This window comes from Dermacentor andersoni, chromosome 6 (genome assembly GCF_023375885.2).
Source record: "Dermacentor andersoni chromosome 6, qqDerAnde1_hic_scaffold, whole genome shotgun sequence".
Classification (NCBI taxonomy): domain Eukaryota; kingdom Metazoa; phylum Arthropoda; class Arachnida; order Ixodida; family Ixodidae; genus Dermacentor; species Dermacentor andersoni.
In genome coordinates this window covers 105,424,123-105,568,301 of record NC_092819.1, presented here as the reverse complement: position 1 = coordinate 105,568,301, position 144,179 = coordinate 105,424,123, and the positions used below count along the sequence as shown (strand labels likewise).

Here is a 144,179-nt window from a genome sequence, read left to right as displayed (position 1 = left end):
CACCACCCTTCAACTTAGAAACCCCCATGCCGGCAGTCACGTTCGTCGAAGAAGGCATTTCATCCATAATTCATAATATGAAACTTTCATCATCAGCTGGTATGGACCTGATTAATTCAAAACTATTGAAAAATGTCGAATCAATTTGTGCATCAAATTTATGTCTCATTTTCTCACAGTCACTCTCCCCAGTGTGAAGAAGAAGACGCGCCTCGCAGCACAGCCGCATCGCCAACACGCGGCTCGTCTCCGCTCGCGCTGTTGATCGCTGGCGTCCGTTTGGACAGTGTTTCGGGCTGCCTCGCCGTTCCCGGTCGCTGTGCCTTCGCATTAGGCGCCACCAATAAACCCTTTCACAATTGGTGGAGGTGCTGGGACTCAAACCCCGTCGCTTGAAACCCTGGAGCTAAGATCAAGAACGCTACCGCCCGCCATGACCGACAGCTCATCCCAAACGGCACCGACGCCACAGTCCGTCACCTGCACCGGCGTTCCACGACAACGGGACCCCAAGATCTTCAGCGGTGCAGACGACGAAGACGTAGAAGACTGGTTTGCGTCATATGAACGGGTGAGCGCACACAACAAGTGGGATGATCCAGCCAAGTTAACGCACGTCATCTTTTATCTGGCTGGTGTTGCCCAACTGTGGTTTCACAACCACGAAAGTGACGTACCCACATGGTCGCTCTTCAAGACAACCTTTACGGAAGTGTTCGGCCGACCCGCTGTTCGCAAGCTGCGCGCCGAACAACGCTTGCGCGCCCGAGCACAGCAGACGGCCGAAACGTTCACAAGCTACATAGAAGACGTCGTGGACCTTTGTAAACGAGTCAACGCCGCAATGCCCGAAGCTGAGCGAATTCGCCATATACTGAAAGGCATCGATGACGGCGCATTCCAGATGCTCCTAGCCAGGAATCCGCGCACTGTGTCTGAAGTTGTCAGCCTATGCCAAAGTTACGATGAGTTAAGGAAGCAACGCGCTTCGACTCGGCGTCCTCTGGGAAGCGACGACTTATTGGCGAGCCTTGACAACATGTACGACCCATCCTCATTCCTTCAGCGGGTCAAGGACTTAGTGCGTGAGGAAGTTGCCCGCCAACTTTCTTTAGTCCCCTTCACTCAGGAGCCCACCTCCCGTATTCCAAACACGCTCCGCACCCTCATTTCAGAAGAGGTCGCCCAAGTTGTCCCGTCCGCACACTATCAGCCACCTGCAGCCGCGAATCTCAACTCTGCGCTGGCAGTGCAGCCTGTCGCCGCGCCTCTCACCTATACGCAGCCAGTCCTGCCTGTGGCCGCGCCTCTCACGTACGCGCAGGCAGTGCGCAGGCCTCCACGGGCGTCTTTCGCGACCCAGTCCCAACCGCTGCCACCGGAAACCCATGCTGCATCTTGGACTGCACCGCGAGCTAATCCTTGGAGGACACCTGACAATCGACCTATCTGTTATTCCTGCTGCACTCCCGGACACGTCGCCCGATATTGCCGCCGTCGCCCTCAAGCGTTCGGCGACGCCTCGCGGCCCTTCCAGTACGGCAGCCAGCCATTTCGCCAATACGCCGCTCCTTCCCCCCAACCGTACGCTCGTGCTGACATCCCAGAATTTCCTTCACGTCGCTCGCCATCCCCTCGTCGACGCTCGCTCTCCCCAATGCGTCGGCGACCCGCACCACCTGACCAGGAAAACTGAACGTCGCAGTTCAAGAGGCAAGAACTGCGCCCCATTCGAACTGTCTAAGTCCTCGCGCCTCTCCTGCTAACGTGGTCGAAATTTGTGTAGAAGGTGTTCCTGCATTCGCTCTTGTGGATACCGGCGCTGCCGTTTCTGTGATAGCCGCCAAACTGTGCCGTTCGCTGCGCAAGGTGACCACGCCGCTTTCTGGACTGTCGCTTCGTACGGCAAGCGCGCAGCACGTCACTCCGCACGCAGCCTGTACTGTACGTGTGCTTATTCACGGCATTGTTTACATCGTCGAGTGTATTGTTCTTCCCACCTGCTCACATGACGTCATCCTCGGATAGGACTTCTTATCCAGCCATAAAGCCGTGATCGACTGCGCACGCGCCGAAGTTGAATTTTCCCCTTGTGACGCACCCTTGGACGAAGATTGCGACCGCCCTTCTAAGCTTACCGTGCGCGAGGACACAGATATTCCACCTGGCTCCTTCGCCCTCGTACCTGTCTCTTGCGATGCCATCGCTGATGCAACGGTCTTCTTCACACCGTCCGACGTCTTCATGAGCCGTAAATCCCTCCCACTACCCTTCGCGACGCTTGACATGGCTGGCGGCTGCAGCAATATATACTTTTACAATCCCCTCTGTGCGCCTATTACGTTGCTCGTTGGCGAATGCCTTGGCTTCGTGGAACTCCTCGACTCTTCGTCTTTGGTTGACGTCCCCGGAGACTCTTTTGTTGTCGACTCCGGCCAACCGTCTTCGATGTCCGCGCTTGAGGAAACGTCCAGGGATGCGTTCTCGAGTGCCATCGCGGATACCCTCACACCTGCCGAACGCGCCGACCTTCTTGATCTCCTGCACAAATTTAGAAATTCATTCGATGTTTCACAACCTCGCCTGGGCCGCACGTCGGAAGTGCAGCACTACATTGACACCGGTTCACATCAGCCGTTACGTCAACGACCGTACCGCGTTTCTGCCGAAGAGCGTCGTGTCATTACCACCCAAGTCGAAGATATGCTGCGCCGTGATGTTATTCAACCTTCGCACAGTCCCTGGGCATCTCCTGTCGTTCTCGTTCGCAAGAAGGACGGGTCTATTCGCTTTTGCGTCGACTACCGTCGGTTGAATAAGGTAACGCGCAAAGACGTCTATCCTTTGCCGCGCATCGACGACGCCCTCGACAGTCTTCAGGGAGCAGAATTCTTCTCGTCCCTTGACTTGCGTTCAGGGTACTGGCAGGTCCCGATGGCTGCTGCCGATCGCCACAAAACCGCATTCATTACACCTGACGGCTTATATGAATTTAAGGTGATGCCTTTCGGGCTTTGTAACGCCCCTGCCACCTTTGAACGACTCATGGACAACACGCTGCGTGGCCTCAAGTGGTCTATATGTCTGTGTTACCTCGACGATGTCGTGGTTTTCTCGCCTGATTTTCCTACTCACCTGCTCCGCCTCAGACAAGTTTTGACCTGTCTAACGAACGCTGGCCTTCAACTCAACCTCAAGAAGTGCCGCTTCGCCGCGCGAGAGCTTACCATTTTAGGCCACGTTGTGTCCAAGCATGGCGTTCTACCCGATCCTGCAAAACTTCGAGCAGTTGCTGAATTTCCGAAGCCTCAGACCATCAAAGAACTTCGAAGCTTCATGGGCCTATGCTCATATTTCCGGCGCTTTGTTCGAAATTTCGCATCGATCATGGCGCCATTGACTCAGCTTCTACGCGGTGACGCCGCCCTCTCCTGCTGGTCCACTGCATGTGACTCCGCCTTTGCGACGCTGCGTCGTCTTCTCATCTCCCCACCTATTCTTCGCCATTTCGACCCGTCAGCTGCAACTGAAGTACATACAGATGCCAGCGGGGTCGGTCTCGGCGCCGTCCTCGCCCAACGAAAGCCGGGCTACCCCGAATACGTAGTCGCCTATGCGAGTCGCACGCTGACGAAGCCTGAGGCCAATTACAGCGTGACCGAAAAAGAGTGCTTGGCTTTAGTATGGGCACTTGGCAAGTTCCGACCATATCTGTACGGGCGCCCATTCGACTTAGTCACAGATCACCATGCGCTTTGTTGGCTCGCCAACTTGAAAGATCCCACTGGCCGCCTAGCCCGTTGGGCACTACGCATCCAGGAGTACGATATTCGCGTCGTATACCGCAGCGGACGCACACACTCCGACGCAGACGCCTTGTCTCGTTCACCTTTACCTCCAGACTCGGCCTGCGGAACAACTTCCGCACATTCCGTGTCATCTCTCGACATGGACTCCTTTGTCTTCGCACAACGTCGTGACCCGTGGATCGCTTCTCTTTTCGACTATCTTTCTGGATCATCGACCATCCCTGTATCCCGAACCCTCCGACGCCAAGCAGTTCATTTTGCCATTCGTGACCAGCTGCTGCACCGACGCAATTACACTCCTGAAGGTCGTCGGTGGCTTCTGGTGGTTCCCCGCAGCTTAAGGTCTCAAATATGTGCCGCTTTCCACAACGATCCGCGGTGTGGCCACGCCGGAGTCTTCAAGACGTACGAACGAATTCGCCACCGCTACTACTGGCGCGGCATGTACAATTTTGTACACAAGTTTGTTCGGTGCTGTCTTGACTGTCAACGCCGCAAATCGCCGCCTTTACGCCCGTCTGGTGCCTTGCAGCCGCTCCCGTGCCCTGCCGCACCCTTCGATCGCGTCGGCATCGACCTATACGGCCCGCTTCCTATGACGCCAGACGGCAATCGGTGGATCGTAGTTGCTGTTGACCATTTGACACGCTACGCCGAAACTGCTGCTTTACCGAGTGCTACAGCGCGGGATGTAGCCTCTTTCGTCCTACATCGCTTCGTGCTTCGACACGGCGCACCTCGAGAACTCCTCAGCGATCGAGGTCGCGCCTTCCTCTCCGAAGTCGTCGAAAGTTTGCTTTCGGAATGCCACATTATTCATCGGACAAGCACGGCATACCATCCACAGACTAACGGGCTCACAGAGCGATTTAACCGCACACTTGGTGATATGCTCTCTATGTACGTGGCATCTGATCATGGTAACTGGGACCGCATCCTTCCATTCATCACGTTCGCGTACAACACCGCGATCCAGGCCACTACGGGATTTTCACCTTTCTTCCTCCTGTATGGTCGCGAGCCCACGCATACCATCGACACGCTCCTTCCATACCGTCCTGACGCCTCCGAGTGTCTACCTGTGTCCGACGTCGCCCGACAAGCCGCAGAATGCCGCCAGCTAGCGCGCTCCTTTACGGCAGAGCAACAGCAGCGCCAGAAAGAAAACCGCATCGACACGCGTCCAAACACCACCTACGCTCCAGGCGTTCTTGTGTGGTTGTCGGTCCCTTTCCAAACGCCGGGGCTTTCCTCGAAACTCATCCCAAAATTCGAAGGGCCTTACCGAGTCTTGGAACAAACGTCCCCGGTGAATTTTCTCATTGAGCCCCTGTCACCACCTGAAGACTTGCGCCGGCGTGGACGTGACATTGTCCACGTCTCGCGTCTCAAGCCCTACCACGACCCTCTACCTCCCGATTCTTAAGGCGCCAGGATGGCTCTTTTTGTCCGGGGGGAGATTGTGAAGAAGAAGACGCGCCTCGCAGCACAGCCGCATCGCCAACACGCGGCTCGTCTCCGCTCGCGCTGTTGATCGCTGGCGTCCGTTTGGACAGTGTTTCGGGCTGCCTCGCCGTTCCCGGTCGCTGTGCCTTCGCATTAGGCGCCACCAATAAACCCTTTCACACCAGGAATTTTGCCTCTTGATTGGAAAACGGGGAATGTCGTTCCAGTCTACAAATCAGGTAACAGAGACTCGCCCTTGAATTATTGCCCCATTTCATTGACTAGTGTGCCTTGTAAAATCATGGAGCATGTCATCTACTCACAAATCGTAAACTTCTTGGACCGAAACCATTTTTTTCACCCTTCACAACATGGGTTTCATAAGGGCCTCTCTTGCGAAACCCAACTAGCGCTTTTCCTTCACGACTTGCACACTAATCTAGACCGTAATATGCAGACCGACACCATCTTTCTTGATTTCACTAAAGCTTTTGACAAGGTTCCCCACCGCCGGCTATTACTAAAACTCTCAAAGCTGAACCTACCCCCTAATATTCTCAAATGGATTGAAGAATTCCTAACTAACCGCTCTCAGTCAGTCTATCTTAACGGCCATCTGTCTACATCTCTCCCGGTTACTTCAGGGGTCCCACAAGGTTCTGTCCTCGGTCCCCTCCTATTCTTAATATATATTAACGACTTGCCCCTGCATGTTTCCTGTAGTATTCGAATTTTCGCAGATGATTGTGTTATTTACCGCGCCATTAATAACTGTCACGATCAATACACTCTTCAGACAGAGCTTAACAACGTACTAAATTGGTGTAATAACTGGCTAATGTCCCTCGATCCTAGTAAATGTAAACTCATGTCCTTCACTCGTCGTCACAATCCATATCTCTGTCATTATTTAATTTCTAACACACAGATTGAGCAAGTACAATCATATAAATATCTAGGAGTCACCCTCTCTTCTAATCTATAAAGGCAGGTTCATATCGGTAACATCATTTCAGCATCAAACAAAACACTCGGTTTTCTAAAACGTCACCTTCGTCTTGCCCCACCACATGTTACATTGCTCGCGTATAAATCACTTATAAGACCCAAATTAGAATATGCATCCCCCATCTGGAGCCCACATCAAGCATATCTAATCACCGCATTGGAAGCTGTGCAGAATCGTGCTGCCCGATTCATTCATTCCTCCTACTCATATGACGTCAGTGTTTCATCCTTGAAAGCTACATCCGGACTGTCACCCCTCTCTTTTCGTCGTCGCATTGCTAGCCTCACCCTTTATCACAAATTCTTTTATTCTCCTCTCAATCAAGCACCGTATATCGTCGCCGCATCACGCATATCTCACCGCACCAGTCATCCCCTTCAAGTTGCCCGCCCACTATCACGTACTACTACGTTTTCAGCTTCGTTATTTCTTCGAGCAGCCACGGACTGGAACGGCCTACCCCATGACATCGTCGCCATCGCTTCAACACCTGCTTTTCAAGAACGCGTAACAGATTGCCTTCAATGTTAAATCACCATCGCTGTTTGTCTTCCTCACTACAAATGTAATCCCACCCCTTATGTAACACCCCCTGAAACGGGGCCCTTTAAGGAATAAAACTGAACTGAACTGAACTGAAATAAGCAACCCATACCTACGTTTTAGGCAGCAAAAATATTTCAAGAGCCCTCCTGAAAGAAACAAAATTGAAACCAAGTCGTGCGTCTTGTCTTTCGGCAATCTAGTGGAAGACTGTCGAGCACAGTCCTACGTGGTGTTAAGAAGAAAATCACCACCGCATCGAACCCACTGCCAGCATGATGGGGAACAATAGGTGCGAACGATGAAACGACTCGGCCAAGGTTTCCAACGCTGCCGCAAGCGATACGCTTGGGTTTTTATAGACACCACGTGAACTTGCACGACTGTGTGTCAAAAATCGCTTTTGGGAACAGTGTTACGCTATGTGTGGAGAATCAATATTGGCATCAATCGAAAGCTGAGTCTGCGGACTAAATACGATGCAGCGACTTTTTACGATAGGCGCCGTAGTTTTATCACAGCTACCGTTTTTGTATCGAAAATTGAGCACAAATTTTCGTCGTTTCCATAGGCTTCCATTGCAGAATCTTTAACCGCTCTGGGAACAGAATTCTTTGTTGCCACAGCGTGATCACGGTATTTGGCTCGTAGGGTTTGTCTTCCAGAACATGTCTGTCACCTGCCTTTTTCAATAATCGACCTGCAGCTTTTGTTATTCGCGGAAAACCCGCTCGCTCCATTGAAAACGCGCTAGCTTCGTGCCGGGGCCGCTTGGGGCGCTAGTTGGTGCGTGTCCAGAAAAGCTGGATATGAGAAATTGTGAACATTAATTAGGTCTTTAGCATCCTTAGGGAGGCTCTCCCACCTTCTTGGGACTGTAAAGTGCTTTATACGCACAATCTCCAATCCACGACAGTCACAGAGCTGTCTCGAGTCGGGCTCAGGGCGAATGAGCCACACATCAGTGCTGTCCCAGGGGCACACAGATGCACGCATTGTCTACTTGTACTCGGTTAACTCTTTTTCATGTGTGATCTGTGCGTGCAAGTGTGTATCTTGTCGTCTTCCCAAGACAGGTACTGAAACTTTTCAGGACGGTAATGCAATCATGGTTATTTTCAATCATCATGTTTTGCGTTTCTCTTAAAATGGGGTAGCCAAAGATGTCATTTTCGATTGTATAAAGATGTCATCATGTGTTATAATATGTATAAAAATGTCATTGTATAATGATGTGAACGCGTGTTACAGTGCTAACATGTGTTCTTCTGTAACTCATGACTTGCTTTTGTTGCGAGGAGAGCGAGTAGCGCATTTCCCTCTCAAGGGAGAGGTGATGTGGTATCCTGTGTTGGCTTCCGGTTTCGGTTTTGGGTCGTTTGCGTCAGGGCGCCACTCAGCGTCAAACGCTGTAAGTTGTCTGCTGCGTTCCCCTCGCTGAAATAAATTAATTCTTTGCCTGGTCCGCGACTTGAGCCGTCCGGTTCTTTTTCTGCGGCGCTGCGCAGCCCGGCCGTTTATAGGCCTATGCCGTAGGTCATCCGTCCGGCCGCCCCGTCGAAGCTACAACACCAACCACTTGTGCTGCTGAGTTGATTAATAAGATGAAGCTGTCAACTCCTTTCGGCATGGATACCATAAACCCAGAAACGTTAAAATATACAGTAGTACCCTCCAGCACACTCCTTTCTCGCTTGTCTCAACACTTCCTTTTAAGAGGGGAAGTTCGTTATGATTGAAAGGTCGGTAAAGTTATAGCATTTTTTAAGTCCTGCGATAAGAGTGCTCTTAACAATCACCGCCGTATATCACTAACATGCGTTCCAAGTAAACAACTAGAACTCATAATCTTTTCAAATGTAACAAATCACTTGGAAATTAACACCTTCTTCAAACATCAGCATGTTTTTATATACCAAATCTCGTGCGAAGCACACCTAAATAAGTTCAAGACAGTTATTTTTTTAAACATGGATACGCGCCCACAGACAGATTCCATTTTCATTAATTTCACTAAGGGATTCGATCGCAATGCTCATCGCTTTCTCGTACCTGAAATTTCATGCTTGAACATAGATTTTCTAACAATATATATTGCATGGGAAGTTTTTGTCATTCCATAAACAATTCACCATCGTCGATAACTACATTTGCAGTATTAGTGATGTAACATCTTGCGCACCTCAAGGATGAAACTCAGATCATGACTCTTTCTGATTTATGAAACGACATGCCACCTGAAACAACGTCATCCTTTCACTTGTTCGCAGATGACCGCGTGACTCATGATAAAATCTGCTCACCATCCGATCACATCGCTCCTCAATGAGATGACCATACCAGTAACTGGTGCTCTTCGTGAAAAATGAGCCTAAACAGCGATAAATGCAAGCTGATAACATTTATCCGCAAAACAACCTTTTCTGCTATCAACTACTGATTCGATAAGAACTCCGTTACACGCGTTAATACAGACAAGTACCTTGGGATTCTCTTTACGCCTAACCTATCACAGTCTGCCCACATCGAAAAATAACTGTTAAAATTCTCGTATGCTTGCTTACCTTAAACGTAAGCTTCGTGGTACGCCTGCCCTCACGAGACAAATTGCCTATCAGATATTTGTGAGGCCTCAACTCTAATTTGCGGCCCCATTCTGGTCAACTCATCAACCTTCTGTCATAACGACTCTCGAGTCAGTTCAAAACAGCGCCGCCCGCTTCATTGTCAGAGATCGTCGCTAAGACAATAGCGTATCATTGTCATTTTTATATCTCCCATCTCTTTAATCACGAATAACCATTGCATTGCTTTGCATGTTTTACAACGTGATCCATAGCATGCACCGGTCTCAACGTCTGCATAATCTTATGAGTTTCCAGCATGTCTTTGGCTGAACCAATGCTTACAATGCATCCACATGGCCACGCATGACTCAACAGTGAAATGACATACGAAACGACAAAGTTGACATTCTGGAACTTATATACTTCAGACACGCTTAAACATAACATTTATAATTCATAACAACTAAACTACTGTGCAAATCTGGCGAGGTTGGATACAATCATTTTTGCTTCAAATATTGCGTTATTTTTACTTGTTAGAGACATGTTAGTTCATGCTTACCTGCTAACAGTTGTATCATTTCTTTTTCTTCTTCTTTTTCTAACTTATACAGTCTTTTTATTTCTTTATTGCATTATTTATATATATCAGGGACTTGGTCCGTCGTTACCCGCTAACACTTTCAAATCATTGAACTTTGTTTTTGGCTAATTCCCGCGCTTCCTCCTCTACCGCAATGCTCCTTCCAGACTCTGTGCCATAACTGAATGGATAATGAAATATAATTTGTGGTTCACGCTGTGATAGAGGCTAGACTGGAGAAAAAATATAGCTTCTACATCAATTTGGTGCCTGAGAAGCATTGAAAGATAGACTAGGCTTGCATGTTCAGAACAGTGAACGTGTTGCTTTTACTGAGAAACTAATGTGGCTAGCTAGCAGGGGCGAACGTGTGAATGAACTCAGCAAACACAAATAGGAGGGCTGAAAACTATTGGCAGCGCGTAGGGAGACGAACGACACATAGTAGATGCACGGACAAGTGCTGTGAATGGTTTTCGGTAAGAATTATCAACACGGTCTTCGTCCCGTTTTTTAAACAGGTAACCGTATGTACTGCGACAGGGAGATTCGCTACAGATATTGGTGGTATAATAAACTAAAGAGCCAAGTCAAGGCCGACATTGCCTTTCCGTACCCGCTTGCCTTCTCCCTCCCGCCGCCAATCTCGCTCGCCCCCGTCACGCCATGCTCCTTCTCCGACCTACTCGCCGCACCCCCGCCCGGAAAACTAGACAGTGCAGCTTCTGGAGGTGAAGCTGCATTGACGACATTGGCACGAAATCCTCGCTTCACCTTACCCACGAACAAGAATCTTTTGGACGTTCTCGTCAACAATGTTCCTGTGTGCGTGTTGATTGACACCGGGGCGCATGTGTCCATTATGAGTGCTGCTCTTCGCCGTCGGCTCAAGAAAGTTCTGACGCCTGCCCCGAACCGAGTTGTACAAGTCGCCGACGGAGGGACTGTCGCTATTGTTGGCGTGTGTTCTGCCCGACTCACCATTGCTGAGAGACACACCGTCGTTCTCTTCACCGTCATCGAGCATTGCTCTCACGAACTCATTCTCGGTCTGGATTTTCTTGCCAATCATTCTGCTCTCATTGGCTGTTCGGCGGGCTCACTTCGCCTTGATTTGCCTCTTCCTGCCGACCCTGTGGACCCGCCTCCAAGCCATCTGAGCTGCATGGATTTGATTCACCTACCGCCTCACTCTGTGATACACGTCGACTTGTTGTCCTCACCAGCTCTACCTGACGGCAATTAAATGGCCGGACCAATTCCAGCCGTTATGCTTACACATGGTGTTACCGCGCCTGTACCGTGAACTGTGCTGAAAATTACTGGCAACCGCACCTGCCTTCAACTTGTGAACTTTTCGCTAACCGCGCAAGTTCTGACTCAAGGGATCTCCTTGGCTATAATTAGCGCTTTGCAGGATGATGAGGTCGAGCCATTCACAGTGGAAGATCGTTACAGCTCAGCCCATACCGTGACGTCATCGCCCGGTACTGACGTCGATAATAAGAAGATGATTTCCTCTGACCTTACACCTGCTCAAGCTGAAGCTCTTTGCCGCGTTCTTGAAGGCTACCGCGACATTTTTGACTTTGACAATAGACCCTTAGGTCAAACATCCGTGGTGACCCATCGCATAAATACTGGCGATGCGGACCCTATTCACCGACGACCAATATCGTGTTTCTGCGTCGGAACGAGCTGTTATCCAACAGGAAGTCAAAATGATGCTTGCAAAGGACATTATCGAGCCTTCCCGTAGTCCCTGGGCATCTCCCGCCGTACTTGTCAAAAAGAAGGATGGAACGTGGCGCTTTTGTGCAGATTATTGCCACCGGAACAAAATCACAAAAAGGACGTTTACACTTTGCCACGTATTGATGACGCTCTAGACTGCCTGTACGGTATTTTTCTTCTATCGACTTATGGTCCGGCTACTGGCAGATATCCGTCGATGACATGGACCGAGAGAAGACTGCATTTGTTACCCCTGACGGCCTTTATCAGTTCAAGGTGATGTCTTTATGTCTCTGTAACGCGCCCGCCACCTCCGAATGAGTGATGGACTCTTTGCTTCAGGGGTTCAAGTGTTCCACCGGTCTGTGCTATCTGGACGACGTCATCCTTCATTTGCCCACATTCGACACGCATCTAGACCATCTTTCAGCGATTCTTGACGTGTTCCGCCGCGCCGGTCGCCAGTTGAACTAGTCAAAATATCATTTCGCTCGCCGACAAATCGCCGTCCTTGGACACCTCGTAGACGCCAGAGGGGTGCGCCCCGATCCGGACAAAATTCGCGCCGTTACGAATTTTCGTGTTCCGAAGTCTACCAAGGACGTTCGCAGTTTCGTAGGGCTGTGCTCTTATTTCCGACGCTTTGTGAAAGATTTTGCGACCATCGCACGTCCACTTACAGACCTCTTGAGGAAGGACGCCCCTTTTTCTTGGGGTCCTGACCATGCCGCATCTTTTTCGCAGCTGACTACTCTCCTTACCACGCCTCCAATTTTGGCCAACTTTGACCCGTCTGCCTCAACGGAAGTTCGAACTGATGGCAGTGGTGACGGCATAGGAGCAGTGTTAACACAGCGCCAGCGTGGACATGATCGCGTTATAGCCTATGCCAGCCGACTTCTATCGCCCGGCGAGCGCAATTATTCAATCACAGAGCGCGAGTGCCTCGCTCTTGTGTGGGCTGTTGCGAAATTTCGTCCATACTTGTACCGACGCCCCTTCTGTGTCATCACTGATCGCCACGCTCTCTGCTGGCTATACTCGCTCAAGGACCCCACGGGACGACTCGCTCACTGAGCGTTACGCCTGCAAGAATATACCTTCTCCGTGATATAAGACAGGACGCTTGCGCCAGGATGCCGATTGTTTGTCCCGCTACCCCGTCGACGAACCGGCTGATGCGGACGCCATCGCTTGCGTTTTCTCTATGTCCCAGTTGCTTCAAATCGGCAACGAGCAACGGCGCGATCCTTCATTACGAGCCCTCATCGACCGTCTGAAGTCAACTCCTGGCGACGCCTCTCTCCGGATGTTTCTCCTTAAGGAGGGGGCATTATACCGCCTATATTTCGATCCACACGGTCTTGACCTTCTGCTCGTCATTCCATTGCACCTGCGTTCGACTGTCCTCCAGCAACTTCACGATGCTTCCTTGGCTGGACACTTGGGCGTCTCGCGCACATACGACCGTGTACGCAGTGGATTCTTCTGGCCGGGTCTCGCCCGCTCCATGCGGCGCTACGTTGCCGCTTGTGAGCCCTGTCAGCGCCGGAAGAAGCCCTTCACACCTCCAGCTGGATGTCTCCAGCCGATCGACATCCCACCCGAACCGTTTTTCCGTGCTGGTCTAGACCTTCTTGGACCATTTCCTCTCTCAGGCTCCGTAAATAAATGGGTCGCAGTCGCTACCGATTATGCTACGCGGTACGCAATCACCAGATCCCTCCCGACAAATTGCGCGACTGACGTTGCTGACTTTCTGCTCTATGACATCATTTTAGTGCACGGTGCTCCGCGCCAATTACTCACTGACCGTGGCCGCAGCTTTCTGTCGGCAGTCGTCGAGGACATACTCCGCTCCTGCTCGACAAAGCACAAGTTCAGTACGCCCTGCGACTCACAGACCAACGGCCCCACGGAGCGCCTCAACCGGACCATCACGGACATGCTTTCGAAGTACGTTGCGACCGACCACCACGACTGGGATCTTCACTTACCATATGTGACGTTCGCGTATAATTCATCGCGTCACGACACCGCCGGCTATTCACCATTCTATCTCCTACATGGCCGAGAACCCGTGTTGCCCTTGGACACTTTGTTGCCCTCGGCCACACGTTCCGCCACTGACTACGCCCGCGACGCGATCGCACACGCCGACCACGGGCGCCAGCTCGCCCGCACCCGTCTCGAGGCCTCACAGGAGCATCAGAGACGCCTCTATGATTGCCACCATCGCGACGTGCACTTTTCTCCGGGTTCTCTGGTGCTTCTCTGGTCACCCGTTCGACGTGTGGACCTTTCCGAAAAGCTGCTGTCGGGCTACACTGGCCCTTACCGTGTGGTACGACAAGTGACCGATGTCACGTATGAAATCATCCCCGCCGATTTCTCGGCGTCATCATCAGCTGCAAGTGACATCGTTCTCGTGGCAAGACTAATACCATACCACACACCTTTCACCGCGGATGTGTAGATTCAGCACCGGGACGGTGCTTCTACAGCCGGGGGTGATGCTACGGAACAGCCGCCACAGTGTGGCTGCACTGAGGAGGACGAAGACGACGTGTGTGCCCGTTTGATATAGCGTCGCCATTTTGGCCTCCGTGAGCTTCCCTGTAAATAACTTGTAAATAGTATTCGGCTTCAGCTTCACGTAACAATATTAAAAATGAAAAATGCGGAGGAGATTTGCTACGCAGATTTCTTGGCATGGAACACTGCCCGATCTTTTGTCTGCTAACAATTCAATACATGGTATTGAGAACCTTGCGTGTGCTTTAATATTTTCGCGGAATCACGTTATGCTCAGAAGTGACATCGATCGTGAGTCCTTATGAACGAGTGTAACGAATGTGAGTGGCACTCGATGTTAGGCCCTTATCGCCTTTGTACTATAAAAGGCGTACAGTTACAACATAAAAGGTGTTATTGAACGAATGAGTTTCCCGTGTGCGCATTAGTCTAAGCTGTGGAATACAGCAAGGCAATTGTTTCTGAATGTCTTATTTCCATTAGCTGCTAGACCAGTACGAGAGAGAGAGAAAGAAAAAGAGAGAAACAATAAACATTTATTTGTGGCCTCATTGTCCTGATCTTGACTCCTTAATATTCTTTAACGAGAATGCCCTTGATGATCTCCAATCCTTATTCGTTGACCAAGTTGGCTAATTGTTTCCAGAGCTTGCGCTCCGTACTTCTGATTCAGCACCCAGTCCTCTGGTAATCGAGAAAATTGCGAAAAGAAGTGCTTTAGTGTGAGAAAGGATAAAGCATTGAACGGCACTAAGTACCTAATTTTTGGATACAAGCGGAAAAAATATATAAAAAAGAGCCGAACTCGCAAATTCAGTGCTTTGTGCAAGTCACTCGTATAGTACATAAAAAATGCTGCCTTATGAAAATACCATTCAGAAGCTGTAGTGGCTCCCCATAAAGATCTATGGATAATGGAGCAATTAAAAAAAATAAATTGGCCGAGAAATAAAAAACCAGATAGAAGAAAATAAAGAAATGAAAAAGATCCACCAAAACTGGTTAAAAGGCATAAATATACTGCATGATATACATCGACTCGCTTTCTAATGAAACAGCGTTCACGCCACAATTGGGTGTTAATTATGACGAAGGGATGAGCGAAATTAAAGAATAATCGGAAAGAAAAACATCGCAAGTTAGGAGTTCTTGCGCTATTGTGCGAAATTTTTTTTTTGCGACATGGGGGCCAACACGCGTAAAACTGAAACACGTACGGGAAATAAGCCCAGACAGGATGACTGACAGGATAGCCATGGCACTCGTCATGTCTGTTCTTATGCTTGCATATTCATCTCTTCGCTCGTGCCATCGATGTACCGAAACAGAAAGCCATTCTTTGTTACAGTCCAAAACTTTAGCAAAAGGAAAACGAAATTGAGGCACATTTCAAAATCAGGGTGTATCGTGGTATTTCGTGTCGGCATCCCGGCATTGTTACAATAAAAATATATTAATAAATAAAGGAGTATTCATTGTGATGTTTGAAATCTTTTTCAAACGCGCTTGAAACCGCGTGCTTTTGCAGGCACTTGAGTGCCCAATGAATTACCGCTCTTCCTTTGCCTCGCAGAGTTCCTGCCAAGCTCCGAGAAGGTGTAGCCTAGCCAGATCCACTTCCTGACAGGATTCGACTTTGACTAAGTTATGCTCTATGGCTCGGATTTATTTTCCCGTGGTCCCGGCTTTCCCTCATCGCTGGCAAACGATGGCAGTTGGCTCACGGGTGGCTACGACGAACCCGAGCTAAACAGGCCACATATTATATGCGTTAACACCGTTTACAATTGCAAATAGAGATATCTGAATCTTGTTCACTTGATGTCATTTAGCAAATAGAACATGTCGTCAAAGGAGCGAAGAATTGACATGAACATGCCTTTAGAAAGACGCCACACGAGGTAAACAACGGAACTATGTAGAGAGAAGGAAGCGGCTATCGGTAGAAAAAACTGCGGTACTTGTGGGCCTCACTCGAAGGTCGACACCTGAACGATAAGAGGCGCTACACAATAGCCTCAATTCAGTGTGACTCAGTGTTTTACTATGCTACGAACACGTCCTTGAAGAATAAATGTTCTTGACTGGTCTGTTTCTTTTTTACTTGAGCGAGGTTATTTTTTACGTACGTGTAAGAATTGTTTTCTCTCTGGGCATGCATGTGTGAATTTCAATGACCTCCACCTACGTGAGGGAGTCACATCAGAGTGGCAATCTACGCCCGGAGCAAGGTGCACCAGCGGAACCACGACTGTGCAGTGCACCACGTGGAGGCGGAATTATTAGGCATTTATGGTGCTTAAACGTCCCAACTGCTTTCGTGTACGCACAGCAAAGGGCTAGAGTTGGCTGCAGGAGCTTGTGCTTTCAGCATTTTTGTAGCGCTGTTCGCATCGCCAACGCATGACCATCGGTGAGCGCTATGTTGTCGCAGCACAGCAGAATTCAAAGCATCTCCGCCGACAAGTGTGGCATATTTTCTTAGCATTGTTACACGCACGCAGAAGGAAACATACGCACACACACACGCACGCACGCACGCACCACCCGCCGCGGTTGCATAGCGGCTATTGGATAGGTGCTGCTGAACGTGAGGTCGCAGGATCAAATCCCAGCCCCGGCGGCCGCATTTCAATGGATGCGAAATGCAAAGAGGCCCGTGCCTCGTACATCAGGGACACGCGAAAGATTCTCTCGCGATCAGAATTAATCCGGAGTTCCCCCTATTGCGATGTGCCTCTCAATAAAATCGAGGTTATGCCATGCAAAGCCCCAGAATTCTATTCACACGCACGTACGCATCGCACATTTACACCAGTACACACAGGCGTATATTGTTGAGGTGTGAGTGCTGTCATGCCGGCACGCTTGATAGATACAGAACCCAGCAAGGACTTAAAAACGAAATTAAAAATTACGGGGTTTTAAGTGCCAAAACCACTTTCTGATTATGTGGCATGACGTAGTGGGGGACTCCGCAAATTTCGACCACCAGGGGTTCTTTAACCTGCACATAAATCTAAGTGCACGGGTGTTTTCGCATTTCGCCCCCATCGAAATGCGGCCCCCTTTGCCGGGATTCAATCCCGCGACCTCGTGTTTAGCAGCCCAACACCATAGCCACTGAGCAACCAGGGCGGGTAAAAACGAAATCGGAAGTGTATATAAAAAGCATTATATTGAAGTACACGCGTATATTTCTCGTATTAAAAAAGTGTCATTTTTCCTACATGTTCGACCACTCGTGTTAGTCATGTAATGGAGCTTTGCTTATAGCACGCGTGGGCCATGTGCTCCATGACTCCGGTGGCAACATTGAGAACAGTTTGTAGCCGTTGAGGCACGTTTTTGAGTGTATGCGCTGCTACATGCGGCAGCGATTTATTCTACGCACTCGCCACAGCTGTTCTCGAGGCATGCTGGTACATGCAGCCACCACGCTTCGGCCACAAACTGAAGTAGCCCACCAATGTGCTCGGCGGAAGCTGACACTGTCAGAATTCCTAGTTGCACGCCTGTGACATGAGCTATCGAGGTGTTTCTTTTTATTGTTTTTTTTTGTTGATGATGCCGTGGACCATGAACGTTTGCTTATAAAATTACACCATAAACGCTAACTTTTTATTTCAATAACGAAAGACGTGCCATTCTGTTCTATGCAACTGTGACCAAAAGCACTGAAATGTAACCTAATATGTGATTACATAAGCTAGAATAGTCGTATATAGAGTTACTCCAGTGCAACCCTCTGCGGAATCGGCCAGACATGGCGCTAGGTGTGGCGATTGGACCCTGTTTGCACACACTTGCAATAACTGAGAATATGCTGCATCGAGGCTGTAATCTGAGCACGTACACGCTCTAAGCCCAAGGGATTCTGCAAATGACCAATGCTTATTCGAGTTTTATGGTGTCTTGTTCCCTTAATTCGTGTCTTCTATTTGGTACTATTTTCACTGTTTGTTCAAGTAGATGCACTATGGCAAGCCCCACTCCATTTTTCTGGAAGATAATACGGAGTATACGGAGTGTATTAACCCACTGGATGAGCATTCCCTTCAGAGTTACCTTTCTTGTGGTGTGCACCCTCTTGTTCTCTTTCTCAGAATCAGGAGTTCCATTTTGTTATGGATACATAGTAGTCCGCATGCTGCTAGGTGCCTTTCCGTTCTGTCTATTGCCTCATGTAAAGCTTCTAGCTGTCTTGACGTTGAACCCTGAAGCGCCCATGTGGCTAAGTCATCCGCATCGAGGGTTTGTAGAATTCCCTGTAACTCAAAGAGGACTTTCGGTAGGGTGCTTCATGCCTGGTTGAAGAGAAGAAGGGAAATTACGTTACTATGGGCGCACCTTTGGCCTGGGCGTAAACTTTTTTGGACCTCAGGTTTCCTATTTCTACCGTTACTGTACGGCGGGACAGAAATTCTTTCATGCAACTGCAACCCCTCTTTCCGCAGTTGAAGCGGCTGACGTGCAGAAGTATCCCTTTGTGGGAGACGTTATCGAAAGTTCCTATTACGTTTAACGTTAGATTGACTTTCTTGTTGATTGTAATTCACTTATCTATTACATCCTTCTCCATATAATGAGGATATATTGTTTTTATGGGTGCTGACGAAAGACAAGGATCGTGTTTGGTAAAAGCCCATTGTCTTCCAGGTACGATGAAAACCTGTTGAGCACTATATGCTCATATTCGCCGCACACGAGGTGACCGAAATTGGCCTCAAGACCTGTATGGCTAATAAACTTCCGGGTTATGCATTAATGGGCACATCAGCGTCACATCAGCCATACCATGAGGTGTTGGTGTTCTCTCCTTGCCGTGTTTTTCTCCAACGCAAGGACCAAAGCGTTTCCTTCAAATGTGCTTTTCAGCGAGAACATTTGTGCTCCTTTGTTGTCGTTTCTTTCCCTTTTTCTAGAACGGATATTCTTTGGTTAAGACAGTAACCCATCAGTATGGCATGAAACATTTTATTTAGGTCCTGAGGGATCAGTCTTGGACTGATGCGGGCCGCTCCCACGTCGGGACACAGAGACCTAGCCCCACTGGACAGCTCTGATTCGGTCCGCCTGCACTCCACTGTGCAGCATCCGCTGCCACCACTGCTATTTTTATTTCAGCTCTAGGTGCATCTCTTCATAAACATCTGAAATTACTTCTCCCACGCCCCCTCCTTGACGTGTGTTCTGGTTTCTTGCTCGTCTAGACTCCTCTTAAGCTCCGCATTATCTTGTCTTAACGCATAACCTGTACTTTCATAGCTTGAGTTGGCTCGCAAGAGGCGAGGAGCATGCTCACGTGAAAAGAGATTCGATGGCGCCGAGGCACTGCACTGAAAATTGCAACTAGATGAAGAGGGTGGTGCTGGCGTCTGCGATTGGTTCACTTTCCGTTACTCTGCTTGCGGTGGCTCGTCGAAAATGACGGCAGCCTGCAAACGAAGCTTAAGAGTGACACTAAAACGGATCCTCAGCAAAAAGGAGTTGGCAGAACGAGGTCGTAGACGCACCGAAAGTGCTCAAAAACGTTACACAGCCACGCAAAAAGTTTTGTTACATGCAAATAAACCTATGCTCTCCGTCAGGTGCGAGTAGCCAGTGCTTGATTGATCAGCGGCAGCCATCTTTTATTCCCTTCGGAACGGGGCAGCCTTCGGCTATTCAGAAGAAAATTCAGTTTGTTCGGCTCATTAATGCATTAACGCGTACACGTCATTTTGATGCGGTGAGTTTTTGCGGTATTGTGACGTCGCGTGGCAGGCAGGTGACGTGCGTGCAGCCCGAAGACACTTGACCAATAGCCGAGCGCTAATGGGGATAAAGCGTCGAATCAGAAACAAATATTTTTATTTTGTTCGGTCAAATCATGCATATTCAGCGTGTACACGTCATATCAGGTGTGGAGCTATCGCGGTTTTCGTGCCGTCGCGTGACAGACAGGCGAAATGGGGCTCGTTCTTAATAGCTTTTGGCCAATCGCGGAGGGCTGATTGCAGAATTGGAATAGAAAAGTTTGGAATAGCTTTACGTCAAAGCCCCCTGTTCCTGATGTCCTTCTGATGCGTAATATCACTGTGCCGTCACTCACTGACGTATAACGTCAGTGAGTGACGTATTACGTCACTCACTTTATATTACTGTGTAATATCACTCCGTCGTCGCCGATCACCGGACATGCATCCCCGTCGTAAATTTTGGCCTGACAAATTAAGTTCTACCCCATGGCATATCGGTCACAAGGCTGCGTTCTATAGGAGATGACGACGTCACGACGTTTGCAGTAGACGTCTGCTCAGATTCTTAAGCATGTCCACAGGATGCTATTTGCCCTGACACAACAATTTGTCCCGTGGTTGCTGCGGGCCTATTGCCTCAACGAGCAGCACCTCTGTATCGCCTTTTAGTTTCCTAGCACGACATCTTCGACCTCACCAATTGCAAATTGGGCCAGACTTCAACTGGTAAGCATCACACAAATACTAGTGATGCCAGTTCTATTCATTGCCGATCATATCGAGTTTCTGCTCCAGACCATAAGGTTATTCAAGATGAAGTGAACAACATGCTTGACAAAAGCATTGTTGAACCTTCGTCTAGCCCTTTGGCGCCGTCCGTGGTGCTTGTTAAACCGAAAGATGGCACATGGCGTTTCTGCGTAGATTATTGTCATCTAAACAGTATTACAGAGAACGACGTCTACCCCTTGCCTCGCATTGACGACGCCCTCGATTATCTCCACGGTGATAACTAATTTTCATTTATATATCTGCGGTCTGGTTAGTGGCAAATTTCTGTGGATGAAAAGGACCAAGAGAAGACCGCTTTCACCCCTGATCTTCTTTATAAATTCAAAGTAATGACATTCAGTCTATGCAGCGCCGCAGCAACGTTCCAACGTATAATGGACTCTTTGCTTCAAGGGCTCAAATGGTCAACATGCCTCTGCTACCTAGACGACGTTCTCGTGTTTTCGCCTACATTTGAGACCCACCCTCAGCGATTATCAGCTGTTCTTCAAGTCTTCCGCGAGGCTGGACTCCCACTAAGTTCATCGAAGTGTCACTTCGGTCATCGGCAGACAGAACTGCTGGGCCACCTCGTCGACGCTTGAGGTATTCAATGAGACCCGGAGAAAATTCGTGCTATCACGTCGTTTCTTGTACCTCAGTCCGTCAAAGACGTCCGAAGTTTTGTAGGACTCTGCTCCTACTTCCGACGCTGCGTTAAAGACTTCGCAGCGATTGCCCGACCACGTACTGCTATTCTACAGAAGGATGTACCGTTTACGTAGGGCCGCACTCAAACTGCCGCGTTTTCCCACCTCACCAACGTTCTCACCACGCCACGTATTCTGGCCCACTTTGACAGAAGTGGTTAGCGATGCTATTGGTGGCGGTATCGGAACCCTCTTAGCCCAGCGCCAACAGGGTCAAGATCGTGTTACCGTCTACGCTAGTCGCCTACTCACAGCAACGGAGCACAACTGCTCGATTACAGATTGTGAATGCCTGGCTCTCGTCTGGGCGGTTTCCAAATTCCATCCGCACTTGTATGGCACGCACTTCTCTGTAATCACGGACCACCACGCACTCTGCTGGCTTTCCTCATTCAAGGATCCTACCGGCCGGCTTGGTCACTGGGCTCTGCGGCTGCAAGAGTATTCCTATGCAGCAGCGTACAAGTAGGGCCATTTACATCAAAACGCAGACTGTTTATCACGCTATCCAGTAGACGAACCACCCGAAAAACCTGGTATCGATGCGGACGCTTGCGTTTTCTCCGTCTCTCAGCTGCTAAACGTTGCCGACGAGCAACACCGTGATCCCACCTTGCGCGCCATCACTGATGGCTTGGAATCTTCGCCTTATGATCCGTCCCTTCACCTGTTTATTCTCCGAGTTGGTGTATTATACCGCCGCAATGTACGCCCCAACGGTTCTGCCCTACTGTCACTGCTCTTCATTCCCAAGCACCTCCGGTCAGCTGTTCTCCAAGAACTTCACGATTTACCATGGCAGGTCCCCTTGGCGTCTCCTGCACTTACGACTGGATTCGCCCACGCTTCTTCTGCCTTGGCCTTTCCCTCTCTTTCCGGAAATACGTTACGGCATGTAGAAATACCAGCGCCGAGAAACAACATCGACGCTCCCTGTCGCTGGGTGCATTCAACCGCTCGACATTCCTTTGGAGCCATTCTTTCGCGTTGGCTTGGACTTACTTGACCCTTTCCTTCTACCCACGTCTGGCAACAAGTGCGTCGCTGTAGTGACAGATTACGCCACGCGCTACACCATCACCAGATCGCATCCAACAAGCTGCGCCACAGATGTCACCGATTTTCTTTTACGCGACGTGATTCTGCAGCATGGTGCTCCACACCAGCTGCTCACTGACAGTGGTCGGACATTACTTTCTAAAGCCGTCGCCGACATGCTGCAGTCCTGCTCAACCATGAACAAGCTCACTACGTCTTACCATCCCCAGACTGATGGTCCCACGGAGCGTCTGAATCACACCCTAAGAGACATGCTTGCAAGATATGTCTCATCCGACCATACGTATCGGGACCTTGCCCTACCCTATGTCACTTTTGCATATAATAATTCGCGTCCCGACACTGCCGGTTATTCCTCGTTCATTCTGTTGTTCGGCCGAGAACCCACATTGCCACTGGAAGCATCCCTTCCATCTGCCGCAGCAGAGACCAGTGGGTATGCACTTGACGGAATCAGGGTGCAAACGAGCCGTATGTAAAAATATTGAAATATATCTGTAGCGGCTAGATAGCCACCGTAGTCCTCCGTAAAGAAAGCAACAAAATTCCAATAAAGAAAGGCGTCAGGCAGGGAGATACTATCTCTCCAATGCTCTTCACAGGGTGAGTAATGTTTCGTTCGTTCTCTGTCCTCGCTTCACCGTTGGAACTTGAAGCTTCTCGGACGATGATCGGCAGTTGTTGATCAAACGCAGGCAGGAAGCGATGAGGTCAGATGTACAAGAAATATTTATAGCTGAACTTTTCTATATACATGGCAGGTAAAACAAATACATTACAAACTTGAACAATTTAGAAACGCAGTCTCACTCTTCGACGGTCTCAATGACTGTTAGAGCCCAGACTCGTTTTAACGTACATGGTACGGAGGCTCACTGACCTATCAGCAATCCTGATTTCAGCCAAGTCTGAGGGACAGCATGTCGTCCCGATTTTTATAGCCCAAATATACAAAGAAAAAAAAGGCGGTAGGGCCGTTGGCCCGTCCCACAGGTTCAGTTGCCAATCAGAGTCAACCGTTTGTTAAGCCACAACCGAGAGGGATGGGCTTACTCTTAAAAAATAAACATATTGGAAAACAAAGCTCTTTTCCTTTTTCCCCAAAACTCCGTTGCCCTCTCGTTTCTACGTAGTTAGTGACGGGCTCAGCAAAACACGCCAGGCCCGAACAAGTTATCGCTAGACCGCCTCAAATCCCAACGCCGTCTAGGCCGCAAATGTCTCGGAAGCAGGGGCATCGACACCACGTAGTGTCGCTGTACTCAAAGTTTGGCCGTGTGGGAGACGGATGGCCCTCCTTGTCCTTCAAACTTTTTGTCTACAAGGCAAAGTTCTCCGAGTGCGTGTTTACAAGACACCGCCGTCCGAATGCACTCTTCACGTGTACACCGCACCCCTACAGCGTGCACTGTAAGCTGACCTTCGACACCACACAGGCAGTCGCACCCAACAACACGCTGGCGATTGCGTTCCGGACGCGTACAAGAATAGATTTCTTCTCCGTATATGCGGCACGGGGTCAAGTTTGCTAAGCCCTTCTTAACCTCGCCGGCGCCTCCAATTAGTCAGGCACTCGGGCGCCAGGCCCACGATACCGTGTAAAGCAGTCCCTTTCAAGGCCGGTCTGTGTGGACTTGTGTGACCGTCGGCGGACTGCCAACGCCCTGCGCACAATACCGACCTCCCGGAATCGGCACTCGCCCTGCTAGCGCCCGCCGCGACGCGTCACCCAACACCGCGCGGTCCGTGACCCCACATAATACAGAAACGGTTGCCCCGCTGACATGGGGGGGAGGGGAGTGAACCCCCTCTCTATACACACAGCACGTGGCCGATTCGTGACACTTAAGAACACGAACAATCAGAGCGACCTTACAGGGTGTTTACAGGAGGTATTCAGAGACTTGGATTGGAAAGAATTTGGGATACGAGTTAATGGATTAACTTGCGATTCGCTGATGATATTGCCTTGCTTAGTAGCTCAGGGGACTAATTGCTATGCATGCTCACTGACCTGGAGAGGCAAAGCTGAAGGGTGGGTTTAAAAATTAATCTGCAGAAAACTAATGTTTAACAGTCTCGGAAGAGAACAGCAGTTTACGATAGGTAGCGAGGCACTGGAAGTGGTAAGGGAATACATCCACTTAGGGCAGGTAGTGACCGCGGATCCGGATCATGAGACTGTAATAATCAGAATAATAAGAATGGGCTGGGGTGTGTTTGGTAGGCATTCTCATATCATGAACAGCAGGTTGCCATTTTCCCTCAAGAGAAAAGTGTATAACAGTTGTGTCTTACCAGTACTCACGCACGGGGCCGAAACCTGAAGCTTACGAAAAGGGTTCTACTTAAATTGAGGACGATGCAACGAGCTATGGAAAGAAAAATGATGGGTGTAACGTTAAGGGATAAGAAAAGTGCAGATTGGGTGAGGGAACAAGCGCGGGTTAATGATATCTTAGTTGAAATCAAGAAAACGAAATGGGCATGGGTAGGACACGTATTGAGGAGGGAAGATAACCGATGGTCATTAAGAGTTAAGGAATAGATTCCAAGGGAAGGAACGCGTAGCAGGGGGCGGCAGAAAGTTAGGTGGGTTGATGAGATTAAGAAGTTTGCAGGGACAACATGACCTCAACATGGACACAATCAGTACAAGACCGGGGTAGTTGGAGAAGAATGGGAGAGGCCTTTGCCCTGCAGTGGGCGTAACCAGGCTGATGATGATGATGATGACGCAAGAGAAGCTTTAGGTGCTGTTTGCATTGACTGACTGTAATTGACGCTGATGTATAGGAAGAATGTTTGAGTTCTTCAGCGCTTATCGCAGTAGGAGAGGGGTGAGTTGACGTCACACGTTACATTGCCTGCACCACTTGTCTTTTTCTACGTAGCACAAAGAATACACAGCGACACGAATTGGAGTGCTGTCATTGCCTTACACGGTGCATCGAATCTGGGTAGAATTGTTAAATTTGAATTATAGTATGATGCTTTACGTGCTAAAGCCACAATCTTATTATCAGGCTCAACGCAGTAGGGTACTCGAAAATAATTTTGACAACTTGGGGTTCTTTAGCGCGTTACGTAAACCAAAGTGCATGAGTGTTTGCGCATTTCGTCACCTTCGGAATGCGGCTGCTGCTGTTGTGATCAAACACACGACGGTCGACCAAAACCTTAGGGCTCCCAACATCAAGTTTGCGGACAGACCCCAGCGCCATTCCTTTCCCTGGTGGAGGGCAGCGTCTCCACGTATCAGGTCACCGGCGCAGTGAGACACACGGGATGCCCGTGATGTATGCGAAGTTGCTCCTCTCGTCGCAGCTCTTTCGAGAGTGTTAAGCGGTCGGATAGCGAAGGTGCTCGGTGTTGCTGCGTGGTGAACTGCCACAACAGTGACAAAAACACCCGGGGCCTACCAGCCGTCTCTGAACTTCTATATATTTTCTTGCAAATTGTATAAAAACGAACAGAGTGGACATGCTTAACCACCATCCGCAGAATCAATGAAGACATAATGTGAAAGACTACTCTAATACTTGCTTCTCTTAGCGGCAGCATTGTTGTTTCGCTATGTCGCTGAGTGAAAGCAATTTCCTCGTGAAGACGAGAATATAACTGCCGCTCTACTTCGAGCTGCTTATTTACTTCGAGACGCCTAAGCGAGCTGTAGTCCGAAATGCCTTCGCTATAAGCGAGCGATAGTACTTGGCCTCGTGTTTGGCTGAGGGGCACGGATGTTAGTCTATAAAGCGGGCTACAAGAACGGATGTTTTTCGTTGAAAAGACAGAGAAGGCGTGAGAAATAGGCACCATCGAATGTAGTGAGCCAGTGGGGATTTCACCACTCGACGACAACGCAGATAGTCAGTTACACAACTGCCAACCGAGGGGGTTGAAGTGAGCGGAAATTCGGGAGGTGAATGGCATAAAAGCCAACAACAACAGTGCGGGAGAGCAAAGGTCTCTGACTGGTGGTTAGGTATCCGGCCAGCTCGGATGCAGGAACACATGGGCCTTACAACGGTATGCCAAGTGCTTTTACCGGAGCGCACATTTCGCGGTCGACCGAGCACGATATTGCTTTCTGGCTCGCAGCGGAAACGCTAGACGTGAACAATGTACACTTAGTACGCAAGAAGTGATCGCGAGAATATAATATCACAAGAATTTTAATAATTCCTTTATCATTAGTGGGGAAACACTTACAGAGCATTTGAAATATAACCTCACCATCGCGAACGGCATCCGAAAAACCACGGGTGAAATAAAGCGTCATCTTTTTGTTTTATTCGCGCCAAGCAGCCGCTACAATGTGACTGGGATTCCCGGTCGAACGCGCTCTCCCTCTTCTCCACGCTTGGCGGATATTTTCCCACCAAGCAATTTGTGAAATGGTGTGGCGCAGATGCGGCCAATTATATTGTTTACAGGAATATTGCTCACAGCAAAATCTGCCCTCGAAATATTTCCGCAGGAAGTCTGCTACAGGAAACCAATGCTCGCAATCAATAGCGCTCATGACTGATGCGGGAATTTTCCAAATGTGCGGAAAGCACTCGCAGCCCCTACAACACGTTCTCCACCGGATGCATCGCATTTTCACCTCGCTGGCCTACGAGATATTTTAGACTACACGCTGATACAGCTGCAGGCATTGCTGATGTTGGCCAGGTGGGGGATGAGCGTCGCAGAAGCTCTGTTCGCTCATGATAATTGAAATTGCTTCGTGAATATCATATATCTGTCTCTGCAACAAAGTGCCTTTCCGTGACCTTCTTGCTTGGCCGCGTAGAACAACCTACTCGGAACAGGGCCAGCATCATGAATATGTCAGCGGTGAAAAACGTTACTCTGATGCTACTGGCTACAACGGCATGGAAGGCAGAATCTGCTCCCGCTCCTGAAGTGCCCCGTTCCGAGATAGACGCAGGTAAAATTGTGGTGCAGTAATGCAGTCAACTTTCCTCGCTTTTTGATAGCTGTATTAACTCTCTCAGCCGCTTTGATGGAATGGGTTAAGTGTATGTTTCTTGCGCACTGAACGTTTTTCAGAATTTACGACAAAAATTATTTTTTTGCGAAGTTTTGCACGCATCCTCTGGTAGTAAAAGCAACGTGCTTTGCGTAATAATCAGGGAATGCCCGATGGTATAGCTCAATTTTGGCCTCTAGCACGTATTTTAGGATAGCAGTTTTCGGATAGCTATTTAATTTATTAACGCTCTCAACGACATTGCGCACATCAGCCAGTTATCGTCGAGAGGTACGCGGGATATGAGCAACGCGGCACATTAAAGAAAGCACCCGAAGCTGGGTACACGCTTTAGGCACTAGCGAACACGGTGGGATTGCATTCTACTTCAATTTGAATGCAACCACCATGAGCGCGAGCTGGCATGCGTTGGAACATGTCCGCTGAATTTCCTTTGAGATCCAATCGAGAATAATGAGCGACCACAGTCAACCGTCATCGTGTGCTGTATGGTACTTTGAAGTGTCTTCCTCATGGTAACAGAAATAATTGGGAAATCCTTCTCCTTTTTGTTATGAGCTATCTTTGAGCCACTCAAAGGCAGTTTCGCGTTAGTGCGATACTGCTTATCGCGTTTACACTGCACACCGTCGTTCTGGCGGACCTTCTGCCCAATCGTAGCTTTAGACGAATGGTTCAAAAATTTGGGAGACAAGTGCACGCTATACCGTGTTTCCCAGCTAATATTAGCCAAGGTGATCAAAGAAAAAGAAAGATTAAAATTTTGCGATGCAAGTTACGATTACAAGACCTGCGGTCTTCGCTTTTGAGACGTCCGACGACCGAACGTCGTAGGTCTTAACATCGCATCTTCCAATGTAATCTTTTAATCTTTGTTTTCTTTAACAGCTTGGCTAACGTTAGCATCGACCTCCTATACATTTACAAAAAGGGGGCTTTCGGTGCATAGACTCTGGTTGTAATTTCAACACAAGCACTTCGGCATTGAAAATCCAGAATGAGCTGCCCTCTACCAGACCCTTTCCCCGCTGAGGCCTTTCGCGTGCAGATTACTTGCCTTTGCTTTCTACGCTGGTCTCAGCCTCGCAAAAAGGCGTTCATCATACCAGAACAGCGCATCGTCTGGACTAGCCACGTAAACACGAACTACTCGCCATGCCATTGTTGAACCACGTTTCAACGATCCACTTTTTTTCTGCAGACTGCTGCAGACTTGACGCTATTTCAACTCTGATGGCCCTACATCCAACTTAGTGTCTTTCTAAGTTCTTTTCTGACTAGCAACCATTATGAAAACTTAGCCACTAACAACGCCCGCCTCTTGTTGAAACTTTTGATGTATAGTACTCGCGAGGTTCAAAAACGTCACAGTCCCGCCCAAAAAGCGAAGCGCTGTTTGCGATAACACATTAGTAGACAGTTATTAGAAGTTAGAATAGTAGTTCTATCGGCCGCATAAACTTCAAATATTCGCTTACTAACTAATTAACGAGCATGGTGTCACTTGCGCACAGGGAAACATGAACGCATCTCATCTCAAACACGAACACTGGCGTGAGGAAGGGCGCCAGCAGCAGCGAGCGCATAGTATAGCGAGCACACGAAGCTCGGCACACGCTTTAGGCACAGGGGAACGCGGTGGGATTACGTACTACATCCTGCTGTACCTCGCTTCAACGCGAAATGAGCGCACACGAAGCTATCAGCTGTCCTTGGCCCTAGACTTCCTACCAATCGCAGATCGATTTCAAGGTAGGACCTGCGCAGCAGCGCGCAGCCATGCCATATGCGGCCACCGCCGGCGTAGAGCAGCCTCCACGAAGCCTATCGCGGCATGGCAGATGGAGCGCCGCCCTTTCTCACCTGTTTCCTCCCTTGGGCGCGCGAGATCGAGCCATGATCCTCGAGTCACCCTCGCATGGTTTCACTCGCACCCACAGTGCGAGTGATAGCGCGCGAGGCCACGATGTTTTGTTTTAAATTAGATTTGTGTTAAATTATAGAAATTATGTTGCCATAACACGATTTTATATTCACACGCTTTTTTCATGCAGGGGTTCGTGCGATGCAACCTGGGGACATTCAAGAAGACATCGTCATGGAAGGGCTCCACGAGACTGGCGTGAGCCTATTTCTTAGGACAATTAATAAGCAGCTGTACCAGAACGTTCTTCTTGATTATTTCACGTGCGTTAAATATTCCTTCAACAGCTTGGCTGCTCCTAGTTTAATTAATGGTGCGACATAAAATACACATGAACATATTTTACACAACTAATGGCTCCCAATCCACGCTGTGAAGGTAGTTGAACAGCGAAGCTTTAAGCGACAAGTACAAGGATTACCAGTTGCGACATAGGCTGAAATAATTCACTTGGCGGCCTTACCTGATCATTAGCCCGAGACGTTTTGACGGCCTGCGACTTGGCTTGCGGCGCTACTTCATGTAGCCACAAAAAGTGGACCAGAGAGAAGAGAAATTCGCCGTGCCTCATATGCCCGCTGTCTTGAGGAGTCTTCACGACACGTCGCTTTCCCATAGCGCTGTTACAACACAAATCACTTGCTTGGCGGGTTCTTCTTTTATGAATGAAGGTGTGGTTACGTCACTCCCTGTTTCGCATGGTACAAACGAGCTGCTGTCGATGCGGCAGCCATCGCAACGGTAATTTTTGCCGGGAAATGTATACGGACACGTGCTTCGCATTGCACGTAGGTGCAGGAGTACCGTATCAATTATGTGATTTTGATGGTTGTTTTGACCATGTCCATTTTAAAACCATAAGCTGTTCTGTATGTTGTATGCGTGATTACAAAGAACATATACGCTGTTGGCTTCATTTCGTTGAGTGCTCGTAGCCTGCCTTAAGGGGCTATGAGGAAGGAAGGAAGGAAAAAGTGGAGAAGGAAGGCAGGGAGGTTAACCAGTTTAGCCAGTTAAACCAGTTTAGCCAGTTAACCAGTTTAACCAGTTAAAAAGGGGCTATGAGCCATTGCAATTGGGGTATGGGCTATTGATGATGAGAGTTCTCAGTCGACGCAACGCCAGAAGAAAAAATTCCGAGATCCTAGCAATAGACAGGTTCGATGTAAAAGAAAAAAAAAGTGAGTCGCTATACAAATGAGATGGTGGTATATGCTTTCTAGCGTTTCTGTATACTAACTTGGTCTACTTACGTATTGCTATATAGATACTAAATTTGTTTCCCTGAGAAATTTGCTGATTTAAACGTTTATGTTGAGATCCTCGACACCGGAGATAAATTTGCTGTTCGAGGTCATGGGAACGCATGGAACTATTGAATCTATGCAGCGGACTGCAACGTATAGCTTAAGGATTCTGTGGCCTGGAGGAGTCATACCATACATCATCGATACTACACTTGGTGAGTGAGTTCCGTCAGCCTCTATGCATGCCATAAAACCCATAGAAGAGTTTACGTCCCTTAAGTGCATTTTATTAATGAGAAAGGACATTAGTTTTTTCCATGAAATAAGATTTAGGTTTGAACCGTTGCATAATAACTGCTGTTCCAGTTACAAGACAATGGAGAACAGATCAAACGCAATGTTGGAACCTAAATGTCGCGAGGCTTGCCCGAGTTACTCGTGTAGCAGTGGTGGAGAGGATGACAGGAGCAATACTTCGTCTTCTGTATATCGGCTCTGCAAGCTGTTTATGAGGAAGACGGAGCCGATCTACGCGTGGCGGCAGAAGAATCTTGATGACATGTGTATGCACAATGAAGTATGATAGATATGCGAAAATGTATATATATATTTATATATATATATAAAGGCAGGGATGTTAACAAGTCAAGAGATATACATACAGCTTGCTTATGGGCACATGCCCAGTGGTCAAAGTCGCCGATTTGGGCACACACGCCTTGCCATACACATAGTGGACCAAGTTGGTGTCTACTCGGAAAAATTGCACCCGATTAGTGGGAAGAAGAGGAAAAGAAAGCTTTGCTTCAAGGAAATCGTACACACGTGCAAAGCTGTCCTTATAAAACTTAACAGTCGATCAACTTTTTTACTCGACAGAAAATCGTGAGCATATAGCCTTCATACTCCTTTCTGTGCCTGTGCCTTTCTGAATCACCATGACCTCATTTGGTGTTTTCTATATTCAGTGTATAACAGCTGATTTCAGGTTCTAGTGCCTTATATGACATCGGTTGTGACTTGCATTTCGTGTATACGAATTGACTGACTTTCAGTTCCAATGAATTCTGTGTTGTCTGTTCTAAATTTATGTGAAATGGCCGTATGTCCAAATTTATTTTGTATGTGGTTTGTGGGCTTAGCGGTTTCAGTGCATTTATGTCACTGTCACGGCTTTTCATCCGTTCGCCGTCGGCGCGAAGTCGTCGACGGGGTATAAAAGCCGGTTGGTCTTTGTGTACTCAAGCGAACACAGCGAAGGAGTCAGAGTCGGGAGAAAGACAAAAAAAAAAAAACTTATCGACTCACAATGACAAAAACATTAATAGAAGCACAAAAACCACAAGAACACTAAGACACATGCACTTAATCTTGATCAATTATGAAGGCAAAAGAAATAGAACGAACAGTATAGCAGTAAATATAAAAATTAACACTGCACCAAACACACTTAGCGGTGGTCAACTAAACAGAGTAAAAAACAAAACAAAAAACAAATGATGGCATACGTGTGGCCGGGCAGCGGCAGCAGCAAGCCCATAAAGTGTGGAGTCGGCGGCAGAGCTTTCCCGAAGAACGCTGGCAAGCCGATCTCGTTGCGGTGGATGCAATTTCTGGGCTGGGTTTCCCGGCCGTCAAGGTCTGACGTGTCCCCTCGAGCAGGTTGAGCTAACTTGAGGGGAACTACCGTGAGCTTCGTTGCAGGCGTTCGTTTGTCGTCTCTTACGTCAACTATCAACAAGGCTAGGCGGCCCAGGTGATACTGGACGGAACTAGCTCCTTGACGCTTTTCAGCAGATTGTAGCCTCAGCTCAGGAGATTGTAGGCTTAGCTCGGACCCGCGTTTGAATAACTTGATGATATTGGTGACAATCCAGTCAAGTTCATCCAATTGGATCCCGGCTCCTTCCAAGGCCTTGGCCGCGCCCCTTTTAATTAGTAGTGAGAGAACGGATGATTCCCCCGTGTATTTAGAGGTCGCGCACTCGTATTGCACCACACACGCACACCCTTGAGTCCCGTGGTGGGCCTCTATTGTTCTTCACAAACACAGGAGGAATGACTGCGGCCGGCCATACGACGCTGTCGGCACACTTACAATGTCAGCAATTCGTGGACACCGGATTCCACGGCGGCACCACATACACTGTCAGCATTTTGTGGATACAGGATCGCATAGACACACCACAAACTATTCGCACCCCCGCCTCATTAGTAAGCTTTTCAATGCACGCATGGGGCAGAGAATACACAGGGGTTCCTACAAAAACTGTCGGGGCGTCACAGTCGCGCCGACGACAAAAAGACAATAATCTCTAAACCTGCCTTCGACTTCTTTAGGCCGCTTGCCCGAGTGGCCGGCAATAGCCCTCTTGCTCAGCGGTCTCTATTCCACGACCCTTTGGCGCCCGTTGATTGGTGCTTCCGCCGAATCGTATAATGCCACACCTTGACAACTGCCCCCCGCTATCAGAATAATATAAAATAACATTTGCTTTCACGAGAGACATTTTTGTGAAAAACTGAGAAACACCGCTCCATGTGTACAAAACCCTATACACACAATATACAATGTGTGCTATGCCAAAAAGAAAGTTAATCGAACTGAAAATTACCCGCCTATGTATAAAACACAAAGATCTCCAACTGCAAAATAACCCTATATTAGGCTCAAATATTCGGCTCCCACATTCTCGCTTCCGTTAATGTGGGTGACCGTCAACTGATACTCCTGGAGTAGTAAACTCCATCGAAGCACCCGATCGTTCAGTTGTTTCGTCTGTCGGATGTAGCTGAGTGGTTAGTGGTCGGTTTGGACGAAAAAAAAATATGAACGCCATACAAGTACACGGATAATTTTTGGGCTCCCCAGACCAACGCCAGACACTCGCGCTCCATTGTCCTCTTGGTGGCCTCCCCCGGGAAAGTAGCTTTCGGCTGGCATAAGCTATGGGGAGTTCTCGTGAGCAAACGCTTTTTAGAAGATTGTAGGTTCAGCTTCTAGAGTGCTTAGCTTGCTCTAAAATCTGCGTTTTAATAACTTCTTTCCCTAGTTCCCTGTGTTGGGGAACGGCAGATATTGGTGAGGATCCAATCAAGTTCACCCAATTGGATCCCGGCGCCTCCCAAAGTCTTGGCCGCGCTAGTTTTAATCAGAGGCGAGGGAACACGTGATTCCCCCCTGCAGTTAGAGGTCGTGCGCTCGTATTGCACCACGCACGCACACATTTGAGTCTGTGGCGGGCGTATATTTTTCGTTCGCAAGCACAGCGGAAACGACCACGGCTGGCCATACGGCGCTGTCGGCAGGCATACACTAGGGTGCCACGATGTTAGCGCCACCTCCCGCCGTACAGGGTGGTGACACCTTTCGACCAGGCCTGCGCCGCGCCGCCGCCATATTGTGTCGGAGCGGTTGACACGGACTCACGTGTGCGCACCTTGTGTTGTCGCGTTGTGAAGTGTTTGCAGTTTCCACGAGGCCGCAGTCATATTTGCTGGGGTGACTTGTGCGGTTCGGTATGTGCAGTGAAACGTGTGTCACAGTTTAATAGCCAGTAAACTACGATGCCAGGCTGCTGCGTAAATTTGTGCACCAGCGCAACAGAGAAGGATCATAGGTGCCTTCGGTTTCCCCGTGACTCGGAACGCAGAAAAAAGTGGGAAATTCAAATGAAACACGACTGTTGGAAAGCCACGGACAATTCAAGAATTTGCGAGGTAAGTGTCTTGCTTTCTATTTATGTATTGGATCCGCGCTTTAAGCGGCCTTCATGCTTGCCTTTAATTTTATCGTGAAGTTAGGCAACTTGACAACCTCAGCTGTATAAAAATGGGTTGCAGTTTGCCTCTCGTATCCTCAGTGCAATCCTTCCGCACCTACAGTGTCATGACTCAAACATTAAAAACACTTTTTTTTTCTTTTAGCGTCACTTTGATGACGACCAGTTCGAGGGGAAGTGGCAAGATGGTCGTCGGCTTCTTAAATCAAGCGCTCTGCCTACACTCTTCGACTTCAGGCGTAAATGCGATAGCGCCAGAGGCCATCGTTCTTTCGTATGGAGTTTAACGTGCCGCGCCTAACATTTGACAGTCTGTTTTTTGGTCTTGCACCAGCGGCACCCACGCAGAGAAAGAAGCCAGCACCTTGACTTTCCTTGGCTGGTGTTAAAATTCAAGGAAATGAAACCACATCACCACTTCACTCAACAGGAGAACCAGATGCTCAGATGTTTTCTACGGAGAGCAGCGAAGAAGATTGGTCCTCCCAAGAAAATATGCACGAGTTCTGCAGCTTTGGAAAAAATATCTCCTTTATATCCGCAAGTGAACTGCGTAAAGCACTTCAAGACGCTGAAAGAAAAAACAACGAACTGAAAGAAAGCCCGACGCAGGCGAGTAGGAAATTGAAGGCGAGTTCAAAGAAAGCGAGGAAGCTGGAAGAGAACCTTTCTTTATTGACCGCAAACCTTAAATTTCTTAATGATGATCGGAAAGACGCTTTGCATAAAACAAACAGGAAAGGTTGTGCCCGGAACAGTGAGACCATAAAGAAGGCACTGCAACTAAAGTTTGCATGTAGTTCAACTGGGTATGACTTGCTGTTGGAACAAGACAACCCATTACCTTCACGACGAACGCTGTGCAGACGACTACAGCATTTTCCTTTCAAGCCTGGCGTCCTCACTGAAATCCTTAGTGTCATGGAGACCAAACTTTCAGCAATGACCGACATTGAAAAGGACTGCGTTCTTTTCATGGATGAGATGGAAATTAGAAAAGGTGTGGAGCTTGACCTCGGCTGTGACTCCTTCCTTGGCAAGATAACCCTCCCTGAATGTGATCAGCCTGCGAACCATGCACTCGATTTTATGGTTGGTGGCATCAATTCGCATTGGAAGCAGGTGATTGCATACCATTATACTGGCTCATTCGTCAATGGAGACAAGCTTAAATACTTTGTTCTTCATTTACTGAAGCTTTGTGCGGACATTTCCTTGCGTGTGCTTTGTGTCACTTGTGATATGGGCAGCTCTAATCGTGCAATGTGGAGGAGTCTGAACTTGTAATCTCGTCATTCTGTCACAGTATGCAGTATGCCTCATCCGCAGAACAGCAGCAAGTCACTGATTTTTATGCCAGACCCATCCCATGTTTTTAAGAACATCAGAGGCCACATTGTGCGCAAAGATGTTATGCATCTGAGTGAACAAATCATTTCAGAATTCTGTTTGCCCAGTAGTGAGGTCACCAAAGATCATTTAGAAACTGTTTTGAAGTTGGACACAGAACAGCTGCGAGTGGTTCCAAATCTGAATAGTACGCATCTGTCAAATGGACATTTCACAAAAATGAAGGTAGGAATCGCAGTGCAGTTTTTCCGAGAAGCCCCATCAGCCATAAGATATTTTATCAAGACTGGAAAGCTACCATTGGAAGCAGAAACTACTGCCTGGTTTTTCGAGCTCATATTTAAATGGTACGCTCTGATGACATCTCGCCACCCAGTTGTCGGTTTAAGTTTTACAAATAAGAGTAATTATGAAGAAGCCATTGAAACACTTCGACTCACAGTAAGAGTAATGGAAGGTTTGGGAATTGGGGTCAAGAAAGCGTGGAAGCCATGTCAAGCAGGCTTAATAATGCCAACAACAGTGGTGCTGAAACTACACTCTGTCCTACTGCTTGAATGTGGCTACAAGTTTTTTTTGACAGGAAGGTTGACACAGGACTGCCTAGAAAACTTATTTTCACTCGTAAGAATGGTTTCACCTCTGCCAAGTGCATGCAACTTGAAAAATGCTCTAAAAATAGTGTCGGTCAGCCAGTTTCTGAAGGTTTCACATAATTCAAGCTATGAAATTGACGATAGCAGCTACTTGGTAGACTTCTTTGCTAAAGAAATCAAGGAGGTACAAAGCGAAATAGCAGACTCAGTAGCGAGCCATGACATTGGTGAAATAGAACCTTTGAGTGAAGCTGAAAGCGGCATCGTGGCCCACTTGTCAGGCTTTTTGGTTCGTCATTTTGTAAAGACACCAAAGGCTTGTCGTTCGCGTGTGGAAATCCTCACAACTGATGACATTTCCGAGGAGCATGTTCTTGTTAGCATGAAAGAATACATGAAAGATAGCCAGAACCTTGTATACGTAAGCTATGTTGTGTTAAACTTTGTGTCTTCATGTGAAGCTGTGTTCAAAAAATTTTCCGAAGAAAAAAACATTTGGCGTCTAACACAGCCAATCAAGACACTAAGAAGCCTGCTTGAGCACAATGTTTCATCACCATCGGTTGTGTGCGCTGAACATACAAATGTCATGAAAAAGCTCCTGGAGAGTTTTGTGACGTTGCGGCTCCGCATTTATTTGCACTGGCTGAGCCAACCAAATAGCAATGAGGAGGATGGGTATGGCAGCAAGACAGCTGCAGGTGTTAACTTGAACTGAAATTATTTAATCTCTTAAGCAGCACATAAACTTACTTACATAAACTGTTGAGTCTATGCACGCAACGTTTGTATGCATGTGGCTGATGACGCTTCAGGCAGATGAAAGCTTTGGTGAGCTGTATATAGGATGTCATTTTATATATTCTATTGCTGTTTTCTTGTGGTTTTGTGCAGTTATGCATTGGTAATAAACCTTTCCTTTGTTTTTGAAATATATGTCAGTGTTGCTCTTGTTCATTTTGGAGTGTCATAACAGAATTTGGTATAAAGTTTGTAAACAGGGATGAAGTGCCTCAGACAGGCTGGCCAACGTTTCGATAGGAGGACCTATCTTCGTCAAAGGCGGCCTCGTCATCCTCGGCGTGTTAGTTTTAAAGGGTTAGTGCAGTGACGTCACGTGCGGGTGCTGTCGCTGGCGGCTGGTTTTAAAGAGAGAGATTACAAGAGGAAACAAGCGCTGTCGTCCGCCGTCTGTGAGCTTCATTCTCAAGACGAGGAGACAAGAGCGTGAGAGTGGGCACGCGGGAGAAAAGAAAAGAAATAGAAGCAGAAAAAAAGGAAAAAAAAGGAAAAAATAAAGAAGGGGGGTGGGGAAAACCAGGGCGGCACCAAGACAGACAAAAAAGGGGGAGTGAAAGAAAGAGAAGAGGGAAATCTTTAAGAAATACGGGGGCTTGGGAGCGTGTTGGGGATGGGAAAGGTTAGGAGGTATTCAGGGGGAGTCGTTGGCGGCATGTTTTTGAGGCATTAACACGGCCGGTCAAGCGGTACGCGCGCGAGTAACACAAAAGACAAAAAAAAAAAAAAAAACCGGAGAAAGGAGAAAACCCAGACAAAAAAAAGAAAAAGAACATGAGTTGAAAGTGACTTGAGTAGCATAGTAATAATACGTCGAGTAATTTTTAAATAGTTAAGGTGGCGACGAGGAGTCTGCGGTGCAATGTATGGGGTGACTGAAAGGCAGCGGCATGGTCCTTCAAGGGGCACTGCCCCACGCGCTTAACGTAGGTGTCGTTACGGCGGCATCCAGAGATGCCGATACTCTGGGTTGAGGCGCCGAAACAGGCATATTGACTTCGGAATGTGTTGTCGAGGGGATCTCAAGAGAAAAAAAAAAAAAAGGAGGCACTTCATCCCTGTTTACAAACTTTATACCACAGTGTGCTCTTCCATCTGTCAGCCCCTTTCTTGTTAACAGAATTTAAGTGTGCTTTCGAGCAAAATATTCTGCACTGCTTAGCGTTCGCGCAGGAAGTAATCACAAGCCGAGCGCCTGAGTCTGTTTAAGAGACCCAAGAATTATTCTAGATGGCTGCATTGATATTAATTTGTCAGTGTGTAAGAAAGTACACCACCCCTTGTATTTATAGCGCACATGCTCTTTTGCGTTGGCCCATTTCGCACGCGCGATGTCTCCCTCCACAAAAAGAAATGAATCAGTTATCGCTAATGCTGCTGTGTCTTTTTTTGTCTTGTTTGCTGATCTTGCAATTCACGACTTCTCTGATCTACAACGTAGTTGAAAACGTCTTGCGGTGATTACGTCCTTCTGCACTTGTATGTTGAATGGTAGCTCCATAAACGTTCGGTTTGGGCCACAAGCGCTAACTTAATTTCGAAACATTTCGTAAAATAGGCGAAATCGCACCAAAAACAATTCGCGGTCTTCGATTCTCGAAGCTTACTCTAGCACTTGCTTTATTACAAACGTTCAATTCACCTCTGCTTTTGTGGTGAGATGTAAATATACTGATACACACACGTGTAAAACCGCAAAAGAAACTAACTTTATTAGAATCAGCAAACCCCGATCCTAAATTTGCGGTGTCGGCCATAGCGCGCCGCTGCCTGCTCCGACACAATATGGCGGCGCTGCCGGTCGTGTCACCACCCTGTACGGAGTAGCGCGGATCGAGGCACCCTAGCATACACTGTTAGCTATTCGTGGACACGGGATTACGCAGAGGCACTACATACACTGTCAGCACTTCGTGGACACAGCATTGCACAGCCGCACCAAATATTTCAGACTACTCGCAACCCCGCCTTCTTAGCCAGCTTCTCAATGCACGCGCGGGTAGAGAATACACAGGAGTTCCTACGAAAAGCTGTCGGGGCGTCCCGGTCGCGCCGGCGACAAAAAGACAATAATTTCTAAACCTGCCTTCGACTTCTTGCGCCCGCTTGCCCGAGTGGCCGGCAATAACGGTCTTGCTCGCCTGTCTCTATTTCCACAACCTTTCGGCGCCCTTTGATGGGTACTTTGCAGAATCGAATAATGCCGCTCCGTGACAGTCACCTGGCTGTTTGACTTTTTCCTTGACACCGTTCTTTCTTTAAGTGTCTGCGTGTTATACCCGTTTACTATACCAGGTGTTTCTGCATAGAAATATGCAGAAAGACTCTTCTTTCAGAGACATGCCGCCATTGGTGGTGGCCAAGGGTTGACATCTGGTACGGGATAAATAGTGGCTATTTGTAAAAAAAGATCCAGTTATTAACTTTCAAGCGTTTACTTTGAGCAGGCCCATCTTAATATGAAATTGAATCCAGCTCTTTGTGGAAGTCATATGCACTTTTGGATCTAGAAAAATGCCATTACCTGCGAAACTGTGGCCCGAAGAATGTCAGCCATTAGAGCGCTCGCAACCAAAACTGGGAAGTTGCACCGAGAGCGAAGCCACGCCCCTTCAGGCGACGTTCTGCTCACGTCCCCCTGCTGCGGGAAGCCATTGCGATGCGTCCTCGGGTTCCTAGCTATCGTCGGACAGCGTTATGTGAGCGCCCCTGCGTCGGCTCTTCGTCCTCCTGTCCGATGGAGAACTTGTAGTTGTGCAAGCGGCAGGTCTTGTCGAATGAAGTGCGGAGCCTGTCAAAACGTTTTGGAAATGTGCGAGCAACGCCGTCAAAGCCGAGAAGTTCAGTTCGGAATACGACCTCGGGTCCGCGGGACACGCACAGTTTCGGCCCACTTCCTAACTCAGTGACAAAGTACGTTCGATTTCAGTTTATCCAAATGCGACATTGTATGAGGGAGGTCGTTGTTGGGTGGGTGTTCCCTATAGGATGCCGCTGCATTTCTGCGTAAGTTTAGGGGTAAATAGGTTAGATAACCGTTGGACCGGAATGGTTACGGAATGGGTACCAAGAGAAGGGAAGCGCAGTCGAGGACGGCAGAAGGGTGGGTGGAGCGATGAAATTACGAAATTTGTGGGAGCTAGTTGGAATCTGTTGGCGCAGGACAGGGGTAATTGGAGTTCGCAGGGAGAGGCCTTCGTCCTGCAGTGTACATAAAATACGCTGATGGTTACTTACGAACAGCACAACGAATATCGATCGAGTAAGTCGGAACTTATTCCTAATAGCAGCGCACTGTGTCACTGTGTGTGTGTGTGTGTGTGTGTGTGTGTGTGTGTATGCGTATATGTTTGCGTGTTGGTGGATAACATATCTGTTACGAGACAGCGCTTGTCCTTTTCCTCTTTCGATGTCTTCGTTTACCCTGCCCTGTTTCATGGAACTTCGGACAGGTGGCGGTTTCAGGATTGGTTTTAGGTGGGGTGAGTCTTTGGTTAAAAATATCGATTTTCTTATTTTTACGTTCGTCTTATAACGCATGCCTTTCGCCTTCCGAAAGCTATTTAACACCCGGTATGCCCGACTTCTAAAACAGCTATCTAAGTCATTGTTGTCGCATCGACAGGAAAGTGGCCAAGCTCTGTCCCTGAGTACAGATTTCGAATGAAGCTTTCATCACAAGAATGCATTTGTACTCGACTGAAGTTTTGGCTGTGGTGTTAAGACTCTTTATTTCGATGTAGTGGATCCTAAAGTCAGTAGGGAAATCTCTTTCGCTCTCGTGCGCTCTCTTTTCTTGATGGCCGAGCGCTCTCTTCAGGAAGCACCTCGTGTCCGTCAAGAACCTATTTCGCGCCTTTTCAGTATTTTAAGGAGGAGAACGAAAGGAGTTAGATAAAAAACGCAACTCTTATGGTAAGCGCTGCAGTGCAAGCCTGCTGAAGCACCTAGGGGTCATACGTGGGACTATGTATGGTTCCATGGGCATGCTATCGATTTACTCGCGGCAGGTAAAAAAAAAAGACATGATATCTAACACAATGGTAAAGTAGCAAAGGCAGGAGCGCTGAAAAAGAGAAAGATGCTGTACAGTAAAACAAAGACTACTCTTGCGATGTCTCGGTAAATCGAACAGTTGGACACCATTTTATTTCTATTTTTCCGAGAACGAGATTTCACGACAGTCTTGAACTTGAAGAAAAGCTCTATGGTGTACATGACTAAATATTGTCAACATATTAGTTAGGGGCTAGTACAACTTATGAAGTAGAATGATTATGTGGACGCTAATAGCATGTAAGTCAACACATATAAAGCTTGTCACAGAAGTAGGCGAGCCATTCAAGGAAAAATATTGCCCTTGATCTTTAGGTACCCATATTGTTCTATAACTCAATGTATAATGTGGCATTGTTCATTTTGCAAAGTTCTGGAGCTCTGTGACCAAGAGTTTTGAAAAAATTAACTTATTTATGTTAAGAAATGTAAAAAAATTGGCACACAATTTTTAACTTTATTTAGCTTTATAGACAGCCCGACTGTACCTGACACCATATGAATAATTTAAAAAGCACTACCATATTCATGACTCCTCTATTTGCAATTATTCCATGCAACCTCTCAAAGTCTGATTGCACCTTCTTACGCAGACTTCAAATAAAATAAAATTTACTTCAAATCTTATTTACATGAGTGCCGAAAATTTGGATGAAACAAAGGAAAAAGATGAACTTCTGAGCTTGATTGGCATTCAATTCAGTACTCTTCAAATTCCGAAGACAGTACTGTACGAGCGCTTTACTTGAGACGAATAAAAGACAATCGATATGGTCAACGCACGAAGAATAAAGCAAAGGAGGGGGTAACAAATTAGGTAAAGAAGCAATAAATGAGAACTTGGATATATTATCTTCATGATACCGAGAAAGCGTCAATGAACTAATGAAGTGCCCATGAACCCTTCTAGTCCTGCAACTGGGATCAGCATTTTCTTGAGTAGTGCTGGAAAAGGGCAGGATAATCTTTGCTTGCTGTAGTTTGTTCTCGAGTATTGCTAGTGCCATTGGTCGATGTACCGCATTACGTGAAATAGTGTTCGTTTTGCTACCGGAACATGTAATAGTTTTGGGCGGCTACGCCGCAGTCTCTTTCGATATGCGAGAAATGATGTCAGTTCTCACACATTTGTTATGCTTACAACGCGTGCACGTGAAAAAGAAGGACTATGTTTATTTCTAGGCCCAGATCACAAACAACGCTTATAGCTCTTTTTTGCAGCATACATATTAGTTTTTTTTTTCAGTATGCGTCGTTATTCGCCACATTAGGTGATGATCACTGAGAGCAGATAAGAATAAGGAAATAAAGATAAGTACCTTTACACGTAGTGCAGCTGTGCACCGAAGATGGGGCAGTTCCTACTGCAGATGAGAGTTTTGCATCTATGTACTCAATGTGACGGTCTAGAACGACGCACTAGAAAATATCTTATACCCGCCGAGGAGGCTTAGGAGCTATGGTGTTAGGCTGCTCAGCACGAGGTCGCGGGATCGAATCCCGGCCACGGCGGCCGCATTTCTATAGAGGCGAAATGCGAAAACGCCCATGTAGTTAGATTAAGGGGCACGGTAAGGAACACCACCTGGTCCAACTTTCCGGAGAACCGCACTACGGTGTGCCTCATAATCAGATCGTTGTTTTGGCACGTAAAATCCCCCAATTTAATAATTGTAGTTTACTATCACGTGGTAGTGACGGTGAAGAAAGCCGCGAAACTGCGAATAGCGAAATTAGCGTTTCATTGGGCGAATCTGTGGCGTCAAAACTAGGCTACACTCAAAGCACAACGATAGTGGCGATCACATTCGGCGATGGCCGATGGTCTGCCGGTCAAGCGCGTCGGCTTTTATGCACTAGTCATCGAGGCTTCGAATGTAGTTGGTTGTGCCGGTGCGTCTGCCAGAAAGTTCTATCCAATTCTCGTCGCACATGCAATCAGATTACACAAGCTTCGGTGACAACAGAACGATCGATAACATTCGTGAAAAATCCGATACATGCGGGCGCGTCTCGCGCTGAGCAATAACATTTGTTAAACGTTGAAAAGAGGTTACAAGATAAATAAGTTCATGCGTCAGTATGACACGTCATGGTTTTACTGTATTCAGTACATAAATTGATTTGGAATCATACAGTGTAAGACTGTTACCTACGAATGGGGGAGGGGTGGGTCTGTTCATAGCATGAAAAAAACATCACCTTCGTATTAGAGATGGTAATCGCTAATGTATTCTTCATGGAACTTTTCTGAAGTTCCATTAGTGCTTTGTTGGCTAAATTACTTGGTGCGCTTCATTTGAGTTAGAAATATGTAATGTATCGTCAGCATAAATGATGTATTTAGCGTAGAGCTAAGTGTGTGCGATGTCGTTTATGTATATTCTAAAAAGAAACTACCCAAGGATACTCCCCTGACAGACCACTGATACGATGTGTATAGTTGTGTGCGTGTGCTTTCGCAAGCCACAAGGTTTAGGAAAGCCATTTTGTGCGTCATTTCCTCCACACTTTTCTCCTAGTGCGCGGAGGGGGTAGGGCCTCTCCTCAGTTTCCTTCTTCCATGGTGCGCACCAAGGCGCCCTGCATGGTGCGGACTGGTGCCGGTGATCGAGGACGCTATCAGTTTTACCGCCGCTCGGCTACTCGCCGGTTGCTCTCAAAGTTGGTTCTCTTCCCTCTGCGCGCGTGTCTATAGCGGACACATTTCGCGCCCCTATGGGGAACCAACGCTGGAGTTTTCGCGACGCCTGCAGCGCCGCCCTGGCGGTCAGAACGTGCACAATGCAGCCGCTTCCGCGGACGAAAATTGCTACTGGTAGTGGCGTTGCGTGCCCTGAGAGTCGAAGTGAAACAAAAGGACGCCGACGATGCTGCTGCGTATACAAGTGCCTCAACTATGTCGGGATGAGGGAGGATGTATCCTCCTTGATCTTTCCATCTAAACTCTACGAAGAAGAACGGAGGCGGCGTTGTATCCAACCAGTCAGGCGAGCGGAGTAAGTTCCCGTCTTGTCGCCCTGTCAAGCGGTGTCGGGCTGGTTTCTAAATCGAATTTCGCGTGTATGCTTGGTTTATTCGATAGTGAAGACGGTCAGCCGTGGCAGACAGTACCAAACAGCAGAATCTGCAGTCGGCATTTCGTCGGAAACAAAATGAGCAATAGCATGCACCATCCGGCATATGTATCAACCATTTTCACTTCGCAATACCACCGCCATGCCCCTTCCAACGCCACGGCACCAATCGAACGATACGAAAGCCAAATATTATCCATTAATTGCCAAGAAATATGTGGGACGGAAGCTGCCTTGTAATACTAGAGTTACTGTATATGCTACCAAAGATAGCATATGGTAGCGTATACAGTAACTCTATGTAATATGAGTTGTGTGCGCATACTGCCGGCGCACGCGCGACTATGCCGTCTATGTGTTTTTAAAAATGCGCTTGCGGATGAGGACTCGGCGCTGAGATGCATCCGGTAAATTTATGTAATTAGTGCTAAATGTAGCCAGCGTTTTTACGGCTCCAGCAGCGCCACACTCAAACCTTCGCTTGCGCGAGTCAGCCGATGCGATAAAGCTTTCTTCTACACTGACTGCTGTGGCGGAGTAACATCAGAATTTTTTATCTCTAGCCAGAGAAATATGGAATGTCTTCAGGCCAACTAATATTTCCGAAACCATAGCGCAGCACGACCGGAGCCACAGCTGCTAGATTTGCGAGGCAGGCTGCCACGCAAGCATGGCAACGGCACACGGGGCAACCGTTAAAGAAACACACGCGCTCGCCGTGACACACTGTGAAAATATATATAAAGTTTAAAAAGCTTCTTTCGTCATTTCTTCACTTGATGGCGCTAGCTTCTTTACGAAAACTGGAAGCGGCGCGAAAACGGAAACATACGAACTATAATACAGCCGCGCGCGAGCCGGTCGAGCGACTGGAATATGCCGCGTTTCGTCGCCAGGGCGGCGTGCAACGCACTCTTTTCGACGCGGCGCCGCCTATCCAGCGCTGGTTCCCCATAGCCTGGTGACCCGGACGTAGCAAGCACACGCAATGGAAGACGAAATGAACACTACAGCGTCCTGCAACGACGCACCGACTCCTCAGCCCCAGTCAACAGTGACAGGCGACATCCCTGCTCCCAGCGCTACCACGGACGCCATTTCCAATGCCCAGCTCTCCGTTGGTTCACGCAAGTAGAAGCCCTCTTCGATCTGCGGCTCATCACATCGCAACGTGTGATGTACCTGCATGTCGTCTCAGCACTTTCCTCCGAGGTAGCTGGTGAGTTCGACGACGTCATGAGAGCCCCACATCCGGCTGCACCCTACGACCATTGAAAGGTCATAGTGCTCACACGCAAAACGGTATCCGAGAGAAGCCGCTTCCAGCAACTCCTCAACGCGGAAAAACATGGCGATCGCCGACCGTCGCAGCTATTACATCGGATGCGGCAGCTACTCGGTGACAGTACCCAAGACTCCGAGAGTCCACTATTGCGCAAGCTGTTTCCGCAACGCTTGCCTCGGACACTTGTCGTGGTTTTGGCAACTGCGGATGATATGCCTCTTGACCAACTGGCAGAGCTCGCGGACCGCGTGAACGACTACTCCGGCGCAAGCTCCGCGGTGTCGTCGACCACTGTCACATCAGACCTCGAGGCCCGGCAATCTAGCCTCGAGGAGAAAATTGACAGGCTGATGGACACCATGGCAGCAATGCAGATGGACACACCTTGTCGCTCTCCACTGGCTAGGAGTGGCTCACGTTCGCGTTCTTGTTCCCACCCAAGACACAATTGCGACGACTTCCGCTGGTACCACACCAGGTTCGGCGCCAGTGCTGCAAAATGTCGACAGCCTTTGTGTTGGCAGGGAAACGTGGAAGCGAGTCACTAATGGCGTCGCGTGACTCAGCCGCTACGCGAAGCCGCCTATTCTACGTAACATACAGGATCGCAGGCCATCGATTTCTTGTGGACTCTGGTGCAGAGGTGAGCGTCATTCCTGCCACCAGCCACGACTGACACCGTTGTCCGAAGACTGCGCCTTTGCAAGCTGTGAATACATCCACAATTGCAACGTATGGCCAGCTCCCCCTTACCATTGACTTGGGCCTGCATCGCATATTTCAGTGGATTTTCATCCTCGCCGACTTGCGCTTCGCCATACTAGGTGCGGACTTTCTTACCCATTTTGGTTTGAATGTGAATCTCCGCTCCCGTCAACTTGTGGACTGAACGACGTTGCTCAACTCCCAACGCCCACGCCCAACGTCACTTCGCAAGCTCCGCGAATTTCTTGGGCTTCTGAACTTCCACCGTCGGATCCTGCCTAATATAGCGCGCATCATTCTACGTCTGACCGACATGCTGAAGGCTCCAAAGGCACCATCTGCGATCTTGGAGTGGACATCCGAAGCAGACGCCGCCTTCGAAGAAGCCAAGAAGCATCCCCTAACTGACGCGCCCATGCGGCTCATCACCGACGCCTCCTCCAGTGCCGTTGGTGCAGTTCTGCAACAATTCCTGCAGAATTCGTGGTGTCCACTCAGTTTGTTTTCGCAGAAGATGAAGCCGGCAGAAACTCGATACAGCACTTTCGACCGCGAACTCTTGGCTGTCTGCCTTGGCATTCGCCATTTTCGCCACCTTCTTGAAGGTACCGTGCTTCCCGTACTGACGGATCATAAGCCACTGACATTCGCTTTCCGTGGAAACCACAGCACACACACGACCCGGAAAATTCGGCGCCTGCATGTTATCTCCGAATTCACGGTCGACCTACGGTACATCGAGGGACCCGTTAATGCGGCTGCCGATGCCCTCTCACGTGTCGACGCGTTTTCCACTGCTGCTGTGGATTCCGAGATCATCGCAGAGGCACAACATTCTGACAACGAGCTGCGTGACCTGCGTGCAGGGTCCACATCTGTCTCGTTTGCTGAGGTGCCACTGCTGTTCTCCTCCGGTACGACACGCGCATTGCAGAAGGCAATCAAGGCGGTGCGAACGAGAGATGGGAGAGGGGTACCACCCGCTAATAGAATTTTGCTTCGCATGCGGCGCTCTCAACGCCTTCAACGCCGGCGCAGCAGCTCCGCTCTCGGTGCTGTTCTTGTCCATAGCGGACGCATAGCGGACGCAACGATGGGTGCCGCGCTTTCTACGAGTGGTAGGAGTGATGCTGTACTATAACACCGACCGAAAAATGCCGAGACTATGTCATGAAGACGTCCGACTGTCGTTCAACCAAGCCATCAAGAAGCTCCTGAAGTTCGTTCAAGAGCTGGATGAAAGCGTCGACCTTCATCTTGCCAAACCCCGCGGGCGGTCCGTCTCCACCGAGCGAAGCTCGTGCATCGACATAGTCTTTCACAACGAGTCTGCCATAGTATCCATAAGGTACCTTACCTGCCACTTTACGGACTTCAAGGCCATGCTAATGGCCCTGCGCAGGGGCCCCTCTCTAGAATTGAGAGTAGATGACCCATGGTCGTCCGACATGTCCGACAAACTCCGTATAAAGACAGCGCAAACATTCATTTTAAACATTTAGTCAGTGGTTATCTCAGTACTCCGCGCAAGACGGGAACGTGCAACAAGGCCGAAAAGGTGTAAACTAATGTTAACGAATTACTATTGCATGAATACTCATTGATCCCCCTCATTTTTTACGCTGCATAGGAAAGTTCTTTAATGTTCGTCGATCTACGTGCGCATATCACAATAGAACCGTGAGTTGGTTTGTCTGGGCAATTGTCTTTTGGCCTTGAGTGCTTCCGAGACATCCTGACCTATTTAAAAAAAAAGTGTAATGTCGTTTGAAAACAATTCTTAGTTCTAACCGGCACAGCCATACTGTTCCTTCTCTCACAGGCACACCTCAAAATGTCAAAATAATCAAGAATGCCATGGACCATATCGAGAAGGAGACGTGTCTACGCTTCGTTAAACGAACCAACCAGGCAGACTATGTCCGCCTTGTATCCAAAGAAGGGTAAGCACCGACATCGCTTTGCTTTTTATTGCTGTTTAAATTAATCAGTCTTGAAATAAATCTAACTAGATAACTTTGCCCTGACTCATTGCTAGTTTCAAAACTGAATTTATGAAAAGATAAAATTTAGTAGTGATTCGCCTACACTCATAGGCCACCGCGGAATGATGAGTAAACCACATTGCTCTGTATAATTTTCGCTCGTTCATCTTGCCACCCACATCCGTTACGGTATGCCATAGCAGGTCGTTGCCCAGTCAGGTCCGGAGTTCCGCACATGTGCCTGAAGATAAGCGGTTGATTTACTGACGCGAATTCTCAGCATGTGCTGTCGAAGACTGCTTCCTGCCCTTGCTATGCTGTGTGTTGTATGCGGCTGCTGCTGGCAGGCGGAACGTTAGCGCTGGTTGCCCATACACGCTTTCATTTTCCAACGGCGACACGGCGCAGTTAGAGATATGCATATTGCTTCTAACTTCTTGGTTTGGAGCCGAGTACGCCCTTCACATTTATGTGCATACCGGTGCTCAAAGTGCGGATATAACTGCACACACAAGTAAGGAAGGTGGCGTTAATGCAAGGAACAGAAATAGCAGCAAGCAGACAGGATTATGACGACAGTAATGATGATAATTATTATGATGATGCCTGTTATTTCTATACGAAATGGGGGGATGGGCGGTGACAAATATTCACTAGCCTGCTTAAAGGGACACTAAAGCGAAACAATAAATCAGTTTGGACTAATGAAGCATTGTTTGCAAACCCTGCAGGTAGTCATTTCAGAAATATAGTTTGATTATTAGGTGAGAAAACGAAAGTCCAAGTATCAGTATTTTAATTTCGCACCGAAACCCCAGCGCCCGCACGTCAGCGTGACGTCAGGGATTCCAAAGTATGTTTTCGCATTTGGGCCGCGTTGGCTGAATAAAGGTTCCCGAAACTTACCATGTTTAATATTCTGTTCCTTTAGAACACAATGTAGTCAATCTGTACCGCTATATATAATTAGTAGGCCCTAGAAGATGTCATCAAAATCCATGACGTCACAGCCCCCAGGTGCGGGGAACTTAAGTAGGCGTCGCCACACGTATTTCGTTCTTGCGCTTTTTCTGGCTAACCAAACGTCTTATCGTTGTAAGAGTGGTGTTTTTGGTGTTGTAGAATGGTAATTTACTGATGCAGAAGAAATCATTTTTCACCTTAGTGTCCCTTTAAGCTATTATCAGGTATTACATACATGCAAAGCCGTCTAGCGGTCTGCGTATATCTCATTCACATTTCTCTCCTAATTACAACCTCTACCTCTAGGACCTATGCTCCAACGACTCCGGTATTTATCAGTCTCTTCCCTGCTTCCGCCACTCGAGCGTAATCTAAACTATTGCTTATTTGGACTGCTCACGAGTTAACGCTTCTACGCACTTTGAATCCCAGCGCTTCTGCAAGGTGCATGTTTTCTAGTGTCCTTGCTTGATGAATATGTAGGCAGTCAACTCCGACATGCTGATTAGTTTCCTTACTTTTGCTGCAGCAGATGCATGCCTGACCATGCTGCGAATATTTGCGTCTGTATGTCTGCGTCCACAGCAGACAGCTCGAGCCTCAGATGGCGAGACACTGACCTTTCTGTTATCGTGCCGATGTTCCTTCCGAATTACTTTTTTGCCCCATTTGTAAATTTCCAGTCTTGGTTCCGTTATTTGAAGCAAATGTACTTTCTTTGTCTCTCTTACTTTCTTTTTGATAACCTAAGGTATTTTATATACACATTGAATTGCTCTGACCTTGGTTGTTAACTTTCTTGACTGCCACTTATATATTAACATCTTAAATACTGCTGCTCTAACAACCCATCTTCTCATTGATGCAGTAGGCAACTGGTACAACACATAATATATATGGTTCACTTGAAAAGTAGTATTTAATTTGCAAGCCGCACTAAGAAGTCAGCTTTAGGTGAAAAACGAGACAAAAGAACTATAACTAGAATTTTCTGGAGGAATGCTTTGAGGAAAGGTTTTGTTTATCTGCACGGTAGAGAAATTTAACCCGCATACATAGGCATTACAGTTTGCGCTATAACAGCCTACTGGAGGTGTCAGATTGATGAGGGCTCGTTGTCCATATTGTGACGCGGAGAACAAGATGTCATAACCCGCCATGGTTGCTTAGTGGCTATGGTATTGGGCTGCCAAGCACGAGGCCGCGGGATCGAATCCTGACCACGGTGGACGCATTTCAATGAGGGCGAAATGCGCAAACACCAGTATACTTAGTTTTTGGTGCACGTTAGAGAATAGCAGGTGGTCCAAATTTCCGGTGTCCCTCACTACGAAATAATGGTTTTGGCACGTAAAATCACATAATTTAATTTTTAATTATCAATGTGTTATTAGAGACTGCTAATGTAATAAAGAGTGTGATACGAAGACGTGGATGGCAAAATAATTAACACTGAATCAGTGGCGTTTCTTTCTGACGGGAGCGGCCATGCAAAAGTAAATGCTTCTTATATATTTTAGATTTAGAAAGCGCCAAGGCGTATCGCCAATAGCGTAGCACTGTGCGTTCTCTATTGTGGTGTTCTGTTATCTATAAACGGCGATACGCTTACATGCAGGCTTAAAGCTCTCGAGTGCAGCGGCGGAAACTACCACGCGAGTCGCTTTCTTCGGGTCACATTTATGCGTAGGCCAAATGCGTGCCTTTTACTACGTCGCTCTCCGCGCTGACGCGGTGAGCGGGCTTCACCTGCTGGCTTTTCTTTCTAGTAGTAGCCATGTGGATATACCCAATCTAACCTCGACCACATCGCATTAGGAGGTACATTTTGTTCCTTACGGTCGAAGATCATTATAGAAGCACTCACAAAAATTTGAGCCCAATATCCAGTCGGGCCCGTTGCCGAAAAAAAAGCGGATGCCAAAAACGAATGCTATGATAAAAAAATGGCCAATCCTAGTCTCTTGCCTCCATATAAGTGCCCCTATCCCTGCATAAAGCTTTCCCACGGACATGGCATTAATGAACAGGGAGTGCAAGTTGAGGTTTTGTCGTGGTGTGATGACAAAACGGTTTAGTAATTTCGAAATGAAACTTTGTTTCTCGCATACAAGACATGTATTTCTGTGAGTAGGATGAAACAAAGCCATACTGTAGAGTGCAGCGATTATCTACTTATAAATACGTTTCCACTATTAGTGGCTAGGTTACATGTGGTCACTGTTGTGAAAACGAAAACTTGCTTCACTGCAGACCGTTAACAGCGGTCACTGCGCGCAGCGCGAATTAGATGGCGCTACGGGGTTGGAAGCCGATAGAGGATGTCGACATCACTCTACGGAGAAGTGAGGGCGGTATGATCCCCAGGGTAGCCTACGTCCGCGTCCTGGGTATGACGATCGAATCAAACGGCTCCCATAACCTGACGGTGTCTAAACTAGCCCAGAAAACGGATAATGCCATCAGACTCGGTCGTGGGCCAGCTCATTGAAGTTTGGGAGGCCCTCGAGAATGTTCGTCCCCATGTGTGTGGGGAACCGCGTGATATAATGAGAACCGGGGCAAGCACGTTACCCTAGAATAGATGCCGCTTCTCGTGCAAGGTTACCCGATTCGAAAGCTCTGATTGCGTCTCTCGAGTCGGTGTAAATGTAGGAACGCTCTGAGTCACACAGGGCCAGCGCAACCGCAATTTGCTCTGCTATATTCGCGGTGGCCACTCTGACCGAGGCCGAGGAGCGAAGCACCCCCCGCCCGTCTACAACCGACAACGCGAACACTCTCCTGTTCCCGTAATGCGCCGCATCGACAAAGACCGCGGAGTCTCTATCATCTCTGACTTTCTTCAAGATGGCTCGTGCACGGGCTTTACGTCTATCCTCACTATGCTGTGGATGTACGTTTCGCGGGAATGGCCTCACCAGGTAGGTCGTCCTCGTTTCTCGTGTCAATGTTATGCACCGGTCCTCCATTATCCTAGGAGCCATGCCAACCTCGTCGAGAATTCGCCTTCCAGCTTTGGTCGACGATAGCCTTACCACCTGGGCAGTGACCTGTGCCTCTATGATCTCGTCTATGCTATTGTGCATACCGAGTTGATCTAGCCTGTCGGAGCTCGTAGCAATAGGCACGCCTAGCACTTTCTTGATGCTCTTGCGCATGAGGGTGTTTAATTTGGTCTTTTTCCGTTTTTGTCCATACTAGAACTGACGCCACATAGTTAATATGGCTCATGAGGAACGCGTTATACATCCGAAGGAGGTTGTCTTCACCTAACCCCTTATTTCGGTTGGACACCCTAGCAATTAACCGCAACATATTCTCCGTCTTGACTGTAACGTGGGTAATTGTTCTGGCATTACAGCCCCTCGTGTCTATGAGCAGGCCTAGGATCTTAACTGAGTCGACTCTAGAAAATTTCTGCACATTGTTCGCGTATAATACCACGAGTAGCTGGTTTAGAGGTGTCAGACCCCTAACTCCTTGCCTTGCGGGTCTGTAAAGTAAGAGCACCGAGCACCGATTTACTCGTAGACAGCTTGAGACCCGTGTCCGCAAGGTAAGCCTCCGTCTCGTCCAAGGCCGCTTGTAGAGCCTGCTCAATTTCTGCTAGGGAGCCCCCGGGTACCAGATCGTGATGTCATCTGCGTAAAGTGCGTGACCTATGTCCTGAAGGCCGCCCAGCCTGTCTGATAGACCCTTTATGGCTATATTGAAGAGCAGTGGCGAGATGACTGATTCCTGAGGGGTACCCCGAGCCCCAAATTCGTACACGTTCGAGCGAATCTGCCCTACCTGAATAGTAGCAGTTCTGTTCACGAGACAGGACCTGACAAAGACCTGGAATTTGACTCCTAGGCCTATCCCGGCCATGGCCTGCCGAATGTATCTATGTAACCCTGTGTCGAACGCCGTAGTGAGATCCAGGGCGAGAATCGCTTTCACGTTCCGGGTGCCGTTATTAAAGATTTGCTTCCTTAGCGCTAGCATAACCTCCTGCGTCGATAGGCTGGGCCCCAAAACCAACCATATTATGTGGGAAGAGGTCTCAGCGCTCTACGTACCCGGAAACCCTGTTTAAGATTGCGTGTTCCGCTACCTTGCCTATGCACGAGGTTAGTGATATTGGCCTCATGTCGTCCAAATGAAGGGGTTTTCCTGGTTTAGTGATGAGAGTCATCATAGCCGATCTCCATCCGTCAGTCACTTTTCCGGTCTCCCACACCCTGTTGACCTGCTTAGTTGGTAGTTCCCCTGTCTTATCGTCCAGGTTTCGTAATAGCCTGTTAGAAACTTTATCCGGACCCGGAGCCGACCTGCTGTTTAAATTGTAGAGCACTGCCCTGATCTCCGATTCTGTGAAGGGCACGTCCAGCTCCTCTACCGCCGCGCACTCGATCGGCGGATAATCCTCTTCCTGCGTCGGCCCTATGGGGAGGTACCTATCCGCGAGCGCATTCAAAAGTGACTGTTCAGTACCTCCCTCCTGTTTGTGCCGGTGTATGACTTTACTAAGTGTTTGCCTTTGATTATGCTTAGTCTGCGCGTCATCCAGGAGGTGCTTGAGGAGGTTCCACTTCCCTCCTGAGCGCATGGACCCGTCTACTGCCGCGCAGACCTCGTCCCATTGTAGTCTATTGAGCTCCGCGCAATTCCTCTCGATCTCTCTATTAAGCTTCACAACCTTTTTCCTCAGCCTGAAATTTAACCTTTGATTTTTCCACCTCATCAGAAAAAACGATTTGGCCTCCAACTGGTGCGCCAAGTGCGGATCCATTCTTAGCACCTCCGCTTCCGTTTGTACTACCCTAGTAGCCCTCTCGACATCCTCCGTTAGAGAGTCGATAGACTCGCCAAACGAGGAAAATGGTCTGGTTCGGTCCTTCCTAAGTTTCCTGAACTCTTCCCAGTTCGTGATTCGAAATACTCTCCGTCCACGCTTAATGTTACCGCTACAATGTGGTGGTCACTGCCCAGTTTCTCCTGGTTATTGGCCTACGTTACGTTACCAACGTTCCTTACACATGCCAAATCAGGCGTTCTGTCTCGCGCAACTGACGTGCCCAGCCTAGTGGGGAACCCTGGGTCCGTGATTACCGAAAACGCGAGATCATCTAGGATCCTCGCCAGGTTCTCTCCTTTTACAGTCCGTCTGACGTAGCCCCATGCATTATGATGGGCGTTATAGTCCCCAGCAACTATCAGGGGAGAGTGTTTGGCTATCTACGTCGTCTTCCTTAGCAGGGAGTTAAACGTCCGTCTCTGGCCCGACGGCGGACTATAGACATTAGGCACAAATACGCTCTGCTTAAGGCGCCCGTGCGGCATAACCTCCACGAAAAAGGCCTCCATCTTACCTCGTCCAGATTTGATTGGATGTTCAACAAAGGCTAGATATTTTTTTATCATCGTAGCTAGTCCTCTGCCTCCCTCGTTCCTGACGGACACAGTGTTGAAGCCAGAAAAGGTAGGGTGGTCACATAGTGTCTCCTGTAAAAACAGAATCTGCGTTTTTTTTTTCCGAAGGACTAGAATAAAGTTTTATTATATCACCATATTGGCTCCGACGCCAAAGTGTGCCTTCTCTGTGCAGCGGAATGCCAGAATAACCTAGAAAGGGAAATGGGCTTCTGCAATTTTTTGGTTGGATGTCATGACATATCGCGCATATCAATCCAAATGTCGCGTGGTTCACTTTTCTGCCTAAGTGAAATATCAGCGCACTCTGCCGTACTAAAATGGGAAACGCGAGTTCGCAAGTCGTTCACACCATGCGTTTTAGCAAGTAAATGGTTGTCTACCATAGGTGAATGAGCATTTTTGCCGATTAGGCTGCTGAGGTCTGAGAAACGTATGTTTGGCTCAATATAAAACGTGACATAAACTGTAAGGGGCGTTGAACTGGGAGTAATTGAGCGTATTTTCGTATGCATTTGGCGTCGCGGTGTTGCCCACCTCCTTAACGAATATTTCGAATCCTGCAATGGGTATGTTATAACAGCAGGAGACGTCAGAGCTCGTACGTCGTGGATTGCGCATACAGTCATGACGAGAAACAAAGAGCATCTGCTTTGTAAACATATATTCCTATGCTTTGCAAGCTAAAGGAATTAAGTAGGTGTTGTTTCGCTGCAAAGATGCTTCCCGAGAACTTTCTATTTCATTTTGTTTAAAAGTGAGACAAAGATAACTACATTTGTTTCGATATCCCTAAGTCGTTCTTTTTTTGTAAAATTGTATAGGATACGGTAGACGCATACGCAGGCAACTCTAGCGTCAGCGTACACCTTAAAATGTATTATTCTGCGCCTTAACCTAGCCGCAGTCCGGTGTAGGTCCAGCGTAGAAGAAATCGCGAGACGAGGTATAGCTGCGTTCAAACTCGTAACTTCGATGTTGTATTCGTGCTTTGTTTTACAAAATCGAATGAAAGGTTCAAAGCAGATCGATCTCAGTAAGCAGGAGCACCAACTGTGCGTGGGATAATTTGCGTATTAGCACAACTGCTTGCAGGGCTCTCTGGCACCGTTAAAATGTTGCCGTTGCAGCGCGTTTGGTGTTAAACGAGACGCGAAGCATTTCGCGTCAATCGTATTGAGCGTTGAATATATTTTCGTCCTTGCCGTCGCCACGTGCCTGTCTAGAAATGTGCTTTACCATGCACAGGTGCTACTCGTACCTTGGTCGCACTGGCGGCCAGCAACCGTTGTCCTTGGGCCGCGGCTGCCTCTACCACGGCACAGTGACGCACGAGCTGATGCACGTGGTGGGCTTCTTCCACGAGCACACAAATCCCGAGAGGGATCGCTACATCGAGGTCTTCCCAAAAAATATTATAAAGGGTGAGCGTATATTCATGTTAAACATTTAAACGAGCCTTATACCAGACGTTTATATTTTTGGGTGTTCTAGATTTTTCTTGGCGGCGCCGTGCCTCAGCGTTCTGTTGCCGTTAGGGACGCGCTACAAACACCTCTTTTCTTTCTAAATATGTAGGCTGTGCCTACTTCTATGCAGTGGTGTCTTGTCTAACCTAAGGCCACATGTGCTAGATATCGTGCTTGCCACTTTGCAACGTATTGAATCCGGCCAGGAGGACATTCGTAATGACTTGCATACAATAATGAATTGGCAAGCGTCAGTTCATGTCGAGCTAAATCAATTGTCGAGCATGCTTTTTACTGTTGTTGGCGATGTTGTGTCAGTGAAAAGGTCCGTCACAAATGAATCGCCCGAATTAGTCCACATATCTAACTGAATTTTCAAACAGGTAAAGGCAATAAAATCACGCTCTGAAGACTCAGAAAACGGATTTTGCCGCTGCAACTTGCTCTTTTTGGAATCCCGGAGCAAAAAAAAAAAAAAATAAAGAACAAAGCAATCATGGTCAGTGTCAGAAGTCATTGGCATCAGTAACGATCACCTTCGCATAACTTTCGATCCTGGTTAAATAGACAGCGCGCATCATTACTGTCAGTACAGCAGTAGCAAGTGTAGGCCAATCATTGTCAAGTTCACATTCTTCAAAGACAAGCTGCCTTTAATAGATAAAAGCTACAAATTCAAAAACCCTAATTTTGCTGTTCGTGAGGAATTTCCTTTGCGAACCCGTATCGATCGACGCGAAGCCATCGACTTTGCCAGAAATGCCCAGTTTAAGGTAACCCTCGAATGATTTATAATTGGTTACACTCTCTATGGATACGACGCAGCGTCCACCTCTGTACTTCCCTTACCCTGATGACAAAGACCTGGCCTTCCAACGCGTGCATCTAAGAAAAACGTAGTAGTTTCCCCCGAAAGGTGAACAATCGGTTGTGATACAAATTTGCATTGAGCCGTATGAAGCAATGATAGTACTTTCATCAGCCATATAAATTTGTAAACATTCGCTTGCTAACAAAATTAACAAACTTGATGACAGCCTGCACAGCAGCCATGAACACATCACACTCGATGAACGCAGACACTCGATGTCAAAACGCTGGCGTGAAGTAGCGTGGCAGCAGCAGCGAGCGAGATGACCATCGTGATTTCTATCGCTTCAATGCAAACTGAGCGCCGACAACACACAGAACGCACAAAGCTGCGACTCGTTGACGCACCTAGACTGCCCCCAATGCAGATCGCTATCAAGATACGGCTGGGCGATAGCGCGAAGCCGCCACATGCGCAGTTGAAGCCGCAGTAGAGAAACCCCCCCTCTCCTCTGCCCGACGCCTCGCAACATTGGTTGCCTAGCGCGCGAAGGAAGACGACACGCTTCCTCCCGCTTTCTTGCATTTCTCATGGGCGAACTTGAACCGCGATCGTCGGCTGCCCTCGCACGCTTACACTTGCACATACAGTGCAAGGTGCGCGGTGACGGTGTAATCGTCGTTGTAAGTTATACGGAATATCACAGCGACACCGACGGCAGTAATGCGCCTTGAGCTTCCACATACTTGCTATTACAATAAAAACCCAATACCATTCTCTCGGGCCTATCAGTATAATTCCCTAGCATTGAAAACATTTTTTTCTATACCCATTGAAATTTCTTTATACTGAGATGACTGTAACTGCGACATAGTGCCTCTGACGGAAACCTTACCCAGCTCTGAAATTATGGATGACGAAGTCGTATGCGATTCTAGCGCTTAGACTGTATATCGCAGAGATTGGGACGACAGAAGAGGAGGTGAGGTACTGCTGGCCATAAAAAATTATCATGTCACTTCTTGTGCCCATACCTTCGAGTATCGAACTTCTGTGGGTTTGCATACGATCGCACCAATCGAATTCAACGTATGATATACTCTACAGACAACCCGATAGCGCCTGGAGTTTCATATACGAGTTTCAAGATAACGTTAACTCTATTAAATCCCTATATAACAAAAGCGACATTTTTTGTGGTGATACAATTTGGGGATATTGACTGGCAAAATTGCGAAGTGAATGACGTGTGCATTGTGAGCTTGTTTAACACAATTTTTCAATTGTGCTATTAACGGATCAACCAACTCGTATTACCAGCACATTGGATCTTCTAACGCCCACACTTCGAGGGTTAACATAATGACTTTTACGGATGGGTTCAGTTACCAACGGTTATTCGAGTGCGCAATTCGTGCACCTCCATGCTCAGGTCACCGGAATCGAATTCACGACAGATGTTTTTCCAAACATCTGTAGGGCGCACTGACAGATTTTGTTTTCATTGATGGATTTCGATCGCATTGTTCATTGCTGTCTCGCAGCTAAAGTTTTATGCTTTAGCATAGATTCTCAAACAATATATCTTCCGCATGAATTTTTTGTCATTCCTTAAAGAATTCAGCGTTGTCGACAACTACATTTCCAGTATTAGCGATGTAGCGTATTGTGTACACTCTAAAAACTAGGGAGAATATCGTAAGAGTGAAGGAGCCGTTTTACTCTTCAAAGCATTGTTTTACTCTCTCAATATGTCGAGTGGAATTAAATGCATTGTTCATTCAGTCATCAAGTTGAGAGTAATATCTTCTTTTCACTCTGTGCTTCTGAGAGAGAGTAGAATGGCCGTTTTACTCTTTCTGCAATAGAGAAGGACACGTAGCGTAAGCTCCTGCTTCAACTGTAGGAGGCTGACGCCGGGCATGGCTACGTATCACTCACGCACGCTGAGCAAAGAGCACAACGTTTGGCTTCTAAGAAAACAGGCAGCGACAGTGAAGTTGGAAGCGGAACCAGCGCACTGCATTTTCACTCGGAGTTGCCACACCAAGCGCGCGCACAACATCGCGGAACAGCACAGCATCGTAGAAAGGCGACCCGTTCAGCGAGCAGGAACGATGGCCATCCAAGGGAGGCCATTTGTAAGCCATCTCGCATTGCCGCGATAAAAGGGCAGTCGTTCGTCATTCGTTGGATATAACAACAAATCCTCTACGGTAAGTGAATTCTAACTTACGTGCACATTCTGCGTATATGACATGCTATGGCCAGGAAGTCGTCGCGGCGATTAGCTGATGCGATTGACCACGGGGCGCGCTATGGCTTTCCAAGTCAGTAAATAAAAAAAAAGTCATCGCGATAACTGCATGTGAGGTTATCACTTGCCGCTATGCGTAAGTGCTTTGAAAATGGCAGACGCCGCCAGAACCATTCTATGTTCAACAAGACTTGATGGGACGGGACGCATAAAATGGTTTGCGTACCTAAGCGCATGATTCCGAGCCTATGCGGAGCGTGCTTTGTGTGCGTTTCAATTCATTCACTTTGACAGTCTACTGTATACAGAACGCTGTTGCAATAAGAACTCACAGAGCAGAAGGCGTCATTTTGCTGGCGGCGTACTTTCATTATACGCCACGCGCTTGACGGTGTCTTTCGCCCATGGGTTACCTACGACTGTTGAAATTATGTGCAGCGCCAGTGCTAGTTAGAAACTTTGCCGCAGGCACTCAGCTACATGCTGCAAGAAGTCTGTTGGGCGCGTTATCTTGAATTTACTGAAAACGCATGAAAGTCGAACACCAAGCACCCAAACACACCTTCAAAAAGCGTACACCACTGCAACCAAACTTGATCGAGCCGAGGTCCTCAAGCCCTGCCCGAGGATCACAAGAACAACAACGCCTCTTTTCAGTACTAAATTCTCAAACGCACTTCCACACGTGTACAACATCGCCAGTAAATAATACCCTGTTCTCATCAGCAACCAGAAACATAACAAGATTTTTCCGACCCGCCCAGAGTAGCCTACAGACACAACACTAATGTTAAAGATATTGTTGTGCATGCCAAACTAAGGACAAAGACGAAGTTGGGAACCGGTCCCTGTGGCCACCCCAGGTGCTCTACATGCAAACATATTCAATCTACTACTATAGTAAAAAGTACTGCGTCGAATTACTCACACAAATAACTTCGGGTTTCACCTGCCAAGCAAGCAACGTAGTCTACTGTCGAGAATGTGCCGCTTGTAGCGAACAATACATAGGGGTGACTGGACAACAAATTCATACTCAACGGCCACCGCGCGGATACAAAACACAATTTACCTAAAGTAGTAGCCGGCCACATTATTGAACATGGTCATATATTCAACAAAAGAATGCTCTATATACAACAAACAAATATCCGTTCACCTAGCGAAAGGAAATATACGGAATCATACATCAAACACAAGTTTAATTGCCTACACCCGACGGGAATTCATTCGGCACGTGGCAACTTAGAATCTTGAAAAGCGGTAACTTAAATCTGAAATTCTAATACCATCAACCAAGGCACAAAACTGATTATGCCACCTGCTAACCTTAATTGTTAACCTCACCTATTCCTCCATTTCGATACTTTTTCCCCTGCATACTACTCAATTTAATATACTGTTTGATGTTTTTTCGTTTATATCAACTGTACGACCTCCCTTTCCCCAAGTACACCTGCCGCCGCCCGCTTCCGCAAACGTCACCCTCCTACTTGTTATTCCGGTTTCGTTTCCCCTTCCCTTTCTTGTTGTCTGCTTTTATTATATATTCTTTTGGAACACCCTCAGCAACACATTTCAAAGTACCAGAGGCCAGTATACCTTTTCGGCGCCTGAGCTACACAGGCTATCACCATTTCTGTATACCGCCATAACGACACCTACGTTGAGCTACTGGGACTAACGTGCCTGGAAAGATCATGCCGCTGCCTTCCAGTTACCCCATGCACTGCACCTCGGACTCCTTGTAGCCATCTTAACTCTTTCGAAATTGCTCAACGCATTGCTGCTACGCTACTAAAGTCACTCTTTCAACTGATGTCTGTTTGAGTCTTTTTTGTTACACGTGCACTGACCGCCTGACCGGCTCTTCTAAAGCCACCAAAACATGCCGCCAACGACACCCCTGCATGCTCCTTAACCTCTCGCTTCCCCAACACCCTCCCATGCCCCTCTTTTTCTTTTCTTGTTCTTTTTTTCCTCTTGGTTCCCCCACCCCCACTTTTTCTCCTTTCCTTTCTTTTCTCCCCGCCTTACCACTCTCCTGCTCTTGTCCCCTCGTCTTGGGAACCACGCTCACAGACGTCAGGTGATAGCGCTAATTTTCTTTAATGTCTCTCCCTTTACAACCAGTCGCCACCGAGAACAACCGCACGTAACGCCACTGCACTAACGCTTTAAAACTAACATGCTGAGGGTGACGAGGCCGCCTTTGACGAAGATAGGTCCTCCTAAAGAAACGTTGGCCAGCCTTTCTGGCCAGCCTTTCTGAGGCACCTTATCTCTGTTTATAACCTTTATACCAAAGTGAAAACGCATAAGGAATTCATATTTTAGGATGAATACGACTGAGCTGGTTTAGCTCATGTATTGAAATGGTGTGATTATATATCTGACCTTATGTCTCGCGTTGCGGTTTTCGAATACGGTGCGAATGTGAAAGGATGCCAATCTGTACGAAGTCGGTGAATTGTCACACGGTGAATTATGCATATAGGAGGAGGTATAGGAAAATACTGAAAGATATCTATAGCGGCCTCACAGCCACCGTAGTCCTTCATAAAGAAAGCAACAAAATCCCAATAAAGAAAGGCGTCAGGCAGGGAGGTACGATCTCTCCGATGCTATTCACAGCGTGTTTACAAGAGGTATTCAGAGACCTGGATTGGGAAGAATAGGGGAGAAGAGTTAATGGAGAATACCTTAGTAACTTGCGATTCGCTGATGATATTGCCTTGCTTACTAACTCAGGGGACCAACTGCAATGCATGCTCACTGACCTGAAGAGGCAAAGCCGAAGGGTGGGTCTAAAAATTAATCTGCAGAAAACTAAAGTAATGTTTAACAGTCTCGGAAGGGAACAGCAGTTTACAATAGGTAGTGAGGCACTGGAAGTGGTAAGGGAATACATCTACTTAGGACAGGTAGTGACTGCGGATCCGGATCATGAGACTGAAATAATCAGAAGAATAAGAATGGGCTGGGGTGCGTTTGGCAGGCATTCTCAGATCATGAACAGCAGGTTGCCATTATCCCTCAATAGAAAAGTTTATAACAGCTGTGTCTTACCAGTACTCACGTACGGGGCAGAAACCTGGAGGCTTACGAAAAGGGTTCTACTTAAATTAAGGACGACGCAACGTGCTATGGAAAGAAGAATGATAGGTGTAACGTTGAGGGATAAGAAAAGAGCAGATTGGGTGAGGGAACAAACGCGAGTTAATGATATCTTAGTTGAAATCAAGAAAAAGAAATGGGCATGGGCAGGACACGTAATGAGGAGGGAAGTTAACCGATGGTCATTAAGAGTTACGGAATGGATTCCAAGGGAAGGAAAGCGTAGTAGAGGGCGGCAGAAAGTTAGGTGGGCGGATGAGCTTAAGAAGTTTGCAGGACCCGCCGTGGTTGCTCAGTGGCTATGGTGTTAGGCTGCTGAGCACGAGGTCGCGGGATCGAATCCCGGCCACGGCGGCCGCATTTCGATGGGGGCGAAATGCGAAAACACCCGTGTACTTAGATTTAGGTGCACGTTAAAGAACCCCAGGTGGTCGAAATTTCCGGAGTCCTCCACTACGGCGTGCCTCATAATCAGAAAGTGGTTTTGGCACGTAAAATCCCATAATTTAAGAAGTTTGCAGGGACAACATGGCCACAATTAGTACATGTCCGGGGTAGTTGGAGAAGTATGGGAGAGGCCTTTGCCCTGCAGTGGGCATAACCAGGCTAATGATGATGATGATGAATTATGCATCGGAATCGAATATAACGGGCACAGTGTGGAATTACAGTTGTAGGGGCGTTTAGCATACGCTTACTGTTTCGGACATGCCTGTGCATTTTAATAATATCAGTTGGCACTTCAGAGTTATGTCGTGACCAATACTCTATTTATTAGTAGGAGTGCTGTAACATTGGTCCTGAACAAGGATGAACTGTCGGTGGATGGATGGAAAAACTTTATTTTCGTCAGAACGCATGTGCGGACGATTCCGTGCTAGATGGCCATCAGCTCATGGCTGACGGCGACCTGGGTGGCCCACTCCACGGCCCTGGTCTGGATGACCGGGTCTGAGCTGGCCAACACGGCCTCCCACTGCTCGAGAGAAGGATCACGCATAATATCCGCCGGTGGCGGCGCTATGCTACAGCTCCATAATATGTGGTCATAGGTGGCCAGTTCCTGGCACCATTTGCATTCCGGCTGAACGTCCGGGTAGATTTTGTGTAACACGTATGGGTTACTGAAAGATCTCGTCTGCAATCTTCGCCAGACGCTTTCCTGCGCCTTCACCAATTGCTTGTCCGGTGGAGGGTAAATTCTCCGCTCAAGTTTGTAATGGTTAGTAATGTCGTGAAAGGACACCAGCCCATCTCTCGTGGACCTCCCTGGAACGTCCGGCTCACCTGCTCGGCTGACGAAACCTCGAGCATTCATGTGAGCCGCCTCGTTCCCAGGGTTCCCAGAGTGGGCCGGTACCCAGACAATTTCCACCTCCGTAGTCCCTCGCCCCGTGGCCCGATTTAGTAATCCTGCCGCTGTGACAGAGATTCTGCCCCTCGCCAAATTTCGGATGGCTGTTTTAGAGTCGCTGAAAATCAGGTCAGCTTCAGTATTACCTATAGCTAGCGCTATCGCCGCCTCCTCTGCAGTTTCTGAGGAGCGGGTTTTGACTGATCCAGAGGTGACTAAGCGTCCCCGCCCGTCCACCACCGCAACTGCAAATGCGTCCTTGTTCTTATACTCGGCGACATCTACGTAGACTGCCCCGTTGTACTTCCCGTACTTAGCATGTAAAGCTCTGGCTCTTGCCTTCCTACGGTTCTCGTGATGTATCGGATGCATATTTTTAGGTAAAGGTTTTATGTACAAGCCCTTGTGCATTTCTCGCTTCACCTGAATTTTCATGTCCCCAGCAGGAGGATCAACTCCAATGCCAATCCCTTCCAATATATCCCTCCCTACTTTCGTTTTGGAAAGTCTACTGAGTTGCATCGCCAAGTGTGCCTCCCGCAGTTCTTCCAAGGTGTTGTGCACCCCTAATCCCAGCAGCCTTTCGGTAGAAGTATTGTTAGGCAACCCAAGGGCCGCCTTATACGCCTGTCTAATCATAGCCTCCACCTTGCCTTTCTCCGTCGCGTCCATCTTCATATAAGGCGTCGCGTACACTATTCTACTGAGCACAAACGCCTGTACCAGCTTACACAAGTCTTGTTCCTTGACGCCTTGTTTACGATTGGCGATTCTCCTGATAAGTCTCACGGTAGCATTGACAGTATTTTTGAGCCTTTCCAAGGCCTCCCTATTCTTCCTGTTAGTCTGCAGATACAGCCCCAGGATCCTGATCGTTTGGACCTCAGCGACCGGTGCACCCCCCACTTTCACCTTCAGCGGTGGTGGCGGCACATAGTGCCTCGCATGTATCCCTCTTGGTTTATGCCTAAGCACAAAAAGCTCGGACTTGGGCTGAGAGCACGAGAGTCCTGCCTCGCCCGCTAGCTCCTCCACAATATCCACTGCCTGTTGTAAAGTTTCCTCCAATTGTGCGTCGCTTCCCCTTGTTACCCATAGTGTAATGTCATCCGCATAAAATGTATGTTTAAGTCCCGATATCATTGCCAGCCTGGGTGGTATCTTGATCAAGGCGAGATTAAACAAGAACGGCGATAAAACCGACCCTTGTGGTGTCCCCCTGCCCCCCAACGGGAAAGGATCCGATTTAAATTCTCCGACTACAATCTCCGCAGTCCTATCCTCCAGAAATGATCTGATGTATCGGAAGGTTCTACCCCCCGGTCCTATGTCCGATAGGTTCCTTAATATTGCCTCATGGGTGACATTGTCAAAGGCCTTTGTGAGGTCGAGCCCCAAGATAGGCTTGGTGCCCGTGCCGTACCCAGGATCAACCACGTCCTTTTTGAGCTGTATCATGACGTCCTGCGTTGATAAATTAGCCCTGAAGCCAATCATCGTTTTAGGTATCAACTCCTTGTCCTCCACATAGCCCTGAAGCCTGTTGAGGACCACATGCTCCATCAATTTGGCCAAGCACGACGTCAGCGAGATGGGTCGAAGATTCTCAATACAGATCTTCTTCCCTGGTTTAGGAATAAATGTAATCCTAGCATGCTTCCACTCTGCCGGGATCTCCCCGGCCGCCCAATATTTGTTCATCAAGTCCGTGAGCGCCCCCACTGACTTGAAATCCAGGTTCCTCAGCATTTTATTAGTAACCCCGTCCGGACCCGCTGCCGACGTAGTACGAAGCTGCCCCATTGCAAACTCCACCTCCGCCACCGTAAAGTCCGCATCTAATTCGAAGTTTTCCTCTCCCGAGTAATCCGGTAAGAAACCGCCCGCCTCGCCGTTTATGTAACGACTTCGGAGTTCTTGAATGAACTCCCCAGTCGTGCCTTGATACTGATGAACTAACCTAGCCATTTGACCCTTCTGCGCCGATTTGGTTGCCGCCGGATCTAAAAGGTGCCTCAACAACTGCCATGTTTTTTTGCATCCGAATTGCCCATTCATCCTGTCACAAATCTGCCCCCATTGTTTGCTTTGCAAGTCCAACGTGTAGGTTTCAATTTCTCGTTCTAGCTTGGCCACCTTCCTACGGAGGACCCCATTATGCTTTTGTTTCTTCCATCTCCGAAGGAGACTCGCATGCGCTTCCCACATGTGTAACAGTCTAGAGTCCGCCGTAAAACTTTCCTCCACAGTCGGAACCTCTTCTGTGGTACCCTTCACGTCCTGCTTGAGCGCCTCAACCCAGGCTCCCAAGTCCTCGATTTCCCCGCTCACTGTGTTTTTCCCGACTTTCCGAAATCTGTCCCAATCCGTCACTCTAGGTCCTTTTACCCTGTCTTTGTGCTTAGCAGCACTAAATACCGTGGAAAGGATATAGTGATCACTGCCCAGTGGCTGTCCCGTATTTACCCACTTTGCATCCCTAATACCTTTAACAAATGTGAGGTCCGGAGAGGTGTCTGTGCTAACGCTGTTGCCTATCCTCGTATGATCTAGCGGGTTGTTCAAGATTGTCCATTGTAGGTCCTGAGCTACCCGCCAAAGCCTATTTCCCTTTGGAGTGGCTCGTATGTAGCCCCACTCCGGATGAGGCGCGTTGAAATCTCCAACCACGATGAGTTGAGCCCTAGCCGCTAGCCGTTGCGTCTTTATCAAAAGGTCTGGCAAGCCCAGCCCTTTATCTTTAGGAGAAGAATATACATTAAGTACAAAGAGACTCTTATCGTCCTTTCTTTTGGGCAGAACCTCTAGCAGGACGTAGTCCTCTCTGCTACTATCTATGGTATGCTGAATCGCCGTGGCGTTGCGATGGACTAGCACGGCCGTGAAGACGCTCGATACACCCCCCCGATCAATCTCTGGCGGTGTAAATGCCTTAAATCCCGGTAATTTCACCCAGCCACTAGCCTCTTGCAAAGCTATAATGTCAGGCTTACTGTCCAGATTTTGTATGTGCAATTGCAGGTTCCCCCGCTTGCGACGGAAGCCCCTGCAGTTCCACTGCCAAACCTCAATTTGCTGGCGAGGGGCCATGATTAGGCACTAGGTTCACTAACATCGGCGCTTGGCCGACTACGGGAGGCAATCTAGCCTGTAGCGTAGCATTGAGCTGTTGAAACATGCCCATAACCTGTGTTTGAAAAGCCCGCATGTCATTGGTGAAGGCGTCAAGACGCTCCTCAATCTTGTCTAGTCTGGCTTCGATCCTGTCGACCCGAGCTTCCAACCTATCCTGTCTTTCCTCCAGTTTTCCTATTCTGTCCGCAAGGGCAGACATTTCCCCCCTAAGACTAGTGACTTTAACGACTGGCTGCGGCGTGTCCGCCGTTGAAGTTTCTGCCACTCTTTTTGCATTAGCTCCCTCATCCGCCGATGGCGGCCTCTTAAGCTTCCCCCGATTCTCCACCTCCATAGCTGTGCTCTCGCTCTCGCGAGAAGCAGTCGCCTGTGCTGCTTTCAGTGGGGCCTGGACCACCGGCGTCTGTACCCTTTGTCCTTTGTCGCTTTTAAGCGCGCGTTCCATCTCTGCCATCCTGACTTCCATCTTTTTAATCGTCTCAGCCTGCTGCTGCACCTGCCTTTGTAGCTCCTTCTCTCGAGCAGTCTCACTCTGGGAGGCCACGTAGGGCCAGCTCACCTTTTTTCTCGTGGCACTGGGACTTCGTCCATGACTGGAACCCTGTTCTCCTTTGCCACGCTCGGGTCCGGGCAGTGGTGGGAAGGAAGTGGATCGGTCCCTGCTCTTGTTATCGTCTCTCGCACCGCTGGATGACCGCTTCCTGGGCCTCGAGCGCCGCTCCTCCTTGTCAGTTTGGCCGTTGTCCTCACTGCCCTGCTGCAGGCCCGTCGGCTGCTTACGGGCTAGACGAAACTTGCAGTTCCGGCTACCCGTGTTGTGCGCCCCATGGCACACGATGCAGTCCGGAGTGCAGGTCAGCGGCTCTCCGTCCGGTGGCGCAGGATGATCCTTTCCGCAACGGCGACACAGATTAGTCTTCGGACGATAACAAACGTCCGCCCGATGTCCCACTCGTCTGCAGTTATAGCAGGTCTCGACTAACTCTCTGTACGGAACCACCGCGTACAAACAGTTCCAGTATATAACCTGCCAGGGAACATGCTTCCCCCCGAACGTTATCTGAATCGCCTTCGACTTTCCCAAAGGTCTGGCATCCAAAATTTCTATGCCGTCATTCCTCTTCAAGAATCCCGCCCGAACTTCTGCCAGTGGGCATCCGTTGTACGCGTTGTAAATGACTCCGCGCACAGAGTTCTCCGGCGCCGCCACGTACGCCGAAATCTCAAGGTCATGACCGCTCAGCTTGAGCGTCTTTACATTCGCATATGCCCCACAGCGATGCATACACGGCGTGCTCACCGTCATCGTGTTATTTGTCTCGTTGACCCGTACCAGGTCTTCCTCCGCCGCAGTCGCATTCGTCAGCTCCGCTGCCGCTCTCAAGGCATATCCGAGTTCCCTCGACGTCACCATACTCAAGTCCCAATTCTTGGGTCGGCACACAACCTTGAAGTCCTTGGGCGGCATCTTCAGAAACGGTCCCCGTTTCTTCCACACCGGCGCTTTCCCGCGCTTGACTTGTTCTGCTCCGTGCGTCTGGCGCCCGTCGCTGCCCGCCTGCTTCTCGCTAGGCCTACTCTCGGGATGGTTCCCGTATAGAGATTTCTTGAATCGATCTTGAGCCCGCAAAACCCAGGCCCATTCTCCCGCCTCGAACTCTTCGGGCGTTATAGTCTCTCCCTCAACGGAGTACTCCATTGTCTTCAGCCTCACAGAGGCCCACAACCACAAGTCACCGCCCCGGAGCCCGGTGCCGTCGGCGGCAGCTCGGCCTAATGATGAGGCTTAACTTTGCCGCGCGGTGGTTGAGCACGAAAAGCGAGGGAAGAAACCCCTAAAAAGGGGGCAGACTTGCCGAAATTAGGTGTCCGCAGGCAGAGGGCAACTTCCTGTGGACAATCCCACCAAAAGCAAGTCCACAGCACAGGGAGTTCCACCGAAAAACGGTCTCAAAGCGGGAGCCCATGCGGAGCACGTCCGCTATCTTCGACTGTCGGTGATTTCTATTTTATTTAAAAATTGAAGTTAGTTTAGCAGTTGACTTTTCAGTCATTTAGATGTTTCGCATGCATTTCAGTAGAAAGACCAAGAGCTAAGGCTGTCTTTTTGCGCAGTGACCTTATTTCTTGACTGTCTTGATGTTTCTAAACCATCTCGTCGTGTTGACTTCCGAAAACAATATTTTTCAGGCACCCACATTATACAGCGCAAGAAGGCAGCTGCAAGGACTGCAAGCCCACAATACTCCACGTGGTGCAGAGTAGCGCACTCTAAAGAATAAAAATACATTGTCATGCAATCAGGACGAGAAAACTAGAATGTGGGCATATTGGTTTACCATTTTACTAAATGTTATCAAAACTTTCAAAATGCAGTATGTTACACCAAAATGAAAATTCTCACGGGCTCTAGGCAGTCACGTTACCATAGTATTTTTTGGGCAATGTCTCTGATGGGAAAATTAAGATTAAGTATGCTCTCCAAAGAGAAACGCATAGGAGCAAGTTTGATATAAAAGTTCGAAATACGTTTTGTAGAAAAGCTGATTACATTTTTGAGAAGTGAAAGCTTTTTGCCTTTCCTCTCAACAGATATATCCATGTGACAAAAAATAGCGGTACAATAAAATTGCAGATTTGCTTCGTCACATAATGCAAACTGGCAGTGAGAACGGTGCCTTTGTTCACCATAAGAACCAACAGCTCATGGTTGGTTGCCTGCTGACATAATATAGCCGCACGTAAATGCAAGGGTGCAAATACAAACCACTGTCATTCTCTATTTTAAACGCTGACACGAAGCAGACATATCTTCATGTCTTCCCCTTTATCTACTTTTTACACCTAAGTTTAGAAGTTTGGCTTCCTCCTAGGTTCCAGAAAGAAGAAGCGTTGGGTACAGAGTACCCCAGGTGTAAGAAGTTATTAGCGTTTACGTACATGCGCACGGAACCTGTTTAGTAGAACTGCTCGCGGCTCCCGAAGTGGGAGAAAGCCCTCTAACTGCGTGCACCGTGGAGCGCACCTTACGCCTTAATTAGAAGCCACAGAATCGCTTGCAATAGAAAAATTCATTCGGTACATGTAAAATTGTGGTTTCTCCTCCTTTGAAATAGTCATATGAGTGCTTCTGGCAGGTATTTGAGATTTTGAGAAGGGTGACTCAATCTACTTGCCAACCAAGTATGCTAGTGGAGACAAGGATGTGTTCAATGCCAAGAACTGAGAGTATCTCCGTGGAACACTTGTTCATCATTTGGCGGATGTGAACATATAGTGTGAAGAAAACAAAAGCCCTTTAGTTTGGTGGCTTCTGCAGACATAACGTTTATGAGGGAAAATACACTTAAAGCATTTTAGCATATAGTAAATTTCTGGACTTCAGATAGAGTGCAAAGTAAGGCAATGTATTAATCTTCCCACACACGGATATACTTGTTTTGAGACGATGATTCTGTGAAGCGCGATAAGTTTTCTTACTTTATCATACTTTAACCACTTCAGTAGGAAAGAAACTTTGGTTTCAGGTAGTTGGTTCATTGTGGAAGTATATGCATAGCCGCAAGCAATATCCACGCGCATGGATGAAATATGTGAAACAGGATGGTGCCTTTTCTAATTTATGACTTGCTTCTCTGTTTGTCTTTTCGTGCACTTCCCAGCCTATACTTATGCTTATGTCGCCTTGGATGCATCATATTTATCACATCTGAATTTTGGTTCACATCTGAAGCCACGCTAAGCTTTAGTTAGATTATATTTTCAACTAGTCATAATAATTGATCATATATTAATGCAAGCTGCTACTCAGAATTTTAATGCCATAGCTCGTTGCAGTTTTATACTCTGTTGCTACACACAAGATAATATTGTAAATTTAATTATATTTATTTGTGAGAAAGTGTAACGGATTAATCCCAACAGTACCAGGAAACTACTTTCGTGGGGAGGTTAACCGAGTAGGAAATATGACACGCCTCTGTAGTACTTTGGGACAGGGCAGGATATTGCTGCTGAACCACGACAATGCACACTTAGAAACAATGGTGTACAGCCCATACATAAATAACTTTACGTGAAATATAAGCAAAGCTCGCTAGACCTGCGGCCTCACATGAGAATAACCGACACATTTTTAAATGCACTGTACTCTCAGTCAGAAAAATCCATACGTTGTACAGGAGGCTATCAAAGGAGCTGCTGTCTTAGAATATGTCACAAAAAAGTTTCTTGCAGCATTTATGTACGTTACCAGCCCCATGTTTAGTAGCCCATCTGCTAACCTCCGCCTTATATGTCCATGTGTTTTGTGCTAGAAATGCGCTTGCTGGCCATTGGTTTGGCGCATATTTCTCTTCGATCGTAGTGTCTATACTTTGTGAGTTTGCGCACTTTTTTCTATGTTTAACTTTCGATTGTATACTTACTTTTGGAATATATGGAACCAATTGCAAATAAAGAATATCTCTACGCTATAACACTGATGAAGCTTTAGATAATATACTTATAATTTATTACAAGATGTGTTATAAAGTTCATGGGCATCATTGTAATCAGATTTTATGTGTGTGTCAGTTTTTTTTTTTCAACTTATTATTCAATTTGTCTTGTGACTGATCAATGAAAATTTTGACCTTTTAAGAGAAAAAAATGTTTCATTTGAGTAACTCGGCCGCTACAGCTTACTTCCAATGCGCCAAGCATAAGCGCAGGAGCTGCTGATGAAGGAATAAAATATTCCCCACATTAAAGTATTGCGAAATCGTTCTATCGTGACCATCGCTCCACATTATGAGTGCCTTCACACTATTGGGAAGAGTACTAGCACTCTGTTCTGAAGGAGTAAAATATATTTGTTAGGAGCACAAGAACTCTTTTGGGGGAGTATAAGCACTAGGTTTGGAGAAGTAGAAGTATTCAGTTTGGAGGAGTAACAGCACTCGGTCTGAGGGAGTGCTAGTACTCTTGTGGGTAGATTGTTAGCACTCTGCGGAAGAGCACTAGTGCTCCCTTTGCTTGCGGTGGAGTAATAAAACTCTACCAGGGTAGTTCTCTCTCTCACTGGGGATCGATCTACTCTCGAAGAGGGAGTGAAATATAGGACAAGCAGACGCTCCGTCGAAGAGTGTTTCTGGAAATCTCTTTGTTTTTAGAGTGTACCTCAAGTGTACCTGAACTAACGTCATCCATTCGCTTGTTCGCAGACGACTGCGTGACTTATCGTGAAATCTGCTTACCATCCGATCACACTACTCAACGAGATCTTGACCGTATTATTAACGGGTGGTCATCTTGGCAAATGATCCTAAACACTGATAACTGCAAACTGATAACATCCGCTCGCATTTCCCGCTATCGATTACTCATTTGATAAGAACTCCGTTACACACAATACCACATACAAGTGCCTTAGGATCCTCCTTACATCAACTCCGCTCACGGTGTGCCCACGTCGGAAAATGACTGCTAAAAATTCTCGTACGCTGGGTTACCTGAAACGTAACCTTCGTGGTACGCCTGCCTTCATGAGACAAATTGCCTATCGAATATTTGTGAGACCTGAATTCGAATTTGCGGCCCCTATCTGGTCACCTAATCAACCGTACGTAATCACGGCTGTAGAGTTAGTTCAAAACCGCGCCGCCCGCTTCATTATCGGAGATTATCACTGGAACTCGTGCATGAGTGACATTGTCATTTTTATTCTTCTCACGTCTTGAATCACGAATAACCACAGCATTGCTTTGCTTGTTTCACATAATAATCCATAGCACGCGCCCGTCTACCCTGCTGCTCGCTCGTCCACTTCTACGTCTACATAATCATATCAGATTCCAGCGTATCTTTGGCCGAACCAATGCTTGCAATTCGTTTACATGGCTCCGTGCGATTTAGTATTGAAATGACGTACCAAGCGACATAGTTGACATTCTTGAACTTATATCCTTCAGAGCACGCTTAAACATATTTCCCTAATTCATTACAACTAAACCTACTTTGCATCTATGGCGATGTTCTATACAATATTTTTCCTCTAAGTATTGCGTTATTTATATTTTTAGGCTTGTTCGTTCATCTTTACTGGCTAGCAATTGTATAATTACTTTTTGCTTCTGTATTTTTACTCCATATTCTTCAGTTGGACGCTAGCACTGTCGTCTCTGTATTTTTGCTTTGTTTCTCTGCAAATTCTGGGAGCTTCCGCTCCCTCGTTGCAGCAGTACATGAAGATACTTCCGTGGACGTTCCTGGCGCGAAGCCGTGCGGTTGAGCAGACGCGGGAGCGAGTCAAGCGTCACAGACAGCAAGGCCACTGCGTTGTACTCTGACAGCTGCGACTGCTCGGACGACGATTTCAATGTCATGAGCCGAACTGCAAAGAGAAGACTGCTGCGGACGTAATCGCCGGCAAGTGTTTCAACCGTGAAAGATATACCACAGCACTGGCCGCACAGTGTTTTCTTCTTGCCCGTGGACACCATCACCGATTCGTGGCTTCTGGACAGGCAGGTTCTTTGCTATTCGAGTGCATCGCACCGAATGAAACCAAAGATGTGGGAATAAACTCACGGAAGAATGTCTTGGCACTAGTCCTTTTACATCGCAGCGCCCTGCAAAGCCTTCGGAATGTTACGGCAATCGACAAAGTAAAAGCGCGATCGGCACTAACGGCATCGCTGGCGTCATTTATGACGTCGACGCTTCAATTCTGGCTGACGACTTGCCAATATTAATAAAGCCAACAACAGAAGGCACTGTCATCACGCATCTCACCGGACAAGGAAACACGCTGCTTGAAGCTTGCGTTTGAAGGAGACTGCCTTCCGTCTCACGTCAAACTTCGCCATATCCACCATCCAGGTCGACTTTACATACCGAAGCCCCTGCAATGCCACAAGTGCTTCAAGCTTGGCCATGTAAAGAACGTCTGTGCGAACAATGCTCTGCGCCCTCGTTGCGCTGAATCCCATTAAGAAGACGTCTGCTACGCGACTTTTCTGAAGTGTCCTAATGGCCGTGGTTCCCACGAAGCCTCGTCGAAGGACTGCCCACGGGTCCAGAAGAAATTGGCAGTTCTAAAGCGCATGGTTCGGAACCACTCGACACAAAGCGAGGCTGTCGCGACACTTAGGTGGCGATGGTATCGTCATCAAAGAGCGCAACGACACGCCGCAAGAAGCAACACGCCGTCTTTGGCTAAGGCGGCTGCTGCACCAGCGTGGAGCGCCACCATGCGATAACGACGAAAGTGGAAAGGCTCGATAATCCTGCAGAGCGGGCCCGAACTTCAAAGCGCTCAATCTGCCACGGAGACGCCTCGAGTACCGCCGCTTTCGCCACCCACCCAAATCGCTGATGCAGCACCTGATGATCACCAGCTGCTAATATTGACACGAGTACCTATCTTTATCGGGTGACCACGTTTCGCCGCCTAACAAATGTTATCGCACAGCGTGGGACGCGCCTGCATGTATCCGAAGTTTCTGGAAAGTTATCGATGCTTCTATCCGGCTGTTTCATCGCGTGACGCGAATGGTGTAGAACTTTGTGGAAGCCACGCGGGTCCCAACGATTAGCCTGGAACGTTCGACGACTGCTGTATAAAAGCCGACCCGCTTGACCCGCTGATCAGATTTTCGACGATCGCCGACCATGTTCGCCGCTATCGTTGTGCTATAAGTGTAGCCTGTTTTTGTGGGTACAGGTTCGCCCAATAAAAGTTAGTTTTACTTTTCACAGTATTGCTACTGTGTTTTTCAACGTCACCACCACGTGACAATATTGTTGCGGTCAATGATGAATGCTATGCGTGCTCTACTAAGCAACATGGAAGCCCCGTGGGCGCAGAGCCTGCAGGGGCTGGACACCCTGGGTCCAGTGCTTGTGGCTTTAGGGTAAAGCAATGGCCCGCCAGATGCCATCGTTTCGAGAGGAGGTCCAGAATGCCTCTGTGCTTCAATGCAACGCCAGGGGACTTAGGTCGCGTATGTCCCACTTTCGACAGTTTGTATTCATGAATAACATTCCCATTATTGTCCTTTGTGAGACAAACCTGCCATCTCCCCTGAGATTGTCCGGGTATAAGTGCATTATGTCCTCCACTCATGCGTAATGCAGCAAGATTATTGTTTTCATACGGCGTGACTTGACATGCAACTTGACAATGAAGACTAGTACGTGTGCTTGACTGTGAAGAAGATCAAGGTCACTTTAAAACTCTGGGAGCCAATTTTTCACCATCAAGTTGTCTAAACTTCGAGCGTTTACGTTAAATTTTGACAGCGACTACACAGCCGTGGGTGATCACTGAAGATTTCAATGTCCACCACTATCTCTGGGGAAGCTCCAAGGCAGAAGATTGGTGTCCATTCGTTCTGACCAAGAACTTTGTCTAAATGATGTAAGCCCCAACCTATCTGCGAGGAATCGGGCATAGTAGCTGGCTCCACCTTAGCTTTCTTTCACGTTCGTTCAGTAGAAGGGTTCAATGGTTCCTGGACTTGGAAACGCGGGGATGTGAGCAAGTCCCAACTTATCTCACAATTGAGGGGCGGACTTGCTCCAAGGTCGATGGAGCCATCCAAGGCATTGGCTGGCCGAAATTTAAATCGATCCTGGAAGACTACTGTCGAGAGGACATAGCATCAAGCCTAGGGGACGCAATAAAGGATGCTTTACCGGTTGCCATACGTGCAATATTCAGAAACTCCGCGCGCAGCGAATTCGACATGGTGTTAGAGAAACTTCCGGCAATTCGACGCCGTGCGGAACGAAGATATAGGCGCAAGAAGTTCATTCATGATTTGAGATTGGCCAGACGCATACAGAAGAAAATACAGTGTCGTGTGAAGAAGCTGGCTTCACAACGACGGATGTCTTTCTGTGAGTGTCTGGATCGCCAAAAGCCTTTGTCTCTTATATGGATAACTGTTCGCGGCCTCCGTGCAACACCTGGACCGCGCAACCCATTTAATTCGCTGGCTCTTTACTTACAATGCAAATACATTCAACTCGCAGAATCCTTCTGTAGGTGGGTTGCCGGTGAAGCAAGCTCTGCTGGAACGCAGGCTCCCGGGCACTTGCCATTCTCACGTAATCCCCGTATGGAGCGCCCTTTTTCTCTGGACGAGCTAGAGCCTGCGCTTGCTTTATGCAGGTGTTCCTCAGCGCCAGGGCCAGATGGCATTACATGTCGCGCTCTGTGTAACCTTGGTGAAAGACCTTTATAGGAAATTAAACGACTGGTGGCCGAATGGCACAGTTCCCAAGGAATGAAGTCATGTCGCCTGATTCCGCTGCTCAAAGCTGGCATGTCGCCTTTGGACAATGCGTCATACCTTTCGATCGCGCTTGCTGCTTGTGTAGGAAAAGTACTGGAACGGACGGTTCATGCGCTTCTGGAGTAGTACCTACAGAACTATGAAATTTATGGAGGCACGTTGACAGTATTCAGGCGTGGCCATTCATCTATAGACAACGTTGTCGATTCGGTAACATGCGTCGAATACCAGAAGGCATGTACACGCTTGTCTGCCGCTTTGTTTCTAGACATTAAAGGGGCTTAAGATAATGTTGCCCAGAAAGCCATTCTTAAAGCGTTAGAATCAATAGGACTTGGTGGCAAGATATATCTCTGGGTTGGTAGCTACATACAGATGCAATCATTCCATGTGCTCACCGGGGATGGCCCGATACCCCAATATTACAGCGGCCGCGGAGTCCCGCAGGGCCGACTACTAAGCCCAACGCTTTTTTATCTAGCCCTTATTGGACTGCTCGAGGACCCGTCAAACACCGTTCAACTCTCTATGCTGGTGACATTTGTATCTGGACGTCGGCAATGACGCGTCTTCAGCTTCGCGCTCGGCTTCAGAAGATGGCCTTATCGACATCATGCTACCTACGCAAACAAGGACTGGAGTTGACGTGGGAAAAATGCGCACTGGTGGCGTTTACGCGCAAGCCAATGTCTGCATACGTCATATGAATCAGTGGACAAGTGATATCGTCCAGCAGAAGTCACAGGTTCTTGGGGGTTGTGATTGACTGGACTCCTCACGTGAACCATGTTAAAAAGGTATTCATCGCTATTTGTCATCTGTTCAGGTTCCTTGCAGGAAAGAACTGGGGGTGTCCACACAATCCATGCTACAGCTGTATAGGGTGTTGTTTGTCGGGGTTTTCCCGTACAGCCTACCTGTTATATCCAACGCCCGCAAAACCAATTTACGTACAATTCCGAGCATTCAAGTCCAAGCTCTGAGGATATACCTTGGATTATCACGCAGTGCGTGAACGGCTGAAATTATTGTCATTGCTCAAGATTATTCAATCACGACACACATTGCCGTCGAGACAATGCGAGCACATGTCAGGTACATTCCTCGCACCCCTTGCCATCATCTCGCAGAACTCACCGTGGAAAGACCCCGCATGACATTTAGCACAACTGTCAGTGCCTATCGTACCTCGCTTACATCGGGGTACACACCTGCTGCCAGTCTGGCTTCTCCTGCATGGTGTTTGTGCCATCCTGAAATACACCTCACAATTCCAGCACTTCAGAAAAAGGCGCGTCTACCACCGTATGCACTAAAAAATTGAGCTTACTCCTGTTGTTCGAGAGATACAGTAGTCATGTACACATCTATGCTGACGGCTCGACTACATTGACCAGTGCTGGCGGTGCTGTGGTTATGCCGGCGAGAAATAAAAACGGCGCGATTCAAGGCGTCACATATTACGACGTCCACAGATGCAGAACTCACGGCTCTGCGCAGTGCGCTTCAATTTGTTGACATGGAGAGTCCTGGTACGTGGGCTGTGTTTTTCGGCTCAAGCCTGGCTTTACACAGCATGCAGTCAGTTCTCCGACGGGGAGCTCGCGAACAGCTAACATACTCAATTGTCAAACTTCACCATGATGTAAAACACAAATTCCACGAAATTATTTTCCAGTGGCTACCTGGCTATTACGGAATCAGTGGAAATGATGAAGTAGACAAAGCTGACCGAGAATCACATCAAGAATAACACAGCATTCGCATTCGTCTTTCTAGGACAGACGCTGCAAGGCAGCTTCGTCACCTGGCACGTGAGCTCTCCTATAAGGCGCACCATGTTGCACGAACTGAACCCTCCGCTCCAACTCCAACCTTCACGCGGGCTTCACAGACGTGAGGCATCGCTTCGATGCCAGCTGTGGCTGGGAGTGGCTTTCACGAAGGCGGAAACTACTTTCATTGGACTGACCGACAGTGCTGCATGCGACGTCTGCGGCGTCGATGAGAACATCGAACATATTCAGTGCCAATGTCATCGATATCAGTCGGAAAGACAAACATTATCTATCGCATTGCGACGATTGGACGATCGGCCGTTGCCTCTGCTGGTCCTGCTCGAAGACCATCCCCATGGCTCGTCGGTCGACACAGCTGTGAAGGCACTTTTGTCTTTCTTGATGGCGACTGGCCTATGTGAAGGCCTTTGACGCACTCAGGCCCTCCGTATGCGCGAACGAGCTCACCGCAGCTTTCCTTCCTCTCCCCTCCCTCTATCTAATCATTGTATTCCCTCTCTCCCGTTTCCCAGAGTAGGGTGGCCAGCCAGATGCCTTTCTGTGTAACACCCCTGCATTCACTCTTTATTTCTTCCTCCTCCTTTTAGTCCTTTCTTTTTTTACGTTGTACCGTCTTTCTGTTTTCTGTATTGCATTATTTGTATATATCAGAGACTTGCTCTTTCATCGGTGCCCACTAACATAGTATAGTTGCCTTGAACTTCTTTTACAATTCCCGCACATCCTCCTCTAACGCAATGCTCCTTCAGGAGTCTGTGAGGTAACTGAATAGAAAAGGTTTGATAGAGGCTGGACTGGGGAAACACTATAGCTTCTCCCTGAAAATGGCACCGCAGAAACTTTGAAAGGCAAACAAGGCTTGCATGTTTGGTAGAGTGAAAGTGCTGCTTTTACTGAGGAAATTGTGTAGTTGGCTAGGCAGGAGAACGTGTGAGTAAATTAAGGGTACACAAATAGCACTGCTCAAAACTACTGACAGCGCAAAGCGAGATGAACGACACAGAAAAGATACACGGACAAGCGCTGTCAATAGTTTTTAGTATGGACTACCAAGCCCTTCGTACGGTCCTATTGAAACTGATAGCCGTATGTATGGCGACAGGGAGATCCCCTACAGATGTTGGCATTATAATATACTAAAAAGTCAAGTGAGGACCGGAATTGGTTTTCTGTACCTTAAATACAAAAAAAAAAAAACGAAAATGCGTAGGAGATTGGCTGCGCAGATTTCTTGGCGTGCAACACCTCCTGATTTCTGGTCTGATTACAATGGAGAACCTTGCCTGTGCTTTAATGATTTGGCAGAACCACTTATTGCTCACAGGTGAGAGCGATCGTGCTCCCTATGATGGGGCGTAAGAAACTTGAATCACACTCGATATTAGGCCCTTATCACCTTCGTATTATAAGAAAACGTAGAGTTACAACATAAAAGGATTTATTGGACGAATTACTTCCACGCGTGCGCATAATTCTAGGCAGTGGAATACAGCAAAGCTATTGTTCTTGCATCCTTTATTTCCATTAGCGGCTAGTACAGTACGAGATAGAGAGATAAGAAGAGAAAAATAATAAACATTTCTTGGTTGTCTCAATGTCCTGATCTTGAATCATTAGCATTCTTTAACGAGAATTCCCTTGATCATCTCAAAGCTTCGTTGGTTGAAGAAATTGGCGAATGATTTCCGGAGCTTGTGCTGCGTACTTCTGACTCAGCACCTCGTCCTTAGGTACATAATCATCATCATCAGCCCGTTTTATGTCCACTGCAGGACGAAGGCCTCTCCCTGCGATCTCCAATTACCCCTGTCCTGCGCCAACCGATTCCAACTAGCGCCCGCGAATTTCGTGATTTCATCGCTCCACCTTGTCTTCTGCCGTCCTCGACTGCGTTTCCCTTCTCTTGGTACCCATTCCTTAATGCTAGTTGTCCAACGGTTATCTAACCAGCGCATTAGAAGACCTGTGCAGCTCCATTTTTTCTCTTAATGTTAATTAGAATATCGTCTATACCCTTTGCTCTCTGATGCAAACCGCTATGCAGCAATATCCAAAACGCGGTGCCGATATGTGCTGAGATGCCCCCCTTTTTGTGTGCTCCTGTAGATAACGAGCATATATCCGCATACTCCTAAATTGCATGTATTGTAAGTTCGACGGCAAACGGGACGTGAATAAGTTTCCCGCGCGAAGTCTGCAAACAATGTCCAACTGATCTCAGCCAGTGGTATAAAGTTTGTAAACAGGGATAAGGTACCTCAGAAAGGCTGGCCAACGTTTCGATAGGAGGACCTATCTTCGTCAAAGGCGGCCTCGCCATACTCGGCATGTTAGTTTTAAACGGTTAGTGCAGTGACGCCATGTGCAGGTGTTGTCACTCGCGGCTGCTTTTAAAGGGAGAGACTTCAGAGGAAACGAGCGCTGTCGTGCGACGTGTGTGAGCTTCGTTCCCAAGAAGGGGGGACAAGAGCCGAAGAGTGGGAGCGCGGGGAGAAATGAAAAGAAAGAAAGGGCCAGAGAAAATAAGACAGAAAAAAAGACAAAAAAGGGTGGGAAGCCAGGGCGACACCAAGACCAAAAGGGAAGGAGAAAGAACAAGAAAGAGGAAAACAATTTTGAAGAAAGACGGGGGGCTGGGAGCGCGTTGGGGATGCGGGAGGTTAGGAAACATTTAGGGGTATCGTTGGCGGCATGTTCTTGTGGCATTAGAAGAGACGGTCAGGTGGTCAGTGCTCGAGTAACACAAAAGAAAGAAAAAACATGAGTTGAAAGAGTGACTTGAGTAGCATATCAGCAATACGTCGAGTAACCTTGAAGTAGTTATGATGGCGACGAGGAGACTGCGGCGCAATGTATGGGGTGACTGCAAGGCAGCAGCATGGTCTTTCAAGGGGCATTGCCTCAGTCGCTCAGCGTAGGTGTCGTTACGGCGGCATACAGAAATGGCGATCCCCTGGGTTGAGGCGCCGAAAAAGGCATATTGACTTCGGAATGTGTTTTTGAGGGGGTTTCAAAAAATACATGTAGAAGAAAAAAAGGGAAAAGAGAGAGAGGGGGGGACCGAAACCGGAATAACAAACAGAAGGGAGCGGGCGGGGGCAAGTGTACATGGGAGAATGGGTTCGTACAGTTGATGTAGGCGTAAAAATCTGAAAGAGTATAATAAATCGAGTAGTAGGCAGGAAAAAATTTTCCGAAATGGAAGAGTAGGTGAGGTTAAGAATTAAAATTAGCTGGTGGCATAATGCGTTTTGTGTCTTGGTTGATGATATGAGAATTTCAGATTTAAGTTACCGCTTTTAAAGATTCTAAGTTGCCGCGTTCCAAATTAGTTCCCGTCGGGTGTAGGCAATTAAACTTGTGTATGAAGTATGCTTCCGTATACTTCCTTTGGCGAGGGGCACGGAAATTTGTTTGTAGTATATAGAGCCTAACTTTGTCAAATATATGACCATGTTCATTAAAGTGGCTGGCTATTGCTTTGGTTAAATTGTATTTTGTGTCCGCGCGGTGAGCGTTGGGTCTTGTATGAATTTGTGGTCCAGTTTCACCTATATATTGTTTGCTACAAGCGGCGCATTGTAGACAGTAAACTACGTTGCTTGATGTGCAGGTGAAAGCCGAAGTTACCTTGTGTGCGTAATCCGACGCTGTACTTTTTACTGTAGTAGTAGATTGAATATGTTTGCATGTAGAGCACCTGGGGCGGCCACAGGGATTGGTTCCCAAGTTCCTCTTTGTCTTTATTTTGGCGTGTACAAGAACATCTTTAAAATTAGTATTGCGTCTGTAGGCTACTCTGGGAGGGTCGGGAAAGATCTTACTAAGTTTCTAGTTGCTGGTGAGAATTCGGTAGTATTTACTAGGGATGTTATTCACGTTTGGGAGTGCGTTTGAGAATTTAGTAGTAAGAAGAGGCGTTGTTGTTCTTGTGATCCTCGGGCGGGCCTTGAGGACCTCGGCTCGATCAAGTTTGGTTGCAGCGATGTAGGCTGTTTGAAGGTCACTGTTTGGGTGGTTCCTGTTTGATAGGGTTTCTTTAAGCTGATCTAGTCTCTCTATGTAGTCTTGGTTTTCAACTCAAATGTGACGTAGTCGGGTGGCTTGGTCTTTAAAGATGCCTTGTTTGCACTGTCTGGGATGGTGGTTGGTATATTCTAGGTACTGTTGTTTGTCGAAAGGTTTCCTATACAGCGTTGTCTTTAGCTCCCCATTGTCAATGTATATTGTTGTGTACAGAAAGTTTATGCGCTCAGTTGAGGATTCTGATGTGAATTTTATTGTTCAGTGAAGATAGTTTAGAAATGCTACATATTTATCTAGACTGTCTTGACCATGTCCCCATATTATGAGTATGTCGTCTATGTATCGTAGGTATGTGTGGGGCTTGGCAGTGCAGCGCGCTAGGAAATCTGTTTCTAGAATCCCCATAAATAGGTTCGCGTAGGTTGGTTCAAAAGGCGTACCCATGGTTGTACCATGTATCTGTAGGTAGTAACTCTCCTCAAATTTGAAGTAGGTATGTGTTAGAACTAATTCAAGGAGAGACAAGTAGACTTCAGTAGAGTGTTGTGCATTGTGTTTAGACAGCGTTTGTTTTATCGAAAATAAACCATGAGGGATTGAAATGTTGGTGTACAGCGCCGTTACGTCTAGTGTTGCGAGAATTGTGTTGTGGGGTAGTGTGCCTTTAGTATTAATGTCCTCTATAATTCTCAGCAGGTGGGGCGTATCTTGTACAAAGGACGGAAGTGCTTTTGGCAAGTCACCAAGGTAGTGGTTAAGGAATGTGGAGGTGCTCTCTGTCGGGGTGTTGTTGTTTGATACTATCGGACGGCCTGGGATAATAGCAGTGTATATTTCAGCGCCTGGAATTTTATGAATTTCTGGAAGGAGGTAAAAACGCCCGGCAGCTTTGTTGCTTGGTTTAAGAAATTTGTATTCTGACGGTGTTATTAATTCATCAGCCAAAAGTGATTTCAGCCTGTTGGTAATTGTCACTGTGTAGGACAATGTCGGATCGTTATGTAGTTTGCGGTAATGCTCTGGGTTGTTTAGTTTTCTGTAAGCCTCGTGCTTGTATTTTTCTACTGGCCAAATAACTATACTTCCACCCTTATCTGCTTCCTTAATAACAATGTCATTCCGGCAACTAAGATTTGAAATAATATGACTCTTCGACGCAGTTATGTTTTTAGGTCGCTTAGATGTCTTGTATTGGCTTATAATTTCTTTAGTGACAGTTTTAAGGTATATGTCAAGTTCTATGGATTGTTCTGGTTCGGGAGTCCAAGTGGATTGGGCTCTAAGTGGTGTCGTCCCGGTGTCTGGTGTGTCTGCGAAGAAGTGCCGTATACGCATTCGGCGGGAGAATTCCGAAAGGTCCTTGTGAAGCTCGAATTCATTTATTGTGTTGTTCGTGGGACAAAAGTTTAGGCCCTTGCTGAGTACGTCTATTTATTTTTTACTTAAGGTTTTTGAAATGTCTATAACATTGGAGTGGTTAAGTTTTATGGAAGTTTCCTTCACGTCTGGTACATCTAAACTCGAGGTCCCTCTCGTTGGCGTGTGGTGGCTGTTTAGCTAAGAGGTTGTTTTTTTGATTAAAGTTAGCTTTTTTCTTTTGTTTTTGAATCAATTTTCTAGGCTGTTTTTCGTCGTAATGTTCTAAATCCCTCTTCTCATCTATTGTGAGGGTTATGTGTCGAAGTCTGTGGGTAAAAGTTTCAATTTGTTCTTCGCAGTGTTCCTTGAGGATATTCAAAAGTGAAAGTCAGGCATTGTGCAATGTCGTTTGCCAGTTTGCACGATGGTGTGGTGGGAGTGTTCCTAGAGCTGGTACAGCCTTCAGTGTTAGATCTAACACTGAAGGCTCATGTCACGTCCCCGCTGCCGCTGGGGACATGACGAGATACTCAGTGATGTTCGGAGCGTGACGCGTGCATATCCCCGCCGGCTGGCATGGCCTGTCTTGAGTAATGAACTATTGCCGAGAAGAAACGCTTACCTTTATTTTGTATCCGTTTGTTTCATCGTGTTCGACTCGCATAGCCATTACATTGAGCGCTTTGTTTTCCTTTCCCGTCAAATAAAGACCGAGCACGTTGCGCGCACAGTTCGGTGTCCCTTTCTACCCGCTGCGTATTACGGTGACACACACAGCGAAAAAATATACGTGCACGCACTATGTACTTCGACCTTTTGAAAGAAGCATGCCGTCAAAAGAAGTTTGTAGAACCCCAATGTGGCCAATGAAAGCTCAGAGTTTGGCGTCGCACAACGCTTATTAAGGAATATCGGCTCAGTTCCACAGCAAAAATGAAATACGCGCACTGCCTCCGACAGTAGCACTCTACCCGACAATGCGGCCAGCGCGCGCCGCCGTAGCAGACGACGTAGATCACGACTCCGCCCCTCTAGCATCTGCGCCTGCGCGAGCTGCTTCCGCCGCCCGATTCCAGCGCTCGCCGCATCGCCGATGCAATGCACTCCGAGAGAGAGAGAGAGAGTAAAACATCGTTATTAATAATATTTGAATGGCGAGAGCAGTGTGGGAGGAACCCTCAGTCCAGGGTCCCTAAGATGATTCCGGCGATGTTTCGAGCCCGTTTTATCACAGCTCGGAGGACCTCGGGAGGTCCGTCGCGGAGGGCATCGTCCCACAGCTCTTTGTTGCGTAGGGGGTAAAGGAGAGTTGGCAAGGGAGCAAAGAGGTTTGCAGTGCACTCAATCGTGACGTGGAAGGTTGTGGGCGAGCTGCCACAGCCAGGGCAACGATCTGCATAACAGTGTGGGTAGAATTTATTGAAAGAGACAAGATTTGGGAAAGTTGCGGTGTGTAACTGGCGTAATGCCACTGCTTCCTCCCGCGAGAAAGACGGCGGTGGTGCGGCGTGGGTGCGACGAATGCGTTTATAATGACGGAGTATGTCTTTGTAACGGAGCAGGGGTCCCCCCACTCTGAACTAGTCGCCTCACCACGCCGAGTCGCCCGGAGGGAAATTTCTCGGGCAACCGCACGTGCGCGTTCGTTACCCGGCAGCGAGGTATGACCAGGGGTCCAGAGTAAGTGGTTGCGGGGTGTGGTTGGTGTATTTTGCGGGATCTGTTTGAGAATTTGCTGCGCCGCTCTCGGGATGCCATGTCCTGACAGGAACGCCCGGCATGCCTGTTGCGAGTCCGTCGATATATACACTTCCTCAGGAACACGCATGGCGTATCGAATTGCAAGAGCAACACCGAGAATTTCTCCGTAAGCGGCATTTGTTGTGCGCATTGCAGCATAGTCTCTCAGGGATTCGGTGCCATCCAAAACTACCGAGGTATGGCCCTCTTGAGTGCGTGATGTGTCCGTGTATAAAGTATGTGTTTCCGGGATGTTTGCAGGCATGCGGCCAATGTATCGTACACGGGGTTTGCGCCGCCCTTTGTCATGCTCGGGATGCATATTACGTGGCCAAGAATGAATACTTAGTGCTTGGCGTATGGCTGACGGCAAGATCGTTGGACGGGTTTAAGACTCAAGGGGTGGGACAGAGTATCCTAGCTGTCTGAGAAGATGGCGGCCAGTAGGAGTGAGTAGGAGGCGCTGGCACTGGCTGACCCAATGTGCCTCTAGCAAGTCGCCTAGTGTGTTATGAGTCCCTAAGTTAAGGAGACGGCGTGTGGAAGTATAGTTCGGGAGGCCATGGGCCAGATTCGTCGCTTTTCGAATCATTGCGTCTATGCGAAGTTGTTGCGCTTGGGTCAACCGCTGAAATGGGAGATGGTATGTAAGCCGGCTGATCACGCATGCCTCCACCAAGCGCAGCAGGTCCTCTTCTCGAAGGCCCAAGCGCCTGTTGGATACCCTCCGGATCATGGCCAGAATTTGCTCAATCTGTCTGGATAGAAGGGCACCAGCATAGTTAGACCTGCCATCCACTTGGACGTGTAGGCCGAGGATGCGAGCACGATTAACCTGTGGTATGGGTATGCCATCCACGTGCACAGTGATAGGGGGAGTAGAGGAGCGGCTGCGGGGGCGAATGATTATGAGCTCCGACTTTTGCGGAGCACATCTTAAGCCGCATTCCCTCGTGTACTTGGAAACTGTGTCGACTGCTTGCTGCAGTCGGTCCTGGATGGCTCCGTAGGAACCCCGTGTCCACCAGATAGTAATGTTGTCCGCATAAATAGCGTGGGCGACAACAGGGGTCTGGTCGAGTAGCCAGGGGAGCCCTGCGAGCGCAATATGGAATAGAGTAGGGGAAAGAACAGAGCCCTGGGTTGTCCCACGTCCTACAAGGCGAATCGTACCGGATCGATGCGGTCCCATTCCTCGAAGAAATGTGCGGATATAGTTGTACATACGAATTCCACAGTGCGAATGTGCAACATCGCGAAGTCTGAGGTCATGTTCAACATTATCGAATGCCCCTTTTAGGTCTAAGGCGATGAGTTCTCTCGTTTGGGCGCATGACGCAGGTGCTATGACTTCCTCCCGCAATTGTAAAAGCACATCTTTGGCAGACAGATGAGCTCGATATCTGAATTGAGAATGAGAAAAGAATGTTTTTTCTTCAAGGAAGGGCTGCAGACGCTGCAAGAGTACATGCTCCAAGAGCTTACCAATGCAGGATGTTTGGGAGATAGGCCGTACCTTTTCAGCCTTTACAGGCTTGCCCAGTTTAGGGATCAGTGTGATATCGGCGTGTCACCATGCTTGGGGAAGCGTACCCTTGCGCCAGCAATCATTGAAGATATGGGTGAGGTGGTTAATGTCTGCGTCACTGAGGTTACGAAGAGTGGCGAATCGGATGTGGTCGGCTCTCGGTGTCGTGTTGCGGTGTAGGTCTTGCAAGACCACCCGCACCTCGTCAGATGTGATGTCTGCATCGAGCAATTCGTTCGCCTCGCCTACATGAGGATAGTCAGGGTACTACGGCAGTGGGCCTGTGGGTATAAAATGCTTCTCTAGCTCCCTGAGGAGTGTCAAGACATCGTCCCTGCACTCGTGCATTAGGATGTGCAGCTGCTGAAATGTTTTTCCCTTTGTTGTGGTGGGGTCTGTGAGTGAGCAAAGAAATGACCACGTTTTTGCTGTGCTCAATGTGCCTGAGAGGTGATCGCAAAATCCTCGCCAGTTATTCCTCGTAAGAGTCTCTGCACACTCCTGGGATTCCCGTGTAATTTGATCTATACGTTTCCTAAGTTTGCGGTTGAGGCGTTGTCGTTTCCATCGTCGTGTCAATCCTCTGCGGGCGTTCCAAAGATGAAGTAAATGCGGGTCGATGTCTGGTGTCTCGGTTGTGGTGCGCAGTGCGCACGTGGTGGCCTCTAGATCTTGTGCGAGAGAGTCAATCCAGCGTTCGTACCCCTGGCCCTCAGGTGGGTCCTGGCGACTTTCCCTGAATTTCGCCCAATCCGTTATACGCACATTCCGCTCGGGCCTGCGCGCACCCCGTAAGGGTGGTCGCCACAATGTAGTGGTCACTACCATGGTGCTCCTCTAAACGGCCGTGCGCAACGAGCGGGCCAGTATTGCGCACGAAGGTGAGGTCAGGGCAGGTGTCACGAGATACGCTGTTGCCTATCCGAGTGGGGTGCTCTGGGTCAGTAAGCAGTGTGTATCTCTTGTTACAGATAACATTCCATAAGTGGGTCCCTTTAGCCTGTGATTTGAGGTAACCCCATGCAGTATGCGGAGCGTTAAAGTCGCCGGCCATCACACAAACCTGTCCAAAGCTACCAAATTCTGTTAGTAGGTGCTGAAAATAGTGCGTTCGCGAACGGGGGGAACTGTATGCATTGAGTATAAACAGACTCTCGCTGCGCTTACCTTGCGTAATTATTTCCAGTATTTGGTGAGGAATGTCAATGTTAGTGGTATGCATGCGACATGTAACATGTTTCGAAACTAAGGCTCCCACAAGAGGAGAGACACCCGAGAGCGTGCTGTAGCCGGATAAAGAAGGGGTGCAATTGACTTCCTGCAAGAGGATGACATCGGGAGGGTTCGAGGATGCGGCGATATAGTGCTGTAGGGAACCTCGTTTTCGACGGAATCCCCTAAAATTCCACTGCCACACCACTAGTAGCTCCGCGTTACGCGGCGCCATCATCATCGCAAAAGGAAGCAGGCGGTCGTGCATAGGGATGCGGGCGGCGGGTGCCCACATTTGAAGGTTGCAGCCGAGAGCCTTGGTCGGAAAGCGCGCTTTCGTTGTTACCGCTAAGCTCAGGAACTTGCATGCGTGCGAAAGTGCACTCTACACATGATTTCACTTGCTCCGTAATCCCTATTTGAAGGGCCTCCATTTGGCGCTCTATCCTGTCCAGAGCCGCCTGCATACTAGTGCTCATGTTTGCCACCAGAGCGTCCATTTGTTTTTGCAGGCGCTCACAGGCGCCTCCATGTCACGACGTAGGCGGGCAATTCTATTAGAGGATCGGGATTTGATAACGAATTGGTGATAGGGGAAGGGGTAGGGAGAGATTTACGGGGCGGGGCGAGCTGTGGGGGACCCTCCGCCCGACCTACCTCCCGAGGCGCCTCCATTGCTGTTTTCTTCTCCGGGGTCCGCTGCACCCCCTGAAGGGACCAGGGTCACCTAGGTTGGGGCTTTGGTCTGCAGGGCCTTCTTGTAGGGTTGTTGGGAAGATGGGGAAGGGGGGCGCTTCTCTGGGAGAGCACCGATGCCTCGCGGGATCGGGACCGAGACTTGGAGCGGGTCCGGAACTTGCAACGGGATCTCGAACGGGTCTCCGACCGGACTTTTCTGGTCTGCTTCGTTGGGGCGCGCGACGTTCGGGTCTCCGCCGTATCTGTGGTAGTGGTCGGGTCGCTGGAAGGTTGGAGTTCACGCTGCTCTTTCTCGAGAGCTTCGAGCACCCAAGCTTTGTTCAGTGTCAGCATAGCACGCCGCGGGCAGTTTGGATCCGCTGTAGGGTGGGTCCCGTCACAGGATCTGCAGTGTGGGGTGCACGGATGTGACGGGGTGGGGTTGTCAGTCCCGCACGTCGCGCAAATGACCACGTGTGGCGTAGGACAATAATCAGCCCAATGGCCGAGCTTGTGACATATCTTGCACACCAGTTGGCGGGGTCGATGGAGGTAGCAGCGGAGTTCTGCACCATAGAAACGCACGTAGAGAGGCACTTTAAGTCCTTCAAATGTTACGAACGCAACGTTGGTTTGACCCATCATTCGTGCTTGAAGTATTTGAGTTCCAGGAGCCAAAAGCTCATCCACTAACTTGGAAGACGGTGTACCGGGCAAAAGACCAGGAACGATTCCCTTGCATGAGTTGTCTGGGGCCGCAAAATATGTTGTGATGGGATAGACCCGCTGACCAAGGTTCAGCTCCCTCACCTTGTACAATGAGTCGGCTGCATGTGACTGGGGTGTGCTGATGATTGCCAAGTTCTGCTGAGGTCGCAGTCGGAATATGATGTCCTGACGATCCTTGGTGGTCAAGCCGGCTGCACTCCATAGAGCGCTGGCGAGTTCTGGGCGCGTCCACTTACCGAAACAAAGTCCTCCGCGAGGCCGCGGAATTATCTTTTCATCGTGCAAAGAAAGTTGAGGCAGGTTCTGATTCCGACTGCGCTTGCGTACGGTAGGCTGGGAGGCGTCCGGAATGCCCAAGATGTTCTCGGAGGGTTGCGTCTTAGCGCGCGTTTGACGGATGCGTCGCTTATGTATGACTGTCTTCCAACAGCCACCTGTATCGTCGTCAGTTTTGTCGTCGTAAATGTTCGGGGCAGGATCTTCCTCCATCCTTTCCCCGGTCGGAGTGTCCACCTCTCGCTGTTGGGAGGGAAAATTTTCGACGATACGATCGGCGGGCACTCCAGCGGTATCCACCTCGGGTGTCTTCGTTGTTGTCGGTGAACGCGCGGCGGCGTTCTCCGTCGCCGATGGCGTCTTCTGCTCGTTGGAAAATGGCGTTGCGGTAGATAAATGCTCCATCGAAACAGAGCGGTGAATTGGCCGAAGGTCCTTTTCACGCCCGTTTAGAACATGGGCCTCGGAAGAGCTGGTCGCTTGGCGCTCTTGGTTCATGGTGTAGAAAACACGCCAAGGCAGCTATGGCCCCGGCAGGGGCAGCCGCGTTGGAACTGCTTCGGAGCTGTAGAGGTGCGTGGAGCGGCAAAAAAGTCCCGGGAAGAAAAGGCGGTCGGTGGGAAACGGCGAGAAAGCCGCTTCCCATATGACTCCCGGCGAAAGCGGCCCGGGCAAGGGCGGTCAAGGGCCGTCGGTGAAGGTCGCGTATAGTCTCGGTGGTTGCGGCGCGCGCCGACGACACGTCCGTTCACTTCGGCCGACTCATTAGAACCTCATGCGCTCCGAGTTTTCCCCTAAGTGTGAAACAGACTACCTCCATCCAGGCGCGACTAGTGAATTCGCGGTAAGCGCTCAAAGCTTTTTCATTTTCTCATTTTCGGTTCTTTCCACACTACATTTAAGTGCTGTTTAATGCCGCCGAAAACATATCGTGTGTCTAGCCGCGTTCATGGGCGCTTGCAACGGGAAACTCCAAAACTTAGAACCATTGATAAATACTATACTGTGTCACCTGCCGCAATCACCAAAATTTGTTTACACGAGGGAAAAAAAATGTAAAGAAAGAACCGAACTCGTACTGCCAGTGCTCTGTGCAAGTCACTCGTAAAGTACATCTATGAAAAAAAGAATGTTTGCTTCAGCAACAAACAGTGGCTCCCCATGAAGGTATATGGATAATGGGCCGATTCCAATAGTAAAGTGTATTGGCGGAGAAATGAAAAAGGAAATAGGAGAAAATAAAGAAATGAAAAACAGCGAGTAAATGCGGGTAAAAGGCACAGATATACTGCATGATTTACATTGACTCATGTTCTAAAAAAACAATGTTCACGCCACAGTAGGATGTCAACTATGAGGAAGGGCACAGCGAACTTAGACCCAACTTGGAAAGGAGTTCTTGTTGCGCTATTGTGCGAAATATTTTTTGCGACATGGGGGGCCAACATGCGTTAGCCGAAACACGTGCAGGAAGTAAGGACAGACAGGATGACTGGCAGGGCAGTCATGGCACTCGTCATGTCTATTCTTATCTCCTGTATATTTACCTTTTCGCCTCTATCGTCCATATACCGAAACGGAAAACCTTTTCTTTTTCTTGCAAGGTGGAAGGTTACAAAAGAAGAAAAAAACTGAGGCACACTTCCTAATCAGGATGTATCGTGGTATTTCGCGTCGATATCCCGGTGCTGCTAGAACGAAAATATATGAATAAATAAATGTGTATTCATTATTATGCTTGAAAAGTTTTTCAAGCGAGCTTGAAACCGCGTTCTTCGGCAAGCATTTCCTTGCCCAATAAATTTCCGCTCTTCCTTTGCCTCGCAGAGTTCCTGCCACAATTTCAGAAGCTGGAGCCTGAGGACGCCCTATTGCTGACGCCATTCGACTACGACTCGGTTATGCTGTATGGATCGAATTCATTTACCCGTACTCCAAATCGCCCCTCCATGCTGGCAAAGGATGGCAGTAGGCTCAAGGAAGTCTACGACAAAAACGGGCCTAGTTCGTCGGATTTTCGTCGCATTTCCAAGCTGTACAGATGTAGGTAGTGATATCGGAATCTCGTGCGCCTGATGTCATTTCACAAAGAGTACATTCCATCAAAGAAGCCCAGAATTGGTACGAACATGCCTTTAAAAAGACGCCACAAGAATAAAAAAACGGGAATACGTGCAGAGAAGGAAATGGCTATCGTTAGAAAGACCTGCAGTACTTGTGGGCCTCACTCGGTGGTCGGCACCTGAACGATAAGACGCGCTACCGAACAGTGCGAATACAGTGTGATTCGGTGTTTTATTAGGCTAAGAACACGCCTTCAAAGAATAAATGCTCTTGACTCGTCTGTTTCTGGCTTACCTGACTGAGGTTATTTTTACGTACGTGTAAGATTTGTCTTTCCGCATGCATGTGTTTATATCAATGAACTCCACCTACGTGATGGAGTCACATCAGAGTGGAATCCACGCCCAGGTACCGGGTGCACTACTGGAACCGGGACTGTGCAGTGCACCACGTGGAGGTGGCATGATCAAGCGTATTTAGTAGTTCAACGTCTCAACTATTTTCGCGGACACGCGGCAAACGGCTACGGTTTGCTGCAGGAGCTTGTGCTTCAATCATTTTTGTAGCGCTTTTTCCATCGCCAACACATGACCATCGATGAGCACGACGTTGTCACAGCAGAGCCGAATTCAAAACAGTTCTGCCGACAACTCTGGCATATTTTCACAGGATTGTTAAACGCACGCCGGAGCAAACATACGCGCACACACACGCCCGCAAGCGCGTATCTCCCGTCGCGGTTGCATAGCGGCTATTGCATGGGGTGATGCAGAACACGAGGTCGCAGGATCAAATCCCAACCGTGGGGGCCAAATTTCGATGGAGGCGATATGCAAAGACGCCCGTGCCCTGTGCACTGGGGCCACCCTAATGACAATTAATTACCCTAATGACCAGCCTAATAATCCCTGGTGGTCAAAATCAATCCGGAGTCCCCCCATTACGAAGTGCCTCAAGATCAAATCGGGGTTGTGCCACACACACACACGCACACGGGCATACACACACACACGCGCACACACACGCACACACGCGCACACACACACGCGCACACACACACGCGCACACGCACGCACGCACACGCGCACGCACGCGCACACACACACGCGCACACACACACGCGCACACACACACACGCGCACACACGCACACACGCGCACACACACACACGCACACACACACACACACACACACATATTGTCACGAAAGGAAAAGCCAGTCAGTCAGTTCTAAGCGAACGTCCGTTTACAGTTCGCACCCAAACCGTTTACAGTTTATTCAAAAACATGGAACCAAAACCTCCACAGGGCGCGAAGGGACGCAAGGGCGAAATACGTCGAAAAGTACCTGGCCACAAAAAACACAACCGTATACACAGATGCTGCAGTAATCACCAAGCAAAGAGGCACAAACATAATAAAGACAGCTGCGATAGTAATAAGCCAGGACTACAAAGAGATCAGCAGCGCGTCAATGAAGGACTGCTCGGTAACGGAAGCTGAGGAAATAGCCGTAGCTCTAGCGGCAGTGGAGTGGTACCGATCCGAAAGGTCTTTAACGATACTCACCTACTCGCAAGCTACGTGTCGGAGTTTCATGAACGGCAGAATAGGACGCAAAGCGCTTCACATCCTCCGCTCCTGCAGGGCTAACAACAAAGTCAGGCATACAATTTTCTGGGTACCGGGACACGCTGGAATAGAAGGGAACCTAAGGGCGGACAAGGCAGCTCGAGAGCACACAAACCGAGCGGCCACAAGCACCGACCCTGAGGACTCCATACCAGTCAACCCAAGCTACTCAGACATTCTGAATTACTATAAGGGGGTCCGAATCAAATACCCTCCACCCCACAACAGCCTAAATCAGCATGAAGCAACCTCTTGGAGGAGGCTGCAAACAGGAACATACCCAAATCTAAACACACTAAGCAAGATGTTTCCAACCCAGTATAGAGACATTTGCCCCTGGTTCGGCGCCAAGCCCACCTTATACCACATTACATGGGAATGCGTTCAGAACCAACAATTCCTTCAAATAAAAGACTCGAGTGCGGAGCAGTGGGAGAGGGTGCTCTCCAGCAGCGACCCGAAAGTCCAGCATGGCCTAGTAAGGCACGCTCACCGAGTAGCCACCCTCAGTGATGCCCTGGAATAGGGGCGTCGACCCTGCGCGGATGGGGAATAAGACCGTGAAGACGGCCGGCCACATCTGGCACCGCTAATTTCTAATCAATTAGAGCAAATAAAGTTTTTCCTCCTCCTCCTCATACAGTTCGTTTTGCAGTAGCTACCACGCGCACTTCTTCTTCCTCGACTTCTAGTGTAACTAGTGCGTGCCCATTACGCCTCCCTCCAAAAATAAATAAATAAATAAATAAATAAATAAAGTTGGGGAGATGTCAAATGCCACAAGGAGAAAATAAAAGAAGTGAGAAAGACAACGGACGTGGCGACAGGGGACGCATCACAAAGTTTGTGGATGAGAGTCAGCGCGAATGGTAGGGCGTCATCCTGGTAACGTGAACAATGTCAGAGAAACGTGGTCTGCGGGAGTGGTGCGAAGTGTCGGCTGGAATAATTTCGTAGTTGACAGGACTTAGACGACGCAAAACTATGTAGGGGCCAAAGTATCGGCGCAATAATTTTTCTGACCGGCCTCGTTGTCGTATAGGGGTCCAAACCCAAACAAGATCTCCCGGGTTGTATGTGACGTCTCGATGGCATATGTTGTATCGACGAGCATCTTGACTTTGTTGGGATAGAATTCGTTGCCGTGCAAGGTGCCGCGCTGCTTCGGCACGCTGAACAAAGGCGTCTGTATCTGGTGCGGTAGGTTGAGACGAAGTTGGTAGGAGCATCACGTCGAGCATAGTGGTGACGTCGCGTCTGTAGACCAGACGAAAAGGAGGAAACCCGGTGGTTTCTTGTAGGGCAGTGTTGTATGCGAATGTCACATACAGGAGCAGTTCGTCCCAATTTTTATGATCCGTGGTAACATACATGGAAAGCATATGCGCAATCGTTTTGTTGAGACGCTCAGTTAAACCGTTAGTCTGCGGGTGATACGCAGTTGCCGTACGGTGCGTTGTTCCGCTCAGCTGCAGAATATCTCGGACCAACTGGACAGTGAAGGCCGTACCACGGTCTCTGATGACGACAGCGGGAGCACCATGTCGAAGGACGATATTTTTGATAAAGAAGTTAGCAACATCTGAAGCAGTAGCTCGCTGAACGGCTTGTGTTTCGCAGTATCGAGTGAGGTAATCGGTGGCGACAACGATCCAGCGGTTATCAGTCGAAGACTTGGGAAATGGGCCGAGTAAATCCATCCCGACTTGTTCATAAGGTGAACAAGGAGGTCCGACAGGCTGAAGCAGACCGGCTGGTTTCAGTGGTGGAACTTTGCGACGCTGGCAATCTCGACTACTTCTGACGTACTGCTTCAGGGTTTTTGTGAGTCTTCGCCAATAGTACTTTTGCTTGATCCTCGCGAGAGTACGCGTGAAACCAGGATGCCCGGACGTTGGTTCGTCGTGGCATGCACGTAGAACGTCGACGCGGAGAGTAGCGGGAACAACGAGCAGAAAAACGGTTGCCGTAGGGTGAAAGTTCCGCTTGTATAGGATGTCGCCACGTAGGCAGAAAGAGGACAAGTGACGCGCGAACTGCCGTGGGGGTTGTGGGCGGCTTCCTTCAAGGTATTCAATCAAGGGCGGGAGCTGGGAATCTTGGCGTTGCTGTTGAGCAAGGTTTAAAGACGGAAGAGTACAAAGAAAACCAGAATCGTCGTCAGTATCTAATGGTGCGGGTTCGACGGGGGCGCGGGAGAGACAGTCGGGGTCAATGTGTTTCTGGCCAGACTTATAGACGATGGTCACATCAAATTCCTGCAACCGAAGGCTCCATCTTGCGAGACGGCCTGAAGGATCGTTGAGATCCGCCAGCCAGCAGAGAGAGTGGTGGTCGCTGACGACATGGAAGGGCCGTCCGTGCAGGTATAGGCGGAATTTCTGGATAGCCCATATGACTGCCAGACATTCTTTTTCAGTTGCTGAGTGGTTTTTTCGGCAGCAGACAAGGTTCGGCTGGCATACGCAATAACGCGCTCAACACCAGCTTGAAACTGTACGAGTGTCGCTCCGAGACCAACGTTACTAGCATCAGTATGCACTTCTGTGTCAGCCTCGGTGTCAAAGTGACCAAGGATCGGTGGTGTCTGAAGACGTCGCTGAAGATCGTGGGAGGCGTCGGATTGTGCCGGGCCCCAAACAAATGGGACGTTGTTCTTGATGAGTTGTTGCAAAGTTTCGGCAATTTCACAAAAATTGGGTACAACACGGTGGTAACGCACAAAGCCCTAAAAATCGGCGGACATCGTGTTTTGACTTCGGTATCGGGAACAGAGCAACTGCCATGGCTTTGTCGGGGTCAGGGCGCACACCGGTGCTGCTGACATTATGACCTAGAAATTTGAGCTCCTCGAAGCCAAAGTGACATTTTTCGGGCTTCAGGGAGAGGCCGGCGGTGCGGATAGCTTGAAGAACCACCTCAAACCGCTGGATGTGTTGTTCAAACGTGGTGGAAAAAACAACTACATCGTCTAAGTAGACTAAACACGAGTTCCACTTGAGGTCAGATAAAACTGTGTCCATCATGCGTTGAAATGTGGCCGGAGCGGAACACAATCCAAAAGGGAGGACCTAAAATTGACAGAGACGGTCGGGTGTTATAAACACCGTTTTTTCCTGGTCCCGTTCGTCAACTTCAATTTGCCAGTACCCACTACGCAGATCCAATGAAGAAAAGTAACGGGCATGTCGCAGGCGATCCAAGGAGTCGTCAATTCGAGGAAGTGGGTAAACGTCTTTTTTCGTGATCTTGTTCAGTTTGCGATAATCGACACAGAATCGTAGTGAACCGTCTTTCTTTTTATCTAATACAACAGGTGAAGCCCAAGGACTTGTCGATGGTTGAAAGACATCATCGTCGAGCATTTGTTTGACTTGATGACGAATAGCATCCTGTTTTCTCTGCGACACGCGATAAGCGTGTTGGCGAACAGGTTGGATGGTCGGTTCAGTGATGATTCTGTGTTTGATTAAAGGAGCCTGTTTGACCTTCGACGTGGTGGCGAAACAGTCGCTAAATGACGATAGCAGAGTGAGGAGCCTCTCCTTCTCGTTTTGGTCTAGCTGTGGGTTGACGTTGATGTGACTGGTCAAGTCCACATCGCTGGGTATCCACGCAGACCAATCCGTCGGTATTGGCAGTCGCGATACATGTGACCAGCCTCCCCGCAGTGATAACACAATGGACTGTTGTCGGGGGCGCGCGATACTGTAGAATTGCGCGGACCAGGATGAAAGGGGGCTTTCGGATGTGTGCGGTGGATCGGACTTGGGGAGCGTCGAGAAATCCCAGCAGGCGGCTGCGAAAAACGGCCCGTCGACGGCGCGCAAGCCCGAAGAGCATCCGCGTACGAGAACGTGGGAGGTTCGGGTCGTGCTGGTGGCGAGGGATGAACCACTTTGCCGATTTCTTTCCGAATGACATCCGTAAGAAACGCGGCACTGGGAGGTGCCGGAGCCGATGCATAGGACTTCTGCAGTTCTCGAACAATTTGTCGTATTAGCTCGGTAAGGGACTCCCTCGCATCATTTGCAGGTACGAGAGAGCATGCAGCAGTCATGGTGGTCTGGCGTTCATACTGCGAGAGCCGCTGCCGAAGCATACGTTCCATGACTGTTGCCTCACGAACGAACTGAGAGACTGTTCTAGGAGGATTGCGCACTAGGCCCGCGAAAAGGTGTTCCTTTACGCCTCGCATTAACAGACGCACCTTCTTGTCTTCTGGCATTAGTGGATCGGCCCGACGGAACAATCGCGTCATGTCTTCGACGAACATGGTGACGGTTTCGTTTGGCATTTGGAACCTCGAAGACAGTGCCTGTTCGGCTCTTTCTTTCCTTTCGGGAGTGCCGAAGGCTTCGCAAAGCAGTCGGTAAAACTCCTGCCAGCTGGTAAATGGGGCTTCGTGGTTCTCGTACCATACTCTCGCCGCATCTAAAAGGGAAAAGTAGACGTTCTTCAACTTACGGCGATCGTCCCAGTCGTTAAAGGCGGCGACCCGGTCGAAATGGTCCAACCAGTCTTCAACGTCCTCAAAGGCGTCGCCATGGAACGGGCTAGGCGTGCGAGGCGCGTTGAGAATGCATGGTACGGCAGTATTTGGGATCCCCTTGGTTTGGCTTGCGGTAGTTGAAATATTCCTCACGGAGCTTGCCAGGGGACTGTATTGCGGTGGAAGACCTTGGAGGCGACGGCTGCTTCGATAGATTTCTGCCGTCCCCAAGGTACTGGCGTCGGTAGCTTCTGGTTCAGGACCCGTAGGCAAGCGATGGTGCGTACCCAGCACCTCCACCAGTTTGTCACGAGAGGAAAAGCCAGTCAGTCATTTCTAAGCGAACGGCCGTTTACAGTTCGTTTTTGCAGCAGCTACCACGCACTGTCTGTCCGTTCTTCACGAGGCTTACCCGGACGTGTATCGCGACGACGCCTGCCCCTCCTGCGGGCAGACCTCCACTCTAGCGCACATGCTGTGGGAGTGCGGGTCGACATACCCCAAGTTCATCAAGGAGGAGTGGGACTCGCTTCTGCGTAGCCCCGCTCTAGAAAAACAAATCCTGGCTGTCCGGCGTGCCCGCGACCGGGCCGGTGGGCTAGACCTGCCGGTCCCGACGTGGGACTAGCCAGGTGCGCGACGAGTTCGCGTCCTCGCCGGACCTGCAATAAAAGTTTCTTCACCCACTCACTCACGCACACTTCTTCTTCCTCGACTTCTAGCGTAACTAGTGCGTGCCAACATATATATATATATATATATATATATATATTTTATATATATATATATACATATATATATATGTATGTATGTATGTATATATGTATGTATGTATGTATGTGTATATATATATATATATATATATATATATATATATATATATATATACATATATATATATATATATATATATATATATATATATATATATATATATATATATATATATATATATATATATATATATATATTGCCACGACTTCGACAGAGCTGACAGCCACTCGGTGCAATTCGGTGCCACATGCTAGGCATGTTGGGTGGCTCCTAGAAGAAGACAACGACGAAGGTGCCAGGACAGCGATGTATAAAAGATCTCTAGCGTCGACCGAAGTATTTTGTGGCTTTGTCTGTGACAAACTGGTGGAGGAGCTGCGTATTCACGACTGAAATTGGTCACTAAAATCTGAGCAGTCCGTAACGACAGCTGCAAGATGCCGCGGGCTACGCAAACCTCTCGAGCCAACAAGACTGACAGATTGCCTTCAGCGATTCCGAGATGGGGAAGATCATCGTCTGTTTGTACGGTGATCAACGCAGTACTCCGGGGTGGTAAAGTAGCACAGTCACCCGAAACGCGTAACTCCGTAGACTGTGGGTGGTAGTCGTCCGAATGAGTTGCGTGCTCGCTGGAAAAAGTGACAAGCAACTCGCGAAGGTTTATGATTGCGCCGTACTCCGGAAGAAAGTCCATGCCGAGTATGACCTGCCTAGAGCACTCTGCCAGTATAATAAATGAACCGACAAATGTGACCTCACGAATTTTTTACCCTCGCAGTGCATTCGCCGATCGGCGTGAGAACATGACCGCCGGCTGTACGGAGCTTAGGTCCTGGCCACGGTGTCGTGACCTTGTGAAGTGCAGTAACCAGTTGTCCGCTCATGACAGAATAATCGGCACCAGTATCGACAAGAACGGTTACGGAGTGGTTGTCTACAGAAACGAGTATATCGGCTGAAACAGGTTCGCGGTTTTCGAAGGAAGGTGTCGAAGGTACGCAGTCGTCGCATTCGTCGTCGTTATCGTTGTCGTCGTCGACGCCGTCGTCGGGGTGTCGCAGCGGAGGATCTTTCGAAGTCCGTTGCACAGCGGCCCCACCCCCGGAGGTAGCTGTTCTTAGTTTCCCCGACTTGGGCTCGTGGCCCGGTTGCCCGCGGAAGCGGAGAACGTAGTGTAGCGGCTAGGTGACGCCGATCGTCGAGGAGGTGGTGATTGTGACTGGCACCTCTGCGGAGACGGAGATCGGGTCGTTGGCAGGGACTGTTCAACCGGTGGGAACTGCGCGTAGGGCGACGAAGGCTGACTGGCCAGATATTGCTAGATTTCTCTCGGGCGCTCTCCCTCACGTGGGCGACTAGCGCCGGGATCATAGCCCAGGAGTCCTATTCTGCGGTAGTAGCAGGCACAGTACAAGTGGCCCGCCTCTCCACAGTGGAAGCAGAGTGGCTGATAGGAGTGCGCCACACGTCTGACTTTCGCGTATTGATTCGGGGGCTCGTGGACCCGTACATATTTGTACGTGAAGCTTGGCCCTGGAAGTGGCACAGCGGTTCATCAAAAGGCGGGTTACAGTGGTTCCCGGGTTGCGCAGGTAGTCTCACTGCTTGCGCGTAAGTCAGTACGGGGGCGGCTTCAGGTTTAGTTTGCACGAATGGCTGTGTCGCCTGGCGGACGCCTTCGCGGACGATATCTGTGAGAGATGTTACTGTCGGTTGAAATCGCACTCCCTGTAGTCCATCGAGATCCTCACGCACGACATTACGCACACGCTCTCGAAGCGCATCGGTGTCATAGGGCAACGAGAGAGAAGATGCTGATCCCAGGCTGATTTAGCGATCGTAGAACGGGGAGCGTTGCTGAAGGGCTCGCTCCATTGTTGTCGCTTCACTGACGAACTCAGCTACTGTAGCTGGAGGCCTTCGCATCAGTCCAGCAAACAGCTGCTCTTTCACTGCACGCATCAGTAGGCGTACTTTCTTCGCTTCTGCCATGCCAAGGTCAGCACGCTTGAAAAGCCGCGACATGTCCTCTACGAACATGCCTACGCTTTTGTTCGGCCTTTGAACCCTATTTTGAAGGGCTTGCTCTGCTCGCTCTTTTCTTGCGGGACTGCTGTACGTATCGCGTATCTGCCGTTGAAATTCTTGCCAGGTGGTGATGCATGCCTCGGGGTTAGCGAACCATGTTCGAGCAGAGTCCTCTAGGGCGAAGTACACGTTCCTTAACTTTTTCTGCTCGTCCCAATAATTGACGTCAGCCACACGATCGAAGTCACCGAGTCAGTCTTCCACGTCCTCAAAAAGCTAACCATGGAACGGCCGCGGCCAGCGTGGGGTGTGGAGAACCAGCGACGCAGGAGGCTGTCCCGTACCGTATGTCTCCTGTGTCTGGCTTGCAGTTGTGGTGAATATCCTCGGCAGATCTTGCAGGCCGTATTCCGGAGGCAGTCTTTGAAGCCGTCGGCTTTTGCGTAGGTTGTCCGCTTCCAGTTCCTGGGGGTCAGAGCGCACAGACGCGTACTCAGCACCTCCACCAGTACCAGTATATAAATAAAATTTGATTGACAGGGGAGCTAACGGAGGCCAAAATGGCGACGCTGTATCAAGACGGGCACTCGTCGGCTTCTTCCTCCTCGGTGCAGATTCACTGTGGCGGCTGTTCCCGTATCAATATATATATATATATATATATATTTATTTTTATTTATTTTGTGATACTGTCAATTCCATCAGGGATTTTTACAGGAGTGGGTTAGAAGGGTCTGTAGACATTGTAGTACAAGCATTTACAGAACGCACAAAGAGCTTATTTCAATTACATATGATGTTTTGCAAAGAGACAAAAAGGAAGAAGGAATAAGCATATGGTTATACAATTGATAGTATCATTCATCATTTCACATCACACATTTCCTAAAACATTTGGTAATTATACACTGATAAAGACAATGTTGATAACATCATTTAGTTGTGATTGACAATACTGTTGCGCCAACAATGTCAACAAATTTGTCAACAGTGGGCTGTGCGACTAACGTCTGGGCTAAAGCAATCCGATCGCGAACTGCTCGCGGGAAGAACAAAAAGCTGAATGTATTGTTATTGCAAGAATATTCTTGTAGTGTAAGGTGATGCTTGTGCCGGGTTTCTCTGGATATGTTATAGGAAATATAGGTGTTTGAATCGACATGCACCTTATTATGCAGGATGAGATACAAAAATTTGAGTCGGTGCAGCATCGCACGACTGCTTAGTGTGTGAAGGCCGATCTCGGATAGCATCTGTGTAGGTGAGTCGGTGCGCCGAAATCGGTTACAAATAAACCGCGCGGCTTTTGGATGGACAGCCTCAAGAGTGGCGATTTGATTTTGGGCAAAGGGAAACCACGCCACGTTCGCATATTCTAAGACAGGGCGTATGATTGTAACGTAGGCCAAGAGCTTGGCCTCCCTCGTAGAGTATTGCAGGGCCCGTTTTAAGAACATAAGCTTTCGCATCGCTTTGCTTGCTACGTGCTCTACATGAGCCGACCATCCTAGGTCTGATGATATGATAACGCCTAAGTACTTGTACTGAGTGACAGTGTTAGGTATAGTATTATCACAGCCGTATGAAACAGTAAGCTTGGATTTTTTTTTGTTACTGACATTGGAACTGTTTTATCGAAGCTGATGGCCATTTGCCAGTTTTCACACCATTGGACTATCAAAGAAAAATCCCTGTTAAAACTAATTTGGTCTTGCCGGTTTAGTACTTCTCTATACAGGACGCAATCGTCTGCAAATAACCTAATTTTGGATTCAATCTGATTAGTTATGTCATTTATGAACAAAAGAAACGATATAGAGGCCAACACGGAACCCTGGGGTACACCAGAAAGTACTGGTACAGTTTCAAAAGAGTGGGAGTCTAACTGAACAAACTGGCGGCCGTCAGATAAGTAATTGCTAATCCAACGAAAGATTGGCCCATCTCCTAGTATATGTTTAAGCTTTAGGAATAGTTTAGCATGGCAGACGCGATCAAAGGCATTTGAGAAGTCTAGGTAAATTACATCTAGTTGTTTCTGTTCGTTAATTGCTTTGGCGAAATCGTGTAGTATCTCAATGAGTCGGGTAACGGTAGAGAGGCCCATCCTGAAGCCATGTTGGCATGGATGGAGGACATTGTTTGCCTCAATGAACTGTGTAACGGATTTTAAGATAATATGTTCCAAGATTTTACAGCATGTACGTGTGAGAGAAATAGGCCTACAGTTTGACTGACAAGAAATATTGCCCGATTTGTAGACGGGCATTATTTCAGCAATTTTCCATTCTGCTGGAATATATTGTTCGGAGATTGATTTATTGTAAACAAAGCTTAAGTATTTGCGTACAGGCTCGGCATAACGTTTCAGGAAACAGTTAGGGATTCCGTCAGGACTGTCGCACTTTTTATCGTCTAAATTTAATAATAGTGCGAACACGCCTGCTTCAGTTACGACTGGAGCGCTCAGTGTTTCGCTGTGCTTTGTATTTTCTGGCCTGTAAGCATGCGTAATGCCATTGTAGGGGGTAAATACGGAATGGAAGAATGTGTTAAACGTTTCCGCTTGTTTCTTTTCCTTTGTCGGCGATAACGGTTTTGTACGGTTATCATTTTGCCTGACATAACGCGAGAATTTCTGGGGTGAGTCTTTGATGGAATTGCTAAGCGTTGTACTGCAGAAGCGCTGTTTTCCTACCTTTGTTGCTTCCTTTAGTAGTCTGTATGGCGAGTTTATTTCTTGGCAGAAGTATATATATATATATATATATATATATATATATATATATATATATATATATATATATATATATATATATATACGTGCGCGCTCGGGCTGCTTTTCAAGAACAAATTTGCTCAGATGTGAGTGCTGCCATGCTCTCACGCTTTATACCTCCACAACCCACGTAAGGAATCATAAGCGAAATCTGAAGGATAGTGCAAGAGGATTACTTTGAAGCGTAGGCGAAGGCTTCTCGCATTAAAATGGGTCATTTTTCTCATATGTTCCACCATTCGTGTAAGTCATGTAATTGAGCTTTCCTTTTAGCACGTGTGGCTCATGTACTCAGTGACTCCGGTGGCAACATTGAAAACGGTCTGCAGCCGCTGAACAACGTTCTTGAGTGCGTGCGCTCTTACATGCGGCAGTGATTGGCTCCTCGCGCTCGCCATAGCTGTTCTCAAGGACAGCAGGTGCTGGCAGATGCAGACATCACGGATTCGGCGACAAATTGAAGCAGCCCACTAATGTGTACGACGAAAACTAATACTGTGAGATTTCCTAGTTGCACGCCTGTGAGATTAGCTATTTAGCTTTTCGTTCTTGTTATTGTTGCTGGTGCCACGGGCTATGAATGTTTGCTTTAGAACTGACACCGAAAGCACTGAACCTAAATAATTGACCTGAGTTAATTGTATACTTCTGTTACCTAAGGTTCGGGCAACCTGGGTCTGCCAAACATCACCAAAAATCTATGCAAGTCCCACTTTCGCATTTAGCATCTACTGTTTCAAATAAAGATAGTGAAAGTTTAGCCTCTCAGTCTGGGTAGCAATTTTGATTTCAATAATGAAGGACGTGCCTTCTGTTCTTAGCAACTGAGACGTAGAACCACTGAAGTGTAACCTAGTATGTGGTTAAGTAACCTTGAATTGCGGCATATACAGTAACTCTGCTGCAATCCACTGCGGAAACGGCGAGATATGGCGCAAGGTATCACAATTGCACGCCGTTTGTATACACTGGCCATAATGGAGAGTTTCCTACACCTAGCTTGCAATTTGAGCGCGCGCACGCTCTGAGCTCATGGCAAAGAGGCCTCCTTGAGAGCCACTGTGCCACACGGTCTACAGCTCGGTCCGGTCATGGTCGCCGTGGGTTAAAATTCCTTTACCCAGTACTTAGTAAATATTGACGTTAACGAATGCAAGTTAATAACAGTTACATGAGAAAGCAAGGAATTTTGTCTGGAAGAGTGGATCAGGAAGGCCTTGGAAGCAGTTACGAGGCGCCATATATATGTTTAAATGACCCCTGGTTAGACCACATAGCAAACGCCTTTTATACACCGGAAGTCGTAACGTACGCTGTAGGGAGCGTTCTACAGCAAGAATTTTTCAAATTGGTTCGCTTATAACCAAGATTAAGACATTTCAGTGCGGCGAACCCACGACTTCGGGATGCGAGTGTCACAGGCAAGATAGACACTCTCTCCACTAGCCCATATCTAGCCCCCAGAAGTGAAATTCCTTCGCTGCATTCTCCCAACCCGGAGCTCGACGAACGCGTCACGCTTACGTCATATGACCTGTCGTGTTTTTTCCTCGCTTGCTGCCCGCTGCACTTCTGGTGACGATGTCGAGTGCGAGAAGTTGCGGTCGTCTCGTCTCGTGCAGCGCACGACTTTGGGCGCTGTGCACGAGAATGCCTGACCAGCGGTATAGGTCAGTGCTGCACAAACACTTATGTCATCTTCGGCTGGTTGTTTCTGAAAAAATGGCTGTGGCTTAGCTAAGGTTAAGCCCAGGATGCGAAGCATACTAGCCTTTATTTTAGTTGTTGAACCACTGTTTAGCCTGGTGAACTGCTGTTGCTTGGCTATATTTGGTTCGGCTAGTAGAAGAAACAACTCATGCGTTACTCTGCCTCGCCTTCAAGAGTGGAACGCGATAGCGTTCCCGCCAACCCGCCAAGGGGTGTAAGACAATGGGCTACGGCGCAGCGACTACGCGCCCCGCATTGGACGCGGTGAGCGTCGAGCAACGCAGCGTTCGGCGCGGCAACGAAATGTGCGCTTGAGCAAGCGACGCACGCCTGAACCTTAGAAACAGCTCGTTTCTAAGGCAACACCGCATTCACTAGAGGCGCTTTTGTACCGCTTCGAAGCATCGTATTCGTGGCTCAGTGGTAGCGTCGCCGTCTCACACTCCGGAGACCCTGGTTCGATTCCCACCCAGCCCATCTTGCAAGAGTTGAGCCAAAGCCACCTAGAAAAAGCGCAGCTGCTTATGCACCGCCGCGACGCCGCGAGCGACGGCGCTCCTCTGTCGTGACGTCACGGTGTCACGTGGTATTGAAGGCGACACCGCCGCGCCTGAGGAGCTGGGTTGAGCTCTAGTAATATGCTTCGCATAAAAAATGTAAGGCCTACGGTGTGACGTCAGGCTAGTCGGATGGGCCGGACAGTAGACGCAGTCGGCATCTCCGCGCCTAGGTTCGTTGCGCTTGCAGGGTGTCTCTTTGCTCGTCGCGGATACTATGGCACGGGAAAATTAGTGCTGTCCTTAAAGTGCCAGCGCCTTATAAATGCATATGCTTCGGTTCAAAAGCAAGACACGTATAGCTGACGCAAAAAATAAGGGGGAGCCGCTGGTTCACCGCAGTCAACACCACCATAGAAAGCAACATTATTTCATACCTTCCTTAGATTACTTGCCTGGCGACATTTCTTTTTTGCGTGTATCGCAACACGACCTGCCTTATTGTGCTTGTGATGTTTGGTCGGGACTAAGACAAGCAAACTGCATGCAGCTTAGTCACTTTAACCTTAGACGGAAAGAAATAAAGAGGAAAACTGCATATTGAAGACACAGAATATACTTTATTCACAAATGATAAGAACTGCATTCAGAAACAAACATTTTAAATCTTCCATATACAATTATCATTTCCATTCTTGCATTGCGTAATAGAGTCCCCGCTGGACACACGAATATCGAGGTTCATTTTATTGTGAAAATTTTATTATTATAGGGTCACGCACAACTAATTGTCAAATAGAATGAGCTTCCGTCTTTGTTGTACCATTTTTTGTGGTTATTTTAATTCCACCCGCCTTGTTTGCAGGCCTTATTGGTCTTCATAAAATACTGAGATAATGGTGAAAAGTAAGTAAAAAACGAGAGGCCTACTCTCAGTCCTAAAAGAAAACATGCAATTAATGGATTGCGGTAGCATGGAGAGTTCGAATCATAAACAGGTAGCACAATGCACTCAAATAAAATTTGAATTGGCCAAAATGCAGGGTTTAAATTTTGATAATGTAGGCAAATAAGTCCTAGCTACGCCACAGGTTTCTTTTTACAAGGGCTCTGTCAACACAAACATACGTAGATGTTCAACAAAACAAAGCTTCATGAATAAAAAATAAATAATGAGAAACATCTCAGGCCTTCAAGGTCTGCAATTTTCGGTCGTTCTTGGCGTTGCGTAATTTGTCGTTTTCTGTGCGGCACAAGTTGTTCAACAGTGTATTCGCTGCAGCACTTACAACATGCCCCATTACCTCCTGTGCAGGATGACCGAAATCACAGATATCGACATCCTCAAAGTCATGAAGGGTAGCGAACACAAGGCCGACAAGAGTATCTTTCTGCCTAGGAAGGCTGAAAAATCGTACGGCATATTCTGGTGTCCTGAGCTTGTCCAATATAATTTCAGTAAAGAGTACAGCATTAACTACAACTGCTCTTGGAAACTTCAGGCCACCCCTTGTCAGCTTCGTGATTAATGCATTCTCAGGGTCATATAGATCGACGTCTTGCTTCACAAGGCTTTCACTGCAAGATGCGCATGTCAGCTTTTTAGAGCTGCATGGGCACAATAGCCGGCAACATAGGTTAGTGCCGGTAGCCTTGACGTTTTTTTCTCAATGTCGGAGTCGGTCACAGTGACTTGAAACTGGCCGTTTCCTGAATGTACACTTGTCTCCAACGTGTTCGCGCTCGGTGGTAGTAGAATGTCCAAATCTGGCAGGTCAAGAACCTTCTGCAAACGCAATTTGTTTTCAGATTCATATATCTGCCTTATAGACACGTGGTAATTAGCACCAGACAATTGACGGTACTTTCCAAAGCGATCCTCTAAGCTATCAGTTTGAAATTTGCCCAAAAGAACATACTCGAATTGAAGCTCTTTGAGACAGTATATGGCAAGTTCGTGCAAGGTATGGGTAGTGTGCCTGAAAGCTATGTGCGTTTCACGTGTCAAGCGGCCATTGTCATGTTCGAGGCTTCTCCAGTGATCAAGCCATTGAACTATTCTCTCTAAGAATTCTAGTTGAGGACATGACGATGAAACTATTGGACCTTGCAATTGATCTCGCAACCGCTGACCTTTTCATGGCGCCTTGACGTTAACAATGTTCCACCAAGTCAAAATGGTGTCGACATATTGAGAGGTTTCCTTTGCATGCTGGAACGTTGCAACACTGAGAGCAGCAACAGTAGATGAGTTAAAAATCTTTAAGGCCAGTTTAACCTTCTGCCGTTCCATGTTTGAGGTGTTCAGTGCCTTCAAAGTGAGCGTTGGTGCTAGCTTCAAGAGCTCATGCTTTTCAGCTTCGTGCAGCTGGCATAATACCTTGAAAGATGCTGTAAGTATCTTTGGTTCAGCCTCACCACTCTTCGGTTCAGGAAAGTACATGCATTTGCCAATGTTTCCTTGATTCAGCCAGTTATTTCTTATACACTTTAGTATGTGAACTGGGTCCACCACAAAAAACAAGGGTCGTGATGGGTCAGCAGGATGATGGTAAACAATGCTGATACTTGCCGGCTTAGCGAAGTAGGACATGGCTTTTCTGTTTATGGAGTTATTGTCCGAGATCACTGCGATTATTCTAAAACCAGATGCCTCTAGATCAAGAACAATCTTCCGAAGGAAGTCGTGCAGCGCCTTAGCATCGATTTGTGCCACAAGAAGGATGTGTACAACATCCTTGTTTGAAGAAAGCAGGCTCTGTATCATAAATACGTGGGCAGTTTTTGCTGCAGTCGATGAATTTACCGCAGCACCAGTAACCAACCCAGCCTTGTAATCAAAAATGATTGAAGGTGAATCTCATCAATCATTAACGTTACAGTCTTTTCATGCTCTTTATTTGTGCTTACAATACGCTTCGCATAGGAAAGAAAGCTACATTCCTGCTGCTCCGTTTCAGGGCGTACATCGTACGATGAACACAGTCGTCTGATCGTATCAGGATGCGGCATCTTAAGCTTCATCGAACTTCTCAGGAATCTATATGCATGAGGTGAAATTGTGAACAAAAGGCTAGCAAAAACCAATAAATCGGGAGGATATCGGCCAGCATCATTCAAAACAAGATCAACTTGACTCTTCAAGAATTTAAGCACTTCCAAATGCCATTCTTGCAACTCGCATGCGAAATGTTTTCCACTTACTTCCTCTAGCAATGTCGAAACCAATGTCAGTACATGACGGGCCTTTTCAGAACGCTCAGTGCTGATATCCTTACGTGTCTGTTCGATCATGTGTAACACACTTTTCAAATCTCTCAAGTCACACAGCTTTTCAGGAACTAAAACATCACCACACTTCCTCACACCCGTTTCACCAAAAAATACTTCGACGCGCAGGTCTGTGGACACGATCACAGAAGTACGGACTGCAGGAGCAGATTGAAGTGACAAGTCCAAAAAGAAAACCTTGGAGCCCTTGTTCAAAACTGTCCAGAAGTCCGAACACTGAAAGCTTGGCAAGGCCTTCAGCAAGTCCGCAAAGCTACCAACCAGATTTTCGGCGTCCTCTTCTGCTTGGGTTTGCTGAGAAAGCATTATTGCTTTTTGCAAATATGTGGCTTCCAAGCGCGCTCTTTTGGCAGCCGGCGCTTCTCGAACGCACACTTGCGGACGCTATAAATAGGCAGGGCAATTGGGAAACAAGCTCGGAACTGCAGTTTTCTTCAGACGGATGTTTTTCATGGCAACTTCGACCACTTTTCCTGTCTTGACGCCCGTGTAAGATGTCGTCTTCAAGTAATCCGATGGCAAGAAATGCTTTTCACAGAGCTGAAATAAAAAAGAAAACAAGCCGTTACAGGTATCAAGCTCGACGAAAACGTTGAATTTACAAACGCGTTGACAAGCGCAGAGACCCATCTATTGCGCACGCGTACACGAATGCATTGCGCACTATGCTGACGAAACCTATTCGTATGGAAACTGTTACGTTTCGCCTACGACGCGCGGTATAGCCGGCGCGGATGCAACGGACGCCGGGGCTTCGTTCAAAGCGGCGGACATTTTGGCCCGTTCGGAGCTGCCGCAAAAGCCTGCCCGCCAAGCGCGTCCAGGCGTGTTTCAGTGCCACGTGTCTTCATGTGTGCGTGTGTGTGCCCACGCTTGTCAAAGCGCGGCAGCAGGGGAGAGGAGCTCCCCAAGTGTGAAGCGAGGAGGTCTGACCGGCGCCGGATCGGCGGATGCGTCACTACACTCGTCTCAACGTGTCTCTCAGCCTGTCCGTGCCCAGTCACGTGCGCCCCTATCGAGGCGTTCCCTCTTGCCCTCAACTCCGAGAGTATATAAGAGCAGCTGCTCCCGGACGCCGAGAGAGGCTCCGATTTCTTCGGTTGAGTAACGTGCACTCCCGTCTCTCCACTTCGGTCGACCTGACCGGCCGCTCTTTTGCGATGCTAGAATAAACAAGTTGTTCTGTTACCAGTCGACTCATGCTTTGCCGGGACCTTCGGATGCTTCCAGTTGTGCCCCAGGCCGCCAGGCCAACGCTACCCTTGGGGCTTGCGACCCATTTGCAACAACGGGCGTCAGCGCTGAGATACCAACAACTCGTGCCAGCGGTGCGATTCCAACAACTGTCTGCCAGCGGTGAGATCGCGACAACGGAGGCCAGCAGCGAAGATATGCGGTTGACTGTATGCTGAGCAGCACAACGACCATCCGGGAGCAGTGCAACGAGCCCTGTGTGATGACTGGTTGCCTGCAGCGGAACGACTGCGCTGAATTCTTGGCTGCGAGGTTTGGTGAGTGCGGGACTTTCTTCTTCTGAGTTTTGCCAGGCTTTTGTTAGTGTCAGAAACAGAGCTGGTAATTGTGGTTGTCGTTGCTGCCGGGTTAGTTTGCGGCAAGACAATAGCAGGCAGTAGAGAAAGCAGCATTCAGAGCAGCCATGGATGTGAAGTCGTCGCGCAAACCGAAATTGCTGGAGCTTGCAAGAGAGTTGGGTCTGGATGTCTCAGACAAACTCAGAAAACCAGAACTGCTAAGGGCTATTCTTGAGTTAGAAGCTGAGGATGACGAGCTGTCGGAATGCCTTGAGACCATTGAGGAGAGGGAGACGGCAAAAAGACAGGAGCGCGAACGAAAAGAGCAAAAAGAGAAACAGGAGCGCGAACTTAAAGAACAGAAAGAGAAAGATGAGCGCGAACGAAAAGAACAAAAAGAGAAAGAAAAGGAAGAGCGCGACCGTCAACACGCTTTGGAAATGAAGCGTCTCGTGGTAGAGATGGAACGCGCTCGTAATGGAAGTCAGGCACACGGTGCAGGAGAACGAGTATTGTTCAAAATGACTGACCTGATGCGGCCGTTTAAGCTTGGAGAGGACATTGGTTTGTTCCTGGTTAACTTTGAGCGAACGGAGAAGCAGGGGTTCTCTCGGGAAACGTGGCCACAGCGCTTGCTCACTTTGTTACCCGGCGAGGCGGCCGACGTAGTAGCTCGCTTGAATAGAGAGGAGGCAGAGGATTTCGACAAAGTGAAATCGAGTCTGCTAAAAAAGTACAGGCTGTCAGCGGAGGCGTTCCGCCGGAAGTTTCGGGAAAATGAGAAAGGCAGAAGTGAGTCATATACTGAGTTTGCCTACAGGCTAATGTCAAACATGCAGGAGTGGCTCAAAGAAGAGAAAGCGTTTGGTGACCACGAGAAAGTTCTGCACTGTTTCGGGCTGGAACAGTTTTATAGTCGGTTACCTGAGAACGTGCGGTACTGGGTCTTGGATAGGCCAGACGTTAGTACGGTGGCTAGAGCAGCTGAGCTAGCCGAGGAGTTTGTGACGCGTCGGGCTCGCGGAGCTAAGGACGGTCAAAAGGGTGAATTTGGCTCCAAGTTTGAGAGGCCGAAGTTCACGCCCATGAGAGGAAAGGGGGACACACGTAGTGCGGATGCGAGTGAAAGCAGTCCTACCGAACGTAAGGAGACGGCGGCAGCCGAAGCCGAACGCAGAAAGCGGTTCGAGACGAGGCAAGCGCGTGTTTGTTATACGTGCCAGAAGCCGGGTCACTTTTCGGCGCAGTGTCCAGAAATAAAAACAAAAGTCGTGTTTTTGTCATTATGCAGCACTGACGAGAACATGAAGCTTCTCGAGCCTTACATGCGAGACCTCCTCGTGAACGGGAAAGAGTGCCGAGTGCTTCGCGATTCCGCAGCTACGATGGATGTAGTTCACCCCTCTTACGTGGAACCCGATATGTTCACGGGCGAGTGCGCATGGATCAAGCAAGCCGTGGAAGCTCATAGCGTGTGTCTGCCCGTAGCAAAAGTGCTTATTGAAGGACCTTTCGGAGCACTTGAGACGGAGGCCGCAGTGTCGTCTATGCTGCCCCCCAGTACCCGTACCTATTTTCGAACAGGTCCGATCACCTCCTGCGCGAGAAGGGGCTTTTGTTTGGTGAGGCTAGCGTTCAGGCCTTAACCAGATCAAAGGTTCGGGAGCTCGCTGCAAAGGCGGTAGTTGCGGGGCCGACGTTGTCGAACGATGAGAAAGGGTCAGAGGCGCAGCAAGCTGATATTCAGAGCACGCCCGAACTGAATAAAATTGCGCCTGTAGCGTTAAAGGCACCAGATACTGGAGAGGAAATGCCCGACACGGGAAAGTTAGAAGAGCTATCTGCAGATTTGCTCATCGCGCCTACGTCAGACGGACTTAATAGGTTGCTAAAAGTCAGCCGGTCGGCTTTGATAGCCGAGCAAAAGAAGGATGGCAGCCTAGAAAACATACGCTGCATTGTCAAGGAAGGTATCGCCAAGAAAAATGCTCGCTTTGTGGAAAGAGGTGGGGTCCTGTACCGGAAGTATCTAGACCGCAGAGGAGTGGAGTTCGATCAGCTGATCGTGCCTCAGTGCTACCGTCAGGATCTGTTGCGCTTGTCGCATGGGGGTTCGTGGTCCGGACACCTAGGAGTTAAGAAAACTAAGGACCGTCTTTTGCAAGAGTACTATTGGCCAGGGTGTTTTCGGGACGCAGACCACTTTGTGAAGACATGCGACACCTGTCAGCGGGTGGGCAAACCAGGGGACAAATCGAGGGCGCCGTTGAAGTTGGTACTTATCATTACGGAGCCTTTCAGACGGCTCGTTATTGATACAGTGGGACCTCTGCCGGTAACAGCCACGGGGTACAGACACATTTTGACTGTGATCTGCCCAGCCACAAAGTTCCCTGAAGCAGTGCCGCTTAAAGAACTCAGCTCAGTCGGGATAGTCAATGCACTACTGTCCATATTTGCGCGAGTTGGTTTTCCTGCGGAAATCCAATCAGATCAGGGCACAGTGTTTACTAGCGCTTTGACGACAGCCTTTCTCGAAAGGTGTGGGGTAAAGCTGTTACACAGCTCAGTGTACCACCCACAGTCGAATTCCGTTGAGAAGCTCCACTCCGTCATGAAGCGCGTGTTGAGAGCATTGTGGTTTGAGCAAACTGACTGGGAGCTGTGTCTGCCTGGGGTGGAGTTTGCATTAAGGACCGCGCCGCATGCGGCTACGGGGTTTTCGCCGGCTGAGCTACACAGTAAACAATTTCTCACCCATAAGGGTGTAAATTAGCTTGTCCCCAGACGAACACCCTTTGCCACCTATTGGGTGCTTAAAAAAGGGTGCTAGGAAAGGGTGCAGAGGCTAGCACCCTTAAGGAAGGGTGCACAGCATAATATTTTAAAGGGTGTAGTGGTCGCCCCCTTATTAAAGGGTGCTATTTTACCATAACACCCTATGAAATGGGTGCTGGAAGGGTGCTCTACATTGATTCACCCGAGCAGCAAAAGCCGAGGATTGATGCACGAAAAACATAGAATGCTCTACTCCACAGACAATTCTGTGTGCAGGCCGCATGCTAGCAACCGATATTTGGACAAAACAGTGTGTGTATATATATATATATATATATATATATATAGTGCAAAAATATGCATCTTACCCACCCATGGATGCCACTTGTCACACATTGCATAAATGTTCTATAGCTATACCTATTTTTGGACCACAATGCACAACATCAATCCAAGGACCCTAGCAGCACATATGCATGCCATGTGAAATGGAAAATTTAATCAGGAAAGCAATGCATGTCAACCATTGCTTTCCAAGGAAATATACGACTGTTGAACTGCACCAGTCATATTTCCCTCGCAACAAAGGCAAATAATATACACCACACAGCACCTGGTGATCTTTTGCCCATTTGAGACATGCGTGGCACAGGTGTTTTTATGCATATGAGAGTGCGGGATAGTTTTGGTATCAAAGTAAATTTATTAAGAACATCAATAATTAATGCAACACGAATACATATGAACAATAGAAATAGAACAATACAACTGAACAATAGAAAGCAGGTCGACGCTATATTTTTAGATTGCTCGAAGGCTTTCGATCTGGTCGTACATAACGAATTAATTAAAAAAAAACTGATGGAAATGAATATAAATTATGTTGTTATGTGGATCCGCTCATATCTTACAGATCGGACACAATACGCTGATATAAATGGTAACAAATCTAACCAATTAAACATAACCTCAGGCGTTCCACAGGGATCCGTTCTAGGACCACTTCTTTTTCTAGTTTAAATAAATGATATTGCTCATCACATAAATAACGACATAACCATCCTGTTATTTGCAGGCGACTGTTTATTATATCGTGAAATCAATAACCAAAACGACCAGGCGTCACTTAGTCAAGCCCTTAAGGCTGTAGAAGTCTGGGCCATAAGAAGTAAAATGAAAATTAACGAATCTAAATCAGTCCTGCTCAGAGTTAGAAACAAAAGGAAGCATGTTATTGAGTGTAATTATGAGATGAACTCAACGATTCTAACTGAAGCCGAAACGATAAAATACCTAAGTTTAACAATTTCTAAAGAGTTAAGTTGGAAATCATACATAAACAGAACTTGTGGAGCTGCAAAAAAAAAAAAGTTATGCTTCCTTCGTCGAAAATTAAAGCTGGCAACCACAGCCTTCAAAGTACTTGCATATTTAACTTACATTAGACCGACGTTACAGTATGCCAGTGTCATTTGAGATCCGTTTCAATCAGGATTAATAAATCGCATTAAGATATAGAAAAAATCTGCAAGGTTCATTCTTTCCCGGTATTATCGCATTGACTCTGTTTCCGAAATGCATTGGTTACTTGATTTGCCTCCACTGGCTGGCTCCACAACGGAAGTTGGCTAGACTTAAATTTCTTTTGTTATCAAAAGTTACCACTTTGTTGTCAAAAGTTTGTTACCACTTCAATATTGTTACGGCCAAGACGGCCAACAGCACATTCAACATGGCTCACTTTTGGTGACTTTGTTCAAGAACTTTGTAGCCACTACTCTAGGGGCACTCAATGTAAGCCCGAGGAAAAGGCGCTCCAACACGACAAGAGTGTTGAACAGCTTGCGGTCGTACTGGGTATTGAAGAGCCAGTAAGCAGATAAGACAGCCGCCAGCCCCTCCTCCCCATTTTTCACCGCAAACAACTTCTCGCGGTCCACCTTGATGTGGAGAAGGTCAGCCTCTACAACGTCTGCTCCAGAAAATACGATGCAAGGGGTTGCAGGAACGCTCGGGTCCTGTAGTGGAAAAAAAAAATATTGCAACATCACCAACAGACCATGAATAGTACATTGTCACCTCTTCATACTTAGTCACCCTTTATGAAGCTTTCTGCAGGTTATACATCATTTCAACGCAATACAAACAATGTTAACAATACAAATGGCTAGTCTGACATTTATGCATGCAATTTTGGTTTATGCCCGACGAAAATTTTGGGACCACGCCCAGAATTGCCCCCACTTCTTGAGATTGCAGCTTTATTTTATAATAAATATGTTGCACAGAATTCGCTGAGGCCAATTCACACTTAATTTAAACATTGATGAAAACTAAAACAGCGCACTTCTCGCAATTTAGGAAGGAGGGGATTGGCCCATATTTGAAAGTGGCATTTTCAGTTCCATTTTAAAGGACTATAGAGACTTTTGTCGCGTGCTTTCTTCTTTTAAATGATGTGGTAGACATAATAAATGGTTGGCCATATGGTATTCGCCTACAACCGCCAAATAATTCTTATTAGAATTTATTTTCTTATACTTCAATTTCATCAATCCAATGGTGGTTACGAGGTGCAGTTGACTACGTCACGCGAGACATGAAGAAAGAACGACAATATAATCACTGGTATAGTTTCAATTCACTACAACAATCAAACGTGTTTTAAGAGCTATAGACCCCAAATTATGTATCAGCAGTTATATTGCAGCTTTTTCTCTGTCTCACGTGACCTAAACAGCAACTACACATCACAGACATTGTTAAGATGAAATCAAAACAGAAGCATTAAGGATAAATTCAATTATAAATTATTCGGCGTTCGTAGGCCAATAATACTGATTGATAATGGATACTAATGTCTAATGAATCATTTGTAGGAAAATATGCACCGCATTCGTCTTGGTGTTGCACTCACCAGGCGCTATACGCATATCATCAGCTGCAGTGACATTGGTCCCAACTGTGATCACTGCCAACCGCCAGAAACACTTGGGCACATATTTTGCTCATGCCCAGCGTATGTGCGAGAACGGCAGAGCCTTTTTCCTACTATTCAACGAGTGACTAAAAGACCAATATCTTAAGAGATTGTATTAGGTCCTTGACCTGACACCAACAGCACAGCTGTGGTCACTGGAGTGACTATAGCTTTCCTTCAAGCCATTGGACTCTAAGCACGACTCTAGTATGACCTCAACGTGATGGACATGTATACAGGTATATGCACCTTCTTATCTTCTCATTCATCGCTCTTTTTCTCTCCCCCCTTCCCCAGTGTAGAGTAGCAGGCCAGTGCAAACTAACGCTCAAGCCGACCTCTCCGCCTTTCTTCAAATAAACCTCTCTCTCTGGTACCTAGTTGCAAGACATATTCCAGGTTCTTTGCTGCTAATACTTCACGGCTACTCGGGCCCTGCTCATCAGCACTTGTAACTGAAGTCTCTCTTTAGCCCATTGGCATCCAAAATTCCAGTAATGTTAAGCTTGCTCGGGCCCTTGTCATCACCACCCTTGTAATGAAATAGTCTCTTCAGTCCATTCACATTCGAAACGCCAGCAACGTTAAGCGCATAAAGTCTGAAGACGCAACATACCATGCATTCAGAGTAGAGTAGGTGGCAGCTCCCTGGGGAACACCTTTATGCTTTTAGAGTACTTGCTTTACTTATTCCTTTACTACTTTGTTTGGAATATAATTCTTAGGATTGCTTTTATATTATTGGCTCCCAAAATTGGGGGAGCAGCCTGCACAATAGTACAGCCACTGTCCGTATGTGGTATTTATCTACCATGTTTATTGATGTGCTATATGTTGCTAGGTACCAAATACACAAGAGAATAACCAACACATGCTTAACATATGTATAGATTTCGTGAAAAACATGAGTGTCATTGGCACTAAAGCTAACCACACGAGGAGGTTCTACCTAGAATTGTGGTATATAGAAGCCACGCAAGGAATCCTGAACAGATCCATGGGAGCACTTCCAAGCAGCATTATTATTTAGCCTGCCATGCTGTAAAAAATTATTTACGAGTTATTGCGCTGCACTTACGTCCTTGAAAAATCAAGTTTTTCAGAGGTCACGTGGGCCTGACTACGCAGAATGAGAACTTGTCTTTACAGGAATTCAAGTCGCCCATTTAAAAGTCGTTTATTCCTTTTTGGATGGGCCCAGATATTTGTTGATATTATGCTTCCCGTGTTCGATGTAGAACTATCACAGTAAAGCACCGTGCATTGCTGACCAGTTTTAAGCAAAGCTCATGGGTACTAATCATACATTGTACCAGAACAAACTCGCAAGAAACTTACCTCCTCTCGCACAAAGAAAGATGACAGACCATTAACTTCCTTGACATTGAAAGACAGTATCCGAAGTGCTGCAACTGTTAGGACGTCTGCAAAGCGAAAGGTTTATAGCGAACACTTTAATGCACTTTTTTAGTATCTTCCTAAAATTCCCTAAATCTGTGACAAAGGCTGGTTTTGCAAACTATTCGCGCCGTGATTTTCTGTCCCTAAAAGCAACAGAACACTGGTGCTAGGGTAACATCCCATTATTTATGTCCACTGCACCTTGAAGACCTTCCCCATGGGTATTCCAATACTCTATAGTGCCTGCCATGGCCCAGAATATTCTTGATCTAGGCATGCAACTGTGCAACACTATGCCAGTTTATTTCCATTCTACACATCAAACAACGTACCATTAAAGAATTTCAGTTTTAGACCAGATATGAGTTGAAAACCTCAAGAACTGTCTTCAAAGAACCAAATCGTTAAACACAGATGTACTGTAATGTTATGCCTATAAGATGAGATCCTGCAAAAATAATTTGTCGCGGAGTGCAGGTCTAAAAGCTGCCGATTAAGCCTTTGTAACAGCACTCACGTCGTGTTCGCAGCCTCTCCGGTGACATCTCACGAGCCTGTTCAAGTGATACCATTACACTTGCTTCGCAAGGGATGCGTTTCATTTCTGCCATTTTCACAATTTTGTTGATCCCTTTTGCAATACAAGGTGAAGGGTCAATCTTAGTTAGTCTTGCAAAGTCACTGCAAAACTGCAAAACATAAGATATATACAAAGTGCACTACAACAAAAACCCAGCAAATACATAGCAGTTATTTTTACCATGGTATCTACAAGCACAGCATTTACATTGTAGATTGGGCAGGAGACAGATGTAAACAATCCAAGTGAGCACTCTGACCTTACAAAATAGAAATGGCAACTTTTTTCTGAAGCTGTACTTGAAACTGAAAATTTCTAGTTACACAGAAAAGAAAACCAATTTATAGTGCTCATTGTTTAACCTTCTATTGAAATAGAAATGAATCGAGGAGTTGTCACTGTCTTGGCGACGGCTACCCCTTCTCAGTTACTACAAGTTAAAAAAAAGGGAGTGTTGCTTTCGCTAAGTTCATAGGTTATATCTTCAACACAGTTCTCTAGTATTTTTCACACATAAGCACTGCACACGCATAAGCACTATGTACACACACTATGTAGTTCAGTCAGTCGTCATTACAAATGTCAGTGTCTTGATAGAAGCGTTGAACGACTTTCATTGCCTTGTGGTGTACCTTTGATGGCCATGTGTCTGTGGCACAAGGCTAGCGTTAGTGGCATAGCTAATGAGTCTTCTGCCCAAATGCATTAGAGCAATAACTTTTTCGTCAGAACAATATTTAGAGAGCAGTAGTTGAGTGTTTTTTGCAGTACAATAGAACATGTGTGTGCATTAAAATTAGTTTTTCAACCAGTTACAGAAGCTTTAGCTCTTTTTATATGCAGCTGCCTCCTCAACCATGCAGGCTAACTTAATGTAAATGCTGTTTCATACATAGTAGCAAAAGTTTACTTACCCGCTCAAAGCTCATCATGTATGGGTACTTCCTCTTCGCCTCATGAATACTATTTGTTGCGATGTCAGAAATTTCTTGGCGCCATGTCGAGGCCATCCTTTCATTGATTTGATCCTCGTCAGGAGAGCCTTTGCGAGATTCACAGCTGAGCCACTCCGTGTGCATTTCAAAACTTTTTTCTTCTCCGGCTATTGTAGAGATAGTAACATCCTGTGGGAAGCAACACCAATACAGCTGATTGCGGCATAAATACACCTGCCGTATGCAAGGAAACATTGCAGTAATGTCCAAGAGGTATTGTCAAAAGCTAATGGCCCCATTCACTATCCTTTTCATGTGATACATTTACACCAACACACAACTACATAGCTAATTGTATGGATTAACATATGGCCTTGTTCCCACCTGCTAGACAGGGAACAAACCCACAAAGGACTGCGGTTGAGCACCAAACAACTTTGTTAGTACCCCAAAGGAGTTTTAACTGTCCCCTTGCGTTATTCTGCCATTGGTCTTTCTGATTTGTGGTTTTTAGTTTTGCCTACCTAAATTGATTCGATAAATATTTCGCCAGCATAAATTCAATCACGCATCCAAAATACTTTAATGCCACCTAAAACAACAGAGAGCACTAAATAGACAGAAGTAAATTCGGAGCGCTTCTATTCAGTGAAAAAAAATTTAAACATTTGAAAGCATTAGCAAATGAAAATTTTACGCTCGCCATTAGCTTGCTACCCATCATCCTAGATAAACGAATCAAAATATTGTATTTGACTGCGGAATGCCCCTCACCATCTCTTGCACTTTGTGCCGCTGGAGCTCCACCGTGGCTGCTTCTTCCCTGCCCTTCCTGCGTGACCCAAACTTTGCACGGTTCTCGCCCCCTCGCGACCATCGCACGGAAGAACCCTTCGCTGATTCTTGAATCTGTAGAGCAAGGCTACCTTCCAGGAGTCCTGAGAGTTGCATGAACAATAAAATAATATTGTGCACAAATTCAGAGGTCGCTTATAGTAAAGGAAAGGGTCAAATGAAATTTTTAGTACGCATTAAAGAAACAAGGAAAAGGCAAAGCAGTGCAAACAACACAAATGAGAAAGAAACATGCTGACTACTACCAATTCAAAGTGGTTTTATTAGCATGTGCAATAAGTTCTGTCAAGAACGGAAAGATTAAGGACACCCCAAAAAAACAAAAAGATCACACACAATTTCTGAGAGAAAAGAACTGAAGATTTCAGGTAGAGCAGTTTCTTTACGAGCGTGATCGAATGCGTGCTGACACAAGTCTCTCCCCTCGTGTAGGTAATGAAAGCTTCATAGGTTTCCCTAGGCATTTTCCCCTAATATGAAAATGCACGTCTGGTGAAGCTTGTCTGCAGTTATTACATTTGCAGTGTATGGGAATATTGCTATCTCTGCCAGCCTCAATCAATTTGCATGCTCAAGGATTTGTACGATAATGGATGGGCCCAGAACCACACTGCCTAGAATCCCCACAGCTGGCGGTCCCCAGTAATATAACAATTTACTTACAGCTCCACTTCCTACTACGTCCTTCAGCTGCGGGTATTTCTCAAGCAAAAGTGAGGTCACCCTTGAATAGAAAGTACGAGTTGGGAACCTGAAAAATATTCGCAATATTAAGATTGTTGTCCACATTTAGCGAGATTATGGCTTTGCGCCTAACACAGTGAGAAGCTATGAATAATTTTGCAAATGCCTTTCAGGAGAACAAGTAAATTTTTGTAGTTCCAAGGTCTGCAGATTAAATGAATTTATAAATGAGATCTAATGCAGTGAAACATAAATTAAAAGCCTGTCTGACCACACAAAATTTCCGAATCGGCAGGTTTTTCCAGCGTACATCTTCGAACTTGTGCAGAACAGTGCGTGCTTCCAGCTCAAATTAGCCAGCGAATTTCCTTTACTAATTATGGGATAATGGCAATTTTATTAATTATGTGGCTTTTCGAAGTACACGAATTTCAATTAGTAACATTTTGTTTTACTCATTCTCCCAAAGAATCGCAAAAAATTCAGGAAACCTGGCGGTCACATTTTTACACATTAAGTGCGGTAGCAAGAATATTGCAAAATTTCGTACCGACTGGCCTTATACTTCAGCAGGCATTTCTAACCCCACAGCCATCAAAAATAAGGGGTAATTTACTTAGTGTCATCTTCTTCATTTCTGTGAACAGCATGTCCACAATTTTTCGGAACGCTGCGGACGAAATCGGGCTACCAGTGCTAATACTGTCATGAAGATTGCCAAGGCTTGGCAGCACAAAAGTGTGCTGCAAGAAAGGGCCTACAAGAAAGCTGCCATTCAGAGCTCAGTCTTCAACACGTTGCTACAGTAACAAAAATATCAGTGCCCTACGTGAGCTACAGGTAAACACAGAAAAAAATTCATGTTAGCTCTTCTATTCCATAAGATTATTCTAAATAGCATGATATCAGTACCAACCAAGCCCAGTACTAATTTTACTGTTAAGGTTCCAGACCTAGTACAGCACTGGTATTAGGAGGCACTGATATGAGTATAAAGACAGCAATGAACATTCTCGTGCTTTTGTTTGGGAATGTTACAATCAACTGCGCCTCGACTCTAACTGCAACAATACTAGCCAAGGATATACAAAGCGTGTTGTGTTTTGGAATACTTATGGTACTTCGACCTTAATAAACATTCTCACTCCGAGAAAGCCCGTCGTAGTTATTATGAGGAAAGAGGAGTTAAATCTGAACAGAATCTCAGTGATACAGTCACATCTGCAACAAAGTTCAGTATGATGCGAATTCATAAAATTTACTGCCACAACTGCAGCGCGTATGATGTGCAGAATTTCAGGCGCAGCAATTTTCTTTGCCACTGCGGACAATATAAACGTGGGAGCCGCGAACAAACCAGTGAGCTATATGTGTTACTGACATTGGCGCCGCCGTTCTGATCCAATCGAGCATGCGCATTGAACAGAAGCTAGACGTCATGGCAGCGCTGATCCCAAGGTTCACAACCAGGTGAACACAGCCAAACGCCAGTGACTACAATCGTAAACAAGCAATCAAATCACATATGCATTGCATCGGGTGGCTCAGCATTTCTTGGTTTCGTTACGTGATGGTTGGCTTTGGACTTTAATTCAGATGGGATAAAGCTTCGTGTTCAACCATCTTTCTATAAGGTGCCTTGGTTTTCTTAACGATCTTTGTTTGTTCTTCCCCCTCCCAAGTGCAGAGTACTAGGCTATAGGCATGTATTAGGCCGACTTCTATGCCTTTCCATTCAATAAATTTCTCTTCAAAACATGATTACAGGCGAAACCAATATTATTCTGCGACCCTGTGAGACTACCTAAAATTCTAATGTGACACTCAAACACACTTACATATCGAAGGAAATTCCAAGGCCATTTTCATGATCGTCGCTGCCACTGGCCACCATACTGCTCGCCGCAATGTGCTGCAAGAAAAAAAAATAGCATAGTTTGCACCTTGCACTGGAGGCGCAATGCTAAAGAGACAGTGGAGCTGATGCGAACCTAGCTCACAATTATCGATTAGGTATCAATTGGGTATTGAGTGGCTATCGATTGGCCTATACGATGCGTTGCCATGCTTACCGGGGTACTACCAAGCACTTTTTCTGAAATTTACGGATTATTGATCAATTATCGATTAGGTATCGTTTGGATATCGATTCGCCTACACTACGCATTGCCATGCTTACCGGCGAACTACATGAAGTTTTTCCAAAATTTATTGATCGATTATCGATTAGGTATCGATTGAGTATTGTTTGACTATCGATTATAAGTTGCTTAATTACCCCTACCTTACCTGGGCTTACAAACGAACCAACTGCATAACCAAGCTCCAACTGGATTAAGCTCAGTTTAGCGGAATCGGCAACGCTGTGCTAGTTTTTTGTTCGCATGTGAAACGCTCGGCTTAAACAGCTCCACTGTTAAAATAAATAGCCGACACATGAATTCGTAACTAAGCTGTGAATTTGCAGAACACGCGACTACCACATACAAATACCTCAGTCGATGTTGACGCACACTGCTGCTCACTGTCCACTTGTGGGCGCAGTAAAATTTTCGATAAGTCTGGGATAGTGTCCCCAGGAGAGAGATCCACATACTCATCGAACGTCTTGTCCAGTATCTGAAAGCGGTAAAGTACAACTGGTTTTTATATCGTGCAGAGACCTGAGGAATCTCTATGCACGACAAGGCTGTAAACTGCCTCCATTACTTCATGTGCTGCAAACCACTGTAAATGTGCAACAGCGGACTGTTGTTTTCGGATTAGAAAACAGTCTAGTAATGTGCCCCTGGATTTGCTGGCATATGAGCGAAATGCACTAATAAGCATTTGCTTGGCGAGCGATCCTCCACAAAGCACTTAAAACGAATCGGCACAGTAACTGAGGCGCTCGTACAGGGCATGACACGCATCACACCTTTGAGCGCGCTAACATGTAGCTCACAGGAAATGTTTTAGTCTTTAGTTGCTGACATGCACAATGCTATTTCTTTTTCTGCTATGCTTCACAGCCACTGCAAAAGTAATTCTATGTATATGGCGGACAGTGGTACAGTGGCGATCACAGGCTGCACGCGCGCGCGCGCTATGAGTGAGCAAGGGGAGCAGCTGTATGGCAAAGGGCAAGCGTGTACGGTATGAGGGCGCCTGACTGACTAGTCGCACTCCGTATAAGCAGCACCTCCAGGCGACAAGGCAAATTTTGGGAGAGTCGAAAACTAAGCGGCGACATAAGAGACATGGACAACAATGCTCGTTGCTGGTCGCCTTCGCACTAAAGCACATAACGAGTCTGGCGATACGCGGCTTCGATGTAAAAATGCAATCTACCGTCGCGACGAGAAAAGCACCCCGCAACGAAAAAAAGCGCAACGCGAGGTTTGCAGCGCTACCGCGCCTGTGCGAGAATTATGTAGCGCGAACGAGTATTAAACTTTCAGTTTAATGCTAAGCGATACACTTCTTTTAGCGATGTAAACACCACTCCGATTCAAACATGTCGCGAAGAGCCTCCCTCATCATAATCGTCAGTACTTCCGCATAACGCTACATTAGCAGGTGCAGTTAGAATCAAACAAGGGAACACGTGCACTTGCCTGAAACGAGCTCGACGTCAGGTCGACTTTGCCGCCCAGAACCAGGCATGCGCAAATTGCTTCTTTGAGCGCGTTGAGGTAGCCATCCGCAAGGATATATGTCCTTGCCGTACCAAGGTGGGGCACACTAACTAGGCAGCGTGGCATCGCAAGCAAATTTACATACACAGTACCCCTGGCACTCGCAAACAGCAGGCAGTCAAACATGAACCGACGCAGCAGTGGGAGCAGTGAGAATTACGCGGCAAACCGCACAAAGTAACCACATAGAATAAAGAACAACTTTAGAGAAGGGAAACTGTACCTTCCACAGTGGTTCGAAAATAAGAAGCGGCAGCGCATGGAACTTAGTGGGGGGCCCGACAGATGGCGCTACTTAAACAGGAAGCGGAAATGTCTTTTTTTTTTTTTTTAGTACAACATTCAATATGGCTGCTTTATACCGGTGCCGTACGCTGGGTACGCGCCGTGCTCGCCTCGCTGGCTTTGCGGCATGCCTCAGCTGCCGCGTTTTAATGGCCAGGAGACTAAAGAGCCTCTACTGACGCCCATACAAACAAGCCACAAGTGAGTGAACAGGACGTGCGACTTTATTGGCAGAAGAAAAGCAGTGCACCTTCTCATACAAGATCAGAAATAAAATTTGCATGTCGAGATGCGCTGAAACCATTAACGCGAGCTCGTAAACTGCTCACTTTCGTCGCCGCACATGGCGATCTGGTAACGAGCGACAATCAGTAGCGCAAGCAAATCGGGCAGTGCACCACCTGTTTGCTTTAACAGTCGCCGTAACTTACATTGCGAAGCAATCTGGTGACGCAAGGCATCTGCTGCCGCAACCAACACAGCGACATTGACTAAACGGCATTTTAGCGTTCCCGCCTTTCCAACCTGCACGTTTCTTTTTGTTCTTTCGGGGGCCGCTAATGTGTAACTCATAGTTGGTGCCCCACATTCTCAATGTGGGCATCACCATTTTGCAGCCAGTTCTGCAGGCCTTTCCACCTATGTGGCTATCAACTTCGGACCATGTAATAACGTGTGCTCTCTCCGCTCACGCCACATCACGGCCGATGAAGGCCCACAAGCATAATTTGCCGGCGGCTGCAGCAAGAAATGTCTAATGGGGAGAGCACCAATTACGGTGCATGTAAATTGGGAGTCTTTGTCGCTGTGTGGACTGCAGGAGCAGATGGTTACCTCGGGAGACTGTTGCCCATGCAGCTAACCAGGTCGCCACATCGAAGAAACAGAACACGGCGACCATTATCAAATTAGACTGCATTCAATCACCGCATAAGGTTCAGACAATACACTGTAGATTGGCTAAGATCCATATGACAACAGTGGGCATTCACGCACTACAACTTGCATACAGCTTATTCAGCTATCCGACTTCAGGCACAGTGCTTGCCTACGTCGCACATGGTGGTCTAGTAACGAGTGACAACCAGCAGCACAAGCAGATTGGACAGTGCCCCACCTGTTTACACTGACAGTCACCGTAACTTGTACTGCGAATCAATCGGGTGACGCAGGCACCTGCTGCCATAGCCAACACAGCGACATGAACTACCCGGCATCCTAGTGTTACCTCCTTTCCTACATGCACGTTTCTTTTTGTTCTTTCGGTGGCCACTAATGTGTTGTTCACACTTGGTGCCCCACCTGCTCTCAATATGGATGTGGTCTGTTTTGTGGAAATCGCCATTTCGCAGCCACTTTTACAGGCCTTTCCACCCATGTGGATATCAACTTCATACACTTCAAACCATGTAATCATGTATGATAGTCTCTGTTCACGCCAAATCATGGCCAAAGAAGGCCACAAGCATGCTTTACCCTCGGCTGCAGCAGGAAAGGACTAACAGGGAGCACCAATCACACTACATGTAAACAGGGAGTTTGTGTCACTGTGTGGACTGCAGGAGCAGGTGCTTACCTTGAGAGGCCATTGGCCAATACAACTGAACAGGCTGCCACATCCCAGAAATGTAACACGGCAGCCATGACCAAGTGGGACAACATTGAAACAAGATTATGCAATCAAATCACTTCAGCCTACTCTAACATAATGCTCAATCTATACATTGGCACTATGCATTGGCTACGATCTACATGACAACAGTGAGCATACATGCACACGGGTTGCTTGCGGCACATTCAACCGTCCGACTGTAGGCATAGTGCTTGCCTTCGTCGCACACTGCAGTCTGGTAACAAGCAACAACCAGCAGCGCAAGCAGATTGGACAGTGTGTCCCACATGTTTGCACCGACAGTCGGCGTTGAATATCAGCAGCTTGCATTGCGAAGCAATCGGGTGTCGCAAGCATCTGCTGCCACAGCCAACAGCGACATGGAGTGCCCGGCATTTTAGTGTTACCACCTTTCCAACCTGCATGTTTCTTTTTGTTCTTTTGCATGCCACTAATGTGTAACTCACACTTGGTCCCCCACATTCTCTATATATGGGCATGGTCGGTTTTGTGAACATCACTATGTTGCAGTCACTTTTGCAGGCCTTTCCACACATGTGGATATCAACTTCATACACTTAGAACCATGTAATTATGTATGAGAGTCTCCGTTGACGCCAAATCATGGCCGAGGAAGACCACAAGCAAAATTTGCACACGGCAGCAGCAGGAAAGAACGGAACGGGGAGCACCAACCACGGTGTGCGTGTAAATTCGCAGTCTATGTCACTGTGCGGACTGTAGGAGCAGGTGCTTGCCTCGGAGAGACTGTTTCCCAATGCAACTGACCAGGCTCCCACATATGAGAAATGTAACACGGTGACAAGTACCAAGTTGGACAGCGCCGAAACCAGATTCTGCAATCAATCACTTCAATGTAGCTTTCACAAAAACACAGGCTGTCGAGCAAGAATAGCAATCCTGAATGAGACTAGGAATTCAATATGGGAATGAGAAAGCTTGCATTCAAGAAAGAAGCCACTCTACCTTGCAAGCATTGAAAGCCAAAAACATTAACAAAAGTTAAATGCTACATAGCACACAGTGCAAAGGTTAATGCAAGACACACGCCAATGCTGCATCAGCTATTTCAGGAGAGGAATTGCACATGGCAACATGCACTAGAAAGAACTGCTACACATATGTTATGCTACTAGACAGTGACTGGCATTAAGTATGAGCAAAGAATCGGTTGACCTTTATTGTTTGTATGAGGAATAGGAATGATCTCTAACAAAAGTGTGGAATGAAAAAGCTTGCATTCATTGAAACAAAATTATACTTGGGAAGAACTGGCAAGGCCAGGAAGCTCACTAAGGAAGGGCAAGCTGACAGAACACTCTTAGCCAGCGTCATCTGTGCTTATTCAGAGGTTGCAGGTACATCTGAAGACAAATAATTTTTGTTGTTGAGGTACCTGGATGACTCGGCCAATATCCGTGCTGGTGGAATGATGGCGTAGACTCTTTTCACTCTTGAAACAGTCGTCCGTAGACTTGATATCTCATCCAAATAATTCTGGAATGGCTTCTTTGTTTGTGGTCTTGCGAATTCAGCTCCAGCCCCTTCCTGTTGGTGTAGATGGGGGCTCCCGTGATGACCAAGATGTACTTGGAACAGACTCTGTTGGGGCAGAACAATGGCACATGAGATACAGCAGAGATTATCCAAACTCATGTAGTGTTTTCTTTAATGTTCGAACTAATTATGCTGAACTGTAAACATGAACAAATGTTCGTATCATCTGCTACAAACAACTGACATGTATCTCAAGACTAGCAAGCCAATACAGCATATATCAAGCATATTTATTTCTGAACCAGGTGTTGTTTACCTTGTAGTAGCAGCCAAAGTCCACACAATGACCTTGTTGTAGCAGGTAGCAGCTTCTGTTTAGTGCATGGAGTGTGTTGCTTTATACTGGTGCCATCCTCATTACTGCATGTCTGGAACAGAAATTTTGACTGCATCAGAAATTGAATAAGCACAATTTCGCAATATAAAATGCGTAAAGGTGCGACATATACATTGCAATGGTTTGTGACTACAGAACACATGCAAATGTACACTGTTTGTTCTAGGGTGCTTAAGCAGCATGGTAAATAAATATGGTTACTCTCCGTAAAATTGATGTCTGCGTAACTACAATGCATGTCAACAGCGTAAGTATTATTAAGATCACAAATAAGTACATTTGTGCGCTCGTTTATACACTAGAGGAGATCACACTGCTGATTTCACAAGCAAAGAGATGAAAGACATGAAGCTATTAGAAATGATGCATTCTTTTTGTGCATGAACGTGATGCACCGCTTCACTACTGCAAAAATAGATGTCCTGAGGTAAGCCAAACTGAACTGCAAGAACATTTGGAACCAACAGGTATGGAATATGGGTGAATTATCATGTGTGCAACTGTTTAATACATTAAATTCAGTACTTTAGCTTCAGTTTATCAAAAGGTTATTCGGTTCTGTGAACGAAAGAAGTTGCCGGCGGACTCGAAAAAAAAAAAAATATATTGATAAGGCAACTCAGTCACTTATGGCTACGGCTACAACGAGATGAAAAATGTGACGCGCGTTCCGATATCGTTTCTCTTTCGTGAATGTGTATATAATGATGGCCTCGCAACTGAAAGTTTATTTCGGAAACGGCAACGGAGGGTCCTGACTGCCCTTATGTAATGCAGCATCTAGTTCGTTAACTTACCTCCGCCTGTAAGTTAACGAGACGAATAAATCACATAGCGATTGAAGCAGTGTGTTAAACGACTCACAGGTATTGCTGTCCCCAGTTGCAGCAGGACCCGGCTCCCATTTCGATGCAGACGTGTTCCACATGGCTCACGACTGAAACCTAGCTTTCAGGCTTACACCCCAAATTAAATAACGCGAGACATCGAAGCGCAGTAAACTGGTGTTAGCACAACATAACCAACCGTACCTGCCGCCCACGCGAACATACCGGTAAAAATTTTAAATTCAGGCCAGAGGTCACGTGGGAAGTCGATGATGCTGAACGCTATTTTGCGTTTAAAATGACAAAAAACAACAAAGTTGGTAATGAAAAGTACAATTTAAAATTAGGAATTACAATTTTGTAGTCTTTATCATGCAATAAAAACGCTTGTAGGTTAAAATTGCGCTTACTACGGCGCCTCTAGCGGGAGATAATGTGCTCAACGGGGAACCTTTTTAATGGGTGTACTATGCCTGTTTCTTTAGCAGCGCCGCGCGGTCGATTTTTTCGCCCTCTGTGGCCATTTGTTGAACTTGAGAGTGTGCGGGCCCTGGTAACCATGTCAGAACAAGAGACAGTTGCGAAATTTGTCATTACAGCATGCCGCAGAAATGCCATAGTCTAAATAAACTTCAAACTATTTAGAAACAGATATTTTGCGCCGACTGGTAGCAAGAACAGCGCACAGCCACGCTAATTTTTGCCTATTGCCTTATAAAATGCAGTACATAAAGCTGCCCATAGATGGCGCAACAATTTAGATATTGAAAAAATTACTGACATTTTATGGTACGGTTTGCGTTTGGCCTTTGCGTTTTTACTCAGAGAATGAGAGCCTGAAGCTTCACCCTTGTTGCCAGCAATGGTATTAAACCTGACCATGTTCAGCACCTACTGCAGTGCGTGAAAAGATAACAATCGCTGCAGTGAAGCAATCAAAAGCGAAAAGAAACTCATAATCACTAAGTAAAATTATTATTCGAAAACGCGTAATAATAAATTATTGGTAATAGTCTAACTCTAAAAGCAGAAGACCTGCCATTAGTTGTTACTGCTCTGTCGGAAACTCTGTGTTCTGTTGGTTCTCCTTTTTTTTCTTTTTATTGTGTTCATGTTCTGGAATGGCGCGCATGGGTTGGGGCGTTGTGCTCGGTCTGTGTCGTCGCTGTTCTAAGGCCCAAACTGCGCAGGCAAGCTTGCAAGGCTAAGAGGATGCGAGCAGTACCGACTTCGAAGGAACATAACAAATGTAAACGATGTGAAACAGTGAACTTGTGCTGCTTTTTGCGTTGAAACCGTTACGTATATGTGCATATATAATTACAATGCATTCTTGAAGGTAAGAAATGACATAAACTCGTATTTTGCAAGAAAAATAAATATTTGTCCTGCACAAAAGCCTTATTGTGTTCCCGTGGCCCTGTTAGTTTAAATCTTTCTTTGTATCCTGTGTACATTAACAAATATACTTCACTACATGTACAGTCGAAGACAAAAGTTTGTGGGCCACGTGTTCCGCGAACGAAGCTGATAGCTTTATTAAGCGCTGGCTGGAGGCCGCACAAGTGGTGAAAGTCCAAAATGCTGCTCTTTCAGCTCCCTAAGTGCCGTACACAGCCGACAGTATAATGAGCTTGCGCACCATGCCTTCTGGACCTGCACCTCGGCCAGACGCTACCGCCACTCAGCCGATCGCTACGTTGGCAAGGCTCCTGGTGAGGCCGCGGTGGCTAACCGGGCGACCTCTAAAAGCTATCCGCTTCGTTTGCTGATCACATGGGCCACAAAATTTTGTTCCCTACTGTACACCCTTATCAGCACTTCAGCACCCATTAGTTATAGCACCCTTCTGGCACCCTCGTTTACACCCTTCCGGTAAATGCACCCTTTGCGGCCTGCTCGTAGGGTGCTCCCGCCCAAACAGGGTGCTGGAAGGGTGTGCAGTAGGGTGTAAATCTGTTGAACACCCTTTTTTACACCCTTAAGGGTGAGAAATTGTTTAGTGTGTAGTGTACAGTCGCTCGCTGCGATCTCCGCTTCGCATGCTTCGAGACGGATCACTGCCCTCTCCAATGACTGCGGACCATCTCTTCCACAAATGGCCGCCTCCTGCGCTGGAGCCTCGCTTTGCAACAACATTCCTTTGAGGTGCGTTACAAAAAGGGGAGTCTCAACGGTAACGCCGATGGCTTAAGTCGAAGCCCCTAACGTAGGAATCAGCCTCAAAATTGTTTGTTACTGATGTTTTTCTTCCTGAGGCAGGATTTTTTAACATATTGCTTTTGTGTAGTGTTTCAAAGTGATGATGTGCTTTCTAGTGCAATTTTCTGATTTGTGGACGCGTTCTGAGTGCTGCTTAACTACTGTAAGGAACTAGGCAGTAGTATAAAAGGGGAAAGAGCCTGGCAGGGCTTAGTGAGGGTTGTGCCGTGCTTGCTGACTGAGCGGTTGAGTTTCGGCGTAGTTCTAACGCTTGCCGGGAACGAGAACAAAAATGTCAACTCTCCCGAAGTCACTTTGCAGTGTCCTGTGTTAACCTGAACGAGAGAACGAGGCCTTCTCTGTGCGCTGCGCTCAAGAAACGCCGAAGGACGACCGACTTCCGTTATGAGCATCATCAAGCAACATCCCTCCGGACAGCGGATGCAGTCCCCTGACCATCGGGATCTCCTTCCCCCGGTGGGGCGGTCTGTTACGTTTCGCCTACGACGCGCGGTATAGCCGGCGCGGATGCAACGGACGCCGGGGCTTCGTTCAAAGCGGCGGACATTTTGGCCCGTTCGGAGCTGCCGCAAAAGCCTCCCCGCCAAGCGCGTCCAGGCGTGTTTCAGTGCCACGTGTCTTCATGTGTGCGTGTGTGTGTGTGTGCCCACGCTTGTCAAAGCGCGGCAGCCGGGGAGAGGAGCTCCCCAAGTGTGAAGCGAGGAGGTCTGACCGGCGCCGGATCGGCGGATGCGTCACTACACTCGTCTCAACGTGTCTCTCAGCCTGTCCGTGCCCAGTCACGTGCGCCCCTATCGAGGCGTTCCCTCTTGCCCTCAACTCCGAGAGTATATAAGAGCAGCTGCTCCCGGACGCCGAGAGAGGCTCCGATTTCTTCGGTTGAGTAACGTGCACTCCCGTCTCTCCACTTCGGTCGACCTGACCGGCCGCTCTTTTGCGATGCTAGAATAAACAAGTTGTTCTGTTACCAGTCGACTCATGCTTTGCCGGGACCTTCGGATGCTTCCAGTTGTGCCCCAGGCCGCCAGGCCAACGCTACCCTTGGGGCTTGCGACCCATTTGCAACAACGGGCGTCAGCGCTGAGATACCAACAACTCGTGCCAGCGGTGCGATTCCAACAAAACCCAGAATAACAATAGAGAGAAGAAATACTTAACACTGTGTACTGCGTTGGCGAGAAGTCCTTCCGAGGAACTGCTCTCGTCCATGCTTCCCGAGTGGCTCGGTCAGATGGGAACTTGTGCACTCGGACACTTGGTCCTCCGTCATAATTGGACTTGCAGTTTGGTGCGCAACAACAGCCAGGCATCGTTGCGCTTCCGTGTACGACGAACCACGCACAATCGAAGAAAAGCAATCGCGTTTACGGTGCAGCATGCCCCACCAAAGCCACCAAGCAAATGCTCCACGCGTTGCCGCTCTAGCGCTGCAGCGACGGAGAAAATTTGTTTTCAGAACGCGCGCCGCGTTTAGAAACGCAGCGCTCCCCCATCCACCGCTACCATCCGACGCTCGTGACGTATTGACAGGGGAGAGGAGGTGATGCGGAGGCCTTACATATTTTTCTAGGTGGCTTTGTCCGAGCCCTGTCGTCGGAGCAGCCGTCGAGACTGAAACGTCATTGCAGCGCTGCGTTGCTGCTGCTGGCGACGGCTCACCGTAACCTAGGCAACCTAGGCCGCTGCATGCTGGCGTCTCGACGAACGCTCGTCCCGAGGGCGCGTCCGCCTGTCTTCCCGGCAGCGCCGGGAGCTTTAGATGGACGAAACATTGGACGTTCGCAGTAGTCACGTGGTTCCACATCTGCCATTTCCTCCTCCAAAAGCGAGTCGCACGTTCGGCTTGCGCGCTTGTTCTCTACCTCTGAGCTCGGGGAACGCCGGATCTGCCCGACTCTGCTTCGGGGGATGGAGAGAGAGAGAGAGTGAACGTTTATTGTAATAGAGGTTGTTTGGTTATGGTGGGTGGAGCCCCTCCTCCAGGGCCCCACTGGTTACAGCGGCTCGCCGGGCCTGGTCAAGGGTCGCCAGTTGGCTTCCCAATTCCACTTCCGCGAGTCGCGCCTCCCACGACCAGTTATGTAGAGTGTTGTCTAGCAGCGGCGAGGTGGAAGCCGCCGGACGTAACGCGCACTGGAATGTTATGTGTTCCAATGTCGGTGTTCCTTCGCACCATGGGCATGTGTTGCTGTATTTGTGTGGGTACATTTTGTGTAGCCTGTATAAATGTGGGAAAGTGTTTGTTTGCAGGCGGCGCCAGTCCCGTGCTTGCCTCCTGTCTAGGTCTGGGTGAGGAAGGGCTTTGGTTCGCCTACTTAGTCGTTGTAATTCGAGGATTTCTCTTGGCGCACCGGGTGTCGAGGTGTTCTCTCGGGCGGTGTGGCCCGCGGCTCGGCCTGTCATGCCTCGAGCCAAGCGGTCCGCCCGTTCGTTCCCCGCTATCCCTGTGTGCGCCGGGCACCAGGTCACGCAATGATCCAGGGTGAGTTCCGTTCCTAGGATGCGGAAGACGCAGCCCGGTAAAGCCACCCCAAGGAAGAGGCGGCAGGCGTCCTGCGAGTCTGTCAGCACGTAGGCCGATCGGCCCTTAGCTTCCGCGGCGCGTATGGCCAGGGCTATAGCCACAGCTTCGGCCGTTGCAACCGATTTCGTGTGTATGGGTGCTGCTACGGTTGTTCGTCCTTGGCTAGTCACGACTGCTGCAAATGTATTGAGGGTGGCTGTATTCTTGTGATACGAACTCGCGTCTGTAAAGTAAGTATCCGGATCCCTTCGCTGCCTTAGTAAGGTGGCTGCCCGCGCGCGTCTCCGTGTCGCATGATGAACTGGGTGCATGTGACGGGGGATTGGCGCCACGTGGATTCGCTCTCGGATTTCAGATGGCAGTAGTATTGTTTCGTCGCCGCAATATTGTGGTGTCAGTGGATAGTGAAGTCTTTGTAAAACCGAGCGTCCCTGAGGTGTCGTGTTTAGCCGTTCACGCTGCGCCATTAGGGTGGCCGCTGCATATTCCTCGAAAGTGTTCATCATTCCTAATTCGTTCAGTCGGATCGTACTTGTGCTTTCAGGCAGGCCGAGTGCTGCTTTACAGGCGATTCTTATGAGCTTATCCGCATGTTCGATGTCGTTACGCCGCGTGGTTTGGAAAGGCAGAGCGTACGTTAGACGACTAATGACGAAGGCGTTTACTAGTTGCATGGTGTCTGCTTCGGTCATGCCTTCTCGGCTGCGTGCAGCTCTGCTAATAAGCCCAGTTACGCTCCGAACAGTGCGTCTGAGATTGGAGAGCGCTATGCTAACGCTGCCCGTTTCTTGAATGCACATTCCCAGTACGCGCAGGTGGGATGCCCTCTTGATGGGCTCTCCCTCCAAGGTGAGTTGCAGATCCGGAGCCCTGGTCGCTAGGGTATGTCTAGGTCTAATATGAATATACTCCGATTTCTCTGGAGCGCACCTCATGCCTGCTCGCCTCATATAGCTTTCAATGGTGTTGATGGCCTGTTGAAGCGTGTCCTGTCGGTTTCCGTAGGACCCTTTGCAGGCCCAGAGCGTAATGTCGTCTGCATATATGGCGCAGCCAAGGTCCCGGTTCTTCTGTAAGTCCAGGGCCATTCTACGTAAGCCGATGTTAAAAAGAAGTGGTGACAATATGGATCCTTGAGGAGTGCCCTTATCTGGTAGGCGATACAAGGCAGAACGTGCTGAACCCAGTCCTATTTTCGCGGAGCGGCTGCTCAGGAAGTCTTGAACGTAATGAAATACTCTTTCACCACACCCGACATCTCGTAGTCCGTCTAGTATTGTAGTGTGTGAGATGTTATCAAATGCCTTATGGACGTCGAGCGCTAGCAGGATTCTGTCCATACTGCCCGGAGGAGGATCGAGCACCTCATCTCTTAATAGAAGAAAGACGTCCTGTGCACAGATTCTCCTGCGGAAACCGAACATGGATTCAGGGAAGAGTGAGTTTCCTTCGATGTGGGATTCGAGTCGGGTTAGAATTACTCGTTCAAAGAGCTTGCCCATGCAAGACGTGAGCGATATGGGCCTGAGATGGTTCAGCTCGCGCGGCTTGCCCGGTTTTGGTATAAGAACGATGTCTGCCTCCTTCCATTCTCGCGGTAGTCTTCCGTTCGGTCGCCAGACCTGTTCATTGAAGAAGTCGACTAAGTGCTGTAGGGCTACATCACTAAGGTTGCGCAGCATTGCGTTGGTGATTTGGTCGGGTCCAGGAGCCGTGTTCTTCTTGAAGGTTTGTGCCGCTGCGTAGAGCTCTGAGAAGGTGATGGGGGCGTCCAAGCTCGAGTTATCCTGTCCTTGGTATTCTCTCATAACGTGTGAAGATGTCTGGGCAGCGCCGGTGTAGGTGCGTTTTAGGAGCTCGAGTAGTTCTTGTTCTGAGCCCTTGTATTCTCCTAAGAGCCGTCGCATGACGTTAGACGTCTCGGTGCGCGTGCTAGTTGGGTCTAACATGCACCGAAGAATGGCCCAGGTCTTCTTGGTGCTGAGGGTGCCTCTGAGAGAGTCGCAGAGGCTGCGCCAATTTTGATTATTCAGCTCCTTTGCATAGGTGTTAGCTTCGTTTGCCAGCAGGGCTATTCGGCGCCTAAGTTTGCGATTACGCCGCTGCCGCTTCCAGCGTTTGGTGAGGCTTCTGTGGGCCTCCCAGAGGTGGGCGAGATGGCTGTCTACTGCTGGTGCTTCCGTTGTGGTCTTGATCTCTCTGGTGGTGGCAGCATGGGCCTCCTTGAGGAAAGTTGTCCAACCTGCGGCCGTGGCTGGAAATGAGGAAGCAGCCTGCTGCTGTTCTCTACACCTTTTCCAATCAGTGAGCCTTGCCACCCCTAGGGGCTGTCGAACTTTAGCTGTGTTAACATTGACACACAATAGGTAGTGATCACTGCCTAGCTTTTCGTCTAGGTTACACCAGGTGACCCCCGTCTCATTGTTGACAAACGTAAGGTCCGGCGTGGTGTCCCGGGCAAGGCTGTTTCCTATCCTTGTAGGAGTGCCTGGCTGCGTAATCAGTACAAGTTCGTGGGACTGAGTTTCTCGTAGTAGATTGAAGCCCTTGGCGGTGTCGCGTTGATAACCCCATGCGGAGTGCCAAGCGTTAAAGTCTCCGAGAAAGATTAGTCGGTCTTTCGTTGAGAGCAAGGTAGATACGTGACTTAAAATTAATGAAAAATCGGCCCTCTTATCCCTAGGGGGGCTATATACGTTGGTTATCAGGCACTTGGGACGACCCTTCTTAACTGGCCAAATGGTGAGTATTTGGTGGTGGATTTCTACGCCAGGTGCTATGGCGACAGTGATTGTCAGGTCCTTGCGGGCCAATGCTGCCACTTCAGGGTATTTCGAATCGCTGTAAAAACGGTAGCCCCCTATAGGTATCCGCATTTTCCCCACTTCCTGAAGACAAATAATGTCAGGTTGGACGAGCGCCGCCTTGATATATTGTGTAAGTGCAGCATGTTTGTTATGTAGTGATCGGCAGTTCCACTGCCAAATTACGAGATTCTCTTGGTGGGTAGGTGTGTAGTTAGCCAGAGTATGGGCTCTCGAAATGTTCTGTGTCTGTGGTTACGGTGACCTTGGATCTCGGTGCTCCGGGCTAAGGCTGCTACGAAGTTTTGGCGTTTTTTTGACTCCTTTGAGCGAGTCGTCGACGTACCGCTTAAGATTGTGAAGCTCTGCAAAAAATAATTGCATTTGTGCGCGCATATTGTCTAATTTCCCTTCCAGATGAGTGATGGGTGTAGGCATCTGTGCTATAGGGTGCGTTTGTGATAGTGGTTTGGTCTGTGTTGGGTTCGTCTGTGTGTTGGACAGTTGTGCGGGTGCGTTTGTTTTATGGGTTCCTCCGTGCGTCATCATGCTTGCCATTTGTCGCTTAAATGTTTCGAGTTCATTTTTCATGCTGTCCAAGCTTGCCTTAAGTTGTTTGTTTTCGGCAACTATTTTCTTGTATTCCTCGTTTTGTGTGATAGGTGTGGTTGTGGAGGACGCGACCGCTGCCCAGCTTACCTGTGGATTTGTCAGAACGGAGGCCGCCTTCGGCGCTTCTCTGGATGGTCGTTGCGTCTGTCTTGCTTCTCCTCCCTGGACGCGCTCTCGTGCTCTAGAGCGGGATCTGCTCTGGTGAGGTGACGCTGATCTGGACCGAGCGTTCTGTCGGTGTGGAGATGGCGATCTCGTCCTTCCCTGTCGGTCGCGTTGGTCGCTGCTATGGCCGTTTGTGTAGTCCGATTCCTCATCTTCTGAGGCGAACCAGCGAGGTTTTTTCTGCCCTTCATTGCGCTTGTCAGTGCTCTTTCTGACTTGAGGTTTTTTCGGTTGCTTGAGGCGTCGTTGGCAGCTGCGGTCCCCGGTGACGTGGGCCCCTCACACGAGGCACACTTTGGCTCACACGGGTGTCCGTGCACTGGGTTTCTGAGTCCACAAATTCGGCACACTCGCAGGTCGGGCTGTGGACAGACGTCTGTCCGATGCCCTTTTCCATGGCATGTTTTGCACACCTGAACAGTAGCACGGTAAGGATGACACAGGAGTTCGCCTCCGTTGTAGTACACCACCCGAGGTAGTGACGGGCCGCAGGAAGTAAGGGCGGCACTCTTTGTTTCTCCGATCATTCTTGCTTGGATAAGTTCGACGCCTTGAGTCCGTATACGTATGTTTGCTATGATGGTCTCCGGTGGCGTTCGGGGTGGAAGTCCGTGTACAACTCCTCGGATAGCTTCCTCTCCGGTGGCAGCGTATACGTTAACGTCATGCGAACGTCCGTTGACAGTGAGGGAGTGAACTCGGCGTGCCTGCTCTGCGACCTCCTGACTCGATGTCGAAAGTATGGCGATATTGGAGCCGGGCTTTATGCGGAGCAAAAATTGCTCACCTCTTATTTGGTAGTCGCTGGCCGTGACGATCGCTTCGGCGAGGGCCGGCGTGCTGATAGTCTTCAAAGGCAGTCCCTGGTGTGGTCGGATAACTATCTTGAAGTCATCCTTAGGAAGAGGAGGAAGTTTGGGTATGCGTCTTCGTCGTTTCCTTAGTTTCGCCGGGTTAGTGCTGCCCGTTGAGTCCGTTTCTCGCTTGCGCTCTCGAGCCTGCTGCTTCTTTTGCCGTAGTGTCAGGACTGTCTGCCAGTCGTCGTCCGTCCGCTGGCGTCCCCCGGCGTTGTGGCCAACGGAGCCTGTTATTCCGTCTTCTGTTCTGTCTAAATTTGTTAGATCCATGTTCTCTGCTGGTGTGGTCTCACCTTGCATTGTCGTCGTCGTCTGAAGTTCGCTAAGCGTTCCCGTAGCCATGCCCAAGCAGAACGGTTGCTGTCTTTCGCGTTCCTCACGCGTCGGAGTAGCACCGGCTGCTGCGCCGAGCTGGCGTCGGGGTTATCGACGCTGCCCCGTAGTCCGGGTTTGTAGGATCGCTGGGCTTCACGAGCTTCACCAAGGGCCACGTGGGTAGCACACCCGTGTTCCTTGTATCCTCACGAGTCGACTGGTATCTCGGTACCGTGGGTGGAAGCACTACTCTACCAAAAAACAGATCGTAACGCAGAGCGCGATGCAAGCAGTACTGCGCTGCTCGGCGCCCCCTTGCGGCTCTCGACAAACACTCTCGGGGGATGGAGGCGAACAGTCGAAGATACCATTAGTCAGGCGAAGCGCATCACAGAGCATGACCGGCCGCTGGAAGGTTAGAAAATTAGATGGTCTTGTGTGGGCGTGACTGCACAACATAGCAATGAGGAGACAAATCCTCCCTCTTGCACGCTACGAAGTAAACAAAGATGTACGCAGACATTGCGTTTGCACGTTTTATTATTGCTTTAAACTTTAATCCGTCTATTGAAGTAACCGATTAAACAAATAACTGTAGTTGCCTTGAATAATTATCGAGGCCACGAGTCAACGAGAGTGACGTCACAGCACAGCGACGTAGGCAGTGCACTTGCCTAATTGTCGTCACTCTCAAGCTGGGAGCGCGTCACCCGCGAGAAGGCGTTTTGTTAGAAATTTTGGCTCCTTCCGCAGCGCGTAGCGACTTAATATTCAGCAGACACGATCGTTAGCGCGCATTGTATGGATTGCGCTTGTCAGCTCAAAATGGCCAGACCTGGTGAGCGGCCCTTTAAACAAAGAAATTCAGGATTCAGGTTAACGCATAGGGCAAAGTGGAAGAGGGCGAACAAAAAAAAAAGGGGGGGGGGGGCGAGGGGGATGCGGCTATACGTATCCCAAAGAAGAGAGAGATTCACAAGAAGATGAAGGCTTGAACTGCGACACATTTGTCGAACATGTGAACGCCGCCGGAGCCAGCGTTTCGACAACTGGGCACTTGCAATGGTCAATGAAAACTCCACTTGTCGGAACGTTGTCTTTTGTCTTGTTGTATTTCCTTCTTCGACAACTGTTTGTTATGGGTTACGTGTGAGGTAGTAGCAGAAGAAGAACAAGGGACGAGAACTGCTAATGAATGAATCGCTCACTCATCCGATCAATTAATTTTCGTTCCATCACGAGGCACTGAGCCAGCCATGCTTCCTAAAGTGTTGGTGAAATTGGCGCCATCTTCCTGTTCAGAGTCACTCTCTGTCTCTTATCATGGGAGGATAGGATGTTGATGAGGGTGATCACAAAGCCTGGGTGCGACGAGACGCGCCAGACTACTTGCCACTGAGTATCCAGGTAGCGAGCAGTCCCACGCGTTTACTCTTAAAAAATAGGTTTTAACCAACAAAAATTCTATTTCTTTATGATATTAGTGCGAAACCAGCGTGGGTCTGAAAACGTAAAGGCTGAATGACTAGTTTGAATGTCACATGTTGAAGGTACTCGGCGTGCCAAGAATTCAGCTAGCTGATCTCGTTCACTTTAAATAGAAATTAATTTATATAGATCTCTGTTAAATACACATTCACAATCTTGGTGAAGTTGGTGCTCACCGCCTCGGTGGCAGAAGGCTACTACCGTGTTCTTCTGATCCGTGATACAAGAGTAACGCATGTACTCTTGTAGGACGGTGGCGCTGCAAAAATAGAAAGCGAAAAAAATAAAGACTGAAGATGATTGTTTTTAGTTCTAGTTAGGACATAAATGCGAAAAATTCACGTAGTAACTCGTCTGGTAGTTGTCAAAATATGTGTAAGCAATCCCAGCAATTCAGGACATCGCCTTTAGTTCGCCGATATTACAAAATTCAAAATTCAAACCTTAAAAATTCAAAATTTCTGCGACGACGCACGCTGTGTACTCAACGAAAACAGAATAAACGAAAAAAAAAAACGAAAGACCACGCCAATACCCTTCACCCCTAAGCGCGAATTGGGAATCGTTGGTGTGATATCCGCCGCGCGTAAGGCAAGCGCATTTTTGGTCGACTTTCAATCAACTGTCTCGCCGCAATTAATAGGTATACAACAGGTTCGGTTCCAATTTTGGATAGCGGGCACAGAATCTTAAGAAAGCGACCTGCACCCCTCTATCCCATGCCGCATACAATTTTTTTTTTGTGCACACGGATTGTCGCGCGGTTCCACCAGGTGTCGTATAAGAAAAGCAAAAACGCCCTTTTGTCACTGCAGTCCTCGTAGTCTCAAAAGGGTGTTTTTATAGGAATTATGCAAACTTGCTATATGGTGGTAGTTTCAGTATATGCAGACGTAGGCTAGGCGTCCGTAACCTCGCTTAGCCTCGGTTTATGCTCTTGCGTGCAGCTGCCTGGTCGCATCATGGTTCACTGCCACAGGCATCAATTTCTTTTTTTGTGTTTTTTGCATAGGTAACGTGCACAAGCCGAGTAGCTTTTCTGAGGGTTTGGTAAGGGACGGGAGTAGCAGCAGTCCATCTTTAACTGGTCAATGTTAAAAGAACTCCTCCACTCAAGCGCAACAGTTTGAACAACCTGGAATAGCTACGCTATTTTCGCCAGCGTGCATAAAGGAAGCCGTGCAGTCTTTTATCTCCTTTTGCACACGAAACACTATACTGCGCCCTTGCCTCATAGCTAAGCTTCGCTGAAAACGTAATGAATCCGAATATAGAATGATGTACAGGGCCAACTTAAGAATCGCGACATGTACCGCGTTGCCTGCAGTGGCTTTATGGTCTGCTGCTCTATATCAGGTCGCGGGTTGAAAGCCGCCTAAAACGGTGGTCTTTTTTTTTATAAAAGAAAGCATCAGCCATTCCACTCTATGAATTTCCATGACCAGCGAAGCTGTGTAGCACACGAAACAGAGGTGACATGGAATTTTAAACAAAAGTACGAAAACATTTATTGTCCTTGATCGGCGGACATCTTGGCAATAGGTCTGCACACAACCCCCTGTTAATAAATGCGCCCGTCACGTAAGACAATGAATGCCTCATAGCCACTTCTGCAACGGTTCATACCACCGTAAATTAAAAAAAAAAAACATCGGAGATCGCTTTGAAGATGAGGACCGCGCGGGCGCGCCTTTTGGCGACGTTGCAGATCACTTTCAAGACGTACGAGCGCCAGCAACGTCTCTCAGCGCCATCCGCCAAAGGCGTCTGCTACGGCGTCCGCGATACACGTGGCCAACGCCGTAGTAGACGCCGCGGTTCTCTCCACTCTGTACGAAGCGGCGGGTGAGCAGGACATTGACGCACCCTAGCAACTGCCGTAGAAGAACGCCCCTACATTGCCTGACCCCCATGCCTCGCGAGCCAATGGAGAGGGCACGCATGTGGGCCGGAGATCCAGGGGCGCGTCGGCGGCGACGATTACCCCTCACCTCCGCTCCGCCAATGATCGTCTCTAATTGCGGCCATTCAACCCGGATCTCGCAAATTTTGGTACCATAGTCCCCGTGAAGATCAGCGGCACAAGTGGACACCACTTTCATCAAGGTGAGCCCATTTTTGACGAATTTCTGAGTGCTCGAAAATTTCGCCGACCACCACGCCGCTAGGCTTAACGGTGGTGCGGCGTCCGCCAGCCCTGGCCGGAGACTGCCCGGCAATAGCGGCTCTGAAGACTGACTGGCTACGATCCTGCTTCTGTGCAAGTCGTACGCATGGATACTGCTCAACTCGAGGATCTTCCACCATCCGAAGAAGAATATTTGGACGACATGGTCCGCATATGGCGACGCAAGCAGAAGCCTCACGTTCCTAAAGTCTCCGGTGCCGCCAAGCAGCAACAGACGCCGGCTAGCTCCGCGCATGCTGCGCACGGTGACACGGCTAGCGCGACCTTGAAAGGCAAGCCCGCTAGCCCCAATGGCGGCCGCAGCAAACGCCACGCTGTGGGCGCGACGAACTCATCGTGGTGCTCAAGCCATGCACAACATTGGATCTGAAGGCGACCTTCGTTCCAGGCCAAGCCGGAGTCGCGGTGCGCAACCTCATACGTGACTGTGGAGAGGTGGACCTCTCTGTATGGCCTGTGTGGGATCAAAATGTCTTAGTGTGTGGACTGAACTCAGTGCCCGCCGCCGAGAGGCTCCTCGGAGACGTCATGCTGGTGGTCGGGTACCACCAGCTCCCATTCCGGGGACACGCTACAGCCTCGGGTGACGTCTGCAAGGGGGTCATTAACATTGACCCCAGCGATACATCGGTCTCCCTCAAGCAAAAGCTGAGGCGGAGGCACGGCGAGATTCTCTCCGTGAGGAAACTGTGCGACTCTAACGTTGCAGCGGTCACCTTCGAAGGGAAGAGGGTGCCCCGTCAAATCTACGGCAGCGACCAGGGCATCCCTGTGAGACTGTATAAGAAGACGATCCCCGCCAGTGACTGCTGTGGCACTGTGGGGCACCGGGCTAACGTCTGCCCGAGTCCACAGTCAGGACGCTGCGGCCGCTGTGGCTCTCAAGTGGCTACCACTTCCGAGTGCCCTGCTGAACATGAGTGCACCCCTCGTTGCCTCATCTGCGGGGGCAACCGCCTCACCGGTGCTGCCGGCTGTATCGGCAAGTACCGGAAGCCTATCAAACCGAGGACTTCACCGACCAACGCTAGGCGGAAGTAGGCTCCCAAGCAGGCTCCGCCCACCAATGTCAACAACAGGAAATCTACCACTACGACGGGCAAGTCCGGACAAGTCAAGACGAACGCGAAGTACGGGACCAGGACGAAGGCGCTGACTTTCAACGCTGGGGATTTCCTCTCCCTGGAAAACACCCAAACTAAGGTGAGCGGTCGGGTTAGGGCTGCCTCCGGGCCTCCCTCCCCCTTCCCAATCGAAGCCGCCCTACAGCGGCAAAATGCTGAACTCTGGACGCCAGACCGAAATTCTAGCTAACAAAATACAAGAGCTAGAGGTAAAATTGGCCAGGCTCACGGAGCCTCGGACACAGGACGGGCCTACGGAGCCCATGCAGCAAGCTGAGGTGGCAGAACAAAATGACTGGGCCTCGGTCACGTCAGGAAAATCTAGCGTCTCGTAGTGCTCGGGCAGCACAACAGTCGAGCGCATGCCCATTATGGTGCACCGTGTGGAAAATTTAGAACACACAATTGCGGACTGGCCAGGTAAAATTTTAGCAGACATCATGGCTTCCTTCCGGATTCTTCTCGCTCTCGTTCCCCGCGACCGGATTAGCGACGGCGAAAGGTGGTCACTCGTCAGACCATAGGCTCCCGGGAACACAGTCCGGCTGCCGCCTCCCCGGAGATCGTGGTGCCTCTGTCTGAGGTGCCATCGCCTTCGGGGAGTGGGCATGCCCCTCACAATTAAAAACAACCTTCACTATGGCTATCCGACCCCAGCGGAAAGCCCATAATAAAGCCGTAGAAAATAAATTCGAGAGCAGACAGTGGAACTGCAGGGGTTTTCGGAGCTGGAAGAAACGGTCGCACCTCCAGCTCTAGCTGCACTCCCTCGGTTCCGTGCCGGCGGTCCTGGCTCTACAGGAACCCGGCGCGGAAGCTAAATTCAGTGGTTATAGCTCGTTTCAGGGATGGCCTACAATGTGCATCCTGGTGAACAAGGCATACACCGCAATCCCTGTTGATCTCGACTTAGAGATTGAACAGGAATATACCATGGTCAAGGTCCTGCCACTTAAGCGCCATTACCCGTCAATACATATTGTTAATATTTACTGCCCCCCGCACAAGCAGCGCGTAACTTTCAACGAAATCTTTTACCGCGCGCTCAAATCGGCTGACAAGCAACCTCTCGTGATTGTTGAGAAC

At 48.2% G+C, this 144,179-nt stretch overlaps 1 protein-coding gene and 1 long non-coding RNA gene across 2 annotated transcripts; one reads left to right on the top strand and one right to left on the bottom strand.

The window, feature by feature from the left end:
• Positions 1 to 29,560: 29,560 nt before the first annotated feature.
• LOC129382431 (zinc metalloproteinase nas-6-like) lies at positions 29,561 to 91,809 on the top strand. The gene is made up of 5 exons (XM_055066350.2): positions 29,561 to 29,628; positions 30,820 to 30,892; positions 48,149 to 48,269; positions 55,941 to 56,116; positions 91,291 to 91,809. Exons 1-5 carry the CDS (start codon positions 29,572 to 29,574, stop codon positions 91,512 to 91,514), a joined length of 651 nt encoding a protein of 216 aa, XP_054922325.1. The 5' UTR covers positions 29,561 to 29,571; the 3' UTR covers positions 91,515 to 91,809.
• Positions 91,810 to 124,641: 32,832 nt separating this feature from the next.
• LOC129382432 (uncharacterized) lies at positions 124,642 to 132,432 on the bottom strand. Its single transcript, XR_008610479.1, has 2 exons — positions 127,886 to 132,432; positions 124,642 to 127,674 (listed from the first exon to the last, which is right to left on the bottom strand). It is a non-coding gene; the product is annotated as an uncharacterized lncRNA (long non-coding RNA).
• Between the last annotated feature and the right edge of the window lie 11,747 nt (positions 132,433 to 144,179).

Bases quoted from the DNA above. Each gene is read 5' to 3' on its own strand.
- LOC129382431 (XM_055066350.2), top strand. From the start codon at position 29,572: ATGCAACCTGGGGACATTCAAGAAGACATCGTCATGGAAGGGCTCCAC. The intron at 30,893-48,148 runs GTGAGTGAGTTC...CTTCTCTCACAG, and splicing joins CATCATCGATACTACACTTG to GCACACCTCAAAATGTCAAA. The intron at 48,270-55,940 runs GTAAGCACCGAC...TACCATGCACAG, and splicing joins CGCCTTGTATCCAAAGAAGG to GTGCTACTCGTACCTTGGTC.